The 128,963-nt window shown below is 39.5% G+C and overlaps 8 protein-coding genes across 11 annotated transcripts; 6 read left to right on the forward strand and 2 right to left on the reverse strand.

The window, feature by feature from the left end:
* The first annotated feature begins 22,138 nt into the window (after positions 1-22,138).
* LOC121987156 (F-box/kelch-repeat protein At1g80440-like) lies at positions 22,139-22,828 on the forward strand. The gene has a single exon (XM_042541049.1). The coding sequence runs from the start codon at positions 22,139-22,141 to the stop codon at positions 22,826-22,828; it is 690 nt and encodes a 229-aa protein (XP_042396983.1).
* A 6,770-nt stretch (positions 22,829-29,598) lies between these two features.
* LOC121987157 (HVA22-like protein i) lies at positions 29,599-31,644 on the reverse strand. The gene is made up of 6 exons (XM_042541051.1): positions 31,567-31,644; positions 31,385-31,483; positions 31,259-31,315; positions 31,119-31,182; positions 30,662-30,874; positions 29,599-29,988 (listed from the first exon to the last, which is right to left on the reverse strand). Exons 1-6 carry the CDS (start codon positions 31,596-31,598, stop codon positions 29,599-29,601), a joined length of 855 nt encoding a protein of 284 aa, XP_042396985.1. The 5' UTR covers positions 31,599-31,644.
* Positions 31,645-41,097: 9,453 nt separating this feature from the next.
* Positions 41,098-41,895, forward strand: LOC121987158 (F-box/kelch-repeat protein At1g15670-like). The gene has a single exon (XM_042541052.1). It carries the CDS (start codon positions 41,098-41,100, stop codon positions 41,893-41,895), a length of 798 nt encoding a protein of 265 aa, XP_042396986.1.
* Positions 41,896-59,094: 17,199 nt separating this feature from the next.
* LOC121987159 (F-box/kelch-repeat protein At2g44130-like) lies at positions 59,095-59,901 on the forward strand. The gene has a single exon (XM_042541053.1). The coding sequence runs from the start codon at positions 59,095-59,097 to the stop codon at positions 59,899-59,901; it is 807 nt and encodes a 268-aa protein (XP_042396987.1).
* A 5,738-nt stretch (positions 59,902-65,639) lies between these two features.
* On the forward strand, positions 65,640-66,437 carry LOC121987160 (F-box/kelch-repeat protein At1g80440-like). Its single transcript, XM_042541054.1, has one exon. The coding sequence runs from the start codon at positions 65,640-65,642 to the stop codon at positions 66,435-66,437; it is 798 nt and encodes a 265-aa protein (XP_042396988.1).
* Positions 66,438-69,269: 2,832 nt separating this feature from the next.
* Positions 69,270-72,034, reverse strand: LOC121986376 (HVA22-like protein i). 2 transcript variants are annotated; one of them, XM_042540285.1, is made up of 7 exons: positions 71,795-72,010; positions 71,523-71,572; positions 71,344-71,442; positions 71,218-71,274; positions 71,078-71,141; positions 70,621-70,833; positions 69,273-69,961 (listed from the first exon to the last, which is right to left on the reverse strand). In XM_042540285.1, the coding sequence occupies exons 2-7, from the start codon at positions 71,552-71,554 to the stop codon at positions 69,554-69,556; spliced, it is 873 nt and encodes a 290-aa protein (XP_042396219.1). In that variant the 5' UTR covers positions 71,555-71,572; positions 71,795-72,010; the 3' UTR covers positions 69,273-69,553. The 2 variants fall into 2 exon arrangements, with proteins under 2 accessions (XP_042396218.1, XP_042396219.1); XM_042540284.1 differs by lacking the exon at positions 71,523-71,572 and having other exon boundaries at positions 69,270-69,961; positions 71,795-72,034.
* Positions 72,035-73,835: 1,801 nt separating this feature from the next.
* LOC121986377 lies at positions 73,836-78,005 on the forward strand. The gene is made up of 4 exons (XM_042540286.1): positions 73,836-73,960; positions 75,198-76,047; positions 76,768-76,987; positions 77,707-78,005. Exons 2-3 carry the CDS (start codon positions 75,203-75,205, stop codon positions 76,940-76,942), a joined length of 1,020 nt encoding a protein of 339 aa, XP_042396220.1. The 5' UTR covers positions 73,836-73,960; positions 75,198-75,202; the 3' UTR covers positions 76,943-76,987; positions 77,707-78,005.
* A 31,807-nt stretch (positions 78,006-109,812) lies between these two features.
* On the forward strand, positions 109,813-111,039 carry LOC121987938 (protein STAY-GREEN, chloroplastic-like). 3 transcript variants are annotated; one of them, XM_042541641.1, is made up of 3 exons: positions 109,813-110,104; positions 110,209-110,389; positions 110,463-111,039. In XM_042541641.1, the coding sequence occupies exons 1-3, from the start codon at positions 109,832-109,834 to the stop codon at positions 110,879-110,881; spliced, it is 873 nt and encodes a 290-aa protein (XP_042397575.1). In that variant the 5' UTR covers positions 109,813-109,831; the 3' UTR covers positions 110,882-111,039. The 3 variants fall into 3 exon arrangements, with proteins under 3 accessions (XP_042397575.1, XP_042397578.1, XP_042397577.1); XM_042541644.1 differs by having other exon boundaries at positions 109,814-110,104; positions 110,209-110,385; positions 110,469-111,039; XM_042541643.1 differs by having other exon boundaries at positions 109,815-110,104; positions 110,209-110,385.
* The last annotated feature ends 17,924 nt before the right edge of the window (positions 111,040-128,963 follow it).

The raw sequence follows: 128,963 nt of genomic DNA on the forward strand, positions 1-128,963 counted from the left end.
GACTTCCCGGGTGGTGATCATGATGATGCATCGAAAGATGATTATATTAAACCCCTAGGGGGTGTTAAAGCCATTCAAAGGCTGGAACTTCTTATTCAAATCAGAGATCATCAAATGCTTCATCGTGAATCGACGCAAAAGGTTCAAGAAGAAAGCAAGGGAGAGGGAAAAAAATGTAACATAGAGATGACCTCATCCTTCTTCCATGGGCAAGCAAAGCAGATCACATACCTTTACGTTGGAGATCAAAGGAAGGGTGAGGCGTCTGAAAGAGGAATAAAAAAAATATAAATCCGTTATATTAACGGTTCTTTAATGCCGATCCCATAAATATGGAAGAAGATACATATAAGTACATGATCCTTTTGCTACCGATCACATGATAAAATATAAACTTCAAAAAAGAGAGAGAGATAGAATGAAGGAGGCTTACTACTTACTTTCTCCTTCGCTCGACTAGAGAGAGGTTTTATTTATCTCCTTCCGTATCTGGACTGACTCGGGTTACTGATGTCGTTCCGTATTTTTTTTAAAAGCTTTCCAAATTATTTGATTTTTTTTGCAAACTGGTAAAATGAAAGGGGCTAAGTGAAAAATATTCTCAAAGGCAGTCAAAGCTTCGTTAGTGAATGCCCTGAATCTGCCACCCAAGGAATATTGTTTTGTTGTTTCTGCAGCGAGGAATAATGGCTGCTTCTATAATATTTTATGGATAATAAATAAATAAATATATATATATATATATATATATATATATAGGCCAAAAAAATTCCCATAATTATTAAAATCATCAGAAAAAAATCTACTATGTTTAAAAAATAAAATAACATCCTAATGTATTTCTTATCCTAAAATATTGTATCAATTATATCATATTAAAATAAGTTAGTTAAACTTAATTAAAAATATTATATATACAATGCTTTTATAGCAAAAAAAAATCATCAATTAAAATTATCTAAATTTAATTAAATTATATCTAATGACTACTATTATAGAGCACAGATCTCCTGGACTATTTTTTGTGGTCCAGAGGATGCGCCACTTATATTTATGGTCGGATCATGGTCGCGATTTGACCGTAAATTATTACGATCTCTTTTTGGATTCACCGTCCTCACAAGGTTATAGTTTTTGGTTGGAGCGGGCGGGAGGCCGGAGGCCGCCCGGAGGCTTCCGGTGGTGGATAAGTGGCCAGGTTACTGGGCGTCGAGTGAGGGTGTCCTCCGGGCGGCCTTTGGCCGCCCGTTCCGAACAAAAATTATAAACTGGTGTGGACGGTGAGCCCAGGAAGGGATTGCAACCATTTACAACCGGATCGTAACCATGATCCGATCGCAAATACGAATGGCACATCCCCTGGACCATAAAAAGGGGTCCAGGAGATCCTGTCTCACTATTACAAGTGTGTTTGGTTCAAATTAGATAATACAAATTTAAAAAAAAATAACTCGGTGCACAAAGCTAGCTCCCATCTTGCGGGGTCATGGAAAATATTCATTATACGCAGTCTTACTCTGTTTTTTGTAAGAGGATATTTGGTTCAATTTAGGTAATATAATAAAATATGTTTGTTTGAAGGTTTTAGTACATAACCTAGTATGATATTTTATCGTATTATTCTTAGTTTAATAATGATAATATTATTACTAATAGTTGATGCTGTGATGATGAGGGGCCCACCCTGCTGCCACTGTGGAGGTCAATGGAGGTCAAAGTCAAACGGTCAACGGATATACGGTCTTAGTCGGTCGGATGGACGATCTTGGCAGGTCGGGCAAGGAATATTCCAACCGTGGGTTAAGCACCGACCCACTGTCTCCGACACGGAGTAATCAAACTAACGCTCAAGGGACGCGCAGAAGCCAAGCCAAGTGGCTCCTCCGCTCGGCCTAGCAACAGACTCGACATCAGCCGAGTACGCGAACAGTGTAGTGAACTGCCCGCCGAGCGGCTATCCCGCTCGGCCAAGCAATAGAGCATGTGGACAGTGCCACAGTGGGCTTCCGGCCAAGCGACCATCTCGCTCGGCCTAGCAATGGACGACACTTGGATAGAGGACTGTCAGTCGAGCGGCTATCCCGTTCGGTGTGGCAACGGACACAAGGATATCAGAATCCTGACCGTGCGGTCATTCCGCTCGGCAGAGCAACAGACACAGCGGGATATCCTTCGACATCCTTTTGGGAGCTAGTGTCACTGACAGGCGGCATGGTCAGGCAGAGGATCGTACAACGGAATCTTTTACTATCACTTCAGAGATATGCTCGTTCCGTTAAGGTCCTGTGTCAGGGACACTTTACTGACATGTCTCTTCAGGGAAAGCTTAGGATAGCGTGCCGCTTTAAGAAGCGTGCACACACGCTACATGACCCCTATATAAAGGGGAGGTCCAGACATTGACGGAGGTATGTTTTTTTTTCGTGATTTCTACTGTTGCGCTACAGTTCTCTTTGCTCCTTCTTGCTTTGCTGGAGACTAACTTGAGCGTCGTAGGGCCATCGCCGGGGACCCCTTCCCTGGCTCGGCACTGACGTTGCTTCTTATTTTGTTATTTCTATCTTATTTTCTCGTTAATCCCTCTAAAATCTCATGCCCAGAATAATCTATAATCTGCTCGGTATCAAGGTTTTAGATTTTACTTGAAATGCAAGGTAGCTTCTTTGAACTAGTGTTGTTGATAAGATTGAGTAGTGCTTTGAGGTGATTAATAAGGTAATTGATAACATTCATACCCATCTTTTAATTGTTTATGTAGTACTATTTACTTATATTTGTTATATTTTAGTTTACAAATGTTACAAAATTATTTCTTAGTAGTGTTTAGAGTTCATATGATATTGTGTTTATGGATATTAAATCTTAGAGAACTAAACCTTGTTTAGAGTTCATATGGTAATTTATCCTAAATCTTAGGGAGCTAATGTTGGGATTTTTAATTCAATTCCCTTTAGTCCCACATTGCTAAGCTAAAGAAGCTTAGAAGCCTTTATATATGGAAGGCTTCCATGCTAGCTTAGTCAAGTTAAAGAGGACCTACACGCATGCGCGGGCTAAGCCCAAATCAGGTGGTTTCAGGGGGTTCGAACCGGAAATCCATAAACCGGGCGCGACGCACGCGATCATCGCGCGCAGGGGGGGTGCAAATCCCCAGCTCGTGGGCCTCGCACTTACGGGCGGCCCGGTTCTTTTTTGCCAGTCCGATTTGGTTCACATCTGGTTTGGTCCGCGTGAGGAAGCGAAGCAGCGCTTCGGTTCTGTCTGCGTCGCGTGAGGATGCGAAGCAACGCATCCGCGCGTGAGAAGAGGAAGCATAAGCAAAGTGTGCGTCTCTTCCTCTGCACTGCTTCAAGTGTATAAATACACTTCCTCACTTCCTTCTCAACTCACTCCAGAAAGCAAAGCATTCCTTCTTCCTTCCTTGCTTTCTACTTCTTCTTCCTTCTTTCCGAGTTGTTCTGAGACTTGGTTCGCGATCTGAGGTTGAGTCCGAGTGCGATGCTCGTTTTGGAGTGCACCTACGAGCGACGCGAGTGGTTGTCGGATCTTGGGAGGATTTTGCCGGAGAGCCTCTGCACCGTGGGCGGTAAAAAATTCTCTAAAGACAGTCGACACGTCCGATGCTTCGACCGGATATACACAATTTCTTAACCCTTACTGTTATTAACGTTTATTGCATGCTCGTCATTTATTGGTGCAATTATAGATTACTGTATTAGAGTAATTAGTTCTATTACAATTTTAGAGAATTTATTTTAGCATCAATAAACATGATGAACGATAGGGTAACGGGGTCTGATGAGGCTAGCGCCCGACCCGAAAGATTTTTCGGGCAAAACTTCAGACGTTGGCAACAACGAATGAAATTTTGGCTTACTACGCTAGGGTTATTCTCCGTTATAGAAACATACCCTCCTTCACCCAATGAAGAGGAACCTGCCCGTAGTGCTGCCTTAGAGAGGTTTAAGCAAAGGAATTATCTCTGCCATGGGAGAATCCTATCTGCCATCTCAGACGCACTATTTGATGTGTACTGTTCAACCGCTTCAGCTAAAGAGCTGTGGAAATCTTTGGATAAAAAATACAACTCTGAAGATTCTGGTTTAGAAAAGTACATTGTGACAAAATTCCTAAACTTCAAAATGGTTGAAGGCAAATCTGTGATAGAGCAGACACATGAATTCCAAGTCCAAATTCATGGTCTTGCTGAAGGAGATATGCCATTACCTGAAAAATTTCAGGTCTTGTCAATCATCGAAAAATTGCCTCCGAGTTGGGAAGATTTTGGCATGACTCTTAAACATCGGAGAGGTAAAATCTCTCTCGAAGATTTGATGATTGCCTTAAATATCGAAGAAGAACATCGGAAGCAACATAAAAATGATGATACAAGAGTGCCTATGGATTTTATTCCAAAGGCGAATGTAGTAGTCTCATCTGACAAGAAGAAATTCAAAAAACAGAAAATGAAAAACAAGATGAAACCCAACCCAAAGGTTCAAAAGAAAACTGGAACCAAACCTAAGCCTTACTGGGCATGTGGACAGGTTGGACATTATGCCAAATTCTGCCCTAAGCGAAAGGACAAGGAGAAAAACCAAAGCAATACGTCCAACACCAAGGCACAAGTAAATGTCGTGATTGCTAGTGACGACACCAGCGATAGGTTTGTTACCTTCAAACCCGAACTAAACTTGATCTATCAACCCAATGAATGATTAGTTGATACAGGTGCTAATGTACACTGTTGTGCTGATCACTCTTCCTTCCTTACTTATCAGGTAATTGAAGGCACTTCCGTGACTATGGGGAACCATTCTGCAGCCAGGGTGTTTGGGATAGGACAAGTTGACCTGAGGTTCACCTCTAGAAAAGTCTTGTCACTGCATGAGGTGCATCATGTTCCAGCGGTCCGTCGGAATTTGATTAGCGTATCAAAGTTAGTCCGTGCTGGTTATGAGTTGAACTTCAAATGTAATAAAGTTGTAATATTACATTTAGGAACCTTTATTGGAAAAGGTTACCTTAATGAAGGTTTATTTAAACTCAATGTAGAAAATGCTACTTTAAATAAAACTTCTGATATTGGTTGTTCATATAACATTGAGTCTTATGATCTGTGGCATGACAGATTAGGACATGTCAATTTTAATGCCGTAAAAAGGGTGATGAATCTTGACATGATCCCTAAGCATGCTATAAATGATAAGAAAAAATGTGAAATTTGTGTGCAATATAAACAACCCCGTAAACCCTTCAAATCAGTTGATAGAAATTCTGATATTTTAGAATTGATTTATACTGACTGTTGTGAGTTTAACGGTGTAATAACGAGAGACCATAAAAGGTATTTCATTACCTTCATTAATGATCACTCTTGTTATTGTTATGTTTATTTGCTAAAAACCAAGGATGAAGCTTTAGATAAATTTATGATTTTTAAATCTGAAGCTGAGAATCAAACCGATAAAACTATTAAGAGGTTAAGGTCTGATAGGGGTGGAGAATTTACCTCGAACCTGTTTCAAAAATTTTGTCAAGATACAGGTATAATCCATGAGGTAACTGCTCCATATAGTCCTCAATCCAACGGTATAGTAGAATGAAAAAATTGAACCCTTGAAGATATGATTAATTCCATGTTAGGCAGTTCTGGGTTACCCAACTTTATGTGGGGGGAGGCTCTATACACTGCATGTCATGTGCTAAATAGAGTCCCAATGAAGTCAAGGGATAAAACCTCATATGAGCTTTGGAAAGGCCGAAGGACAAGTTTGAAATACCTTAAAGTGTGGGGGTGCCTGACAAAGGTACTAGTACCTGAACACAGAAGGAAAAAACATGGTCCAAAGACCGTAGATGGTATCTTCTTGGGTTATGCTCAAAATAGTATTGCATATAGGTTCCTGATTATTAAATCAGAAATTCCTGGAATAGATGCAAATACTATTGTATAACTTCGCGATGCTACATTTTTTGAGGATATATTTCCTATGAAGACGAGAACACCTCAATCTAGTATTCCTACTAGAAATGAGCCTTCTTCTGTAGAGGTCCCATTATCCGTAGTGGGTACACCTTCCTCAAGTCACTCTAGACTAGATGAATCTAGTGAGTATACAGAACCGAGAAGGAGCAAGAGGCAACGTGTGTCTACGGATTTAGGCCAGGACTTTATCACCTATAATATAGAAGGTGACCCTGTGACATATAGAGATGCTACGGCTTCTCCTGAAGCTAAGCACTGGAAAGAGACCATTAAAAGTGAAATGGACTCTATTATCTCTAATGCCACTTGGGAGTTGGTAGATTTACCTCCTGAGTGTAACACTATAGGATGTAAATGGGTGTTTAAAAGAAAACTAAAACCTGTTGGGCCAGTAGATAAATTCAAAGCCCGCCTAGTTGCTAAGGGATTCAAACAGAAAGAAGAGATTGACTATTTTGACACTTATTCTCTTGTTACAAGAATTACTATAATCCGAGTGTTAATAGCATTGGCGTCCATATATCATCTTGAGATCCATCAAATGGATGTCAAAACGACATTCCTTAATGGAGATCTTGAAGAAGAGATATATATGGATCAACCTGAGGGATATGTAGTTTCTGGAAATGAGAACAAAGTTTGTAGGTTAGTCAAATCTCTTTATAGTTTGAAGCAAGCCCCAAAGCAGTGGCACGAAAAATTTGATAGAGCTATGCTATCATTTGGCTTTGAAGTGAATGACTCTGATAAATGTGTATATGCTAAAATGAAAGGTGATAATTGTATTATCCTATGCTTATATGTAGATGATATTCTACTGTTTGGAACTAACCTTTCTATTATAAAAGAGACTAAGGCCCTCTTAAGTGGTAAGTTTGATATGAAGGATATGGGTTGTGCTGATATGATTTTAGGGCTGAAGTTGACTCGATCAACTGATGGAATAACAATTTCTCGGTCACTCTATGCTGAGAAAGTATTAGAGAAATATGGCTATAGCCAAGTTAAATCTGTTGTCACACCATATGACCCTTCAAAAACTCTCCACAAGAATAATAGTGGTGTGACAGTGTCTCAATTAAGATACTCACAAATAATAAGTAGTCTAATGTATTTAGCTAATTGTTCTAGACCTGATATTTCTTTTGCTATAACGAAATTGAGCAGGTTTACCAGCTGTCCGGACAGAACGCATTGGGATGCATTAGACAGAGTACTCAAATATCTGAAAGGCACTATATCCTTGGGCTTGTGGTATGGGAGATTCCCTGCAGTCCTGGAGGGATATAGTGATGCTAGTTGGATAGCTGACACTGCTGAGTATAAAGGCGTTACTGGTTATGTCTTTACACTTGGAGGCGGTGCAGTTGCTTGGAGGTCTGTTAAACAGACAATTATAACCCGGTCTACATCTGAGGTAGAATTGTGTGCTTTGGATACCACAGTAACTGAAGCTGATTGACTTAAGTATCTTCTTTCTGAAATTCCCTTGATGATGAAGCCAATACCTTCTATTTCAGTGCACTGTGATAATCAAACAACAATAGCTCAGATTAGAAGCTCCAAGTATAACCAGAAATAGAAGAGATATGTACGAATAAGATTGAAGTCTATTCGTGAGCTAGTGTCTCTTGGAGTGGTGTCATTGGACTTTGTAAGTTCAAAAGACAATATTGTTGATCCACTCACTAAAGGACTTGATTCTGAGAAAATCAAGAGATCCAGTAAGGGAATGGGACTGAGGCCTGTCCTGGTTTCATCTATAGCGGCAACCCAACCTATCTGATTGAAGATCCCAAAAAATAGGTTCAATGTGGTACAAACAAGCTATAAGGGTGAAACGTAAGCATCAAATCTCATAGTCTCTTCCCTGGATAGATGCTTGACTGCTAGTAAGGATGAGCTTAGGAGCTCTTAATGAGTTCAAGATCTTAATGACTGAATGCTTGCAGTACATCCTTGGAGAACTCACCTATGTAAGTGTAATTGTGAGGCCGCAGTGTGGGGGGTCTAGGCAACTCTCCTTAGCACTTATGAAACAAGATTCGGTGGCATGGCCGTAATGCACCAACCCAGAAGGATTCAACCGTCGCCAGTGATGAGTTGTTACCAATTGATCTTCACATATAAAAGGTTTAAGATCAAGACTCTGTTCTCTTCAAACCTATGTGAATAAGATTGGTGTACTTAGGTGAAAATTCAAACCGGAAGGTATTTTCACTGAAAGCTCATTGCAACCAAACCTCAGAACATATCTTTGTTTTTTACTAAAATAATTTAAATTAGTGGGGGGTTGTTGGGATTTTTAATTCAATTCCCTTTAGTCCCACATTGCTAAGCTAAAGAAGCTTAGAAGCCTTTATATATGGAAGGCTTCCATGCTAGCTTAGTCAAGTTAAGGAGGACCTACACGCATGCGTGGGCTAAGCCCAAATCAGGTGGTTTCAGGGGGTTCGAACCGGAAATCCATAAACCGGGCGCGACGCACGCGATCATCGCGCGCAGGGGGGGGTGCAAATCCCCAGCTCGTGGGCCTCGCGCTTACGGGCGGTCCGGTTTGGTTCACCCGGTTCGTTTTTGTTAGCCGGTTTGGTTCACACCTGGTTTGGTCCGCGTGAGGAAGAGAAGCAGCGCTTCGGTTCTATCCGCGTCGCGTGAGGATGCGAAGCAACGCATCCAGCGCATCCGCGCGTGAGAAGGGGAAGCATAAGCAAAGTGTGCGTCTCTTCCTCTGCACTGCTTCAAGTGTATAAATACACTTCCTCACTTCCTTCTCAACTCACTCCAGAAAGCAAAGCATTCCTTCTTCCTTGCTTTCTACTTCTTCTTCCTTCTTTCCGACTTGTTCTGAGGCTTGGTTCGCGATCTGAGGTTGAGTCCGAGTGTGGTGCTCGTTTTGGAGTGCACCTACGAGCGACGCGAGTGGTTGTCGAATCTTGGGAGGATTTTGCCGGAGAGCCTCTGCACCGTGGGCGGCGATAAATTCTCTAAAGACAGTCGGCACGTCCGACGCTTCAATCGGAGATACACAATTTCTTAACCCTTAGGCTACGTTTGGTTGGGTGTAATGTAATCTAGCTTGTAATGTAATCAAATTTGTAATGTAATGTAATCTTGATTACATTACTACGTTTGGTAATGTAATGTATGTAATCTTTGATTACAAAGGTGATTACATTCTTTTGTTTGATATCCATTATTTTTTATAAGAAATGTAATTCATATTATTATAAAATGACAAAAATATCCTGTGACCTCTATCGACGGTCGCCACACCTCTGTCGGAGTTTGCGGCAGCCATCGGCAACCAGCTACCGCCGCCACCGTCGGTCGCCGCAGCAGGCCACCGTCGGTCGCCGCAGCAGGCCACCGTCTTCGCCAATCGGCGGTGATGGGTGACGGCAGGCGGGCGACGGCGGGCGACGACCAGCGGGCAACGGTGGCGGACGGCGATCGGCGGCCGACGATTGGCAGCGACAGTGGTGGCCGATTACTGGCGGCCGGCGGCCGGCGACCGGCGACGGCCGGCGACCGGCGACGGCCGGCGACCGGCGACGGCGCCGCATCGGCCAGATGAAGGGCGACGAGGCCGCCCTCCGCCAGACCATCGGCGACCTGATGGTGGCGACCGGCACGGCCGAGCGGGCCATCGCGGGCCTGCGGGCGGCGATCGACGAGGGCGATCGACAACAGTCTAGGGGTATATTCAGCATTTAAACTTTGGTGAAACAATGACCTCGTAATGTAATCGGATTACATAGCTTTTGCTTTGTAATCCAGATTACAAATCTTCACTACCTTTTGTAATCCAGATTACATTACATTACAAGTTTTAAATCAAACCAAACAAAATAATCGACTTTGTAATGTAATCTGGATTACATTACAAGGTAGATTACAGGCTACCAAACGTAGCCTTACTGTTATTAACGTTTATTGCATGCTCGTCATTTATTGGTGCAATTATAGATTACTGTATTAGCGTAATTAGTTCTATTACAACTAAGTCTTGTTAGTTAATTTATTCTAAATCTTACGGAACCAAGTCTAGTTGATTAATTTTTTGTTTAGATTTTTTTGAATGCTTTGAGAGCTATATAAATCTATACTTAGATGATGTTTAGGACACGTTTTTTGGATATTGAATTGATTTGCTTTACTTAAGGCACGTTACTGCTACATCTCGTTTATTTTTCTATTTCTGCTCTTGTTTTCTTGAGAAGGTTTTTAAACCTAGCTTAGGCTTTTTCTTATTTTGTTATTTCTATCTTATTTTCTCGTTAATCCATCTGAAACTTCACGTCAAGAATAATCTATATTATGCTCGGCGTCAGCTTTTTAGGTTTTACTCGAAATGCAAAGTAGCTTATTTGAACTAGTGTTGTTGATAAGATTAAGTAGTGCTTTGAGGTGATTAATAAGGTAATTGATAAGATTCAGACCCATCTTTTAATTGTTTATGTAGTACTATTTGCTATATTTGTTATATTTTAGTTTACAAATGTTACAAAATTACTTTTTAGTAGTGTTTAGAATTCATGCGGTATTGTGCTTTGGAAATTAACCTTTTTTAGTTTGTATTTTAAATTAATCACTATGCAATAAAAAAACCAGCAAGCCTCTTGTATTGTTTTGTATTTCATTTTGTTAACTATATTTAGAGATTTTTGAATTTAGATTCAAAGAAAATCCTACCAAAATATTTATTCACACTAACTTAATGTTCATGGTTTTGTGATGTCTATTGTTTTAGAGCCAATTCAACATAGTCTTCATGAATAAATTTGTTGATTCTTTAATATTGACACCAAACTATGAACTAATTAGCAGATGAACAATGATGTTGATTATGATTTTTGTACAATCTCAATTTATTTGTATTAAAAATTTGAGATTATAAACTTGGTTGGTTTGTTAATATGTACAAAAGAAACAATTCATCTCACGGAGTCAAGACATGCATGCTACTAACAAAAGGATGAAGAAAGAAATTATTAAATGTAAAAAAATTATCATATAAAGTAGGAGAGGGAAGAAAAACTTATTGAAGAAGGTAGACAATGAGAAGAAAATATTAATAAGATAGTTCTTAAAATAAATCAAAAAGGTGGAATATACAAATAAATTTTATCTAGAGGATTATTTGGTCCCTAAAAATGTGATATAGAATGTAAAACTTAAATTACTTATGGAAAAATCTATACTGTTACTTATAGTTTGAGTATTAATTAAATTTACTTGATTGATGTAAATTTTTATTTATCTCAATGTCAAGTGGATGATGTTTTTGGATTTAGAAATTAGTGTTTTAATATTTTAAATTAATTTTAAATGTGTACCGAATATATAAAAAATATAATATAATTAAAACTAGAAATAAATTTAAAAATAAAATTAGATATGGATTTATAAATTAAATTATAAATAGATTTATAAATCGATCAAAATTATATCTGATATGTTATTTGAGACATATTAATAACGAATTTAAAAAAAAAATTAAAAATAAAATTTATATTTAAAATTATTTTTATTTCATCAATTTAAAATATATTTATAAACGACTTTCTAATCTCTTTCCAATCCGTTAGCATGAGCATGGTTATCCAATACACAAGTTAAAATTAGGAGAAAAATTAAGGTTGAGTCCTTTCCTGATTCGTTGAGTCAGCTTAGACAAGGCCGAGTACTCCTCATATCCTTCATGATCGAGTCAAATCATCTCGTAGGAGGCATGGGCGGAATACTTATCCACGTAGAATCTTTATTTACCAATATATCATCCGCGGTTAGATTAAATAGCGCGTGTAATTATGAACAAACTATTACCATTTATATTGAGAATTTAAAATTTGATTATTATTTTTTTCGGTTAATATATATTCAGGATTAATTATTTATGGCATGGAATTTCTCTATATTAATAATTAATTGGTTAAACGAATTATTTTTTCCACAAATAATTTATAGAAATATTTGCCCAAAATATTTCTTTCTTAAAACGAGCTCGATTATAACTATATTAACCAGCAAACTCCGATTATCATCTGCGACAATGGAGACCGAGCTAATTCCAGGACTGCTGGACGATGTCGCTCTGCAGTGCTTCCTCCGCCTCCCATTCTACTCCATCTCCGTTGCTCGAGGAGTCTGTAGGCGGTGGAGGCGCGAACTCTCAGCGACGTCATCCTTCTATAACCTCCGCAAGGCTGCCGGTCTCGCTCGCCCCGTCTTCATTATGCTCTCTTATGATATTCCCTCGTTCCCCCTTTACAGGTGGCGTCTAGCCTTTTACGAGCCAGCCACGGGCGCCTGAGGGATCCGGCCGTTGACAGACGACGGCCTCCGCGACAAGCAGCACTGCTGGCATGTTGTGGTCGTCGGGCGAGAGCTGGTGCTGGTCGGCGGGTGGGATGAGTCAAACTGGAAGGATACCGCGGAAGTCAATATCTACGATCTAGTCACCGACGACTGGCGTCCCGGGGCTCCGATTCCGCGCCCCATGCAGTATGGCTGCGACTTTGCTGTCGGGCCACGGAACGTGTTCGTATCTGGCTGGAAGGACGATCTATCGTCGACGTTAGTTTATGACACGACAATCGATGCGTGGATGGAGTGCCACGTGGCGACCCAGGGGCCGAGCTGGTGCCCGTGGTTGGAATTCATGTCGGCCGCCGACCTCGCCGCCCATGAGGAGGAAATGATGTACGAATGCCGAGAGAAAGATGAGGACGAGAAATTGGAGGTGGTCACATGGTGCGACGACGACAAAGTGAACTTGTGGCGGAGCTTGGGATTATCGTCGGACAACTTATTTAATTACCGCCGACAATTCTTTGTCTTCCAATTCTAAGAGGATTAGTACTGAGTTATAATATTAAGTACGAATAAAATTTACACTCACGAGGTGTAAGATATAAAAGATACGAAGTATGAAAACTTTTATATATAAATATTTTTAATGCTCTTGACCGTACTTTCATACTTCCGACCATACCTGTTATGATATTTTATCTTTATAGAATTTAAGGTTGATTTTTTTTTTTTTTTCAGATGTACATATAATCAATCTCATGAATAAGAATTAAAAACTGACTGTTCCCGGTAACGAATCCTACATGTCAAAACTAACCGTTTCTATAAAAATATTAAAAATATGGGGAAAAAATAAAGGAGCATTTTTTTTTTAATTTTGCAATGGAATCAAAAGGCATCCATCCCACCAACCCCTTTAAATGATTTGTATAAATTTATAGTTATTACAATATAAATTTATCTTATTCAATAATATACATAATAAAGTAGTTATTATTAGTTGCTATTATAACTACCATATAGTGGTTATGAAATAATGACTACTACTTATCTTATTTGTATAATTGATTGATGTGATTAGATGGTAGAAGATAATATTATGAAAATAACGTAATGAGACGGATGAAAGACTGATAGGGCGGTGTACCTTTTTAACTTTTACCTAAAAATTTATAATAATTAGGAAACTCCTACCACAGAGGTCTAGCTAATTCTGAACCTACCAGACCTCATCGCCCTACTAGTACCTCCTTCTCCTTCCTGCTTTGCGACGATGGCAGAATTGATGTAGCAGTGCTTCCCTAGCATGGAAGAAGGCTAAAGGTGTTAGGGTTAGTTGGCTTCTTTGGAGGATGTCTAGATTGGTGTCACAGGATCAACTATTAAAAGTAGTTGCACTATTGAAGCTCTATTTGAACTATAGGAGTACACTTGAGTTCTTCTAACCTCTACCATTGGACGACGTTGGAAAAGAAATGGGAAAATTAAACGAGTACAATTTCACAGTCCCAATGCTAATTAAGTTTGGGTTGGGATTTTGGGAGTCTAATAGAACACCTGAAACTGGTAATAGAACACCTAAAATACGTATCCTGTTGGCTGAAAATTAAACCTATGTTTAAATTAGATTAGATTGCGAGGAAAAGAAACATTTAAACTTGTAAAAACTTGAATTTTGAGATAATTTTATTGATTTTATGTTGTTAACAAAAGGGAACTATTTTGGATAAAACAATATTGTTTTGGAATGATTTTAGATTTGCAGTTTTAATGATTTATATTAATTTATTATCTTGTGTTTTATTTATCTTTTGGACTAAACTTTAGACTTGAATTTATTTTTATGTTGTGTTTTTATGATAAATATTTAGTTGTTTAAAAGTTTAAAATTATGAGTAGTTTATTATTATATGAATTAAAATGTTCTATATGTAGATTTATGTTATAATTTTGATTAAAATGTTTAATGATCAATTACAAAGAATATATCAAATTTATTTTAAAATTGAATTAAAGTATGATGTAAAATCTTATGATTTTATAATTCGATTTTACGATCTAATTTTCTAATTGCTCTAACGATTTTACCTAAACTCTCGATTTTACTTAAAAGGGGTTTTATTTATCTCCATCCATATATGGACTGACTCGGTTACTGATGTCGTTCTGTTTTTTTTAAAAGTTTTCCAAATTATTTGATTTTTTTCACAAACTGGTAAAATGCAAGGGGCTAAGTGAAAAATATTCTCAAAGCTTCGTTGATGAAGTGCCCTTAATCTGCCACCCAAGGAATATTGTTTTCTTGTTTCTGCAGCGAGAAATACTGGCTGCATCTAATTATTAAAATCATAAAAAAAACACCTCCTATATTTAAAAAATAAAATAACATCCCAATGTATTTCTTATCCTAAAATTTTGTATCAATTATATCATATTAAATAAGTTAGTTCAACTTAATTAAAAATATTATATATACAATGCTTTTATAGCAAAAAAAAAAATCATCAATTAAAATTATCTAAGTTTAATTAAATTATATATAATGACTACTATTATAAGTGTGTTTGGTTCAAACTAGATAATACAAATTTTAAAAAAAAAATAGCTTGGTGTAAGAAGCTCTCATCATGCGGGGTCATGGGAAAATATTCATTGTACATAGTTTTACCCTGTTTTTTGCAAGAGGATATTTGATTTAATTTAAGTAATATAATAAAATATGTTTGTTTGAAGGTTTTAGTGCATAACCTAGTGTGATATTTTATCGTATTATCCTTAGTTTTATAATGATAATATTATTATTGATAGTTGACGCGGTGATGATGAGGGGCGCCACCCTGCTACCACGGTGGAGGTCAATGGAGGTCAAAGTCAAGACGGTCAACGGATGGATGGTCTTAGCTGGTTGGAAGGACGGTCTTGGCCGGTCGGGCGAGGCATATTCCGACCGTGGGTTAAGCACCGACTCACCATCTCCGACACGGAGTAATCAAACCGATGCTCAAGGGATGCGCAGAAGCCGAGCAGAGCGGCTCCTCCGCTCGGCCTAGCAGCAGACTCGACATCAGCCGAGCACGCGGACAGTGAACTGCCCGCCAAGTAACTATCCCGCTCGGCCAAGCAATAGAGCATGTGGACAGTGGTCTTCCGACCAAGTGGTCATCCTGCTCGGCCCAGCAATGGACGACACTTGGACAGAGGACTTTCTGTTGGTGCAGCGGAGGCCAACAAGAGGGGAGTGAATTGCCTGCACAAAATAAAACTACCCTCCTCAGATCTTTCAACTCGAAAGTGCAATAGCAATAACAATAAAAAATAACTAAAACAATAAAGCTAAACCGAAGGACAGAGAAGATCGGGAGTTAACCTGGTTACAATCAAGAAGGTTGTTAATCCAGGGCGATGAAAAGCGCACACTAGAAAAATCTCCTTCTCTGAAGGCGGAGAAGCCTTTTACACTCTTACAGCTCAGAACTATTGCTAGGAATTGATTACAGAGTTGATGGAACAGATGATCTCTAATTCCTAGTTCCAGAGGCCTTTATATAGCCTCTGGAAATCCTATCTCGGATGTCCGAGGCGCCTCTAATAGGGGTCCAAGGCGCCTCCATCGAGAGAGTGGATAAACTTTATCTAAAAGCACAACGTTCACTTCTGCCAGGTCCGAGGCGCCTCCAACAAGCATTGAAGGCGCCTTCAAGATGGAGGTGCCTCCAAGCCTGATGGACGCGCCTCCAAGCCTGATGGAGGGGCCTCCAAGCTGGCTGACAGCTTTTTCCAGCTTGATTGCTTCTTTGCTTCGTCTTCCGAAGCTCCGTTCTTTTGGGTGATTCCGGCCAACCGAAATAGGGCTCACCCAAAACCAATTCCTGGCCTTCTCCTCGAGTAGTCTTCCTCCCGGCTTAACGTCCCTCGAATGTCGCGCACGTTCTTCTCGCCCACCGGTGTACTCTATCGCAGCTCTCTCGTCCTTCGGACGAATCGAGCCCGTCGGCTTCCATCCTGTGCTGTCTTTCTTGCTAGCTGCGTCTTCCGCTCGACTTCCTGCGCTCCTGAGCTCCTGCACACTCAGACACAGGGGTTAAACACAAAGCATGACCTAACCAACTTGGTTGATCACATCAAAACACCCGCGGGGTCCAACAATCTCCCCCTTTTTGATGTGCATCAACCTAAGTTCAAGTTAGGGTAAAAAAATAGACAAATAGTAATTTTAAAGAGAATTACTAAACTAACATTTTAAGCATAAATTTGTAATAAGTAAAATTGCAACTAAATAAAAGTTTAAAAAAATTTGAAAAAATTATCTCCCCCTAGACTTGTACTAATCTCTCCCCCTTTGATCACAGCAAAACGGGTAAGAGTATGATATTTAAAAATATTTAGCAGATTTTCAAGTTAGAAGAGTTTTGAGTAAGATGAATTTTCCAAAATTTTCTAAACAGAATGGAATTTTTCAAAATAATTTCTAAGTCAAAATTAATTCTTAAAATTTTTTTAAAAGAAATTAAATAAACTGAACTTTTAGAGTTTTTCAAAAATGTTAAAAACTTTCAAAGCATTATTTAATTCTAGTTTAATGTTTTTTCATAAAGTTAATTAAACATTTTATTTCAATATTTCAGCTTTTAGATCATGGTGAGGCACTAGGCCTTCTTGGTTATTGGAGCAACAACCACTTCCTTAGACAAATCTTCATAAAGAAATTTTTTGTTTAATTTTCTCTCTTGAAAGCCTTAATTGAACAAATTAATTTAGCACAGATTTCGGAACCCAATAGAGGTTCTTTCCTACAGAATTATTCAAAAATTTAGGAGGTACATATTTCTTGGGCACTCTTCTAAGTTGACCCTGATGGTTTCTAATGTACCAATTCAATTTTCCATAAATTCTAATTTTTGATTTTAGAAATTTATTTAAACATGCATTATCATTATTTTTTAATTTTTCAACTTCAATTTTTAATTTTTCATTTTCTGATTTTGGATTGTCGTACATCTCAAGTGGACATGCTTTTGCAAATTTTATTTTCAATTCAGTATTTTCTTTTTCTAATTTAAACAAATCTTTAGAAAGAGATTTGATAAATTGAAACGGCTGAGTAGGGGTTAGGGCGCATACATTACTTACCTGACTTGGTGATGCTCCCCCTTCACTGCAGCTTTCCTCTTCTGATGTTCCTCCCCCTTCATCTATGCTCATTTCTGAGGTTGACTCTTCTTCCAGCTGATGGCTTGCCATTAGTGCTACCCCCGGGAATTCTTCGAGGTTTGATTCGGAGGACGACGAGTCTGACCAAGTGGCCTTCAGGTTCTTGAGCTTGGAGGATTCTGGTTTCTTGTACTTTACCTTTTCCTTCTCTTTCTGTTTGCTCTTCAATTTCGGGCAGTTATCCTTGATGTGCCATTTTTCGTTGCAATTGTAGCAACGTACTGTCCTTGTCTTTTGATGACGTTTACTCGACTGCGATCTAAATTTGTTAGATTTTAAAAACGTATTAAAACGTCTTACCATTAACACAGCTTCGTTTTCGTCAATCGATGCGTCAGAGTCAGAAGCGTTTGTTTTTGCCTTTAAGGCAACGTTCTGACTTGTCTTCTCTACTCCATTGGGCTCTGCAACTCGAGATTCGTGAAGTTCAAAAGTAGAAAACAAATTTTCTAAAGTACTTACTTCGAAGTCCTTAGAGATGTAGTACGCATCTACTAAGGAGGCCCACTCTGGAGTTCTGAGGAAGGCGTTGAGCGCATACCGGATTGATTTCCGGTTCGTTACTTCTTCTCCAAGGTTGGTAAGTTGAGTTATTAACTCCTTGATCCTTGCTTGGAGTTGCGCTACCTTCTCGTCGTTGTTCATCCGAAGGTTCGTTAACTGGGTCCGGAGGATGTCGCACCTCGCTAGCTTAACTTCCGAGGTACCTTCGTGAAGCTCCAGGAATTTTTCCCAGAGGTCTTTCGCGGAGTCGTAGCTTCCGATTCGACTTACCTCTTGTGGTGGCAGAACGCTAAGCTGGTGGAATTTTGCCTTTCCGTTGGCGACAAAATCGGCTTGCTCCTTCTTGCTCCATGTGTTTACTTCTTTATCTTTTGGAACTGCATAGCCATATTTCATAATTAAGCAAATGTCAAATTCTGTCTTGAAAAATACCTCCATCCGGCGTTTCCACGTCGCGAAGTCTCCGTCGAACTTCGGGGGATGAATATTCGCTCCGACCATCGTCTTGATCGTTGTGCTTCAGTCGGCGGTTAGTCCTTCTGAGGCGGTCTGGCTCTGATACCACTTATTGGCGCAGCGGAGGACAGCAAGGGGGGGGGGGGGTGAATTTCTTGCATAAATTAAAACTACCCTCCTCGGATCTTTCAACTCGAAAGTGCAATAGCAATAACAATAAAAAATAACTAAAACAATAAAGCTAAACCGAAGGACAGAGAAGACCGGGAGTTAACCTGCTTACAACCAAGAAGGTTGTTAATCCAGGGCGATGAAAAGCGCACACTAGAAAAATCTCCTTCTCTGAAGGCGGAGAAGCCTTTTACACTCTTACAGCTCAGAACTATTGCTAGGAATTGATTACAGATTTGATGGAACAGATGATCTCTAATTCCTAGTTCCAGAGGCCTTTATATAGCCTCTGGAAATCCTATCTCGAATGTCCGAGACGCCTCCAATAGGGGTCCAAGGCGCCTCCATCGAGATAGTGGATAAAACTTTATCCAAAAGCCCAACGTTCACTTCTGCCAGGTTCGAGGCGCCTCCAACAGGCATTGAAGGCGCCTTCAAGTTGGAGGCGCCTCCAAGCTGGCTGGCAGCTTTTTCTAGCTTGCTTGCTTCTTTGTTTCGTCTTCCGAAGTTCCGTTCTTTTGGGTGATTCCGGCCAACCGAAATAGGGTTCACCCGAACCCAATTTCTAGCCTTCTCCTAGAGCAGTCTTTCTCCCGGCTTAACGTCCCTCGAACGCCGCACACGTTCTTCTCGCCCACCGATGTATTCTTCCGCAGCTCTCTCGTCCTTCGGACCACCGAGCCCATCGGCACCCATCCCGTGTCGTCCTTCTCGCTAGTTGCGTCTTCCGCTCGACTTCCTACGCTCCTAAGCTCTTGCACACTCAGACACAGGGGTCAAACACAAAGCAGGACCTAACCAACTTGGTTGATCACATCAAAACACCCGCGGGGTCCAACACTTTCAGCCGAGCGGCTATCCCGTTCAGTGTGGCAGAAGACCCAAGAATATCATAATCCTGGTCGAGCAGCTATTTCGCTCGGCCGAGCAACATACACAGTGAGATATCCTTCGACATCCTTTGGGAGCTAGTGTCGCTGCCAGACGGCATGGTCAAATAGAGGATCGTACGACGGAAGCTTCCACTGTCACTTGAAAGATATGCTCGGCCCATTAAGGTACTGTGTCAGAGACACTTTACTGACATGTCTCTTCAGAGGAAGCTTGGGATAGCGTGCCCGCTTTAAAAAGCGTGCACACACGCTACAGGAGCCCTATATAAAGGGGGTCCAGGCATTGACGGAGGAATTTTTTTTTCGTGATTTCTACTGTTGCGCTACAGTTCTCTTTGCTCCTTCTTGCTTCGCCGGAGACTGACTTGAGTGTTGGAGTGCCATCGTCGGGGACCCCTTCCCTGGCTCGGCACTGACGTTGCTTCTTATTTTATTATTTCTATCTTATTTTCTCGTTAATCCCTCTGAAACTTCACGCCCAGAATAATCTATATTCTACTCGGTGTCATGTTTTTAGGTTTTACTTGAAATACAAGGTAGCTTCTTTGAACTGGTGTTGTTGATAAGATTGAGTAGTGCTTTGAGGTGATTAATAAGGTAATTGATAACATTCATACCCATCTTTTAATTGTTTATGTAGTACTATTTGCTTATATTTGTTATATTTTAGTTTACAAATGTTACAAAATTATTACTTAGTAGTGTTTAGAGTTCATATGATATTGTGTTTGTGGATATTAAATCTTAGAGAACTAAATCTTGTTTAGTGTTCATATGGTAATTTATCCTAAATCTTAGGGAACTAAGTCTTGTTAGTTAATTTATTCTAAATCTTAGGGAACTAAGTCTTGTTGATTAATGTTTCGTTTAGATTTTTTTGAAGACTTTGAGAGCTATATAAATCTATGCTTAGATGATGTTAAGGACAAGTTTTTTGGATATTGAATCAATTTGCTTTGCTTAAGCCACGTTACTGCTATATCTCTTTTATTCTTTTATTTCTGTTCTTATTTTCTTGAGAATGTTTTTAAACCTAGCTTAGACTACTTATTTTGTTATTTCTATCTTATTTTCTCGTTATTCCCTTTGAAACTTCACGCCCAGAATAATGTATATTATGCTCGGCGTCAGGTTTTTAGGTTTTACTTGAAATACAACATAGATTCTTTGAACTGGTGTTGTTGATAAGATTGAGTAGTGTTTTGAGGTAATTAATAAGGTAATTGATAATATCCAGACTCATCTTTTAATTGTTTATGTAGTACTATTTGCTTATATTTGTTATGTTTTAGTTTACAAATGTTACAAAATTATTTCTTAGTAGTGTTTAGAGTTCATATGGTATTATGTTTGTGGATATTAAGCTTTTTTAGTTTGCATTTTAAATTAATCAATGTGCAATAAGAAGACTAGCAAGCCTCTTATATTATCTTGTATTCCATTTTGTTATCTATACTTAGAGATTTTTGAATTCAGATTCAAAGAAAATACTATCTAAATATTTATTCACACTAACTTATTGTTCATGATTTTGTGATGTCTATTGTTTTAGAGTTAAAATAGTTTTCATGAATAAATTTGTTGATTCTTTAATATTGATACCTAACTATGAACTAATTAACAGTTGAACAATGGTGTTGATTATGACTTTTGTACAATCTCAATTTATTTGTATTAAAATTTGAGATTATAAATTTGGTTGGTTTGTTAATATGTACAAGAGAAACAATTAAATTCTCGGAGTTCGAAGACATGCATGCTATTAGTAAAAGGATGAAGGATGAAATTATTAATATTGAGGAAGGTAGATTAAGAGAAGAAAACCTCATTAAGATGGTTCGTAAAATGAATCAAAAGGTGGAATATGCAAATCAATTTTATCTAGGAGTATTTGGTCCATGAAAATCGTGATAGACAATGTAAAACTTAAATTACTTACGATAAGAATTAAAAATCTATACCGTTATTTATATAGTTTGAGTATTAATTAAATTTACTTGATTAATGTAAATTTTTATTTATCTCAATGTTAAGTGCATGATGCTTTTGGATTTAGAAATTGTTTTTTTTTTAAATATTTTTAATTAATTTTAAATGTGTAATTATTTAATGTAAAATAATATCTACATGAGAAATACCGAATATATAAAAATATAAGATAATTAAAATTAGAAATAAATTTAAAAATAAAATTATATATGGAAATATAAATTAAATTATAAATAAATTTATAAACTGATTAAAATTATTTATTTGACTCGCTGCGTCAGCTTAGGAGGCATGGGTGGAATACTTATCCACGTCGAATCCTTATTTACCAATAAATCATTCCCGGTTAGATTAGATAAGTCCATGAGAAATTGTTACTATTTAGATTGAGAATTTAAATTTTTAAGATTTGATTATTTTTTTTCGGCTAATATATATTCGGGATTAATTATTTATGGCACAGAATTTGTCTATATTAATAATTAATTGGTCAAACGAATTATTTTTTCCATAAATAATTTATAGAAATATTTGCCCAAAATATTTCTTTCTTAAAACGAACTCGAATATAACTATATTAATCAGCAAACTCCGATTATCATCGGCAACCATGGAGACTGAGCTAATTCCAGGACTACCGGACGATGTCGCTCTGCAGTGCCTCCTCCGTCTCCCCTTCTACTCCATCTCCGTTGCTCGAGGCGTCTGCAGGCGGTGGAGGCGCGAACTCTCAGCGTCGTCGTCCTTCTATCGCCTCCGCAAGGCTGCCGGCCTCGCTCACACCGTCTTCATTATGCTCTTTTATGATATCCCCTCGTTCCACCTTTACAGGTGGCGTCTAGCCTTTTACGAGCCAGCCACGGGCGCCTGGGGGGTCCGGCCGTTGACAGACGACAGCCTCCGCGGCAAGCAGCATTGCTGGCATGTTGTGGTCGTCGGGCGAGAGCTGGTGTTGGTTGGCGGGTGGGATGAGTCAAACTGGAAGGACACCGCGGAAGTCAACATCTACGATCTAGTCACCGGCGACTGGCGTCCCGGGGCCCCTATTCCGCGCCCCATGCAGGATGGCTGCAACTTTGCCGTCGGCCCACGGAACGTGTTCGTATCTGGTTGGAAGGACAATCTATCTTCGATGTTAGTTTATGACACGGCAACCGACGCGTGGATGGACTACCACGTGGCGACCCAGGAGCCGAGCTGGTGTCCGTGGTCGGGGTTCATGTCGGCCGCCGACCTCGCCGCCCACGAAGAGGAAATGATGTACGAATGCCGGGAGAGAGAGGAGGACAAGAAATTATAGGTGGTCACATGGTGCGACGGCGACAAAGCGAACTTGTGGCGGAGCTTGGGATTGTCGCCGGACAACTTATTTAATTACCGCCGACTATTCTTTGTCTTCCAATTCTAAGAGGACTAGTACTGAATTATAATATTAAGTACGAATAAAATTTACACTCACGAGGTGTAAGACATAAAAGATATGAAGTATCAAAACTTTTATATATAAATATTTTTAATGCTCTTGACCGTACTTTCAGACTTCCGACCATACCTGTATGATATTTTATCTTTGTAGAATTTAAGGTTGATTTTTTTTTCAGATGTACATGAATAAGAATAAGAATTAAAAACTAACTGTCCCCGGCAACGAATCCTACTTGTCAAAACTAACTGTTTCTATAAAAATATTAAAAAAAATGGAGGAAAAAACAAAGGAGTATTTTTCTTTTTCCAATGGAATCAAAAGGCGTCCATTCCATCAACGTCTTTAAATGATTTAGTTGTTTTTGATGTTATTATTTTCTTGTCGCATACATTGTATATTATATACAATGTTAGAGATGACCTCGTCCTTCTTCCATGGACAAGCAAATCAGATCGCATACCTTTATGCTGGAGGTCGAAAGAAGGGTGAGGCGTCTGAAAGCAGAATAAAAAATATAGATTCGTTATATTAACGGTTCTTTAGTGTCGGTCCCATAGATATGAAAGAAATTATATATAAGTACATAGACGTCAAGCACATAATAAAATATAAACTCCAAAAGAGAGAGAGAGATAAAACGAAGGAGGCATACTACTTACTTTCTCCTTCGCTCGACTGGAGAGAGGTTTTATTTATCTACTTCCGTATCTGGACTGACTCGGGTTGCTCGTGTCGTTCCGTATTTTTTTTAAAAGCTTTCCAAATTATTTGATTTTTTTACAAACTGGTAAAATGAAAGGGGCTAAGTGAAAAATATTCTCAAATCTTCGTTAATGAATGCTCATAATCTGCCTCCCAAGAAATATTGTTTTATTGTTTCTGCAGCGATGAATAATGGCTGCTTTTATAATATTTTATGGATAATAAATTCATATATATATATATATATATATATATATATATATATATATATAATAGGTAAAAAAACTCCCATAATTATTAAAATCATAAACAAAAAATCTACTATGTTTAAAAAATAAAATAACATGCTAATGTATTTCTTATCCTAAAATATTGTATCAATTATATCATATTAAAATAAGTTAGTTCAACTTAATTAAAAATATTATATATACAATGCTTTTATAGCAAAAAAAAAAACATCAATTAAAAATGTTTGATTTAATTTAGGTAATATAATAAAATAGGTTTATTTGAAAGTTTTAGTCATAATTTTCAGAATCATGATCCTATGCAAAATCGATTTAGGGTTAGGATCGGATCGTAGAATCATATGATCCTACAAAAAACTCTTAAAATCTTATCATACATAATTAATAATTAGAAAAAGTACCCTTAAAATCTTATCATACATGATTTATGATGTCTATTGTTTTAGAACCAAAATAATCTTCATGAATAGATTTGTTGATTCTTTAATATTAACACCTAACTATGAACTAATCGGTAGATGAACAATGATGTTGATTATGACTTTTGTACAATCTTAATTTATTTGTATTGAAAATTTGAGATTATAAGACTCACTCGTTTTATTTTTTGATTTGCTAGATTGTCTCAACAAACTTAGTTAGTTTGTTAATATGTATAAGAGAAACAATTCATCTCACGGAGTTCGAAGACATGTATGCTACTAGCAAAAGAATGAAGGAAGAAATTATTAAATGTAAAAAAAATTTATCACATAAAGTAGGAGATCGAGGAAAGAAAAGTTAATTGAGAAAGGTAGACAAAGAGAAGAAAATCTCAATAAGATGATTCGTAAACTGAATCAAAAGATGGAATATACAAATAAATTTTATCTAGGAGGATTTGGTCCCTGAAAATTGTGATATACAATGTAAAACTTAAATTACTTACAGTGAGAATTAACAATCTATACCGTTACTTATAGTTTGAGTATTAATTAAATTTACTTGATTGATCTCAATGTCAAGTGAATGATGTTTTTAGATTTAGAAATTAGTTTTTTAAATATTTTTAATTAATTTTAAATGTGTACCGAATATATAAAAAATATAATATAATTAAAATTAGAAAATAAAATTATATATGGATTGATAAATTAAATTATAAATAGATTTATAAATCCATCAAAATTATATTTGATATGTTATTTGAACACACTAATAACAAATTTATATTTATCGGATTACTCATGTTAAAATTTGGAGAAAAATCAAGGTTGAGTTCTTTCCTGATTCGACACCAAATCCTTTCCCATGACTCGCCGCGTCAGCTTAGACAAGGCATACGTGGAATACTTATCCACGTCGAATCCTTATTTACCAATATATGATATATCATCGGCGGTTAGATTAAATAGCGCGTGTAATTATGAACAAACTATTACCATTTATATTGAGAATTTAAATTTTTAAGATTTGATTATTATTTTTTCGGCTAATATATATTCAGGATTAATTATTTATGACACGGAATTTCTCTATATTAATAATTAATTGGTTAAACGAATTATTTTTTTCCATAAATAATTTATAGAAATATTTGTCCAAAATATTTCTTTCTTAAAATGAAGTCGACCGTAACTATATTAATCAGCAAACTTTGGAGGAAGGTTGATCATTGGCGACCATGGAGACCGAGCTAATTCCAGGGCTGTCGGACGATGTCGCTCTGCAGTGCCTCCTCCGCCTCCCTTCTACTCCATCTCCGTTGCTCGGGGCGTTTGCAGACGGTGGAGGCGCGAACTCTCAGCGTCATCGTCCTTCTATCGCCTCCGCAAAGCTGCCGGCCTCGCTCACCCCGTCTTCATTATGCTCTTTTATGATATTCCCTCGTTCCCCCTTTACAGGTGGCGTCTAGCCTTTTACGAGCCAGCCACGGGCGCCTGGGGGGTTCGGCCGTTGACAGACGACAGCCTCCGCGGCAAGCAACACTGCTGGCATGTTGTGGTCGTCGGGCGAGAGCTGGTGCTGGTCGGCGGATGGGATGAGTCAAACTGGAAGGACACCGCAGAAGTCAACATTTACGATCTAGTCACCGGCGACTGGCGTCCCGGGGCTCCGATTCCGCGCCCCATGCAGGATGGCTGCGACTTTGCCGTTGGGCCACGGAACGCGTTCGTATCCGGCTGGAAGGACGATCTATCGTCGATGCTAATTTACGACATGACAACCGACGCGTGGATGGAGTGCCATGTGGCGACCCAGGGGCCGAGCTGGTGCCCGTGGTTGGGATTCTTGTCGGCTGCCGACCTTGCCGCCCACGAGGAGGAAATGATGTACGAATGCCGGGAGAAAGATGAGGACGAGAAATTGGAGGTGGTCACATGGTGCGACGGCGACAAAGCGAACTTGTGGCGGAGCTTGAGATTGTCGTCGGACAACTTATTTAATTACCGCCGACAATTCTTTGTCTTCCAATTCTAAGAGGATTAGTACTGAGTTATAATATTAAGTACGAATAAAACTTACACTCACGAGGTGTAAGATATAAAAGATACGAAGTATGAAAACTTTTATATATAAATATTTTTAATGCTCTTGACCGTACTTTCAGACTTCGGACCATACTTGTTATGATATTTTATCTTTATAGAATTTAAGGTTGATTTTTTTTTTCAGATGTACATGATATGCGTGATATAAAATTTTTGGCATATCATAATAATCCTAGGTATAATTTTAAAAAATAGCAGTTATGATTCATAAATACTATACCGGGTAACAATTTTAATTTTATAGTTATTACAATATAAATTTATCTTATTCAATAATATTCACAATATAGTAATTATTATTTGTAACTGTTATAACTATCATAGTGGTTATGAAATTATGACTACTACTTATCTTATTTGTATAATTGATTGATGTGATTAGATGGTAGAAGATAATATTATGAAAATAGCGTAATGAGACGGATGAATGATTGATAGGGTGATGTACCTTTAATATTTTATGGATAATAAATTCAGATATATATATATATATAAATAGGCAAAAAAATCCCTTAATTATTAAAATTATCAAAAAAAAAAACACCTCCTATGTTTAAAAAATAAAATAACATCCTATTATATTTCTTATCCTAAAATATTGTATCAATTATATCAAATTACAATAAATTAGTTCAACTTAATTAAAAATATTATATACAATACTTTTATCGTAAAAAAAATCATCAATTAAAATTATCTAAATTTAATTAAATTATATATAATGACTACTATTGCAAGTGTGTTCGGTTCAAATTAGGTAATCAAGATTAGAAAAAATAAAACATAATCAAAAAGATGTTTAATTTAATTTAGGTAATATAATAAAATCATATTTATTTAAAGGTTTTAGTATATAATTTAGTGTGATATTTTATCATATTATTCTTGGTTTAATAATCATAATAATATTATTATTATTAGTGATATATAAATAAATAAATAAAATTAGATATTTTTTTATTATTTTAGAATATTTTAGATGATTCTATTAGGTTTTAGAATATGTTTATTTAATTTATTCCAACTATAACTAGAACTAGGAGTGATTGATTTAATTAACTAAAATTTTAATCAAATACCTAAGTTAAAAAAAAATACCATCTTCAACTTCCTTTATTGCCACCCACTTGTCGCCTGTTGCCCACCACTGTCCACTACTGCCACCTCTGACCGTTGAACTATCGCTACTACCGTTGTTGTCCGTCGCTCCCACCACCCACCCTCTACTCACCACTGCTGCTGCTGCCACCTTCGGTCGCCACATGAAGCTTCGTGGCAATTTGCACACAAGAAGGAATGTTGTGCTGCTGCCACCTCCACCCATCTCGTTGTTTTTCCAACATTGCCTGATGGCCACTACTGCCACCTCCGCCCACCTCCTCTAGGCGCTACATGAAATTTCACGGCGATATGCTTGCTACCACCTCCACACCGTCCTGTTGTTGATCGGACACCACCAAACTCATTTGACGATTCTGATCCTTACAAGGGTACGTAATTTCGAAAAAAAATTGCTCAATCTTTGGAATCGAGAAAAACCTTGGATGGTCGATGATTTTCTGATTCCAAGTTTGATGCCAAAATTGACAACATTGGCTGACGTTTCAGAATCAAGAAAAAATTTGGAATCTAAAAAAATCTCGAACCAAACACAATTATCATATATGGATAACTTTGGTGGTAATCTGTCATATCTATGAACTAAACATACCCTAATAATTTTAAGTTGATTTGAATATTTTTAAAATATTATTGATCAAATTTAAACAACGTTGATCAAATTAATAACTAATATATATATATATATATATATATATATATATATATATATATATTATTTAGTTAAATTATTATCGTGAAACTATTCTTCTACCTTCAATTTATTATATTATTAATTTCATTTAACTCTCTTAATTATTTAGAAATCTTATTTTATCTTTTCATTTATTTATTCATCACTGAGTTTATAAAAATTATTTAACTTGTATAATATATCCAATAATAAATTTACGTATAGATATAATTTATGTGATATAAAAATAATATTAAAAAAAAAATAAAATTATCAGGATTTAATAAAAATTTATTTACAACACTCTTGTGGCAAAAAATGCCCCGGTCAATCAATCCCTAAATTAACACGAAGAATTTTACCTGTCGAGATTGTTTCAGATATGGTGGAGCCCACTAATAATACAATGAGGATAAATTCTTGAGCAAACGATGGGAGGGATCATCCGATCAGATTCGAAGTTAAATTTTGTGTCGAATACTATTTTTTTAAATGATTTAATTATTTTTAAATCATGCAAATTTATACTTCAGAGACAATTTTGAAAACAAGCCAAAGTTGAATTATTTCGTGTGTTAAATACTATTTTTTTAAAAAAAATGATTTAATTATTTTTTTCTTGGCTTGAGCCACATCATTAATAGCTTTATTGCAATTACGTGGATCGGCGAGGGCAAAACTGTCAAAGTAACCACGAAAGGTCGGATAAGATATTGTGCTTCACCGAGCACGAAAATGGCAGCAAAAGCAGTGAAGCGAACCAGTAGCCATGGATTCCAGGTTGATGCGTCAACAAGATCGCCTACGCCTTAATCTACGTCATCGCCAGCGGGTGGATCCTCTTCCGGTTCGTCGGCGCTGCGCTCGGCCTCTACCAGCTCGACTCCGCCCCTCTGTCCCCTTCCGCCATGTTCAAAGGTTCGTCCTAAACCAAGTTAGGGTTTTTCTTGAACTTCCCTTTTGAACAAGATATTCTGTAATCCTCTCAATTCTCAGTTCAAAAATGCCACCTTTTTCTCAAATTTGCCATAACAAATCGGCTCTAGCTCTACTGATGAAACCTAGAACCCAAACAAATCTTCCAAGATTCAAAGTGAAGAATTATGATCGATAATGATGCAATATGCATTGTATTGTTAGGAAAAAGAACAAAGAAAAGTGAAACAATGACCTCCAACCCAGCACCAAAACCTTTAGATGGATAACAAAAACAAACCACTTCAGGAACTATTAAGCAGGGTGAGCAGTTGCACACAATGATCTCAATTATATACCTCTCACAAATCCATAATTTGGCATGGTATTATTTGAACTGGTATGTGTTGTTGAGTAAAACAATCTTGGATCCTTCTACCAAGGAAGACACGGCTATGTAGGGCTGGTTGCAGCAGTGGCAACTCGCTTTCTCAAACTGTTGCTTGCTACATGTATTGCTGCCTGGACCGGTGTCTCCTCACCTAGCTGATCTGAGTCTTCAACCGGTTCAGAACCGGATTCCTCATCCCCAATTGGTTCCTCGGCTGGAGTGGGTATGCGAGCAGTTTCTGAACTGTCTATTTCAGGAGCTGTCTCTTGGGACTGGGCTGAAGAAGGCAGGAGAGACATGGTTTCCTTTGTTGGCTGTTCTCGTGCCTGCCTTTTGGTAGCATTGGGCTCAAACCTTGCTTCCTTTCGAGGTTGCTGAGATGGTGCCAATTGACGAACAGACACAGACGGCATTGCAGAACTTAACCAAGGAGCTTGCTGCTGCTCCTGTGGCTGCAGGAGTGCAATGTAAGAAGATATTCATCAGTTATTACAATATCAATCTTTGGTCTTCAGGTTCATTGTTTATTTTCTTTATAAGAACAATACTATGAAACATCTGGTTCGTTATAATCTAAATGGTAGTTTCATAAGACCTGCATATTTCACTTGGAAAACAGATTTTACAGGAAGCTAAGTGAAATAGGTTTTGCAGTCTGTTGCTTCAACACAACAGTATCAACCAGATCATAGATCAAGCATAAGTGGAGTACAACAAAAGCATTTAAGTGGTACTTAGAGCATGAACATTTACATAATAGGTTCACAATCAAATGGAAATGAAGAAGGTGATGAATGCACCACTAGCACCACTAGCAAGAGGTTCTTCTTTTGAAATACAATTTGGTTTTAGACAATTATGTAGGTGTTGAATATCATAGAAGTTAAAAGAATGAGAAAAGTAAAGTCATGATTCTAAAGGTAAATACATCACTAGTATAAGATGCTCTTGTTATCTGATTGATACAAACATGAATGCATAACAATAGCATTTAGGTAATAGCAACATCAAGAAGTCATCTTTCTCCCTGCTTATTTGGGATCGACTACAAGGATAACTAAAAACAGAGTGCTAATATGATTAAAGACAGTAAAAAAAACTCTTTTTCTTTGCTATCAACCATACCTCTATAGAATTCATCTTTTTTGCTGGCATCAATGAAATAGCATATTTCATTATCTCAGAAACCCTTGTCTGCAAGTAGCTAGCAGCCATCTGCCAAGCTATCAATCCCCTGTCTGCGGCTCTTGCTCTAAATTCGACCAATGACCTATCAATCTCAGACTCATGCTCCGCGATAAAAGACCCTAGGTATGTTTCATAGACAAATGTTGCTCCCTGAAATGATTTAGATTTGTAATACTAGTTAGACCAAGCTGTATGGTAGACATGAAGAAAAAGCATAGTCTAGATAGGAAAATATAAACACACTTTACACAACTTCAATCATTATTCATTCTTAAGCTAGTTAAATGAATTGTTTAAAAAAAGAAATTTCACAAAATGAACCGCAAAAATCTTAGAAACTAGGAAAGCATTGAGTAGCTTAGAATTAGTTAAGTTGCAGAAAGGAGTATCATACTTTTGTCCTGGGATGCCACAAATACAGGAAGGCTCCAAGCTTTGCTCCGTAATAGAATGGCAACCTACATGAGGAAAAGGCAAATAATAAGAAGTGTAGATATTGCAACTATCATAAAAAGAGCAAAATTCCTTGCTCACCATGAGAAGAATATATCAGCAAATACTCCCAATGCTGTCAACAATGCAACTAGAATCCTGAAAAGGGAACAAATAATACATCATGTTTGTTTATGAACACATTTAGATGATTTTTGCTTGACTAACCAATATTGGCACCAGAAACGCAACTGCCCAATCTCTTGCTTATTCAATTCTATGGTCTTGTAACACTTGTAAGCTGGATAAGCATAGCCAAAAACCAGTCTGCAAAGTATAATCAACACACCAGTTTCTCAATATTGTAAACATCGCCCAGTCCAAAGCAACAAGGTTTTTTGGTGTCTTACATCAAAACCCTAAAAATGAACGAAGTTACCATGATCACTCCACCGAGAACCTATTAACAAGATAAACACAAGTTAATCCAGAAGGCTGCAGTCTAGTAGCCCGAGAGAGAGAGAGAGAGAGAGAGAGAGAGAGAGAGAGAGAGAGAGAGAGAGAGAGGACGAAGCATTTTTATCCACCAAGAATGAGGAGACCGCCACAGGTATCAGCGTTGAATCTAGAGATGACCTCATCTACCTTCGAATTCGCCCCCTCCTTCAAGAGATCGATCCCTTTCTCGCTGTAGTCTTTGCTCCGGTCAAGGTCTCCGTGATTTTTTTTTTGTTTTTAAATTGTTTATCTTAACGATCCTTTGTGTCATAGGGTGGTAAATATACGTACACAAATAATGTACAGTAGGATAAACCTCATGACATTTCAATTCTTTTCCAAGAGTGAGTGGAGTTAGGGATGTCCATCGATAGAATTTGAGTAAGATTTTATATTTTTCATACTCATCTTTATTTATTATATCTATATTCATACTTAATTTTATACTCAACGATATTTAACTTTCATACTTATGTTCATATTTACATCCTACCCATCATACTATTACTCTATACCATCTTCATTTTAAAAAATATCTCAATGTACTTGTCATATTTTTCTCTTCTCGTGCTCATTCAATCGGGATTCGGGTGAACATTTCCCTTGGAAAAGAAATGAGATACGTGTTGATGACCAAATAAAGAGACAAACTAATTTTTTTTCTGAGATAAAAAACGGGCTAAAGTTTTTTCTTTCACAATAAAAAATGAGACTTATATATTCGGTATTGGGTAGGTTATGGGTAGGATTTTATCACATCCACCTCCATACCCATATCCGAAATACTCATACCCGAATACTCATTTATTGTAATCGGGTATAAAAATTCTCTGTATATCCTCCTCCATTCGGATCGGATATCGGATTACCCATTGAATTCGAATGAAATTGTCAAGCATAGATCCTCTGGACCGCAATTTACAGTACAGAGGATGGACCACACAAGTTGATTGATTGATTGATGAAGATGAATCTCGCCTATTAAATAAGTGAGATCTAGCCCCATCAACTATTAGCCCCATCAACCAATAGTTATAGAGGTCCATCTGACTAGAAATTATCATCCCTAGGTGGAGTGTGGTGGTGGCTTCAACCTTTTTTGCAACAATAAGTATATTTTTAAAGCCGAATTCAATTTTATCCAACTCTTATAATTTATAGTTTTTCCAGACTATCTAAGCTTTTATAAAGTGGAAAAATAATATTGTTTTCAGGGAACATTTTAGAAAATATTGTAGAAATCATTTGATATAGTAGATTGAGATTTTCTCATGGTGGTCCTCGTTAGTTTTGTCTTTCCCCAACGATATTGTGAATGGATTAGGAAGTGTGTAACTATGGCCTCCTATTCTATTTCTCTAAATGGAGGCATCTATGGATTCTTTAGTGGGCGTCGCAGTCTAAGGCAATATGATCCCCTATCTCCCTTACTTTTTGGCCTATGCATTGAAGTATTATTACGCAGGTTGCAGGTTGCCTCCTTGTCACCCTCTGTTCACTTTCATCCTATGTGCAAAGAGGTCGGCATCATACATCTTGCATATGCCGATGATTTGATGTTGTTTGCACGGGCAGATGAGTCCTCAATAAAAGTATTGGCGGAATGTTTGGAGGTTTTTGGCAATGAAGCGGGGCTTCAAGCTAATTCTTTGAAATCTCATATGTATATGACGGGGATTGATGATAGCATGAAGGACCGATTATGCCAACTTATTGGGTTTCAAGAAGGAACATTTTCATTCCGATACTTGGGGATTCCACTTGCCGCGGAGAAGTTAAGAATTGCAAACTATGGGCCCTTACTTGATACTATTACAAGGAAGATTAATTCTTGGCCAAAACATAGTTTATCTTATGCGGGGCGCTTGGAGTTAGTGAAGACGGTGCTTCAAGGCATGGAGTATTATTGGCTTTCTATGCTCTCTATTCCTGGCGGTGTCATTGAAAAAATCCAAACAATATGTCGTACGTTTGTGTGGCCCTCGAAGCATTCTCCTATTTCTTGGGTCACTTTGTGTCTTTCTCGACAATATGGTGGTTATGGACTTCGTGATCTTCATACATGGAATGAAGCTCTTCTTAGCAAGACACTATGGGAGATCTAAACTAATGCGGATTCGCTATGGGTAAGATGGGTGCTGTTGGTTGCTACTCGGAAAACCTAACGGTTCCACTGTACAAAAATTTTGTACAAAGGTCTGAACCTTTTCCTAGCTACCATGTGTTCTTTTAAATTAAACTTGGATTGCCTGCGGAACTTAACACGTTTGATTCTAAGTTTAATTTATTTGTTCTTTTAGGTTTAGACTTGGATCTCCTGCGGAACTTAACATGTTCGATCCAAATCACCTAGGTCACGAAGACAATTAAATATCTATTTCCAAAATCGGCTTCCAGTACTGCATGGCGAGGCACTTGGCCTTCTTGGATATGAGAGCAACCACCACCGACTAGACAAAGCCTTTTAACGAAATTAAATATTTAACCTTCCCATAGTAACCCTATGTTAACCCCTAAGAACAATCAAATCACAAGGAAAAGAAAAAACAAAAGAACACAACTTCGAAAACTAATTCGAAAAACTAGAATCGCATGCCTCTTATATTTGGTATTTTTACAAAGAAACAAAACTAACATAATGCGGAAAACAATTATTAGTTATACCTTTCTTTGTGAATAATGACCTCTTGATCTTCTACCGTATTCCTCTTCTAATCTCGGACGTTGTGTGGGCAACGATCTTCCGAAACGAGAACCACCTAGCACCTTCTTCTCCTTCCTTCAAGTTTCGGCCAAGCACAAAACTTCCAAATGATGAAGAACCTTTTCCACCAACCAAGCACGAAGGGATGCTAGCTTTCTCTCCTTCTTCTCCAAGCTAAGATCCGGCCACCACTTGATCTCCAAGAAAGATGAGAGGTTCGGCCACACCAAGGACAGGAGAGAATTTGAAGAAGCCGGCCACACCAAGGAAGAAAAGAGGGAGAAAATAGAATAGAGGTTGTATCCATGAAGGCACCCAAACCCCCTCTTTTATAATCCTTAGCTTTGGAAAATAAGGAAAATTTAATAAAACCTTAATTCTTTTGCCATTGAAAAGGAAAATTTTAATTAATTAAAATTAAAATCCTTTTCTTAATGGATATGGCCGGCTACATCAAAATAAACAAACAAGGAAATTTTTCGCTAGAAAAATTAAAGCTTCCTAATTTGCTTCCAGAAAAATTTTAAAATAAAATTTCTTTTTAATAATCCCTTCATGGTTATTCTATAAAAGGAAATTTCTATAATTTTTAAATTTATCTTTTCAACATGTGAATGATTTATAAGGAAAGTTTTTACCAAAATTAAAGTCAACCTTTTAATCTACAAATAAGGAAAGAGATTTAACTCTTCTCTTAATCTTTTGTAGAATCTTATAAAAGGAAATAATTTAATTTTTAAACTCTCTTTTAAATCATGTATTCCACATAAGAAAAAATTTAAAATTAAAATTCCTTTTCTATTTTTAATGGCCGGCCACGCATAGGTTGAACCCATGCTTGGGCCGGCCACAATCAATCCTATCTAAACATGGTTTGGCCGACCCCTTGCTTGGGCTCCAAGCAAGGCTTGGCCGGGCCCCTTTAGATGGGTGTGAAGGTGGGTATAGGTGGGTATAGTACTCTATAATTAAGAGGCTACGATAGGGACCGAGAGGAGGAATTGGTTTTGGTCTCCCGATAAAATTAAGCATCCCATGTTCGCCCCGAACACACAACTTAATTTTATCAATAATAATTCATTCCACTAGAGAACTATTATTGAACTACCGCACCAATCCCAAATTACATTTTTGGGCTCCTTATTATGAGTGTGTTAGTCTCCCTGTGTTTAAGATAATGAATGCCCACTAATTAAATGAATTACTGACAACTCACTTAATTAATATCTTAGTCTAAGAGTAGTACCACTCAACCTTATTATCATGTCGGACTAAGTCCACCTGCAGGGTTTAACATGACAATCCTTATGAGCTCCTCTTAGGGGCATTCTCAATCTAGATTTCTAGGACCCAGTTTCCTTTTATAATCAACAACACACACTATAAGTGATATCATTTCTCAACTTATCGGGCTTATTGATTTATCAAACTAAATCTCACCCATTGATAAATTAAAGAAATAAATATCAAATATATGTGCTTGTTATTATATTAGGATTAAGAGCACACACTTACATAATAACTGAGGTCTTTGTTCCTTTATAAAGTCAGTATAAAAGAAACGATCTCTAATGGTCCTACTCAATACACTCTAGGTGTACTAGTGTAATTATATAGTTAAGATAAACTAATACCTAATTATACTACGACCTTCCAATGGTTTGTTCCTTTCCATCTTGGTCGTGAGCTACTGTTTATAATTTATAAGGTACTGATAACATTATCTTCTGTATGTGACACCACATACTATGTTATCTACAATATAAATTAATTGAACAACTACAAATAAATGTAGATAATTTGACCAAATGTGATTCTTTATTCAAAATAAATATCTACAAAAGCTTAGGCTTTCAGTATACACTCTAACAATACCATCATTATCTCAAGGGGACTAATTTTTGGCATTGGGAGGTCAAAGCCTCATATTATCCTTTTATCAAACGGCTTGTGGATATTCGAAACAAAATTTGAGGGGCTACAAATGAAAGTAGGGAGGCGAACTTGTTGATGAGTGACTGGTTTATGGGGGGGGGGGGAGTTGGGCAGCAAATGCATATGATTTCTTCATTCCGAGAGGTCCTGAGGTGACGTGGGCATCATTGGTTTGCAGGCCAGAAATTATGCCGAAGCATTAGTTTATTCTGTGGTTACTTGCTTATAGGAAACTACAAACAACGGATAGAATGTCGTATGTAGCGAACAAGATTTGTATGCTTTGCAAGGTCACGATGAGTTGAATGGTCACTTGTTCTTTGAGTGCCCTATCATATGTACTCTTTGGGACAAGGTGCGGAGATGGTTAGAGATAAATCATGAAGTTATCTCAATAGAAGAATTATTTCACATTCTTGGCTAATACTACAAAGGTACGAGCCGGAGAATGAAGGCGAGGTATCTTGGAGTTTCTAGTATGATATATGTTCTGTGGGAAGCTCGCAACAGGTGCCGCTATGAGGGGATGGTTCCTGATGTTGACAGAATGTTGTGCAAGGTCCAAATTCATGTTTATCATTTTGTGGACTTATGTAGAAATTGAAGTGATTCACCTCTCAAGAGCATGGACGGAATAATTTATAAGAATGGTGCATCTAGTGTTGATGTTGATTTCATCGGCGATGAAGAAGGTTGTGCAATTTAATGTTTGATTTCATTGGTGAATGAATTTCAACGGCGTATAGAGCAAAAAAATTAAATTGGTGGCACAAAGGAGGCTTGAGCAGATTTTCAACGTTAGGGGCACATGCATGCTTGGACAATTTTCAACGATGGTGGCAAATGATGATTAGTTTGATAGATTTTTGTTGTATGTCTTTGTATTTATCTTTTGATTTTGTATGTGAGGCATGAGAGAGGATAGTGGTGAATAGATACATCATAATTGATCTATCTAGTCTACAGTAAACGGCTCGTGGTAAAACAATGCTAAATCTGTTGATCGCTGGGGCTTTGCCAAAAAGCCAAAGAGGGTGAATAGATCCACCATAATGATTTATCTAGTCCGCAGCAAATGGCTCGCGGTAAGGGCAGCACCAATCCCTTGATGGCTGAGGTTTTGCCAAAAAAACCCAAGAGGGTTCATAGATCTACCATAAGGATCTATCTAGTCCGCAGCAAACGGCTCGCGGTAAAAACATGACAAATCCGTTGATAGCTGACCACTTGCTAAAAGTGGGGCGACGATCTATGGTAGGATGCTTTGAAGTGGCATTTTATGCTGTTGGTCGTGGGGTGTTTGCTGTTCGTGGTTTTGATACTCCACCTGTCGTCCGTGATTTTGTTGCTCCATTTGCTACCCGTGGTTTTCATGACTTGCTCTCCGTGTTTGATTGCCACACTTGCTATTCATCACTTGTAATGCATGTAATGGAGTTTGTGTGCTGTTGTGTGTGTGTGATTGGTTAGTGGTTTGACTTTGGCTTTGATTGTAATATGATACATCAGTGCCACGTGATGTATCATGGTGAGATGGAAGTTGAGTGCATAATGATGTAAGTGAATTGAGTGATGATATAAGAGTTGACCTCAGTTATTGAGGATAAACTCCTAGCTATCATGTATGATTTGACATTCGGTTTGAGAGTCTTTATCTCTCAAATCAATTTTATACAAATGTACCTATTTCCGTACGTGAGGGTCGGATCCTTGGATTAGTCACCTCTTCTTAAGGTAGACACTAAGTAAATCCTTAACGTTAGCATTGGGAGCTTGCTTCAAGCCTATTCTGTTGCAAATCATCATCATCGAAGTGCGACAAGCTATTCCCCCCTCGCCTGAAGTGTCCTAACAATTTTTGCTTTAATAGCAAGTGTTTATTAGCTAAAGTCAAAAGCTTTGTGAATGGTACGTTTGAAATTTCAGGCAATTCACCCCTTCTTGCCGACCGCATGAGACCAACAATTTCCCTGTTGGTGAATACAACAAACTTAAAGATTAGAAAATTGAACCTTGCAAGGTACTAAAAAAGATTAACGACAATGCCTACAGGTTGCACCTTTCTAGTCGTTTAAAAACTTCTGATGTTTTTAATGTGAAACATCTAAGTCATTGTGCTGTGAATCCAGATACACTCATCCTAAACTCAAGGACGAGTTCTCTTCAACTCCGGACAACTGATGTAGGAGGGGATTCAAAGTATTCAGATTTGCTTCTTTTTTTTAATTAGTTATCCATTTATTAAGTTTAGTCTGTATTTTCTTTAATTATATTTAATATTGTCCTAAATCTTAGGGAACTAAGTTTTGTTAGTTAATTTATTCTAAATCTTAGGGAACTAAATCTTGTTAGTTAATTTATTTGAAATCTTAGGGAACCAAGTCTGGTTGATTAATTTTTTGTTTAGATTTTTTTGAAGGTTTTGATAGCTATATAAGTCTATGCTTAGATGATGTTTAGGATAAGTTTTTTGGATATTGAATCAATTTGCTTTGCTTAAGTCATGTTACTGCTACATCTCTTTTATTCTTCTATTTCTACTCTTGTTTTCCTGAGAAGGTTTTTAAACCTAGCTTAGGCTACTTCTTATTTTGTTATTTCTATCTTATTTTCTCGTTAATCCCTCTGAAACTTCACGCCCAGAATAATCTATATTCTGCTCGGCGTCAGGTTTTTTGGTTTTACTTGAAATGCAAGGTAGCTTCTTTGAACTGGTATTGTTGGTAAGATTGAGTAGTGCTTTGAGGTTATTAATAAGGTAATTGATAACATTAAAACCCATCTTTTAATTGTTTACGTAGTACTATTTGCTTATATTTGTTATATTTTAGTTTACAAATGTTACAAAATTATTTCTTAGTAGTGTTTAGAATTCATGCGGTATTGTGTTTTGGATATTAACCTTTTTTAGTTTGTATTTTAAATTAATCAATATGTAGTAAGAAGACTAGCAAGCCTCTTGTATTATCTTGTATTCCATTTTGTTATCTATACTTAGAGATTTTTAAATTCAGATTAAAAAACAACTCGTACCTGAATATTTATTCACACCAACTTAATATTCATAGTTTCTATAAAAATATATAAAAAAAAAGGGGAAAAGACCAAGGAGCAAATTTTTTTTTTTTTAACGGAGGTTGTGTTTATTTTTAAGTTTTTAATAAAAAGACATTCATCCCACCAACCCCTTTAACATGATTCGGTTGTTTTTGATATTATTATTTTCTTATCACTTACATTATATATTATATACAATGTTAGACTATAATACAAATTTATCTGGTTCGATAATAATTAAAATGGTAACAACTTTACTTTTATAGTTATTACAATATAAATTTATCTTATTCAATAATATTCATAATAGAGTAGTTATTATTTGTAGCTATTCTTGTCTCATTGATATTAAGAGTTTTTAGTTTGCACTTTAAATTAATCAATATGTAATAAAAAAAACCAATAAGCCTCTTGTATTATCTTGTATTCTATTTTGTTATCTATATTTAGAGATTTTTGAATTCAGATTTAAAGGAAATTCTACCTAGAGATTTATTCACACTAACTTAATATTCTTATTTTTGTGATGTCTATTGTTTTAGAGCCAAAATCATCTTCATAAATAGATTTGTTGATTCTTTAATATTGACACCTAACTATGAACTAATCAGCAGATGAATAATGATGTTGATTATGACTTTTATACAATCTCAATTTATTTGTATTAAAAAATTGAGATTATAAACTTAGTTGGTTTGTTAATATGTACAAGAGATACGATTTATCTCACGGAGTTTGAAGACATGCATGCTACTAATAAAAGGATGAAGGAAGAAATTATTAAAAGTAAAAAAAAAATTATCACAAAAAATAGGAGGGGGAAGAAAAGCTTATTGAGGAAGGTAGACGAAGAGAAGAAAATCTCAATAAGATGATTCGTAAAATGAATCAAAAGGTGATGTATACAAATCAATTTTATCTAGGAGAATTTGATCCATACAAATTGTAATAGACAATGTAAAACTTAAATTACTTACCGTGAGAATTAAAAATCTATACCATTACGTATAATTTGAGTATTAATTAAATTTAGTTGATTGATGTAATTTTTTGTATTTAGAAATTAGTTTTTATAATATTTTTAATTAATTTTAAATGTGTAATTATTTATTATAAAATAATATCTAGATGAGAAATAAATTATAAAATAAAATTATAAATGAATTTATAAATCAATTAAAATTATATTTGATATATTATTTAAGACGTATTAATGATGTATTTAAAATAAAATTTAGAAATAAAAATTATATTTAAAATTATTTTTATTTCATCAATTTAAAATATATTTATAAATGACTTCTAATCTCTTTCTAATCCGTCAGCGTGAGCATGGTTATCCAATACTTAAGTTAAAATTAGGAGAAAAATCAAGGTTGAGTTCTTTCCTGATTCAGTATCGAGTTCTTTCCCTAGGCATCCGTGGAATATTTATCCACATCGAATCCTTATTTACCAATATATGATATATCATCCGCGGTTAGATTAAATAGCGCGTGTAATTATGAACAAACTATTACCATTTAGATTGAGAATATAAATTTTGATTATTATTTTTTTCGGCTAATATATATTCATGATTAATTATTTATGGCATGAAATTTCTCAATATTAATAATTAATTGGTTAAACGAATTATTTTTTTCCATAAATAATTTATAGAAATATTTGCCCAAAATATTTCTTTCTTAAAACGAACTCGATTATAACTATATTAATCAACAAACTCCGATTATCATCGGCGACCATGGAGACCGAGCTAATTCCAGGACTGCCGGACGATGTCGCTCTGCAGTGCCTCCTCCGCCTCCCCTTCTACTCCATCTCCGTTGCTCGAGGCGTCTGCAAGCGGTGGAGGCGCGAACTCTCAGCGTCGTCGTCCTTCTATCGCCTCCGCAAGGCTGCTGGCCTCGCTCGCCCCGTCTTCATTATGCTCTTTTATAATAGTCCCTCGTTCCCCCTTTACAGGTGGCGTCTAGCCTTTTACGAGCCAGCCACGGGCGCCTGGGGGATCCGACCGTTAACAGACGACAACCTCCGAGGCAAGCAGCAATGCTGGCGTGTTGTGGTCGTCGGGCGAGAGTTGGTGCTGGTCGGTGGGTGGGATGAGTCAAACTGGAAGGTCACCGCGGAAGTCAACATCTACGATCTAGTCACCGGCGACTGGCGTCCCGGGGCTCCGATTCCGCGCCCCATGCAGTATGGCTGCGACTTTGCCGTCGGGCCACGGAACGTGTTCGTATCTGGCTGGAAGGACGATCTATCGTCGACATTAGTTTATGACACGACAATCGACGCGTGGATGGACTGCCACGTGGCGACCCAGGGGCCGAGTTGGTGCCCGTGGTCGGGGTTCATGTCGGCCGCTGACCTTGCCGCCCACGAGGAGGAAATGATGTATGAATGCCGGGAGAGAGAGGAGGATGAGAAATTGGAGGTGCTCACATGGTGCGACGGCGACAAAGCAAACTTGTGGCGGAGCTTGGGATTGTCGCCGGACAACTTATTTAATTACCGCCGACAATTCTTTGTCTTCCAATTCTAAGAGGACTAGTACTGAATTATAATATTAAGTACGAATAAAATTTACACTCACGAGATGTAAGACATAAAAGATATAAGTATCAAAACTTTTATATATAAATATTTTTAATGCATTTGACCGTACTTTCAGACTTCCGACCATACCTTTCATGATATTTTATCTTTATAGAATTTAAGGTTGATTTTTTTTTTTCAGATGTACATTATATGCATGATATAAAATTTTTGGCATATCATAATCCTAGGTATAATCAATCTCATGAATAAGAATTAAAAACTGACTGTTCCCGGCAACGAATCCTACATGTCAAAACTAACCGTTTCAATAAAAATATTAAAAATATGGGGAAAAAATAAAGGAGCATTTTTTTTTTTTGCAATGGAATCAAAAGGCATCCATCCCACCAACCCCTTTAAATGATTTGGTTGTTTTTGATGTTATTATTTTCTTATCACATACCTTGTATATTATATACAATGTTAAAAAATAACAGTTATGGATTCTTAAATACTATACGGGGTAACAATTTTTGTTTTATAGTTATTACAATATAAATTTATCTTATTCAATAATATTCACAATATAGTAGTTATTATTTGTAGCTATTATAACTACCATAGTGGTTATGAAATAATGACTACTACTTATCTTATTTGTATAATTGTTTGATGTGATTAGATGGTGGAAGATAATATTACCAAAATAGCGTAATGAGACGGATGAAAGACTGATAGGGTGATGTACTTTTTTAACTTTTACCTAAAAATTTATAATAATCAGGAAACTACTGCCACAGAGGTCTAGCTAATTCTGAACCTAACGGACCTCATCGCTCTACTAGTACCTCCTCCTCCTTCCTGCTTTGCGACGACGGTTGAATTGATGTTGCAGCACTTCCCTAGCATGGAAGGAGGCCAAAGGTATTAGGGTTAGTTGGCTTCTTTGGAGGATGTCTAGATTGGTGTCATAGGATCAACGGTTAAAAGTAGCTGCACTATTGAAGCTCTATTTGAACTATACGAGTACACTTCTGTTCTTCTTGTTGGAACCTCAAGGTTGTTTTGGTGTGATCAATAAGTTAAGTTAGGTCATGTGTTGTTTTAACCTTGTGTCTAAGTGTGCAGGAGCTTAGGAGCACAGGTACTCGAGCGGAAGACGTAGCTAGCGAGAAGGACGGCACGCGGTGCGTCCGAGGGACAAGGTGCTGCGGAAGAGTACCCCGGTGGATGAGAAGGAAGCGTGCGGTGATTCCGAGGGACGAAAGCCGGAGCGGAAGATTGCTCGGGGAGCAAGAGACGCAGCTAGCGAGAAGGTCAGCACGGGGTGCGACCGACGGACGAAGACTGCGGATGAGTACGCTGGTGGACGAGAAGGAAACACGCGGCGATTCCGAGGGACGAGAAGCCGGAGCGGGAGGCTGCTCGAGAAGACCGAAAGTTGGGTTCGAGTGAGCCCTATTCCGAATGACAGAGATCACCCAAGCGAACGGATCCGGAGCAGAAGACCCGGACTGAGGCGGGATTGAACCAGAGAGGAGGTCCCGGACAAAAAGTCAACAACTGTTGACTTTTTGCTCCGGGGCGCTCGGACCAGTATTGTTGACCAGAACGCGTCCAATGCGTTCTGAACGTTGGGGGATAAAGTTTTATCCCCCCAGGGCGCCCGAAACCCTTCCAGGCGCCCCGACCAAGGCTATAAATATAGCCTTGGTCCAGAAGCTTTTCAACGAACTCTGAATTGTAATTCCAACGCTTGTAAGCTTTAGTCTAGAGTTGAGCTTCTGTTTTCTGCGCTTCAACATTGTACGAGGCTTCTCCGCCTGAAGGAGTTTTTAGTGAGATTAATCTTCCTTGGATTAACAACCACATCAGTTGTAACCAAGTAAATCCTTGTGCCTCACTTTTTTCTTTATGCTTTTAATTTATCGACTTACTTATATATGTTGGGTTCGTCGGGCCGCGAAAACTGCTTTTTCGCGTCGCGGAAACCCCGAGTCACCCAAAGCCATGGATCTCGTGCAAAGATTCGTAAACAAAAACTTTTCAAAAAACCTTTTTCTTGTACGAGTTTGTAAAAACTTTAGATCTACACTAAAGTTAAGATCATTACCCTTGTAGCGAAGCCCTTCGCATTCCCGCTCGTCCAAGAAGTTGCCGGATCTCTAGACCGTCAAGCGTCGGTCCTCTAGAAGTATCCACATGAACAATTCTTGATGGAGAAAACCTAAACAAAGGTGTGCTAGCACCTTGATAGGTCACGGCAAGGAAGAGGAGGGAGAGCAAGGAGAGAACACGAGGAAGAAGAAGGAGTTACACCACTTGAATGAAAAATGAATTTCCACACAAACACAAAGTGGCCGGCCACTCTCAAAAACCTCCCAAATTAATTGCATTAATTGCAATTAATATTAAGCCATTAAAGAGAATGGCTTTGTAACTTCCATGAGGTGGCACCCATGATGATGTGGAACATCATTATTGGTCCACCTAATGCCAACTCACCAATGAGGTGGCAAAAGGTCAAGTCAAAATTGACCTTTGGTCTTCCTTCTCAAGTCAAGTCAAACTTGACTCAATCTCTACCATGGTTGATCTAATCTAACCATTTGATTCGAGCGAACTTAATATAATGAATCTAATTCATTAAATTAAATTGATTCAATGAGTCAAAAACTAAATTAGACTCATTGAACACATGAATCAACTTGAGTCCAACTCAAGTTAGCCCAATTAGGATTACTCTTAATCCAATTTGATTCATCAAATGAATCTAATCCTCTTGGTTCATCATATGAACCTAATATCCATCTAATTGTCCTTAGTGTGTGACCCTATAGGTTCTTGTAACGCTGGCAATGCCCTAAACACATTTAGGAGCATAAGTAATGAGCGGTATCTAGCAACACATCATTACTACCCAAGTTACAAGAATGTCGAGATCCGACATCACCTTGTGACTACCAATTGTGACTCATCACAAAATAATGACAAGTGTCCTTCTATCCTAGACATCTAGATTGATCAATATGAGGCATAGACCGTGTCATCCTCTAATCAATCTAAATCTTGAACCCCAAGTAGACTCACTCAATCAAATGAGCTCAACATCTCATGTTGACTCATTTGGGCATGACCATGCACTTAGTGGTCTCACTCTATCAAGAATATTGATGTCGCTCCCGTCATATGGGAGAGATAGATCCCATCTACATCACTCACATCCCTCTGCATAATTTGTTACATACCCGGTAATCGCCTTTATAGTCCACCCAGTTACGGGTGACGTTTGACAAAACCAAAGTACATAACTCCTTATGTAGGGACCCATGGTGACTTCAGGTCTAAGGACTAATAGTCATACTAATAGTCACATGAGAAAGTATATGACACTCATATAACGATCCATGATACTTTCTCATAGCGGGTCATTCAGTATACATTCTCCAATGTATACCCATGTGTCAGCTTGATATCTCTATATCCATGACTTGTGAGATCAAGTCATCGAGCTGACCTACATGCTAGTCTTATTGCATTAACATTGTCCCTGAATGTTAATACTCGACTAGGAATGATTTAGAGTAGTGTTCCCTATATCATCCCATTATCGATTCAACTAATCGATTGATATAGGTATGAACCTTCTACTCAAGGACGCTATTATACTTAGTCTATTTGGCACTAATACAAACAAGTATAATAACCAAACAAATGCCTTTATTAAAATACAAGAATATGATACAATGAGTCCATACAATCATCAAATGATTGGCTCTAGGGCTCTAACTAACAATATATACAAGTGTTAACTTAAAGAGTTCGAGAAGAGTTGTTTTTTTACAGGACTATCCAACAACCCCTTCTAGCCTGCCGCAACGGTCCTACAAGTGGTATCAGAGCCGAGGCGCATCAGGAGGACTAATCGCCGATCGAAGCAACAATATGGCCGGAGCTAACATCTATCCACCAATATTCGAGGGGGAGTTCGCATTCTGGAAGCGACGAATAGAGGTTTACTTTAAAACTGATTTCAATATGTTATTAATAATGAAGTGTGGTTTTATAATGCCCAAAAGCGAAGAAGGAGAAGAACTTAAGGAGCATCAATGGACTGATGAGCAGCGCGACAAATTCATGGCAAACGGCAAGGCTGAATCCAGTTTTTTGAGCGTGTTACCTGCTAAGGATCTCGACAGAGTCGGAACATACAAAAGCGCAAAGGAACTTTGGGAAAAGTTCTTGAAGCTTTACGAAGAACCACCTGTAGTCGAATCTAACTCCTCAATAGACATCGAGTCACCGACAAAAGAGTCAGAGATCAAGGAAATTGCCGAAACATCTCTCACCACCGAGCATCTACCAGAAGACGAATAAGCTCTTCCTCAATAAACATTGAGAGCATCAATAAATGGGGAGTACCGTCGGAGGAAAACAACTCGACAAGGGGAGAACCAACGGCCGAAAAGGTAAGTCAGGTATGGACTTCAACTTCTGAACAATTAGTTAAATCAATCAAAATGACGCCGAAAGAATTTTGTGAATTAAAAATTGAATCGTTGAAAGAATTTTTCGAATTAGAAAATCTTCTGACGAATAAATTTTGCAAAATACGAAATATTTTTTCGAACGAATTTTGTAAATTAGAGATATTATCGAAAGAGTTTTTCAGATTATCAACAGATTTGTTCAAATTACAATTTATGTTGTCAAAATATTTTTGCAAATTACAAAATATTTTGTCGAACAAATTTTACAAATTGGATATGTTGTCGAAAAACTTTAACAAATTAGAATTTAGATTATCAAAATATTATTGTGAAATAGAGATTAACATGATACAAATCTTTGCATGTTTAATCATGGTTACTTTAAATATGAAAAAGTGTGATTTAAGAAGCTATAATAAGTTAAAATGAAAATTTAAAACCTTCTGATAAAAGCATAAAAAAAATGATGAAATAAAATTAAAAATAAATACATAGATTTTTTTTATTTTGTTCCAAATTTTTTTTTGCATAAAGTTTTTTACTGAGAAACTTCTTAATTTTCATGACGAAAACTTAGAAATTTTCCAAAAGTTATTTTTAACTTAGAATTTTCTCTGATATTTTGAGATTGCTTTTTTTTGAAAATTATTACAAAATTTTCAAAGTTCTCAAAATTTTCTAAAAGTTCTTAATGACTTAGAAATATTTTTAGAAATTCTCCTTGACTTAGAAATATTGTCCAGAAAATCAGTGAAATAGATCTTTATAAAGTTTCTAAGTGTCAACCCTTAGATTTTTCTTACAACCCCAATTTTTTTTTATGTGATCAAAGGGGAAGAAAAAAAAGTGTAAGTCTAGGGGAAGGTAGAAATTGAAAAATTATAATTGGAATTTAATTTTTTTTTCTATCTTGTTGCACGTGATTGCAGTATTAAAATGTTTAATTTTCATATCTATTTTGTCCCTAGCTTAACTTGAGTTGATCACATCAAAAAGGGGGAGATTGTTGGAACCCCAAGGTTGTTTTGGTGTGATCAACAAGTTAAGTTAGGTCCTATGTTGTTTTAACCTTGTGTCTAAGTGTGCAGGAGCTTAGAAGCACAGGTACTCTAGCGGAAGACGGAGCTAGCGAGAAGGACGGCACGCGGTGCGTCCGAGGGACGAGGTGCTGCGGAAGAGTACCCCGGTGGACGAGAAGGAAGCGTGCGGTGGTTCCGAGGGACGAAAGCCGGAGCGGAAGATTGCTCGGGGAGCAAGAGACGCAGCTAGCGAGAAGGTCGGCACGGGGTGCGACCGACGGACGAAGACTGCGGATGAGTACGCTGGTGGACGAGAAGGAAACACGCGGCGATTCCGAGGGACGAGAAGCCGGAGCGGAAGGCTGCTCGAGAAGACCGAAAGTTGGGTTCGGGTGAACCCTATTCCGGATGACAGAGATCACCCAAGCGAGTGGATCCGGAGCAGAAGACCCGGACCGAGGCGGGACGGAACCAGAGAAGAGGTCCCGGACAAAAAGTCAACAACTGTTGACTTTTTCTCCGGGGCGCCCGGACTAATATTATTGACCAGAACGCGTCCAATGCGTTCTGAACGTTGGGGGATAAAGTTGTATCCCCCAGGGCGCCCGGAACCCTTCCAGGCACCCCGACCAAGGCTATAAATATAGCCTTGGTCCAGAAGCTTTTCAACGAACTCTGAATTGTAATTCCAACGCTTGTAAGCTTTAGTCTAGAGTTGAGCTTCTGTTTTCTGCGCTTCAACGCTGTACGAGGCTTCTCTGCCTGAAGGAGTTTTTAGTGAGCTTAATCTTCCTTGGATTAACAACCACATCGGTTGTAACCAAGTAAATCCTTGTGTCTCGCTTTTTCTTTATGCTTTTAATTTATCGGCTTACTTTATATATACAAGTGTTAGCTTAAAGAGTTCGAGAAGGGTTGTTTTGCTTTTAATTTTACAGGACTATCCAACAACCCCCTTCTAGCCGGCCGCAACGGTCCTACACTTCTAACCTCTACCAATGGGCGATGTTGGAAAAGAAATGAGAAAATTAAGCGAGTACAATTTCACGGTCTGAATGCTAATTAAGTTTGGGTTGGGATTTTGGGAGTCTAATAGAACACCTGAAACTGGTGACGTGCCCTGTTGGCTGAAAATTAAACCTACGTTTAAATTAGATTAGATTTTGAGGGAAATAAACATTAAAACTTGTAAAAACATGATTTTTGAGATAATTTTATCGATTTTATGTCGTTAACAAAAGGGAATCATTTTGGATAAAACGATATTGTTTTGGAATGATTTTAGATTTGCATTTATCTATGAATGATTTATATTAATTTGTTATCTCGTGTTTTATTTATATTTGACTTAAATTTAGACTTGAATTTATGTTTATGTTGTGTTTTTATGATAAATATTTAGTTGTTTAAAAGTTTAAAATTATGAATAGTTTATTTTTATATGAATTAAAATGTTCTATATGTAGATTTATGTTATAATTTTGATTAAAATATTTAATGATCAATTACAAAGAATATATCAAATTTATTTTAAAATTGATTTAAAGTATGATGTAAAATCTTACGATTTTATGATTCGATTTTACGATCTAATTTTCTAATTGCTCTAATGATTTAACCTAAACTCTCGATTTTGCTCGAAAGGGGTTTTATTTATCTCCATCCATATATGGACTGACTCGATTACTGATGTCGTTCCTTTTTTTTAAAAAGCTTTCCAAATTATTTGATTTTTTTCACAAACTGGTAAAATGCAAGGGGCTAAGTGAAAAATATTCTCAAAGCTTCGTTAATGAAGTGCCTTTAATATGCCACCCAAGGAATATTGTTTTCTTGTTTCTGCAGCGAGGAATAATGGCTGCTTCTATAATATTTTATGGATAATAAATTCAAATATATATATATTTGATTCCGTCTGGAAGCTGAGTCAGACGGACCGTCGGGTGAGGTGGTGAGAATGTTGACCGAATCGCGATGTCCCGGAGGGGGGTGCTGAGATGGCTTCTGTGTTGACAAAGTCATCAAAAGTCTTCTAGTCAACGCTACCTGCAGCCAGTGACCGGGTTCCCCCCGGTCTCTGGTACCCCAAGGCTCGAGGCAGATCCAACGAATATATGAGTAATAGGCTAACAATATAATAATGAAATAAATGAGGGGCGAGTACGAAAAACGTACCCTGGCTCAGGGGGCGCCCTCGGATAGGACGCTGCTCGAGTTGTCTCGACCTGGAAGAGCAGGTGACTTGGAGCCGGATATGGAGCTGGGTCTGGCGACACGTAGCCGAATGCGGCCTGGATCCGGAAGACGATGACACGAGATCGACACACAGGTCAGGACACGAGATCGGCACACAGGCCGGGACACGAGATCGGCACGCAGGTCGGTACACGAGATCGACACGTAGGTCGGGACACAAGATCGTCACGCAGGCCGGGACACGAGATCAGCACGCAGGCCGAGATGAAACATTGACACATAGATCGAGAAAACAACAAGAGCGGAATACGGCAAAATCAGTGACGCTGAACAATGACTAAGACACGAAGGCCGAAGCACCACAGCATCGAAGCTGGAACGAGATAATGACACGAAGGCCGGCACACAACGGGACCGGAAGACACTCAAATCAGTGACAACAATAATAGTGGCCAGCCCAGTGCTAGGGGAAGAGAAGTAGAGGAGCGGCGCTGCGAGGAGGAAAAAGGAGAGGAGTGGCGGTGAATCTGTCCGATGGCAGTGTCCTGAGGAGGACGAAGAGGAGATTGCTCGGGATGTCGTCGGTGTGGAGAGGAGAAGGAGGAAGAGGGGCGGTCGTCGCCGGCGTGGATAGGAGAAGGAGGAAGAGGGGTGGTCGTCGCCGCCGTGGATAGGGAAACGACTGCGGTCATGGCGTCGAGAGGAAGGCGAGGGAAAGGAATAGTGGTCGTCGCCGGTGTCACGAAGAGGAGAGGGAGAGGAGCAGTGGTGGAGGCCGGCGGTCGGCATCGGCGCCGGCGAGGAGAACGAAAGCCCTCTCTTCTGTTCCTGTTTTCGGCGGCAGCTGAAAAACTAACCTCCCTTTGCATACTACAGTACCTCCCCTTTTCTCCTCAAGCCCTAACCAACCAAAAGACTCAAATGCCCTCCTTCCTCCCCCCAATTTCCTGTTTGCCCCTCACCTATATCCACATCACAAGTCTCCCCTTTAAGTCTAGTCGAAGGAGGTGCAAGTCCGACTAACTAGACCAAGCCCAAAACAGAATCACTACCGAACGCGGTATCAGATCGTTAGGCTCGTCTTATCACGTCGAACGAGTAGCTGCCAACGACGAGCGCCCAACAGAGCGACGAAAAGAAGTGTCGACCAAGCCGTAAAAGCAATACCGAGCGAGTGTCAAAAGAGCGATCTAGCAGATGTCGAACGATATCGAGTAGATGGTCGAGAGATGCTGAGTAAAATGATCGATCGACAATCAATATCAGGCGGTCGAAAAGTGTCGTCCGAGTGATCGAGAATGTCGAGCGAGTGGTGTCGAGCGTGCGATCGAGCAACAATAAATCACGACCAATCAATAGAGAGAATGACGGGCGAGCAGAGCCGTGAGCGCGATCGAGAAAAGTACTGACCGAGCGTCAATAGATCGCGACCAGGTAATTGAGAGAATAATGGGCGAGCAGAGTCGTGAGCGCGACCGAGAAAAGTACTGACCGAGCGTCAATAGATTGCGACCAAGGAATAGAGAGAATGATGAGCGAGCAGAGCCGTGAGTGCAACCGAGAAAAGTACTGACCGAGCGTCAATAGATCACGACTGGATAATAGAGAGAATGATGAGCGAGCAGAGCCATGAGCACAACCGAGAAAAGTACTGACCGAGCGTCAATAGATCGCGACCGAGTAATAGAGAGAATGATGAGTGAGCAGAGCCGTGAGCGCAACCGAGAAAAGTACTGACCGAGCGTCAATAGATCACGACCGGGCCATAGAGGAAATTATCGACGAGCAGAGCCGTGAGCGCGACCGAGACAATACCAACCCAGCGATAGTAAAATCGCGATCGGGTAATAGAGAGACGGATCAACGAGTAAAGCCATGAGCACGACCAAGAAAGTGCCGACCAAGCTATAGTAAATCGCGACCGGGCAATCAAAAAATAGGCGATCGAGATAATGCCAAACGAGTAGACGGACGGATAAGTGGAACCGAATAATCTTGAGAAAGTACCGACCGAGCGACAGTAAATCGCGACCTGGGAATAAAGAGCGTGACCGCGCAAGTGCCGATCGAGCGACAGTAAATCACAACCTGTTAACAAAGAGAATGATGGACGAGCAAAGATCGTGATCGAACGAGGGCCGACCGAACCACAGTAAATCGCGACCTTACTATAAAGAGAATGATGAACGAGCAAAGCCATGATCGTGATCGAGCGAGGGCCGACCGAGCGATAGTAAATCACGACCTGGCAATAAAGAGCGTGATCGAGCGAGTGCCGGCCGAGCGACAGTGATGAGCGAAACGCGAATGACGAGTGCCGAGCAAAGTGGTAAGTGAAGCGATGAATACCGACCGAGCAACAGCGATGAGCGACACGTGCATGATGAGTGTCGGGCAGTACGATGAGTAGAACGAGTATGATGAGTGTTGAGCAGAGCGACAAGTGAGCGGTGAGTTCCGACTGAGCAACAGCGGTGAGCGAAAACACGAACTGAGAGTGCCGGTCAGGCCGACAAGTGAACAATAAGTGCCGACCGAGCAACAGTGGTGAGCAAAAACATGAACTGAGAATGCCGAGCCGAGCGGCAAGTGGATCAAGTGTGATGAGTGTCAGGCAGAGCTGTAAGTGAGTCAGTGCCGACCGAGAGGTCGTTGGGCGTGAGAGCATGCTCACTTATAACTCGCACTGGGGCGAGAGTCTGGGACCCGACCTGCTGGTCGTTGGGCGTGAGAGCATGCTCACTTATAACTCGCGCTGGGGTGAGATTCTGGGACCTGACCTGCCGATCGTTGGACGTGAGAGCATGCTCACTTATAACTCGCACTGAGGCGAGAGTCTGGAAGCGTGAGAGCATACTCACTTATAACTCGCACTGAGGTGAGAATCTGAAGGCATGAGAGCGTGCTCACTTATAACTCGCACTGGGGCGAGAGTCTGGGACCCGACCTGCTAGTCGTTGGGCGTGGGAGCATGCTCACTTATAACTCGCATTGGAGCGAGAGTCTAGAAGTGTTAGAGCATGCTCACTTATAACTCGCACTGAAGCGAGAGTCTGGAGGCGTGAGAGCATGCTCACTTATAACTCGCACTGGGGCGAGAGTCTGGGACTCGACCTGCCGGTCGTTGGGCGTGAGAGCATGCTCACTTATAACTCGCACTGGGGCGAGAGTCTTGAATCCCGACCAGGAGGTGTTCTGGAGGCCTGCCCAAGAAATGCTCTGGAGGCCTGACCAGGAAATGTTCTGGAGGCCTGACCAGGAAATGCTCTGGAGGTCTGACCAGGAAATGTTCTGGAGATCTGACCAGGAGTTGATCTGGAGGTCTGACCAAGAAGAAATCTGGAGGCCTGACCAGGAAACAATCTAGAGGCCTGACCAGGAAACAATCTGAAGGTCGGACCAAGAATTGATCTAGAGACTTGACCAGGAATTAGTCTGGAAGCTCGACCGAGAGATCTTTAGCGATACTCCGATCCGAGATCGGTGGTGATACTCTAGTCCGAGACAAGTGGCGATAACTCGACCCCGACCAGGGGAGGATAAGCTTTGAAGTCCATAAAAGCGAAGCCCGTAGAAATATGAGGGAATAAACCTTTATCATACTTGATCGTGAAGTGGTGTCAACCGATTGAGGATCTGTCTCGTTCCTTCAACTCCCAAATACCCGTGGAGCGAGGGGAGAAGATAAAGGGCATGAAGCCGATATAAGGGAGTAGAGCCCATAGCCATAGAAGGAAGCAGAGCACCGTGGGTGAATGGAGCAACACCTGTAGATGTAAGAGGCTACACAACAAGTGAAGGATGCAAAGCATATAATAATAATAGAGTGAAGCACCTATAGCAGTAAGAGAATGCTGAGCCCCATGGTGAAGGGTACAGAGCCGGTAGTGCAGAGTCTGTAGTAGTAAGAAGATGTAGAGCCTCATGGCGAAGGTTACAGAGCCTATAATACAGCTGATCGGGGAGCTGGGCCCCTAATCCCTGATTAGTGAGTAAGGCCCCTAGCTTGTAATCAAAGAGCGAGGCTCTTAGATCCTGATCGAGAAGTCGTACTGCGAGTCAATGATCGGGGAGCTGTGTCCCTAGTGCATGAGCGGGGAGTTGTGTCCCAAGTGTATGAATGGGGAGCTGGGCCCCTAGTGTTCGATCAAAAATCGAAGGCCCTAGTCTTTGATCAAGTACTAGGATCTTACTCTCTTATCAGGGAGCTATAGCAGCTCCTATAACCGTAAAACCTATAACCGTAAAAAGGGAGCAGAGCTGGTAACGTACTTGATCGGGGAGTCGTGCCAACCGGCTAAGGGTTTGTCTCGGTCCCTTGACTCCCGAATACTCGTGGAGTCAGGGAAAAAATGTAATGGAAAAACTAACCTATCGGCCAGATGATGCTCTAACTCAATTCCTCGACTCCCGAATACCCGTGGAGTGAGTGTAGAAGATAATACGTTCGTCAAGATCCTCCGAGACTTTGATAATGGCAGAGAACCTCCCAACGTCGTCCATCTTCACGTTCTAGAACAGGTGAAGAAGATTCCCACAGACGGCGCCAAATTTGATCTCGTTCGGAAGCTGAGTCAGACGGACCGTTGAGTGAGGTGGTGAGAATGTTAACCGAGTCGCGATGTCCCGGAGGGGGGTGTTGAGATGGCTTCTGTGTTGACCAAGTCTTCAGAAGTCCTCTGGTCAACTCTACCTGCAGCCAACGACCGGGTCCCCCCTGCTCCCTGGTACCTCGAGTCTCGAGAAAGATCCAACGAACATATGAGTAATAGGCTAACAATATAATAATGAAATAAATGAGGGGCGAGTGCAAAAAACGTACCCTGGCCCAGGGGGCGCCCTCGGATGGGACGCTTCTCGAGTTGTCGCGACCTGGAAGAGCAGGTGACTCGGAGCCAGATGCGGAGTTGGGTCCGGCGGCACGGAACCGAATGCGGCCTGGATCCGGAAGACGATGACACGAGATCGACACGTAGGTCAGGACACGAGATCGGCACGCAGGCCGGGACACGAGATCGGCACGCAGGTCGGGACACGAGATCATCACGTAGGTCGGGACACGAGATCAGCACGCAGGTCGGGACACAAGATCGTCACGTAGGCCGGGACACGAGATCGGCACGCAGGCCGGGACACGAGATCGGCACGCAGGCTGGGACATGACTTCGACACGCAGGCCGAGATGAAACACCGACACGCAGATCAGGAAAACAACAAGAGCGGAATACGGCAAAATTAGTGACGCCGAACAATGACCAAGGCATGAAGGCCGAAGCACCACAACATACGAAGCTGGAACGAGATAACGGCACGAAGGCCGGCACACAACGGGACCGGAAGACGCACAAATCAGTGACAACAATAATAGTGGCCAGCCCGGTGCTAGGGGAGGAGAAGTAGAGGAGCGGCGCTGCGAGGAGGAAAAAGGAGAGGAGTGGCGGTGAATCTGTCCAATGGCGGCGTCCTGAGGAGGACGAAGAGGAGACTGCTTGGGATGTCTTTGGCGTGGAGAGGAGGAGGAAGAGGGGCAGTCGTCGTCGGCGTGGATAGGAGGAGGAAGAGGGGCGGTCGTCACCGGCCTGGATAGGGAAACGACTACGGCCATGGCGTCGAGAGGAAGGTGAGGGAAAGGAGTAGTGGTCGTCGTCGGTGTCACAAAGAGGAGAGGGAGAGGAGCAGTGGTGGAGGCCGGCGGTCGGCATCGGCGCCGGCGAGGAGAACGAAAACCCTCTCTTCTGTTCCTGTTTTTGGCGGCAGCAGAAAAACCAGCCTCCCTTTGCATGCTACAGTACCTCCCCTTTTCTCCTCAAGCCGTAACGGCCTAACCAACCAAAAGACTAAAATGCCGTCCTTCCTCCCCCCATAATAGGCAAAAACAACTCCCATAATTATTAAAATCATCAAAAAAAAAAAAAAAAAAACACCTCCTATGTTTAAAAAATAAAATAACATCTTAATGTATTTCTAATCCTAAAATATTGGATCAATTATATCATATTAAATAAGTTAGTTCAACTTAATTAAAAATATTATATATACAATGCTTTTATAGAAAAAAAAATCATCAATTAAAATTATCTAAATTTAATTAAATTATATATAATGACTACTATTACAAGTGTGTTTGGTTCAAATTAGATAATATAAATTTAAAAAAAATAGTTCTGTGCACGAAACTCTCATCATGCGGGGTCATGGGAAAATATTCATTATACACAGTTTTATCCTACTTTTTGCAAGGGGATATTTGATTTAATTTAGGTAATATAATAAAATATGCTTGTTTGAAGATTTTAGTACATAACCTAGTGTGATATTTTTATCGTATTATCCTTAGTTTAATAATGATAATATTATAATTAATAGTTGACGCGGTGATGATGAGGGGCCCCACCCTGCTATCATGGTGGAGGTCAATGGAGGTCAAAGTCAAGACGGTCAACGGATGGACGATCTTAGCTGGTTGGATGGACGGTCTTGGCCAGTTGGGCGAGACATATTCCGACCATGGGTTAAGCACCGATTCACCATCTCTAACACGGAGTAATCAAACCGACGCTCAAGGGACGCGCAGAAGCCGAGCCGAGCGGCTCCTCTGCTCGACCTAGCAGCAGACTCGACATCAGCCGAGCACGCGGACAGTGAACTGCCCGCCGAGCGACTATCCCGCTCGGCCAAGCAATAGAGCATGTGGACAGTGGGCTTCCGACCAAGCGGTCATCCCGCTCGGCCCAGCAATGGACGACACTTAGACAGAGGACATTCAGCCGAGCGGCTATCCCGTTCGGTGTGGCAGCGCACCCAAGGATATCAGAATCCTGGTCGAGCGGCTATTTCGCTCGGCCGAGCAACAGACACAGCGAGATATCCTTCGACATCCTTTTGGGAGCTAGTGCCGCTGACAGGCGGCATGGTCAGATAGAGGATCGTACGACGGAAGCTTCCACCGTCACTTCAGAGATATGTTCGGCCCGTTAAGTTACTGTGTCAGAGACACTTTACTGACATGTCTCTTTAGGGAAAGCTTAGGATAGCGTGCCCACTTAAAGAAGCGTGCACACATGCTATGGGAGCCCTATATAAAGGGGGTCCAGGCATTGACGGAGGTATGCTTTTTTCATGATTTCTACTGTTGCGCTACAGTTCTCTTTGCTCATTCTTGCTTCGCCGGAGACTGACTTGAGTGTTGGAGGATCATCGCCGGGGACCCCTTCCCTGGCTCTTCTTATTTTGTTATTTCTATCTTATTTTCTCGTTAATCCCTCTGAAACTTCACGCCCAGAATAATCTATATTCTGCTCGGTGTCAGGTTTTTAGGTTTTACTTGAAATGCAAGGTAGCTTCTTTGAACTAGTGTTGTTGATAAGATTGAGTAGTGCTTTGAGGTGATTTAATAAGGTAATTGATAACATTCAGTCCCATCTTTTAATTGTTTATGTAGTACTATTTGCTTATATTTGTTATATTTTAGTTTACAAATGTTACAAAATTATTTCTTAGTAGTGTTTAGAGTTCATATGATATTGTGTTTGTGGATATTAAATCTTAGAGAACTAAATCTTGTTTAGAGTTCATATGGTAATTTATCCTAAATCTTAGATAACTAAGTCTTGTTAGTTAATTTATTCTAAATATAAGGGAACTAAGTCTTGTTGATTAATGTTTCGTTTAGATTTTTTTTGAAAACTTTGAGAGTTATATAAATCTATGCTTAGATGGTGTTTAGGACATGTTTTTTGGATATTGAATCAATTTGCTTTGCTTAAGTCACGTTACTATTATATCTCTTTTATTCTTCTATTTCTGCTCTTATTTTCTTGAGAATGTTTTTAAACCTAGCTTAGACTACTTATTTTGTTATTTCTATCTTATTTTCTCGTTAATCCCTTTGAAACTTCACGCCCAGAATAATGTATATTATGCTCGACGTCAGGTTTTTAGGTTTTACTTGAAATGCAAGATAACTTCTTTGAACTGGTATTGTTGATAAAATTGAGTAGTGCTTTGAGGTAATTAATAAGGTAATTGATAATATTCAGACCCATCTTTTAATTGTTTATGTAGTACTATTTGTTATATTTTAGTTTACAAATGTTACAAAATTATTTCTTAGTAGTGTTTAGAGTTCATATGGTATTATGTTTGTGGATATTAAGCTTTTTTAGTTTGCATTTTAAATTAATCAATGTGCAATAAGAAGACTAGCAAGCCTCTTATATTATCTTGTATTCCATTTTGTTATCTATACTTAGAGATTTTTGAATTCAGATTCAAAGAAAATACTATCTAAATATTTATTCACACTAACTTATTGTTCATGATTTTGTGATGTCTATTGTTTTAGAGCTAAAATAGTCTTCATGAATAAATTTGTTGATTCTTTAATTTTGACATCTAACTATGAACTAATCAACAATTGAATAATGATGTTGATTATGACTTTTGTACAATCTCAATTTATTTGTATTAAAATTTGAGATTATAAACTTCGTCGGTTTGTTAATATGTACGAGAGAAACAATTCATTTTACGGAATTCGAAGACATGCATGCTATTAGCAAAAGGATATGAATATGCATGCAATTCATATTCATTTCACGGAATATGAAGGATGAAGTTATTAAATGTTAAAAAAGTTATCACATAAAATAGGAGAGGGTAGAAAAACTTATTGAGGAAGGTAGATAAAGAGAAGAAAACCTCAATAAGATGGTTCGTAAAATGAATCAAAAGGTGGAATATATAAATTAATTTTATCTAGGAGGATTTGGTCCATGAAAATCATGATAGACAATGTAAAACTTAAATTACTTACGGTGAGAATTAAAAATCTATACCGTTATTTATATAGTTTGAGTATTAATTAAATTTACTTGATTGATGTAAATTTTTATTTATCTCAATGTTAAGTGCATGATGCTTTTGGATTTAGAATTTTTTTAATATTTTTAATTAATTTTAAATGTGTAATTATTTAATGTAAAATAATATCTACATGAGAAATACCGAATATATAAAAATATAAGATAATTAAAATTAGAAATAAATTTTAAAATAAAATTATATATGGAAATATAAATTAAATTATAAATAAATTTATAAACCGATTAAAATTATTTATTTGAGGTATATTAATAACGAATTTAAAATAATTTTATTTGATAATTTAAAATATATTTACAGATAACTTTCTAATAAATATAATCCAATACTCAAGTTAAAATTAGGAGAAAAATAGTCCTTTCCTGATTCGGCGCCAAGTCGTTTTCTTGACTTGCTGCGTCAGCTTAGGAGGCATGGGTGGAATTCTTATCCACGTAGAATCCTTATTTACCAATATATCATTCCCGGTTAATTATTAATATATCTATATTAATAATTAATTGGTCAAACGAATTATTCTTTCCATAAATAATTTATAGAAATATTTGCCCAAAATATCTCTTTCTTAAAACGAACTTGAATATAACTATATTAATCAGCAAACTCCGATTATCAATGGCAATCATGGAGACCGAGCTAATTCCAGGATTGTCGGACGATGTCGCTCTGCAGTGCCTCCTCCGCCTCCCCTTCTACTCCATCTCTGTTGCTCGAGGCGTCTGCAGGCGGTGGAGGCGCGAACTCTCAGCGTCTTCGTCCTTCTATCGCCTCCGCAAGGCTGCCGGCCTCGCTCGCCCCGTCTTCATTATGCTCTTTTATGATATACCCTCGTTCTCCCTTTACAGGTGGCGTCTAGCCTTTTACGAGCCAGCCACGGCCGCCTGGGGGGTCCGGCTATTAACAGACGACAGCCTCCGCGGTAAGCAGCATTGCTGGCATGTTGTGGTCGTCGAGCGAGAGCTGGTGTTGGTTGGCGGGTGGGATGAGTCAAACTGGAAGGACACCGCGGAAGTCAACATCTACGATCTAGTCACCGGCGACTGGCGTCCCGGGGCTCCTATTCCGCGCCCCATGCAGGATGGCTGCGACTTTGCCGTCGGGCCACGGAACGTGTTCGTATCTGGCTGGAAGGACGATCTATCGTCGATGTTAGTTTATTACACGGCAACCGACGCGTGGATGGACTACCACGTGGCGACCCAGGAGCCGAGCTGGTGCCCGTGGTCCGGGTTCATGTCGGCCGCCAACCTCGCCGCCCACGAGGAGGAAAAGATGTACGAATGCCGGGAGAGAGAGGAGGACGAGAAATTGGAGGTGGTCACATGGTGCGACGGCGACAAAGCGAACTTGTGGCGGAGCTTGGGATTGTCGCCGGACAACTTATTTTATTACCGCCAACACTTCTTTGTCTTCCAATTCTAAGAGTACTGGTACTAAGTTATAATATTAAATACGAATAAAATTTACACTCACGAGGTGTAAGACATAAAAGATATATATGAAGTATCAAAACTTTTATATATAAATATTTGTATGCTCTTGATCCTACATTCAGACTTCCGACCATACTTGTTATGTTATTTAATATGTACATGACATGTACGATATAAAATTTTGACATATCACAATCCTACATATAAGCAATCTCATGAATAAGAATTAAAAACTAACTGTCCCCGGCAACGAATCCAACTTGTCAAAACTAACTGTTTCTATAAAAATATTAAAAAAAATGGAGGAAAAAACAAAGGAGTATTTTTCTTTTTCCAATGGAATCAAAAGGCATCCATCCCATCAACGCCTTTAAATGATTTAGTTGTTTTTGATGTTATTATTTTCTTGTCACATAAATTGTATATTATATACAATGTTAAAAAGATAGTCATAAATACTATAATATAAATTTATCTTGTTTAATAATAATTTAGGTGGTAACAACTTTGATTTTATAATTATTACAATATAAATTTATTTTATTTAATAATATGTAGTTATTATTTGTAGTTGTTATAACTATCATAGCGGTTATGAAATAATGACTATTATAATGTGTACTTATCTTATTTGTATAATTGATTGATGTGATTAGATGGTAGAAGATAATATTATGAAAATAACGTAATGAGACGGATGAGAGACAAATATGGTGGTATACCTTTTTAATTTTTATCCAAAATTTTATAATAATCAGGAAACTGATCTTGCCATAGAGGTCTAGCTAATTCTGATTCTACCGGACCTCATCGCTCTACTAATACCTCCTCCTCCTTCTTGCTTTGCGACGATGGTTGAATTGGTGTTGCAGCGCTTCCCTAGCACGGAAGGAGGCCAGAGATGTTAGAGTTAGTTGGCTTCTTTGCGACAATGCGGCTAGATTCGTGTCTCGGCGTTTTCGGACAAGATCAACTGTTAAAAGTAACTCCACTATTGAAACTCTGTTTGAACTATAGGAGTACACTCGAGTTCTTCTAACCTCTACCAATGGACGACGTTGGAATAGAAATGAGAAAATTAAACGAGTACAATTTTACAGTCCCAATGCTAATTAAGTTTAGGCTGGGATTTTGGGAGTCTAATAGAACACCTGAAATTGGTGGCGTACCCTGTTGGCTGAAAATTAAACTTACATTTAGATTAGATTAGATTAGATTGCGAGGAAAATAAACTGGCCTTGGCATTGTTACTGCTTCCCTTGTTCTCTGACAACCGTACCATGTGAATCATCAGGAAGAAAGCAGGAATTAAGCCGTGTTTGGATCGATCAGCAGCTGAATTTGCTGTATTATATTACTCTTTGATGGTTGAATGCTATTTATTGGGAGCATGTTCGTTGGCACTCGACTTCCCGGGTGGTGATCATGATGATGCACCGAAAGATGATTATATTAAACCCCTAGGGGGTGTTAAAGCCATTCAAAGGCTGGAACTTCTTATTCAGTCAGAGATCTTCAAATGCTTCATCGTGAATCGACGCAAAAGGTTCTAGAAGAAAGCAAGGGAGAGGGAAAAAATGTAACATAGAGATGACCTCGTCCTTCTTCCATGGACAAGCAAAGCAGATCGCATACCTTTATGGTGGAGATCGAATGAAGGGTGAGGCGTCTGAAAGCAGAATAAACAAATATAGATCCGTTATATTAACGGTTCTTTAGTGTCGGTCCCATGGATATAGAAAAAGGTATATATAAGTACATAGACGCCAAACACATGATAAAATATAAACTACTCCAAAAGAGAGAGAGAGATAGAACGAAGGAGGCTTACTACTTACTTTCTCCTTCGCTCGACTGGAGAGAGGTTTTATTTATCTCCTTCTGTATCTGGACTGACTCGGGTTACTGATGTCGTTCCGTATTTTTTTTAAAAGCTTTCCAAATTATTTGATTTTTTTTACAAACTGGTAAAATGAAAGGGGCTAAGTGAAAAATATTCTCAAATCTTCGTTAATGAATGCCCTTAATCTGCCTCCCAAGAAATATTGTTTTATTGTTTCTGCAGCGATGAATAATGGTTGCTTCTATATATATATATATATATATATAGAGGTAAAAAAGCTCCCATAATTATTAAAATCATAAAAAAAAAATCTACTATTTTAAAAAATAAAATAACATCCTAATGTATTTCTTATCCTAAAATATTGTATCAATTATATCATATTAAAATAAGTTAGTTCAACTTAATTAAAAATATTATACATACAATGCTTTTATAGCAAAAAAAAAAAAACATCAATTAAAAATGTTTGATTTAATTTAGGTAATATAATAAAATATGTTTATTTGAAAGTTTTAGTCATATTTTTCAGAATCACGATCCTATGCAGAATCGATTTACGGTTAATTAGGATCGGATCGTAGAATCATATGATCCTACCAAAAACCCTTAAAATCTTATCATACATAATTAATAATTAGAAAAAGTACCCTTAAAATCTTATCATACGTGATTTGTGATGTCTATTATTTTAGAGCAGCTAAAATAATCTTCATGAATAGATTTGTTGATTCTTTAATATTAACACTTAACTATGAACTAATCAGTAGATGAACAATGATGTTGATTATGACTTTTGTACAATCTTAATTTATTTGTATTGAAAATTTGAGATTATAAGACTCACTCGTTTTATATTTTGATTTGCTAGATTGTCTCAACAAACTTAGTTAGTTTGTTAATATGTATAAGAGAAACAATTCATTTCACGGAGTTCGAAGACATGTATGCTACTAGCAAAAGAATGAAGGAAGAAATTATTAAATGTAAAAAAAAATTATCACATAAAGTAGGACAGGAAAGAAAAGTTTATTGAGAAAGGTAGACAAAGAGAAGAAAATCTAAGATGATTCATAAACTGAATCAAAAGATGGAATATACAAATAAATTTTATCTAGGAGGATTTGGTACCTGAAAATTTTGATATACAATGTAAAACTTAAATTACTTACCGTGAGAATTAACAATCTATACCGTTACTTATAGTTTGAGTATTAATTAAATTTACTTGATTGATGTAAATTTTTATTTATCTCAATGTCAAGTGAATGATGCTTTTAGATTTAGAAATTAGTTTTTAAATATTTTTAATTAATTTTAAATGTGTACCGAATATATAAAAAAATATAATATAATTAAAATTAGAAATAAAATTATATATGGATTTATAAATTAAATTATAAATAGATTTATAAATCGTTCAAAATTATATTTGATATGTTATTTGAGAGATACTAATAACGAATTTAAAATAAAATTTAAAGATAAAATTTATATTTAGCGGATTAGCATGAACATGATTATCCAATACTCAAGTTATAATTAGCAAAAAAAAATTAAGGTTGAGTCCTTTCTTGATTCGGCGCCAAGTCCTTTCCCTGACTCGCTGAGTCAACTTATCCACCTCGAATCCTTATTTACCAATAAATCATCCACCTCGAATCCTTATTTACCAATAAATCATCCGCGGTTAGATTAGATAGCGCGTGTAATTATGAACAAACTATTACCATTTATATTGAGAATTTAAAATTTTAAAATTTGATTATTTTTTTTTCGGCTAATATATATTCAGGATTAATTATTTATGGCATGGAATTTCTCTATATTAATAATTAATTGGTTAAGCGAATTATTTTTTCCATAAATAATTTATAGAAATATTTGCCCGAAATATTTCTTCCTTCGCTCGACTGGAGAGAGGTTTTATTTATCTACTTCCGTATCTGGACCGACTCGGGTTGCTCGTGTCGTTCCGTATTTTTTTTAAAAGCTTTCCAAATTATTTGATTTTTTTACAAACTGGTAAAATGAAAGGGGCTAAGTGAAAAATATTCTCAAATCTTCGTTAATGAATGCTCATAATCTGCCTCCCAAGAAATATTGTTTTATTGTTTCTGCAGCGATGAATAATGGCTGCTTCTATAATATTTTATGGATAATAAATTCATATATATATATATATATATATATATATATATATATATATATATATATATATATATATATATATATATAATAGGTAAAAAAACTCCCATAATTATTAAAATCATAAAAAAAAATCTACTATTTTAAAAAATAAAATAACATCCTAATGTATTTCTTATCCTAAAATATTGTATCAATTATATCATATTAAAATAAGTTAGTTCAACTTAATTAAAAATATTATACATACAATGCTTTTATAGCAAAAAAAAAACATCAATTAAAAATGTTTGATTTAATTTAGGTAATATAATAAAATATGTTTATTTGAAAGTTTTAGTCATAGTTTTCAGAATCACGATCCTATACAGAATCGATTTAGGGTTAATTAGGATCGGATCGTAGAATCATATGATCCTACCAAAAACCCTTAAAATCTTATCATACATAATTAATAATTAAAAAAAGTACCCTTAAAATCTTATCATACATGATTTGTGATGTCTATTATTTTAGAGCAGCCAAAATAATCTTCATGAATAGATTTGTTGATTCTTTAATATTAACACCTAACTATGAACTAACCAGTAGATGAACAATGATGTTGATTATGACTTTTGTACAATCTTAATTTATTTGTATTGAAAATTTGAGACTATAAGACTCACTCGTTTTATATTTTGATTTGCTAGATTGTCTCAACAAACTTAGTTAGTTTGTTAATATGTATAAGAGAAACAATTCATCTCACGGAGTTCGAAGACATGTATGCTACTAGCAAAAGAATGAAGGAAGAAATTATTAAATGTAAAAAAAATTTATCACATAAAGTAGGATATCGAGGAAAGAAAAGTTAATTGAGAAAGATAGACAAAGAGAAGAAAATCTCAATAAGATGATTCGTAAACTGAATCAAAAGATGGAATATACAAATAAATTTTATCTAGGAGGATTTGGTCCCTGAAAATTGTGATATACAATGTAAAACTTAAATTACTTACAGTGAGAATTAACAATCTATACCGTTACTTATAGTTTGAGTATTAATTAAATTTACTTGATTGATCTCAATGTCAAGTGAATGATGTTTTTAGATTTAGAAATTAGTTTTTTAAATATTTTTAATTAATTTTAAATGTGTACCGAATATATAAAAAATATAATATAATTAAAATTAGAAAATAAAATTATATATGGATTGATAAATTAAATTATAAATAGATTTATAAATCCATCAAAATTATATTTGATATGTTATTTGAACACACTAATAACAAATTTATATTTATCGGATTACTCATGTTAAAATTAGGAGAAAAATCAAGGTTGAGTTCTTTCCTGATTCGACACCAAATCCTTTCCCATGACTCGCCGCGTCAGCTTAGACAAGGCATACGTGGAATACTTATCCACGTCGAATCCTTATTTACCAATATATGATATATCATCGGCGGTTAGATTAAATAGCGCGTGTAATTATGAACAAACTATTACCATTTATATTGAGAATTTAAATTTTTAAGATTTGATTATTATTTTTTCGGCTAATATATATTCAGGATTAATTATTTATGACACGGAATTTCTCTATATTAATAATTAATTGGTTAAACGAATTATTTTTTTCCATAAATAATTTATAGAAATATTTGTCCAAAATATTTCTTTTTTAAAATGAAGTCTACCGTAACTATATTAATCAGCAAACTTTGGAGGAAGGTTGATCATTGGTGACCATGGAGACCGAGCTAATTCCAGGGCTGTCGGACGATGTCGCTCTGCAGTGCCTCCTCCGCCTCCCCTTCTACTCCATCTCCGTTGCTCGGGGCGTTTGCAGGCGGTGGAGGCGCGAACTCTCAACGTCATCGTCCTTCTATCGCCTCCGCATAGCTGCCGGCCTCGCTCGCCCCGTCTTCATTATGCTCTTTTATGATATTCCCTCGTTCCCCCTTTACAGGTGGCGTCTAGCCTTTTACGAGCCAGCCACGGGCGCCTGGGGGGTCCGGCCGTTGACAGACGACAGCCTCCGCGGCAAGCAACACTGCTGGCATGTTGTGGTCGTCGGGCGAGAGCTGGTGCTGGTCGGCGGATGGGATGAGTCAAACTGGAAGGACACCGCGGAAGTCAACATCTACGATCTAGTCACCGGCGACTGGCGTCCCGGGGCTCCGATTCCGCGCCCCATGCAGGATGGCTGCGACTTTGCCGTTGGGCCACGGAACGCGTTCGTAACCGGCTGGAAGGATGATCTATCGTCGATGCTAGTTTACGACATGACAACCGACGCGTGGATGGAGTGCCATGTGGCGACCCAGGGGCCGAGCTGGTGCCCGTGGTTGGGATTCTTGTCGGCCGCCGACCTCGCCGCCCACGAGGAGGAAATGATGTACGAATGCCGGGAGGAAGATGAGGACGAGAAATTGGAGGTGGTCACATGGTACGACGACGACAAAGCGAACTTGTGGCAGAGCCTGGGATTGTCGTCGGACAACTTATTTAATTACCGCCGACAATTCTTTGTCTTCCAATTCTAAGAGGATTAGTACTGAGTTATAATATTAAGTACGAATAAAATTTACACTCACGAGGTGTAAGATATAAAAGATACGAAGTATGAAAACTTTTATATATAAATATTTTTAATGCTCTTGATCGTACTTTCAGACTTCCGACCATACTTGTTATGATATTTTATCTTTATAGAATTTAAGGTTGATTTTTTTTTTTTTTAGATGTACATGATATGCGTGATATAAAATTTTTGGCATATCATAATAATCCTAGGTATAATCAATCTACATGTCAAAACTAACCGTTTCTATAAAAATATTAAAAATATGAGGAAAAAATAAAGGAGCATTATTTTATTTTATTATTTTTTGCACTGGAATCAAAAGGCATCCATCCCACCAACCCCTTTAAATGATATGGTTGTTTTTGATGTTATTATTTTTTTATCACATATATATTATATACAATGTTAAAAAATAGCAGTTATGATTCATAAATACTATACCGGGTAACAATTTTAATTTTATAGTTATTACAATATAAATTTATCTTATTCAATAATATTCACAATATAGTAATTATTATTTGTAACTATTATAACTATCATAGTGGTTATGAAATAATGACTACTACTTATCTTATTTGTATAATTGATTGATGTGATTAGATGGTAGAAGATAATATTATGAAAATAGCGTAATGAGACGGATGAGTGACTGATAGGGTGATGTACCTTTAATATTTTATGGATAATAAATTCACATATATATATAAAAAAATAGGCAAAAAAATCCCTTAATTATTAAAATTATCAAAAAAAAAAAACACCTCCTATGTTTAAAAAATAAAATAACATCCTATTGTATTTCTTATCCTAAAATATTGTATCAATTATATCAAATTACAATAAATTAGTTCAACTTAATTAAAAATATTATATACAATACTTTTATCGTAAAAAAAATCATCAATTAAAATTATCTAAATTTAATTAAATTATATATAATGACTACTATTGCAAGTGTGTTCGGTTCAAATTAGGTAATCAAGATTAGAAAAAATAAAACATAATCAAAAGATGTTTAATTTAATTTAGGTAATATAATAAAATCATGTTTATTTAAAGGTTTTAGTATATAATTTAGTTTGATATTTTATCATATTATTCTTGGTTTAATAATCATAATAATATTATTATTATTAGTGATATATAAATAAATAAATAAAATTAGATATTTTTTTATTATTTTAGAATATTTTAGATGATTCTATTAGGTTTTAGAATATGTTTATTTAATTTATTCCAACTATAACTAGAACTAGGAGTGATTGATTTAATTAACTAAAATTTTAATCAAATACCTAAGTTAAAAAAAAATACCATCTTCAACTTCCTTTATCGCCACCCACTTGTCGCCTGTTGCCCACCACTGTCCACTACTGCCACCTCTGACCGTTGAACTATCGCTACTACCGTTGTTGTCCGTCGCTCCCACCACCCACCCTCTACTGACCACTGCTGCTGCTGCCACCTTCGGTCGCCACATGAAGCTTCGTGGCAATTTGCACACAAGAAGGAATGTTGTGCTGCTGCCACCTCCACCCATCTCGTTGTTTATCCAACATTGCCTGATGGCCACTACTGCCACCTCCGGCCACCTCCTCTAGGCGCTACATGAAATTTCACGGCGATATGCTTGCTACCACCTCCACACCGTCCTGTTGTTGATCGGACACCACCAAACTCATTTGACGGTTCTGATCCTTACAAGGGTAATTTCGGAAAAAAATTGCTCAATCTTTGGAATCGAGAAAAACCTTGGATGGTCGATGATTTTCTGATTCCAAGTTTGATGCCAAAATTGACAACATTGGCTGACGTTTCAGAATCAAGAAAAAATTTGGAATCTAAAAAAATCTATCATATCTCTGAACTAAACATACCCTAATAATTTTAAGTTGATTTGAATATTTTTAAAATATTATTGATCAAATTTAAACAACGTTGATCAAATTAATAACTAATATATATATATATATTATTTAGTTAAATTATTATCGTGAAACTATTCTTCTACCTTCAATTTATTATATTATTAATTTCATTTAACTCTCTTAATTATTTAGAAATCTTATTTTATCTTTTCATTTATTTATTCATCACTGAGTTTATAAAAATTATTTAACTTGTATAATATATCCAATAATAAATTTACGTATAGATATAATTTATGTGATATAAAAATAATATTAAAAAAAATAAAATTATCAGGATTTAATAAAAATTTATTTACAACACTCTTGTGGCAAAAAATGCCCCGGTCAATCAATCCCTAAATTAACACGGAGAATTTTACCCGTCGAGATTGTTTCAGATCTGGTGGAACCCACTAATAATACAATGAGGATAAATTCTTGAGCAAACGATGGGAGGGATCATCCGATCAGATTCGAAGTTAAATTTTGTGTCGAATACTATTTTTTTAAATGATTTAATTATTTTTAAATCATGTAAATTTATACTTCAGAGACAATTTTGAAAACAAGCCAAAGTTGAATTATTTCGTGTGTTAAATACTATTTTTTTAAAAAATGATTTAATTATTTTTTTTCTTCACTTGAGCCCCATCATTAATAGCTTTATTGCAATTACGTGGATCGGCGAGGGCAAAACTGTCAACGTAAGCACGAAAGGTCGGATAAGATATCGTGCTTCACCGAGCACGAAAATGGCAGCAAAAGCAGTGAAGCGAACCAGTAGCCATGGATTCCAGGTTGATGCGTCAACAAGATCGCCTACGCCTTAATCTTCATCGTCGCCTACGCCTTAACCTAGAACCCAAACAAATCTTCCAAGATTCAAAGTGAAGAATTATGATCGAGAATGATGCAATATGCATTGTATTGTAAGGGGAAAAAAAAAAGAAAAGTGGAACAATGACCTCCAACCCAGCACCAAAACCTTTAGATGGATAACAAAAACAAACCAGTTCAGGAACTATTAAGCAGAGTGAGCAGTTGCACACAATGATCTCAATTATATACCTCTCACAAATCCATAATTTGGCATGGTATTATTTGAACTGGTATGTGTTGTTGAGTAAAACAATCTTGGATCCTTCTACCAAGGAAGACACGGCTATGCAGGGCTGGTTGCAGCAATGGCAACTCGCTTTCTCAAACTGTTGCTTGCTACATGTATTGCTGCCTGGGCCGGTGTCTCCTCACCTAGCTGATCTGAGTCTTCAACTGGTTCAGAACCGGATTCCTCATCCCCAATTGGTTCCTCGGCTGGAGTGGGTATGCGAGCAGTTTCTGAACTGTCTATTTCAGGAGCTGTCTCTTGGGACTGGGCTGAAGAAGGCAGGAGAGACATGGATTCCTTTGTTGGCTGTTCTCGTGCCTGCGTTTTGGTAGGATTGGGCTCAAACCTTGCTTCCTTTCGAGGTTGCTGAGATGGTGCCGGTTGCTGAGATGGTGCCGGTTGACGAACAGACACAGATGGCATTGCAGAACCTAACCAAGGAGCTTGCTGCTGTTCCTGTGGCTGCAGGAGTGCAATGTAAGAAGATATCCATCAGTTATTACAATATCAATCTTTGGTCTTCAGGTTCATTGTTTATTTTCTTTATAAGAACAATACGATGAAACATCTGGTTCGTTATAATCTAAATGGTAGTTTCATAAGACCTGCATATTTCACTTGGAAAACAGATTTTACAGGAAGTGAAATAGGTTTTGCAGACTGTTGCTTCAACACAACAGTATCAACCAGATCATAGATCAAGCATAAGTGGAGTGCAACAAAAGCATTTAAGTGGTTAACTTAGAGCATGACATTTACATAATAGGTTCACAATCAAATGGAAATGAAGAAGGTGATGAATGCACCACTAGCAAGAGGTTCTTCTTTTGAAATACAATTTGGTTTTAGACAATTATATAGGCGTTGAATATCATAGAAGTTAAAAGAATGAGAAAGGTAAAGTCATGATTCTAAAGATAAATACATCACTAGTATAAGATCCTCTTGTTATCTGATTGATACAAACATGAATGCATAACAATAGCATTTAGGTAATAGCAACATCAAGAAGTCATCTTTCTCCTGGCTTATTTGGGATCGACTATAAGGATAACTAAAAACAGAGTGCTAATACGATTAAAGACAGTAAAAAAACTCTTTCTCTTTGCTATCAACCATACCTCTATAGAATTCATCTTTTTTGCTGGCGTCAATGAAATAGCATATTTCATTATCTCAGAAACCCTTGTCTGCAAGTAGCTAGCAGCCATCTGCCAAGCTATCAATCCCCTGTCTGCGGCTCTTGCTCTAAAGTCAGCCAACGACCTATCAATCTCAGACTCATGCTCCGCGATAAAAGGCCCTAGGTATGTTTCATAGACAAATGTTGCTCCCTAAAATGATTTAGATTTGTAATACTAGTTAGACCAAGTTGTATGGTAGACATGAAGAAAAAGCATAGTCTAGATAGGAAAATATAAACACACTTTACATAACTTCAATCATTATTTATTCTTAAGCTGGTTAAATGAATTGTTTAAAAAAAGAAATTTCACAAAATGAACCACAAAAATCTTAGAAACTAGGAAAGCATTGAGTAGCTTAGAATTAGTTAAGTTGCAGAAAGGAGTATCATACTTTTGTCCTGGGATGCCACAAATACAGGAAGGCTCCAAGCTTTGCTCCGTAATAGAATGGTAACCTACATGGAGAAAAGGCAAATGATAAGAAGTGTAGATATTGCAACTATCATAAAAAGAGCAAAATTCCTTGCTCACCATGAGAAGAATATATCAGCAAATACTCCCAATGCTGTCAACAATGCAACTAGAATCCTGAAAAGGGAACAAATAATTCATCATGTTTGTTTATGAACACATTTAGATGATTTTTGCTTGACTAACCAATATTGGCACCAGAAACGCAACTGCCCAATCTCTTGCTTATTCAATTCTATGGTCTTGTAACACTTGTAAGCTGGATAAGCATAGCCAAAAACCTGTCTGCAAAGTATAATCAACACACCAGTTTCTCAATACAGACATCGCCCAGTCCAAAGCAACAAGTTTTTTTGGTGTCTTACATCAAAACCCTAAAAATGAACGAAGTTACCATGATCACTCCACCGAGAACCTATTAACAAGATAAACACAAGTTAATCAAGAAGGCTGCAGTCTAGTAGCCCTAGAGAGAGAGAGAGAGAGAGGACGAAGCATTTCTATACCCAAATGTCGGATTCTCATAACTAAATCATTAGAGACAAAAAGGTTGCCCATTTACATACTGGAACTTCTCATTCAAAACAGAGATCCAAGGTTCAAGAAGAAAGCAAGGTAGAGGGGAAAAAAATGTAACCTTGGATCCGGCGACGAGGGAGGGAGATGCCGAGGGAAGACCGGGAAGTGGATTGAGGGCGAATGAGTTGACATTTATCCACCAAGAATGAGGAGACCGCCACAGGTATCAGCGTTGAATCTAGAGATGACCTCATCTACCTTCGAATTCGCCCCCCTCCTTCAAGAGACCGATCCCTTTCTCGCCGTCGTCTTCTCTCCAGTCAAGGTCTCTGTGATTTTTTTTTTTTAAATCGTTATCTTAACGATCCTTTGTTTTTAAAGCCAAATTCAATTTTATCCAACTCCTATAATTTATAGTTTTTCCAGACTATCTTCTAAGCTTTTATAAAGTGGAAAAATAATATTGTTTTCAGGGAACATTTTAGAAAATATTGTTGTCAGCTATCAGATGGAGTGGATAGTTCGCTTAAAGAATTAACATACATGTGAAGAATAATATTGCAAATTATGAAGGGGCAAAAGTCTTCCATCTTTTAAATATATTTATTTTTTTACTTCAGTTTTTTATATATAAATATAAAATATGGAACGAGATATAAATAGTTTATTAATAAATCGATAATTCACTCAACCGTGTGAATAAATTTTATTATTATTTAAGTTTCAAAATATTCATATCACATAGTGTATTTTTGAGTTTTTTTTCTCAGACTCTATCTGACAATTTTAGGAAAAAAATTAATGAATTTAGAAAATTCAAAATCACTATAAATCAAAAACAAATTACTTTTACAAGCCTTATTAATATATTTATATCGTCTTCACAGGATATTTAATTAGTTTGAAGATGATAGACCTACCCCATTCCAAAATCTTTCGAATTAAGAAAGTCCTAAAAAATCATTTAATTTAATTTTTACAATTTAAAAATTGATTGTTCTTCATTATGACATCGAATTTAAATATACGGGCATAATTATATTAAAAAGGTTTTGAGTATATTGATTTTGATTTTTGAAATTTTCTGTGTTTTATTTAAATACGTAAAAAAATATATTAAATAAATAATAAAATTTAGGGGACGTTTGGTTTAGGGAAATAGAAGTGAGGAATCTGAATGAAAGTCATCATTGTTAATAACTCATTCCCATATACCTCCCTTTCATGAGCCATAATCCTATTTTCATCAATCAAAATATTCTCTTATTCTAAAAAAACCCTTAACTTAAAACTAAAATTTTCTCCCTTAATATCAAATATCAAAATATATTTATTTATTTATTCTTTTCATATCACTTCTATCTTCTTGTTCTCTCTTATCGTATTTTCTCTTTCATCATTTTATCACACACTTTCTGTCTCTTTAATCTCTCCTATCACACTTTTTTTTTTCTCATCACACTTTTTCTCTCATCGTACTGTTTCTCTCCTCAATCTCTTCCATCGCATTCTTTTTCTTCTTTTTTTCTTATCATACTTTCTCTTTTCTCAATCTCTCCCATTACATTCTCTTTTTCTCATCACACTTTCGCTTTCATCAAACTTTTCTCTCTCCTCAATTTCTCTTGTCCTCTCCTCAATCTCTCTTGTCACACTCTTTTTTTTCCACAACACACTTTCTCTCTCCTTAATTTCTCCCATCACACTCACTGTTATCTTTTTTTTCATCACACTTTCTCTCTCATCATATTTTCTCTTTCACCATACTTTCTCTCTCATGACTCTCTCTCTCCTCGTTTTTTCTTATTATATTTTCTCTCTCTTCATGCTCTCCCTTCATACTTTCTCTCACATCATATTTTCTCTCTCATCTTCTCTTTCCTATCACACTCTTTTTTTTTCCATTTTCTCTCATAACACTCTCTCTTCATTCTTTCTTATCACACTTTCTCTCTTATCATTCTGTTTCATCATATTTTTCTCTCACATTCGTCTTTCTCTCACATCTAATTTTTTCTTTTATTTTTCTTTTAAAGATAAAAAAATAAATTTTAATATACAACTAACCAAACATTACTTTTAAAAGTGATATTCATACATACCCATTCACATTGGACAATATAATGATTCCTATTCTTAGTAAAGAATCAAACGACCCTTGGAAACGAGCGGCCCGGGTTGTCCCGCTGGGTGGGCGGGCGCGATTGCACGGGTAACAAAAGTGAGGAAATCGGAAGGGAAGAAAGAAAACCTGCACCGATCGTCTCCCCCTCACATCGCAAAGGTAGCGTTTTGATTGACAGTCTGTTATAGTCCTTGTGAAATCGATCCCTTTTCCAGTCATTGTTGTTGGCAAAATGGCATTTCGATAACTAGGGTTTGGATTCTTTGTAGAATTCTGCGATCGCAGCGATGGATTGGTTGTTTTGGGATTCATGGCAGTCGGGGCATATATGTGTAGTAATTGGGTGCTAGAAATTTCAAAAAACTTGAGCTTTGTGCCCGATTCTATCCTTATCTATCAGATTAGGCCCGGAGGTTTGACCAAGTAATCCTTTGATTGCGCGGAAGCGAAAAGAAAAGGGGTGTCGTTCTTGAACAAATGGAGACTCTAGAAACAGTTTATTTCTTAACTGTGATGAAAGTTTCAGAAACGATGTCAGAATTTGGCTTCGTTCGTTGTCTTACTAACATTGTGATTGATGCTTGGGAAGGATGAAATGCGGGCTTAATTCTGTTTTTCTTTTTTCCTTTCGTGATTCGGATTTTAGGTACTTGTATTTAGGCCTTGTGCTTGTCGCTCTCAAATTGATTGTGTGAAGCACTGATGACATGCATTTGCATGAGTACATTTTCATGTAAATAATCCTCAGGTTGGTCAATTTAGTTACATATTGTGAATTTTTTTTTATATTCCTTTTGATATACATTGTGAAATTCACTACATCTGATAACTTAATTCTCTTCCTGTTTGCAAACTTGACTGATGCTAGGGCTTCCTTAATTTTTGTTTGTGTGTGGAATGTCTTATGGAGGAAATGGAGATTATGAAGAAGAGTTTTTTGCAAGACCTTATTTGTTGGGCTCATACCATGATTCAATCATGCGGACTTATTTGATTCCTCCATAGAAGTTGATTCTATAGGAATAAGATTCAGAGTTGAAACTAATCCAGTAGCTTCGCCTTCAAGTATTATAACTTTCTTGGATCTGATTCTATTTCTCTCTCAAGAAATGTTCAATTTAGTGATTGCATCCATCCAAACTTTGGGTTACTAAGATTCACTAGGACATTAGTAGCACTTGTTTAGCAAGTATTGGAAAATTTCCAAGTTACAATTTTATGTGAAATCCAAGAACTTTTTGTGTTGACTTTCTGCAAAAAGCCTTCTAGTCATTGACTTCAGATCAGATTAATTCTTTTGGCTAGCTTAGTTAGTTAGTCGTATTAACGGACACGTTCATCATAATTATTTGCCCCTGTTCAGCTAAAGAATTTTTCCTTACATTCATAAATACAGAGATTATGGAGAATGGAAAGCAGCCAGATGATTTTTTGGTGCTAAGGTGTCAGGACGGTCATACTAGAACCATATGGAAGGACTCTGAGTTGAACCAATCTGAAGTTGACCAACTAAAAGAGGTGGCAGTTACAGAAAACTCTGCGGATAACTCCGAGGAATTAGAACTCCTTCTGCGCAGAGTTAAAACTACTGCAACTTTGTTTACCTACTTGAAATCTAAAGCTAGAATCATGACAATTCCTCAGTTAGCTCATACATCTTGTGGTATCAGACTTCAAGAGGGCATAGGTTTTGTTGACAAACATGGTGTGCCTTTATCCAATTGGTCTAAGGCTGTTGACGTGTGCTCTTATGAAGATATAGACGGAGAAGCACAGCTGACAAATTCTCCCAGATTTCCTGGATGTGCTGATGTCTCTGATCGAGCATACATTGATGAGATGCTGAGTTCAGTTGGTACTATAACTGATGTTATGGAATTTCTTGTTAAGAGATTAATTATGGCAGAAACTGATGCTGCTAATCAGAAAGAACTAATGAAGTTGGGATTAGAAGAAAATAGAAAGAAAACCCTTCAGATTGAGATTATGTCAGCTAGGGTTGAAGAGATGGAGAATTTTGCATACAGTGCAAATAGTATTCTAAGTGAAATGCAACAGAAGGTTGAGGATATGGTTGAAGAAACAGCAAGACAGAGACAACAAGCAGAAGAGAATAAGCAGGAGCTTCAGCAGGTGAAGCAGAATTTTGACAGATTGAGATCATTTGCCAGAAGTCTTATAAGTGTTAGAGTAGCTCTCCTTTCAACAGAGCAGCAATTTCACTCCGTCGAGGAACTTTTTGACAGGCACAGCATAATATTCACTTGAGCCTACTTTATTATTTAGTTTTTTCATTGTTGTGGTACTCATTCCTTCTACCTTTTCTCATCTTCTACTTTAGGCAGGGGGAAGCATATATTTAATCATCCGGATAAAAACAAAATTAGATGTGCTATTTCAATGGTTTCACTTAACAATTATGTCCCATTACTTACAGTTAAATAATAGTGTGTTAGGCTAATTTTTGATGCAAATGAGTGCTTAGAGTCTTTATGGCTTGCACCATGCTTATGACTCTGATGGCTAGCTACTCTTGTAGCATATGTGCTTAAGATTTGTATCTTATAAATTTAAGACAATTGATGGCAAGTAATTGCATGTTGATCATAATGGCTCACATTGTCAATCTATTTGATGTCTGTACCCATGAATGTGTTCCAAACTTCTTTGTTTTTCTTTTTCTTGCCAGCTATTATTTTCATGATAATTGCTGGATCATTGGATATTTTTGATCTTTAATGATTGTAATTACAAGAACTCATGCATTTTTATTATCAGACACATTTTCTGCCTTCATTTTGATGTGATTGATGTAAAAGGGGGGGGGGGGGGGGGGGGTTGGCTAGAGTGCTGTAACTATTCTTTGAATAGAATTAGATTAGAAGATCTATATGAATATTTCTTCTGTTTGTACATTCTGATTTTGGAATTTAAATCTAGTAACATTTCTTTTGTTTGGTATACAGGCTAAGTGCAGAAAATTGTCACTTGGAGAATGAGAAAGTCCAAAAGGAGGCTGAAGTGCAAAAGCTCATTGAAGAGAATGCAAGATTAATCACTCTCGTAGACAAGAAGGAGGCTCAATTGCTGGCCATGAACGAACAGTGCAAGTTCATGGCTCTGAGGAGTCCTCACACTTAGTTTATCGTATAGTCACAGCATGAAACCTAGGCCACCTTCACGGCAGTGAGTTTCTTCTCTTACGATTTCCCTTTTTAAAATTTTTTTTCTCTTGAAACCTTTACTTGACATTTTGTTCAAGGATTGTTAGATTTTTGTTGGAGTTTCCCTATTTAACAGACCTATTAAAGGGCTTGACTTTCACCAAAGAAAACTCATTATATCCAGATTTAGAGTTTTATCAAAGTCAAATGAATCAAATTCGTTTTTCTTTTTTATTTTTATAGGGGAAGTTGATTACATTGTGCTTCCTCTTTCACACACATTAATAAAGGAAGAGTGAGATCAAAGAAAACTTAATTAGCAATAATAAATAGGATAAATTTATTTAAATTAAGATGATGATATAATAGAGGATCAAGCCGGCATAAGAGAATTCATATGACCGATCCCACTTACTGGGACGAAGGTTTGATTGTTTTGTTCCTCTCACGGGTTACGGTTGAAGTTTGTTGCGACACTTTATTCCCTAAACACCCCTAATTGGCACGCCATACCTTGTCTAAGTATGTTGGTTATGTCTTTTGCTGATCAAGGTGAAAAACTGATGAGGTTGTTTGTGTTCTCATTTTTGATCTATTGAAAAATTATTAAACTAATTTTGTTGGAGTATACTGATTATGAATATGCATATCGTGTGTCTATAAATGCCTGCTGTTTTGCGCAAGTTTACTAAAAGAAAATACAACACCCATAATCATTCATGTGGTCGTTTGGTTTTGCAGATGGATCACTGAAAGAAGAGCTTTACAGGCATAATAAAAGATGAGGCATTCGATCCAAGCACAGCGCTCCATTCTTTTCTGTCGTCATTGTCAGCCCAAGTTTTTCGATCGATCCAAATGAAGAAGGATCACTTCCCGGAATTAGATGAATTGCTGAATGCATTAATCCTGTTACCACACTCCAAATTCAATCTCTTTCAAGTGTGGAAAATATGAATGCTCAATGATTCATTGCTTGTCACCTTTGAACTAGTAGCAATGTGCGTGTTGAAGCGATATCGCTATTCGCTTGATCTTTAGCTTCTCGATGCACACCGATGGTGTTCATATGCATCTCTCTTGGCGAATAATGTGTTCATTTTTTCACACTCGATGCACACCGATGGTGTTCATTTCTCTTGGCGAATATCACTCTTAAAAATAATATTTGGTTAGTTGAATATTTTCTATCGGAATAAATCAAAATTTCTTTTTTTACTCTTAAATGAAAATAAGAGAAAAAAATTAGATGTGAGAAAAATATGATGAGACAGAATGATTAGAGAAAAAGTATGATGATGAGATAGAAAGTGTGATGGGAAAGAATGAAGAGAGGAAAAATGTGATGACAGAAAATGAGGAAAAAGAGTAATGGGAGAGAACAAGATGAGAGAAGAGAGAGAAAATATAATGGGAGAGGATGAAGAGAGAGAAAGTATAATGAGAAAAAATGAGAGAGTGTGTGATGGGAAAGATTGATGAGAGAAAAAGTGTCTTAAGAAAAAAAAGAGAGTGTAATAGGAGAGAGAAAGTGTGATGAGAGAGAAAGTGCAATGAGAAAAAAAGAGAAAAGAAAGTGTGATGAGAGAGATTGAGGGGAGAGAAAGTATGATGAGAGAGAGTGCGATGAGAAAAAAAAGAGAAAAGAAAGTGTGATGAGAGAGATTGAGGGGAGAGAAAGTGTGTGATAAAATAAGGAGAGATAAAATATGATGAGAGAGAATAAGGAGAGAGAAAGTGATATGAAATAAAAATTAAATAAATATATTTTGATATTTGATATTAAGGGGAGAAATTTTAATTTTAGGTCAAGAGTATTTTTTGAATAAAGAATATTTTGATTATTGAAAATAGAGTAATGACTCATTGAAGGGGATATGGGAATGAGTCATTACTCAATTATAAGGATTCATTCTTTTATTTGTATTTTCATTCATGTAATTCAAATATTAACAATGACAATCAATAATTGCTATTCTCATTCCCTACTCTTATTCCTCTAAACCAAATGCCCCCTAAATTTCATTTTGACATCATTAAGATGTTCTTTAGAGTTTTCGATTAATTCTTCTAATGATCTTCCTAAGGAAGCAATCAGATTTGTTTTTGATGATTTTGGAGTGATAACAAAGTAAAATGGGCAAAATTCTAAAGAGCATCCCTTTTAATTGAAATTGTTTTTTTTTTACAGTTATTATCAAAACAATATCTCATCCCATATCAGTATGCGATGATAAAGAGGAGTTTACTAAATGTGGGTCAAAAGATGGAGATAATAGTCAACCTAAAGGTGAAAGTCAAGGAGATCAATGCCAAATGACCAACGGGCTCACCAAAAGGGGACCGTGCGGAGGTTTATGGCAGTGGCCGATCAGGCGTAAAACTTTCGACTGACAAACGGCTGGTCCAAATAGAACGCCCGTACATCCAAGATCATGAGGCGTTTGTCACGGAGTAGAAGATCGTTGGGACGATCAAAGTTAGTCTGATCAGGCGATAACAAGCTATTATACCAGTCACCACAAGGAAGAACAGCAGAGGTCGATCGATCAGAGGAGTCCCAACCGATCGATCACCCCGCTCGATCGAACAACGGGATCAGTGTCGTATATCTCAATATTCTTTTGGGAGATAGTGCCGCTGACATGTGACATGGTCAACAGGCGGATCGTATGACGAAAGCTTCTACTATATTGTCAGAGATATGTATGTCTTATTAAGGTATGGTGTTAGAGGCACTTTTCTGACAGGTCTTTTCATAGGACAAATTGGAGAACGTGCCCACAATCAATTGACGAACGTGCTTATGTCTCGAGAAACATGCACGTCGTCCACCAAGGCACTATATATAGGGGTTCTATATAACGGTGGAGGTACACATTATTCACTATTAATGCCTGTGTCTGCTGTTGCTCCATCTTTTGTCTCTTTTCGGTGGCTGACTTGAGCGTCGGAGGGCCAACGCCGGGAACTTCTTCCTGGGCTCGGCACTAATGTTTCTTGTATTGTAGAACGGAGCGGAGTCTACATCTAGTCAACGCAGTAACCACATCCCTAGCTTGCCATCTCCACGTTTTTTGGACGGGATTATATTGGCGTCTGTGGGAAAATAGCTTGCATCCGAAATACGAAGATGGAGGACGTTAGACGATTCACTACGGTGACTTTGACAAAGGATGAGTTGAATATGCTGATATAACCCCGAAAGGAAAAATGGTGGAGCAACAACAGTAACAGGCGCTAGTCGAGCGCCAGGTACAGGAGTTCGCAACCTCAACAGCGGGTCATCAGGCCAGATATGGAGACCGAGCAGAGCATGTACCTGTTCGGGGACAGAGTAAGAAGTCAATCGACACACACGGAGACGCGCCCAATGCATCGATCCTCTTCCATCGAGCACTGTTCCACACTCCATCAGAGGAGCTAGGATGTGTGGATAAGGAATGAGGATCCTCCTTGGACGATGCGTCCATTCGGGACGCGCATAAAGAGAAAACACCAAGGAATGATGATTCGTTTGAGCGAATCAATCAACAGTTCTCTCAGGGGATCTTGGACGACCCTCTACCAAAACACTACACCCTATTGACGATCGGGGAGTACAACATAACGATTGATTCGGATGACCACTTGGTCAACTTTAATAACGCGGTCATACTTCATCAATACACCGACGGGGTGAAGTGTTGGGTCTTCCTCACGACCGTCTCCGGATCGGTGCAACGCTGGTTCAGGAGATTGTCGAATTGATCAATCCATAACTTCAAAGATTTTTGAGCGACGTTCTTACATCACTTTGCCAGTAGCTGTTGTTACCAGAAGACGAACGTTAATCTGTTCGCTTTGAAGCAGGGGCCCAAGGAGGCATTGAGAGCCTACATCAAGCGTTTCAACTAATGGCTATGGATATTCCATCGGTGTCATCTGAAATATTGGTGAACGCATTCGTCCAAGGGCTCACCGAAGAAGAGTTATTCTGTTCGCTCATTCGGAAGCCACCGAAGGATTTCGACCACCTACTTAGGAGGGCCACGGAGTACATAAACGTGAAAGAGTCCCAAGCGGAGAGAAAAAAGGAGGCGCTTGCCGAGCTCGCAGCAGTGCTTGAGCGGTGACCACCGAGCAGCAATGAACCACCCAAGGGGCCCCGAGCGGGAGGAGCACAACAACACCAGGAGCCTAGAACGCATGTCGTGCAGTATGTGGTAGCCGGTCGCCCAAAAGCTAGACCCGACCCCGGGCCGGGTCTGGCCCAGACCCGGCCCGAGCTCGTAACCCGGTCAACGGGCCGGTTGCCCGTTGACCCAATTCGCCGGGTCAAACCGGAACCGGCCCGGCAAGTTGCCGGTTCCGGTTCATTGGCTGTAAAATCGGCGAACCGCCGGTTAACCGACGGGTTGAACCGGCGGTTCAGCCGCAAAATATATATATATATATTTTAAATGGCTTGAACCTCCTGTTAACCGGCGGTTCATAGCCGTTGGAACCGCCGTTTAACCGGCGATTTGTAGCCGTTGGGAGAATTTTTTGGGTATTTTTTCTCAACGGTTAAGATCATTTGATCGTTTTTTGATCAATGGCTATGATTTAGTGTCCGTTACTATCAAAACTCTATAAATAGAGATCTCATTTCATCATTTTTCACACACATCTTCTCTACTCTTAATCTCATTTTTGTATTCTTTAATCTCTACACGCTTTCGTTTCCAATTTTCAATTACAATGGAAGGAGGCCGTGGAGGTGCATCATCTCGAGCTCGGAAGGGAAAGCAAATAATGAATCCGCGGGAGGAGGATCCCAACATTCAATCCACCGATGATGAGATCGAGCATCTTCCGAATCTGACACTCGAAACACAAGGAAGTACCGATGCAATTACTTCTAAGGTTCGGGAACTTCCTCCTCTAAAATCTTCTATTTTCACTAAACATTTTGAGAAGGTCACTCTTCCGTCGGGAGAAATGCGTGCAAAATGTAAGCACTGCAATGCTTCCTACAAATTCCAAGCCAGCGGCGGCTATGGTCGTTGAAACGACATGTGGAAACGAAGCACCCGACGGAATATGGACTCGATCGTTCTCAAACACAATTATCAAGATTTTCTTCAATTAGCGGTAGTACCGATTCCGGTTTTTTTTATATTCGGATAATAAATTAAGAGAATCATTAGCTAAATTTGTTTCCATAGAACATCTTTCTTTTAGTTTTGGATCTAAATGCACATTTGAAGATTTTTGTAAAGAATCTCTTAATCCATGTGCTAAACGGGTTCCTAGGACTACACTTACTCGTACAATTAAAAAATTAGTAAAACAAGGAAAAAAGAATTTAATTGATGAATTTAGTAAATTAGATAATAAAGTTTCTTTATGTTCTGATATTTGGAGTGATCATTTGCAAACACATTCGTATATGAGTTTGACTTGTCATTGGATCGATAACTCTTGGAACCTCCAAAAAAGATTATTTGCTTATAGAGTTTTTGATGAATCACATAATGCTCATAATATCGCACAATTATTATGTTTAATTTTAGAAGAATATGGTTTAACTCATAAAATATTTTCAATATCATTAGATAATACTAGTTCCAATACCACTTGTATAGATGATCTAAATTTGTCTGTCAATTTATTATTGGAGGTTTATTTTTTCATATTCGTTGTGTATGCCATGTTTTAAATTTATGTGTTCAAGATGGTTTAAAAATTTTAGAAAGTTATATTAAATCAATTAGAATTGTAATTTCTTATTTATGGTCTCATCCATCTATAATGAAACAATGGGATAAGTTGTAAAATTAATGGAATGAGACCTAAAAAATTTTCACGTGATGTACCAACACGTTGGAATTCAACATACCAATTATTACAAGATTCATTTCAATATAAAGAATTATTATGTTCATTTTTTGCACAAAACACTAATATTAATATATATTTATTTTCACAACAATGGAATATTTGTAGTAGTATTTGTGAAATTTTAAAAGTATTTAATGATGCAACCGAACAACTTTTTTTATTATCCCACTGCTCAATTAGTTTTAGAAAATTTTTCTAATATAGTATTAGTTTTAAATGAACATATTAATAATGAATCTTTATCGCCTTGCATCGTAGATATGAAAACTAAATGAGAAAAATATTTTTATTTAATTCCTGAAATTTATTTAATTGCATTTGCTTTAGATCCTAGATTTAAATTAGAAGTTTTACAAGAAATGTTAACTTTATATTATGACGCTTTAATTCTAATTAAAGATTTTTCTTTTCCTGATCCAGTTAATATTATATATAATGTTAAAATTTATTTATATGATATTTATAATCAATATTATGTAAAATATGGAACACAAATTAATATTCTGAAATACAACAAACTACTAGTAATAATTTAAAACTTACAAAAGCACAACTCTTATTAAAAGAACGGACAAAACGCCCACGAGGATCCTCAAGTTCCACCAGGAACTTGAGAATTATTTTACGACTTCTTTTGATTTTAATGAAGCAGATAGCGAAAATTTCGATATCTTAAAGTGGTGGTCACAGAAGACTCAAAATTTTCTCATTCTCTCCGTGATCGCAAAAGAAATTTTAGCTTGTCCAGTGTCAACTGCTGTTGTAGAGCAGACGTTCAGTGCTGGCGACAACAAATTAGATGAACGAGGATCAACTTTGTCTCCCGACTCATTGGAAGCCCAAGCATTACTGGACGATTGGACCAGAGCGGAGAAAAGAATCGAAGGAATGCAACTTTCAGATGACAAAGTTGAAAATTTTGATACTGAAGGAACAAATACGACAGAAACAGGAAATGAAAGTGAATGAAAATGTAAAAAGATAAAAATATAAAAGAACTACGTGGGCTTTGATTCCCTAAAGGGATACGTAGACAACTTGAATAAGTGCAAGCTCTTTTTTCAATAAATTTTAATTTTTAATTTTTAATGTTTAATGTTTAATTTTTAATTTTATATTTTTAACATATTAATCTTGAACCGTGGCGAACCGTGACAAACCGTGAACCGAACCGTGAACCGGCGATTTTGAACCGTGAACCGTAACCGTCTTGGAAGGTCAAGGTTAAAGGTCGATCTGCCTGGAACCATCGAACCGACGGTTCTGAACCGTGGTCAGGTCTACCAAAAGCTACAAAAGGCAAGTCATGAATGTTATTGTTCTGCTCCTTCCACCAGTCAACGACACACAACACGCACGATTGCTACGACTTGACACCAATTGCGAGCAGACCGGCTCCACGGAGATATCGTCGTTGATCACCATCTCCTGATCGACGCCATAGGCGTCGATCAACCGGGCGAAGGGATGAAGAAAGAATGACAACCGAACCACGCTATCATTAGCCTCAGCGGAGGAACAACACTAGTCCGGTTCGAGCTTTCGCTGAACGGAACAAACCTTCGGCTTGAGAGGAAGAAAACAAGAGTAACGCCACTCGGAAAGAGATTGGAATGATCGTCGGTGGGCCGACCGATGGTGATTAAAAAACGAGCAAGGAAGTCACACACTCGGTGTCTAGAAATACATGTTGTTGGATGCAGCAAGGAGAAGGCTAAGGGGCTTGAGATCAATTTCCCAGAGACCTGGAGGGAGTGGAGATCCTTCACAACGACGCCTTGATAATCCGAGCGGTAATAGCTAATTATACCATTCACCGAACTTTTGTTGATACAGCAAGTTCGATGCATATTATATTCAAGAGGGCGTTCAACTAGCTACAAATTGATTGAAGCGAATTGCAGTCAATGATGACCGCACTTTATGGGTTCACAGGCAATGAAGTATTGTCGATTGGCCATGCTCGGCTGGCCATATCGCTCGGAGAGGAGCTGTTCAAGAGGACAAAGACCGCAAACTTCATTATGGTGGACGTGTCGTCCGTCTACAATGTTATATTGGGCCGACCGACCCTTAACGAGTTTCGAGTAGTGGTGTCCACTTTTTGTCCAAAGATCAAGTTTTCGATGGACAACGAGGTGCGCGAAGTTAAAGGTGATCAGCTGGTCGTTCGGCGATGGTACGTTAGATAGTCAAGTTCGAAGCAAGAGCCGTGAGGAATATCCCTTGCATGGAAGTAAACGCCATCACGGAAGAGCCTCCTGCACTGGTCTATGAGGAAAAGGAGGAAATCCAGATCCATCCTAGCCGGTCGGATGCCATCACTTTCATCGCCGCCGACCTGACAGAGGAGAAGAAGACAGAGCTGGTCACCTGCCTCAGACGAAATCATGATGTGTTCGCCTGGTCGACTCACGAACTCCTGGATATCTCACCAAGTGTAGCTCAGTACGAGCTTCACGTCCGACTGGACGCTCGGCCGGTAAAGCAGCGGAAGAGGGACTTCAGTGCGGAGCAGAACCAGATTATCCAGACAGAGATAGAAAAACTGCTGGAAGCCGAGCACATCTGCGACGTTAAGTTTCCGAGTTGGCTCGCCAATATTGTGCTGGTCTCCAAGCCGAGAAACAAATGACGAGTCTGTATCGACTTTTGCGATCTGAACAAGGCTTGCCCGAAGGACTTCTATCCCCAGCCCAGGATAGACTAGATAGTGGACTCCACGGCGAATTGCGATTTGATCTACATGTTCGACGCATACCAAGGTTACCATCAAGTGCCGCTCGCTCGAGAGGATCAAGAGAAGGTGAGCTTCATCACGACCAACGAGAAGTACTATTATAACGTCATACCTTTCGGATTGAAAAATGTCGACGCCATCTACCAGAGACTGATAAACAAGGTATTCCGAAACCAAATCGGCCGCAACATGGAGGTATATGTTGATGATATATTAATAAAATTTCTCTGAGCTGCTGACCTTTATGCAAACATCGAAGAAATTTGTCGAACTTTGAGGGCATATGGAATAAAGCTGAATCCAAACAAGTACATGTTCGTAGCAAAGAGCGATCGCTTCCTCGGATACATCGTCACTGAACGGGGAATCGAGGTGAATCCAAGCAAGGTGAAGGTACTACAAGACATGCCCCCGCCCCGCAACTTGAAGGAGGCCCAACGGTTGACTGAACAAATTACTGTACTATCAAGATTCATCTTCAAATCGTCTGACCGGAGTCATACGTTCTTCAAGATATTACGCCGAGCGACTAAGTTCCAGTGTGATGCGGAATGTGACAAGGCGCTGGAAGAACTCAAGAAGTATCTTACCTCCTTGCCTGTGTTGTCCATCGCTGGCGAGCTGCTATGAATTTACTTGTCATCCACTGAGTATATGATTGGCTCGGCGTTAGTGCGCCAGAACGGCTCTGAGCAACAACTTGTATATTTTCTAAGTCATATATTAAAATATACAGAGTCTCGCTACATCAATCTTGAAAAATTGGCTTACGCGCTAGTACTCGTCGCTCGGAGACTCTGTCCGTACTTTCTATCACATCCGATCATCGTGATGACCAACAACGCCTTGGGTAGAGTCCTCCTTAACCCAGAGGCATCCGGACGGTTGATCAAATGAACAACCAAGCTAAGCGAGTTTGACTTACAATATCAGCCCCGGATGGCGATCAAGGCCCAGGCCTTAGTTGATTTTGTCATTGAGGTTCAGAACGTCGAGCCGAACGCGACTTGGAAAACATACGTAGACGGATTGTCCACTCGGCAAGGTAGCGAGATCGGTATTCTCTTGATTTCGCCATGGGAGGACAGGATGTAATCGTCCGTGCAGCTAGATTATTGAGCTACAAATAATGAAACCAAGTACGAGGCCTTGATAACCAGCTTGCAGGCGGGTCGACATATCATAGATGTAAAGGTTCTCATCCACTCGGATTCTCAGCTGACCGCGCAATAACTATTGGGCACCTTTGAAATAAGCAACGCAAGGCTCAGGCTGAATGCCGAAGCTTTCGAGAAGTTGAAAGTCAGTTTTCAAGAAGTGGTTATCTTATTTCCCCGATAGACAACCAGATCGCAAATGAGTTGGCTAAGTTAGCCAGTTAATTGTTGCCGATCGTGATAGAACAACATGTCTTGAAGTGCTACTCTTGTGGAAAAATGAAATATGCCAACACTTGAGGAATATGCTTAATTTCAATTGGCATAAATTAATCAAGAAAATTAGAAATGTCAATTTAGGTTTTGGCACTTTCTTGAAGCACTTTGGGCAATCTAGGGTTTAAGTTTTAGGATTAGCCAGGATTAAGGATACTTAGATAATCTAGGTATATTTTATTTATGCTAAACCTTGCCATGATTGTTTGCCCATTATATGCCATGACATCATGTTTTATTTTTGCATTCATGCCTTATTATGAAAATACAAAAATATCATGTCATGCCATACATACATCATGTAGTTATAGGAAATTTTTTTTGAAAATTATTTCGTTTTGATGTATGCCATAACATTATCATGCATTATGTTTATTTCCTTAAAATTAAGGACAAATGACATTTATCAACAAGTACCAACAAGTGGTACCAACAAGTGGTAACAAGTGGTACAAGTGTATCAATAAGTGACATCCTAGGTGGATGTCCAATATCTATAAAATGTCTAGATAAATATGCATGATCCCTAGATTAGGGAAAAACCAAACTTTACATCTCACAAAGACCTATAAGATGACTTGTATGTGTTTTGTGCACTTTAGATACAAGTGAGATGTTAAGATGATGAACAAAACTCAAGATGTTGATTTAGTGCATTCTTTTGAGTTTTGAGTTCATCAAAACACATAGTTATGTGTTTTCCCATCACTGGGAAAGCTAATGTACAAGTCATGTGCATTAAGCCCAAGGAACATGGTGGGATATTGGTTTTGAAAATGTTTTTAAAATGATTTTGGAAAACCTTGGTGAAGGCTATCTTTTGATAGTAATCACCATTGAATAGTTAGACACAAACTTGAAGAAAACACTAAAGTTTTTGCAAGTTTTCAAGTTTGTGTCAATCTTTGAAAATATGATGTATTTTCATAAAAAACTATTTTTCCATGATAAAGTATACCCTAAATAATGTGTACACAAATTTTTACGATTTTTGAAATTTTGTAGAATTTTTTAGGGGTTTCTGAAGTTGACTGAAATGGAATTTCAACAACTATCAGAACTTCAATCGATCACCCGATCGACTGGAATGCCTCAATCGATCGGTCGATCGATTGGGAAGGCATATCTTGCGAGCAGAAGCTCACTGGATCGATCCAAACTAACTGAATCGATCAGTGGATCGATTCAGCATGGTCCGATTGATTGGGACCCAACTCCAATCGATCGAAGTTGCTGATTTTAGCTGGTAAAGCATGATTTCAGCATTTTTGAACCATGGTTAGTCGTGGTAACCATCCTAACCCCTCAAAATACATGTGTATACATAAAAAGGGTGTTTTCATGTTGAAAACAAGGATGGATGAGTTAAGGAAGACTAAATTGAAGTTTAGGTTGAGGTTTGTTTCAATATTGAATTTTTGAACCTCAAAACTTCTAAATTTAGGTTTCCTAAAGGTTTAGGGATTCCAAGTCATTGTTGGTGCAATGACAGAAGTTACTGATAGGATCGAGTAGCGCGATAGAGGGGGGGTGAATATCGCGTTCTTTTAAAGCTAATAGTTTCTTGGAATTCAAAGTCGTGCACAGTGGAAAGTAAATAGAGACAGTTTGTTTACTTCGTTCGGAGCCTGGCTCGACTCATACTCGAAGGCCCGCGGTCCTTGACCGCACCGATGGGCAAAACACTAAAACTCTTCTCTCCGAAGTCCTCGGAGAGAAGCAGATCGTACAGATACAATAGGATAAGATAGTAACAAGTCTACTATCTTATTTGCAATTAAGTGAAAACAGAATATATATATATACCGACAAATGAATCGAAGACTTAGCGTAGGTCGGTGCTTTCGAATGACGCAGCTTGTTGTATTGATGAAGATGAGTCGCTTGCAGAGCAATAACTTGTAATCAGAAAAGTTGTACTTGGCCTCTGACCTCGAGCCTCAATTTATAGGTGCACTGAGGTTCGGTCGACCGATCCCTCTGTTCGGTCGACCGAACCAGCTCCGATCACCCACAGCTGGAGTCTGACGCTGGCTCGTAAATTCTACATTAACTGGCCTTCAATGGTTCGGTCGACCGAACCCTTTTATCGGTCGACCGAACAAACTTTTACCTTGTTCGTCGAAGTCTGCCAGAATCTTGAATTAATGCGCGTTTAATGTTGATTGGATCGGTCGACCGATCCTCTTGTTCGGTCGACCAATCAGCCCTTCTTTCCTTTGCTTGCTGATCGTGTCTGATGTACTGGCTGTGCTGAGTCACCAAGGTTTGGTCGACCGATCTTATTGTTCGGTCGACCGATCAAACTTTGATCGCCCTCAATCTGTTTTGGTCTGATCTGAAACACTGCTTTGATAACTTCTGTTTTGGTCGACTGTTCCTCTGGTTCGGTCGACCAATCAAGCCTGACCTGCAAAATAGTATTAGAACAAAAACATCCTGCAACATAAAGGTTAGCACAATAATATTATAATGCATGAGTAATATAAAAGACAGTAGAACTGTCTTGATCTTAACTTTGAAACCTTCCCGGTTTCTTCAGTTGGATCAGCGACCTAAGGTTGTTCCCTCTGGGATCCCGACCTCACTGTCGCTCCTCCAGTTTGCTTACCTCAACCTACCTGCCAAACTTTGATCCTCCAGATCCAGTTTGGACTTTTCACTCAGCCTTGATCGGCTCCCCAGGACTTTTCTTTTGATCTTCAGTCCTCCAGACTTCTCGATCACACCGCCAAGCATTGGGTCCCCTTGACCTGCTTGGACTTGCACCTGGGTTCCACGATCTGCTAAGACTTTTCTGCCTAGCTTCCAGCTAGGACTTTTCCAGTTGAGTAGACATCCTGCACACTCAATCAACTTGTTAGATCACAACAAGACTTAACTTGGAACCTTTGACAACATCATAACTCAAGTTTGATTCTGGTGCAACTTGCACCAACAATCTCCCCCTTTTTGATATTTGACAACCAAGGTTCAAAGTTAAGTTAAACATATGCAACTAGTAAATAAACAAGCAATTCAATTCTTATTTCTCCCCCTGAAATAATCATCTCCCCCTGAATTTACTTCTCTCCCCCTTTGACACACATCAAAATTAGGGGAAGTCAAAAAACTAAACATAGAACATAAGAAAGTCTAACATTTTGAAAATGAGGAAAGATTAAACAAGTAAAGAGAAGTAATACTTTTAGTAAAGGAAAGCTAACTATTCAAAAATATACTAAGTTTTGAAATGATATCAAATTTGTCTAAGTTTCAAAACCATAATTTTATTAAGTGATCAAAAGAGTTTAAAGATATAAAAAGATTTATAATTTGAAAAGAATTTAAGAAAACACTAAAAAATCAATCTTGAAATTAATGTTATTTTTTTTAATTTTGAAACAGATGTTAGAGAAAACAATTTTGAAAATAAATAGACTAAGTGAAAAATTTTGAAAACGTGTTTGAAACAATAAAAAAGTTTATAAAACTATTTTGAAGATAACTCCCCTTAAAATTGATATTTATCCTAAAAATCCAAGCATGGTTTGTTAAACTAAGGAAGAAGATCCTTATGATGAAATGTCCAACCTTTGTCCAATACTAGCTATCACAAGATAGTAGCAAGTTGACTTAGGTTGGTCAATTTGAGCTTTGTATAACTAGCAAGGTTTTACTTACTAGTCAACTCAAATTGATCAATGTTTTTATTTAAAGCCCAGATTTGTAGCGATGCACTGACATAAGCATCTGAAATCTAGGGCTAGGACCTAAGCATCTCACCCATTCTAAGTTATCAAACAAGGGATCCTACTGTGCTTGTGAGATGCTGGCTCCTAAAACTAGAGGATCATGCAATTCTAGGGTAAGACCTAGGCTATTCCATAAAATGAAAAATAGTTTCAAAGTATTTTTGAAATAAAAATTTGAAATGAGAATTTTTACAAAAATAATTTTGAAAAATAAACTGCGTAGTAATTTTCAAAAACAGAGAACTTATTCTACAAAACATAATCCTAATTGTCTTCTTAGATTACTAAATTCCGCTTCAGGTAAGGGTTTAGTAAAAATGTCTGCTAAGTTAGATTTGGATTCAATATAATTAAGTTCAATATTCCCTTTAGGCACATGATCTCTTAATGAAGTGATGCTTAACCTCTATATGTTTAGTTCTAGAGTGATGTACTGGATTTTTAGTAAGATTTATAGGACTAATATTATCAATGTAGGTTTTGACATTTTTATATTCTAGATTAAAATCTTTTAATGTATGAGACATCCACAACAATTGAGCTACACATTCACCCATTGCTATGTATTCGGCCTTAGTGGTAGATAAGGCAACACATTGTTGCTTACGGCTAAACCAACTAACTAAAGATGATCCTAACAACTGACAACCTCCACTTGTACTCTTTCTATCTAACTTACACCCAGCATAATCCGAATCCGAGTATCTGACTAAGTCAAAATGTGAGGTTCTTGGGTACCAAATTCCCACATTTACAGTGCCTTTTAAATATTTGATAATTCTTTTAACTAATGAAAGATGGGTTTCTTTTGCATAAGTTTAATATCGGGCACACATACTAACTACAAATAAAATGTCAGGTCGGCTTGCAGTTAGATAAAGTAAACTCCTTATCATACTTCTGTAATATTTTAAGTCAACGGTATACCATTTTCATCATTATCAAGAGTTAGATTACTTGCCATTGGTGTTTTAATCCCTTTACAGTTTTCCATACCAAATTTTTTAAGAAGTTCTTTTGTATATTTAATTTGATGTACATAATTACCATCTTTAGTTTGTTTAATTTGGAGACCTAAAAAATAATTTAATTCACCAACTAAACTCATTTCAAATACATTTTCCATTAAGGTTACAAATTCTTTTAAAAATTTTGAATTAGTTGAACCAAATACAATATCGTCTACATAAACCTGGGCTATAAAAATATCTGAGTTAAATGTTTTAATAAAAAGTGTAGGATCAATTTGACCTTCTTTAAAACCCTTGGATTTTAGAAAACTAGATAAACGTTCATACCAAGCCCTAGGTAGTTGTTTTAATCCATATAAAGTTTTTTTAAGTTTAAAGACATAGGCTGGATTTTCTAGATTTTCAAAACCGGGTGGTTGACTAACGTAGACTTCCTCCTTAATAACGCCATTTAGAAAAGCGAATTTAACATCCATTTGGTACAACTTGAACCCCCTAAATGCAGCATAGGCTAACAACATTCTAATTGATTCAAGTCTAGCTACCGGGGCATAAGTCTCGTCGTAATCTAGTCCTTCGACTTGACTAAACCCTTTCGCTACTAAACGAGCTTTATTTCTTAAAATATTACCTTGATCATCTAATTTGTTTCTAAACATCCATTTAGTATCAATAACCGTTTTATTTATTGGTGGAGGTACTAAGTTCCAAATCTGATTTCATTCAAATTGGTGTAATTCTTCTTGCATTGCGATTACCTAGTCTGGTTTTATTAATGCATCATTTATATTTTTAGGTTCGATTTTAGATATCAATGCTATTTGACTTAGATTTCTAAAAGCAGATCTTGTTTGAACTCTCAATTCAGGATCTCCTATGATTTGATTGACTTGATGGTGAGGGTTAGATTTTAATAATTTTGAATTTTCAGATTCTTTAAGGTTAGGTAATTCTTCATCATCTACTTGAGTACCATTTGAATGAGGTTGAGTTGTAGAATCAGTATCAATTTCATTAAATGTTACATTTGTTGTTTCCTCAATTTTCAAAGTAGATTTGTTATACACCCTATATGCCCTACTTGTAGATGAATTCCCTAGAAAAATTCCCAAGTTAGTTTTTGAAGTGAATTTGCCTAAGTGATCTTTAAGATTTAAAATATGAACATTACAACCAAAAACTTTAAAATATTTTATATTAGGAATTTTGTTGAAATAAATTTCATAGGATGTTTTATTCTTATCTTTATTAATTATGATCCGATTTTGAACATAACAAGCTGTGTTAACAGCTTCAGCCCAAAAGTATTTTGGTGTATTGTATTCATTTAACATGGTTCGGACAGCTTCTTGTAAGGTTCTATTCTTATGTTCTACTAAGCCATTTTGTTGTGGTGTTTTGGGGCATGAAAACTCATGGTGATAACCATTTTCTAAACAAAAATTATTAAAATTATGATTTCTGAATTCTCCTCCATTATCACTTCTTATCCTTTTTATTTTAATATTTCTATCATTTTCTACTTGTTTACAAAAATACTTGAATGTTTCAAAGGTTTCATTTTTGTTAGATAAAAATTTAACCCAAGTATATCTAGAGTAGTCATCAATGATTACTAAACAATATAGATTTCCATTAAAAGATTTTATTCCATGAGAATCAAATAAATCCAAATGTATTAGTTCAAATATTTTATTTGTTCTATTTTGATTTGTAAGTTTATGAGTTGATTTAATTTGTTTACCTTGTTGACAGGAATTACAAAATTTATTTAATGGATTTCCTAATTTTGGCAAACCTTTAACTAAACTATTTTTGCTTAATTTTAATAAATTTCTAAGGTTAGTATGAGCTAATCTCCTATGTCATAACCAAGTTTCATCATTATTTGCTAGAAGACATTTAGATATTGTTTTAGGTAGATGAATGGAGTATATATTTTTGTCTCTAAAACCTCTCAGTAAAACACTAGTTGAGTCATTGTAACTTATTAAGCATTTAGAAGACAAAAATTGAACCATAAAACCTGAATCACAAAGTTGACTTATACTAAGTAAATTATAATTAAAATGTTCAACAAGTAAAACCTTTTTAATCGAAATGTTTGACTGTAATTGAATTTCACCTGTACCGATTACCTTTAATTTGCCATTGTTTCCAAAGGCAACAGACCCTAAATTTTTGAATTCAATGTTGGTAAATTTGTGTTGATCCCCAGTCATGTGTCTGGAACATCCGCTATCCAAAATCCATTTATCCAGAGCTTTGGAATTCTACAAAACGTAGGATGAGACCAAAGTGTGGTTAAAGGATTAAATAAGTAGTTTTGAACTTTAATTGATTTACATGAATTTAGTATGTATTATTTATTGTTCGAATCAAGTAAAGTGAATAAGTTTTAAAATGAGTTTAAAACCATTTTTAATAAGTTTAAAATAATTTTTAATAAGTTTAAAATAATTTTTAATAAGTTTAAAATAATTTTAAGATTTTAAAATAATTTTATTTTTTGTTTTTAAATAAATAATAATTTTAAGTTATAAATTAAGTTTAAATTAATTTTTAATAAGTTTAAAATAATTTTTAAGATTTTAAAATAATTTTGTTTCTTTTAAATAAATAATAATTTTAAGTTATAAATTAAGTTTAAATTAATTTTTAATAAGTTTAAAATAATTTTTAAGATTTTAAAATAATTTTGTTTCTTTTAAATAAATAATAATTTTAAGTTATAAATTAAGTTTAAAATAATTTTGTTTGAATTAAAATTAAATTTTGTTTGAATTAAAATTAAATTTTATTAAATTAATTTAAAAGAGGTTATTGAACCCATGTTAGATTCAAACTTAGCTTTGGATAATCAAGAAGGCGTCCTAAGGATAAGTTTCAGTTCAGTGGCGAGGCATATGACCTACTTGAATATCATTAGACCACTTGTTGAAGACTTTCCAAACTGTTTCTGTCCAAAAAACTTAATATTAAATTTTGGTCTAACTATCCCATGTTTGACTGGGGTAGCTTCGGTCAGATCCACTAAGTCTAGTGCACCAGGTAGAATTCCATATTCAACCTAGACATGCCTTCGACAAAGTTTCCTTGACGTACTATCATCCCAATCCATTCCGGTGCTATGTTATAGGGTTTGGTAAACCTTTTTCATCTAACCGTTCTAATAATCCTAATCCTAAGTATTGAGTTTGTTTTTATTAAGTTGGTTGGATTGAATTTCTAATTGCTCCCCCTGAGTCATAGCTTAGATAAGGTCTATCTAAGTAATGGATTTGACTCTTAGGGACCAAGTAGTGGTTTGGTTTGATTGGTTTGGTTAAGTGTTTTGTTTGAACCCATGTTTGGGCTTGACTTCTAACATTTTGACTGATTAGAGATATGTACGATTTGTTTGTTTTGTTCGGTTTATAGCCAAGCCCCGATTTGTTGTACACGGCTCGTTGCGATCCAAGTACCATATTTAGACACTTGGATCCCATTTCGAACCTTTCAAAAGTTTTCTTGAGTCGCTCGACTTGTCCTTTCAAATCGGAATTTTCTTCCTCGAGTTTTTCAACTTGAGTCGAAGTTCCGACTTGAACTTGGTTAGTCGAGTCACTCAAGCTAACTTGTTGCTTAAGGTGGTTTATTTCCTTAAGTAATAAGTTATTTTATTTTTCCGATTTTGCTAATTTTTTAAACAAGCATTTAACTATTTTAAGTAAATTTAACTTTGAATAAATCGTTACCATATTCGGATCTTTCGATCCGGTGCTTCTCTCGGAATCGTACTCGTCCTCGGACTCGGAGTCGGAATCTTCATTTCTTGCCATAAATGCAAGATGACTTGAGTGCTTTGTTTGTTCCGTGTCGGATTCGTCGGAAGAGGTTTCGTCCCAAGTCGCTTGAAGTGCCTTCTTCCGTCTTGTCGATTTGGGTCGTTCTTCTTTCCGATTTGGGCATTCCTTTTTGAAATGTCCATTTTTGTTGCATCCATAACAAATCATTTCTGATTTGTTTTGGGTCTGGTTCGATGGAGTCTTTTTGGTATTTCTTCTGAACTTTTTCTTGGTCAATAATCTTCGGACCATGTTGACTAGTTCTTCTTCATTTGTTGAGTCTGGGTCTGACTCGCTTTCAGACTCGATCTTCATTTTTGATTTTGTCTCTTTGCTTGAACCTACATACAAAGCAACTCCTTTCTCGACATGGCTCATGTTAGATTGCTCGTGTAATTCTAGCTCGCAAAACAATTCATCTAATTTAAGAATTGAAAAATCTTTGGAAACTTTGTACGCATCTACAATTGATGCCCACAAAGGATTCCTCGGAAAAGCGTTTAGAGCGTACCTTATCTTATCGTGATTTTCGAGTTCGTGTCCAATCAGGTGAAGACCGTTGAGGATGTCCTTTAGTCGAGCGTGTAGTTGCGAGGTCGTCTCTCCAGGAAGCATTTTTATATTAAGTAAATTATTTAGAAGAAGATCCCGTTTGTTTACCTTCGAGTCGTTGGTTCCTTCGTGTAATTTGACTAGTGAGTCCCACAAGTCTTTGGTGTTGTCGTAGGGACCAACTCGGTTCAACTCCTCCATCGTAAGTCCGCACTAAATGGTGTTGATCGCCTTGTAGTTCAGTTGTGCCTTCTTGATCATTTGGGGAGTCCATTCTTCTGGTTCTATTGTTGTTCCTGTTGGTGCAGCGGAGACCAGCAAGAGGGGGGTGAATTGCTGAAAACAAAAAGTAACTATACCCTCCTCGTACTTTCAACTCAATTAGTGCAATAGTGATAAATTAATAAAGCAATAAAAACTAAATAAAGAAATACAGAGAAGATCAGGATTTTAACCTGGTTACAACCAAGGAGGTTGTTAATCCAGGGCAGTAGAAAAAGCGCAGTAGAAAAATTCTCCTTCTCTGAAGGCGGAGAAGCCTTTTACACTTTGGAAGCTCAGAACTATTGCTAGGAAATACTACACAGTTGATTGCTTGAGTTGTTCTTCAATTCCTAGCTCCAGGGGTCTTTATATAGGTCCTGGAAATCCTATCCCGAGGCTCCAAGGCGCCTCCAATGAGGGTCCAAGGCGCCTCCATGGGAGTTAGTGGATAAAACTTTATCCGCGCGCAGAACGGTCACTTTGACCTGTTGAAGGCGCCTTCATGATGGAGGCGCCTCCAAGCCTGCTGGAGGCGCCTCCAAGCTGGCAGCCTACTTTTCAGCCTGGTTTCTTCAGCTTCCGATGCTCCGTTTTTTTGGGTGATTGCGGCCAACCGGAATAGGGCTCACCCGAACCCAATTCCCGGCCTTCTCCTCGAGCAGCCTTCCGACCCGGCTTAACGTCTCTCGAACGCCGCGCACGCTCTTCACGCCCACCGGAGTACTCTTCCGCAACTCTCTCATCCTTCGGACGCACCGAGCCCGTCAGCTCCCTTCCCGTGCCGTCCTTCTCGCTAGCTGCGTCTTCCGCTCGACTTCCTGCGCTCCTAAGCTCCTGCGCACTTAGACACAGGGATCAAACACAGCAGGACCTAACCAACTTGGTTGATCACATCAAAACTACCACGGGGTCCAACAGTTCCATCCTTCATTGGGGGAGTATATCCTTTCAAAATTGTGAACCAGAGCTCGATGTCGGACTTCAAGTAACACTCCATTATATTCTTCCAGTAACTAAAATTCTCTCATTTTAATAGTGGAGGTCGAACCATGCTATAGCCTTCTTGATATGAGTTCGACATCCTTGCAAAGATCAAAAAGAAAAAGTATTTCCAAGACTTTTGTCTTGGGATTAGTAGTGCTTGAAAAATAAAAAATAATGAAAAGAAAAGATTATTAAAAGTTGCTTTGAAAATCGATTAAGAAATTTCAGAGCTAACTTGGCTCTGATACCAATTGATAGGATCGAGTAGCGCGATAGAGGGGGGGGTGAATATCGCATTCTTTTAAAGCTAATCGTTTCTTGGAATTCAAAGTCGTGCACAGTGGAAAGTAAATAGAGACAGTTTGTTTACTTCGTTCGGAGCCTGGCTCGACTCATACTCGAAGGCCCACGGTCCTTGACCGCACCGATGGGCAAAACACTAAAACTCTTCTCTCCGAAGTCCTCGGAGAGAAGCAGATCGTACAGATACAATAGGATAAGATAGTAACAAGTCTACTATCTTATTTGCAATTAAGTGAAAACAGAATATATATATATACCGACAAATGAATCGAAGATTTAGCGTAGGTCGGTGCTTTCGAATGACGCAGCTTGTTGTATTGATGAAGATGAGTCGCTTGCAGAGCAGTAACTTGTAATCAGAAAAGTTGTACTTGGCATCTGACCTCGAGCCTCAATTTATAGGTGCACTGAGGTTCGGTCGACCGATCCCTCTGTTCGGTTGACCGAACCAGCTCCGATCACCCACAGCTGGGGTCTGACGCTGGCTCGTAAATTCTGCATTAACTGGCCTTCAATGGTTCGGTCGACCGAACCCTTTTATCGGTCGACCGAACAATCTTTTACCTTGTTCGTCGAAGTCTGCCAGAATCTTGAATTAATGCGCGTTTAATGTTGATTGGATCGGTCGACCGATCCTCTTGTTCGGTCGACCAATCAGCCCTTCTTTCCTTTGCTTGCTGATCGTGTCTGATGTACTGGCTGTGCTGAGTCACCAAGGTTTGGTCGACCGATCTTATTGTTCAGTCGATCGATCAAACTTCGATCGCCCTCAATCTGTTTTGGTCTGATCTGAAACACTGCTTTGATAACTTCTGTTTTGGTCGACTGTTCCTCTGGTTCGGTCGACCAATCAAGCCTGACCTGCAAAATAGTATTAGAACAAAAACATCCTGCAACATAAAGGTTAGCACAATAATATTATAATGCATGAGTAATATAAAAGACAGTAGAACTGTCTTGATCTTAACTTTGAAACCTTCCCGGTTTCTTCAGTTGGATCAGCGACCTAAGGTTGTTCCCTCTGGGATCCCGACCTCACTATCGCTCCTCCAGTTTGCTTACCTCAACCTACCTGCCAAACTTTGATCCTCCAGATCCAGTTTGGACTTTTCACCCAGCCTTGATCGGCTCCCAGGACTTTTCTTTTGATCTTCAGTCCTCCAGACTTCTCGATCACACCGTCAAGCATTGGGTCCCCTTGACCTGCTTGGACTTGCACCTGGGTTCCACGATCTGCTAAGACTTTTCTGCCTAGCTTCCAGCTAGGACTTTTCCAATTAAGTAGACATCCTGTACACTCAATCAACTTGTTAGATCACAACAAGACTTAACTTGGAACCTTTGACAACATCAAAACTCAGGTTTGATTCTAGTGCAACTTGCACCAACAGTTACCACCATGCCTTTAAGGGGAGAGACTCTTTAAAGACATGAAAATTACTTTTTCATGAACCTTGGAAGGTGGTTAACCTTCTTTTCAGAACATGCTCAAGGTTGAGCGTTTAAACTTTAATGGGGAGTGGATATACTCATTGTTCAAGTAGTTTAGGTTAAAAAAGCTCACGGATGGGCATTTGATTACATTTATGGGAGAATGTAGGGTTAAAGATAATGAAGGGTATGAGACTTTCATTATCGTGTTGATCACAACAAGTGAAGTTGTGAACAACGATGAACAACTCTTCAGGGGGAGAGTCTTAAAGGGGAGAGTCTCAAAAGGGAGATTTTTCAACAAGTGAATTTGTTGATGTGTGCCCAAGGATGGAGCATGTTGTTGATGTGTGCCAATAGGGGAAGAATGAAGGGTTTAAGTTAGGATTTCATTACCTAGAGGGAGTTTGCCATCTAAGGAGGAGAATGAAGGGTTTAACTTATGCCTTCATTACCTAGTGGCATGAAGGAGGTTTAGGCTTTGGGATTATTCTAACTTACAAGTGGTATTGTCAAACATCAAAAAGGGGGAGATTGTTGGTGTAATATTCCCTAGGTCAAGGTTGACCTGTTTGACTGGGCTTGAAGTGAGTCAAGCTCGAGTCTTGATGATTTGGTTTCGATGTTTGATGCAATTGTTCATGTGGGGAGATTGTGAAGGAGAGTCAAGTAGGTCAAGGTTGATTGGATACTTGACTGAAAATCCTAGTGAGTGAAGCTAGGTGAAAGTCCTGGTGAGTGAAGCCAGGCAGATGAGAAGACCTAGTGAGTGAAGCTAGGCAGAAGGGAAATCCTGGTGAGTGAAGCTAGGTGAAAGTCCTAGTGAGTAAAGCTAGGCAGAAGGAAAATCCTGGTGAGTGAAGCCAGGTAAAAGTCCTGGTGAGTGAAGCTAGGAAGAAGGGAAGTCCTGGTGAGTGAAGCCAGGCACGGGGAAATCTAGATGGGTCAAGATTGACCAGACATCTGGTGAAAGTCTAAGTAGGTCAAAGAGATTGACCGGATACTTGGCAAGAGGAGAAAAGTCCAAGTGGGTCAAAGGGATTGACCAGACACTTGGTGAGAGAGTTCTAGCTGGTCAAGGGTGACCGGATGCTAGGTTTTATGTACCAACAAGTCATGGTTGACTGGATGTTAGTTTAGGGGGCTTTGGACTTGCTTTTGGGCAAAAACCAAGATCTGGATTGAACAGCCGATTGATCCAGCAGATCTGGATCGATCAGCCGATCGATTGGATCATGCCCAATCGATCAGCTGATCGATCGGGTGAGTCCCCACGAACATAACCCCTTTGGATCGATCCAGTGGTCCCAATCGATCAATGGATCTATTAGGAGCTGCTGTTTGTGCGCGATAAGCCCTGGATCGATCAGCCGATCGATCTAGGCTATTCCAGAGAGCACAGAGGCACTCTGGATCGATCGGTTGATCGATCCAAAGCATCCCCGATCGATTGGGAGCAATCCAATCGATCGGGATCCGACCATTGACGTCCTATTTAGCTGCAGGCGAGCGTTTCCTTCAGTAGTGCTTACACGATTCATCTCCGATCTTCACCAACGACTCCACAACTCTCTCTCAAGTTTAGATCGCCAGTTCTTGAAGACTTTTGGAGGTTCTTCCAAGTCAAGAGGCGGATCAAAAGCAAGAAGAGAAGTTAGGGTTAGGGTTTATTGTAAGTTTTTGCTTGTATTTCATATCCTTTCCTTTCTTCTTGTATTGAGAGTTTGTAAAGGCTTCTCCGCCTTCGGTAGTTACCGTAGAGGAGTGTGTTTCATAGTGGAGGGTGCGTGAGTGTGTGGATCCTTGGATTAGTCACCTCTTGTGAGGTGGATACCAAGTAAAATCCATTTGTTAGCGTTGTATTTTGTTTCTTGTACATTTCCGCTGCACATCTTTGAAGAAACAAGCAATGCCAACCACGAAGCACGCGACGAGCTATTCCCCCCCCCCCCCCCCTCCCCCTCTAGCTACGTTTCGGTCCCAACAAGTAGCCCAGACAACGAAGACGTCCGATCGGATGATATTGAAGTATGTGTTGTCGTAGCGGAGGCTGACAAGAGGGGAGTTAATTGCCTGTATAAGATGAAATAGAAAAACCCTCCTTGTTCTTTCAAAATAGATTAGCAGTACGATAGCACAATTATAATAACAATAAATGAACAACTAATAAAATAAAGAATGGGTAAAAGACCAGAGGTTTATTTGGTTACAACTTAAGTGGTTGCTAATCCAAGGCGTTGAAAGCACTAGCAGATCTCCTTCGTTGAAGGCGAAAAAATCTTTTACACACTTTGAACGCTCAAAAAGTTGTTAGGAAACGCATACAGAAGTTGTTGTCTATTTCTTAGTCTCAGGGTCTTTTTATAATCCTTAGAAAATCTTATCCGAAATTGGAAGGCGCCTCCAGTGAGGCAAGCGAAGATAATGTTTTGTATTCGCCAATGGTTGCTTTTGCTCAGTCTAAGACGTCTTCAAGTAGTTGAAGGCGCCTTCTATAAAGACTCGAAGGTGCCTTCAAGAGATTGAAGGCGCCTTCCACTAGAAAGGTGCGAGGGCGCCTCTAGCAGATTTGGACGAGTTATTGGAGGCGTCTTCAGTAGCTCTGTTTGTTCTTTCGCTGCTCCGATCGTCTAGGTGGTTTTGTTCATTCGGAATTGGTCTCACCCGGACTCATTTTCCAACATTCTCCTCGAGTAGACTTCCTTCTCGGCTTCTCGCCCCGTGAACGTCGCGCATGTTCTTCTCGTACACCGGTATACTCTTTCATAACATTTCGTCCCTCGGATGCACAGAGCCCGTCGGCTCTTTTCCTGTGTCACCCTTCTTGCTAGCTGTGTCTTCCGCTCGACTTCTTGTATTTCTAAGCTCCTACGCACTTAAACACAAGGATCAAATACAACATGACCTAACTGAACTTGGTTAACCACATCAAAATCACTCCGGAGTTTAACAATATTGAGCGTCGCGGCTCCTTGCTCGAGAAGAGCAAGCGTTGATGTCTCACCCCGCTCAGATGATGGGCGAGAATCGGTATGGGTTGGGGTTTGTAGGGCGGAAGTGGCGGAGCGGGAGGAAACTTCCCCGCGGTGCCTCTTGCGTCGTATTAGAGGCTCTCCGAAGGTAGCTGACTCTGAGGCCACCGCAATCGACAACATGGAAGGCTATTCGGGAGGTAGTTCAGCTGTAGCGGCCGCGGCTCCGCTAGCCGTTGTCTGACTCACTCTGCCTTTGCTGGCCGGCGCATGTGTCTCTCCCGCCTCACCGAGCGGATCGTCAAAGTGGGTGATCGGCTATAGGTCGCGACTCTCCAGCTCGGTCATGCCCACAACGTTGATTTCTGCATCCGCAAGCTTGGTCTTGCCGGCCAGACATGCCCTCGGCATGATTTGGTCTACAAAAAGGAAGAAAAAACAGTTAGATTCAAATATGAGAAGTAACATACCTAGGTTGGATGGCAGCTGCGTGCAGCTCGGGCTCAGTCCAAACACGTATAGGATGCTCTCCAGCAGCAACCGGTGGATGTGATATTTCTGACCGGTCAAACTGGAGGCTGCATGGAGATAATACGATCGACTTCGATATGTCCTGAGTGATGGTGGTTGCATCATTTCCATTTGCCAGTCGGTTAGGAAGTCTGGCCGAACAAGAAAGCGAATAAAGAAATAGTGTTTCCTCCCGTGTTTATTAGAGGTCGACATTTTGTCAAAGAAGACTGAGTCCACTCGGGCTTGGAATAAAAAGGTGTCAGGCTCGGATAATTTAGGATAATAAAAGTAATGGAAAACCCAAGACTTTAAAGTGATGTCGTGCAGGCAGAACAATACTATTACACTGCACAACAACCTAAAAGAGTTCGAAACCAGTTGGTGCAGGGATATAGGAAAATATTTACAGACGACAGAAAAGAAAGGATGAACGGGAAATTGGAGATTGATGCAAACCTGGTCCTTAAAGAAGGGCAGGAAGCTGGCTGGAGGCTCGAGGCTCATGGGGCTAGTCATATGCAGAGGGAATGACTATTTGATAATCGTCGGGGAAATGGTAGGTAGATTTCATCTGATCTATCTCGTCCCCATTAAATTTGGACGCGGTGGAAGTGTACCACAGCCCGGGGAAGAGCACAGGCGGTTACGGAGAACTAGCCATCGAAAACAAGGAAAGCGAGAAGAAGCAAAACATGAATCCAACGAAAGGAAGAGAGGACCTTACTGAGAAAAGTCGCCGGCGAAAATGAGGAGGAGAAGCGTCGCTGAGAGTGCTCGAAGATGAAAACGCAAGGCAATGATGACGGCGAGCAAATGAAGGTTTATAAACCTCACGGTCGATTGCCCAGAACCGTCCGATCAAGGGTTGTGCAAAATTAGGATGAAATCTGGCAGTGGAATTTGAAAAGACGCTTGTTACATTACTAGTGGATATTCACCTATCACGTCAAGCGTGCAACATCAGAAGGTAGGACACATGATAGTCGACCACAAGAGAGCATTAATGAGACTTAATTAAAAGGCATGACCGCGTGCTTGGCCATAATGATCGAAAGATTTGCACAGTTTTTCAGAAATTTAGATGACGTCAACCACTATGAACGAGCGCTCGTCCGAGAAAGCACAGAAAAATGGAAAATTTTGCTAAGTGCAGGCGTCAACACTCCTGATCAGCACAGATATCTTAATATGATACCGAGCGACCGATCCACCACCGGACTTATGAAAGCTCGGGACAGAGAGAGGAATGGTTGGTCGGTGATAGAATTTCGACGCTTAGTATATCCGAACCGCGCTTGGGCTCAAGTTAATAAACTAAAGTCGAACAACGATTAGAAGATATGAGCCGACCGACATCCAAAGCTCAGAGAGCATCCGATTTGAGGTCATCCGATGCAGTACTTGTTCAGTCAGTCTAACTTGCAGCCTTCTTCGACTAGACTTGAGGGGAAGGATTGTGATATGGTGATAAAGAGGGGCCCGCTAAGTGTGGGTCAAAGGATAGAGATAACAGCTGATGTGGATATCAAAGTCAAGGAGACCAACGCTAAAGGACCAACGAGCTCACCAAAAGTGGGTCGAGCGGAGATCTACGACAATGGTCGATCAGGCGTAAAGCTTCCGACCGACAAAGGGATGGTCCAAGCAGAACGCCCGTACATCCAAGATCATGAGGCGCTCGTCACCCAGCATAGAACCGTTGGGACGACTGGAACGTTAGTCCGGTCGAGCGATAACAAGCTACTATACTCAATCACCATAAGGAAGAACAGCAGAGACCGATCGATCGAAGGAGTCCCAGCTGATCAGTCATCCTGCTCAACCGAACAGTGGGATCATTGTCATATCTCTCAATATCTTTTTGGGAGATAGTGTCGTTGACACGCGGCATGGTCAACAGGTGGATCGTACGACGGAAGCTTCTACTGTCTTGTCAGGGATATGCATGTTCTATTAAGGTATGATGTCAGAGGTACTTTTTGACAGGTCCTTTTATAGGATAAATTGGAAAACGTGTCAACGACCAATTGGAGAACGTGCTAATGCCTCGAGAAGCATGCACGTCGCTTACCAGGACACTATATAAAGAAGATTCATACACCGATGAAGGTACGTGTTATTCACTATTTAAGCCTGTGTTTGTTGTTGTTCCGTCTTTTTCCTCTTTCCGGTGATTGACTTGAGCATCGGAGGGTCAACACCGGAGACTCCTTCCCTAGATGAGCACTGACATTTCTTGTGTTGTAAAACGGAGCAGAGTTTATATTCAATCAACGCAATAGCCATATCCTCAACTTACCATTTCTATGATTTTCTGACATTATCAAATATATTTTTATTTTTTAAACTATTATTTTTTATGTTATTATTGTAGCAGCTTAATCATAACTGCTATGTAATTATAGTAGTTATTTCTCGTAGTTGCTATATAATTATTGTAGTTAGGATTTTTTTAATTGGTACAACTATACCGTTTTAGTTGTTACGGCGACCGAAGTCATTATACCATAATGTTAACTTATGTTGATAAGAAGTCATTACACCGTAATGTTAACTTATGTTGATAAAAAATAAAATATCAGTTTTGATTTCTAGTTATTTTGATCCGTGTTGATCAATAAGAATATTAGAGATAAAGTGTTAGTATAGATAAGAGTTAAAGTGTTTCTATAATATTATATTGGCTAGAGATTAAGTGTTCCTATTATAATTGTTATGAACTATAGCGGTAGTATTATTAATGATGATCATAGTTGAAGTGTCTATTTTGAAGTAATTATAATTGTCATAATTATAGTTGAAGTGTCTATTTTAAAGTAATTATGAAATTATAATTATGTAATAACAACGCTAAAATAAGAGTAATTTTGAAAGAAAAAACATATATTTGACGTGGATGGGGCGCTGTAGAGGTGTCATCCGGACCATTTCTATCATCACTTCTAAAAATAGAAAAACAAATTCTTTGAATCGCATTAAAACCTTATTGTACACATCTAAATTTGGTTCTAGCCTTCTACTACTATAACCATAAATTATCAAAATATTTTAAATTTGCTTCGATTTCCATGATGATAAACTATAAAAAATTATGCATTTTAGCAATTTTTTTTTTCAATTTCTGGTGGAAGTCCACCAAAGCAAAGCCAAACTCAATAAAACTCGTCGCCGCTCCGACCATCTGCCCCTGGATCCTCCACGAATCCAGCAACCCAAAATCCACGCCGACGCATTGAACACGTGCGCGCAATAAACCCGTCCACGTAGCTGTTCCACCTGTTTCATTCCCGACCTCTCGTTAAACACGTGCCACAGTAGAACGCCAGCTAACGAAGCAAGTAGACGACACGATCTGAAACCATGATACTTGCAATTGGGCAAAAAAAATAAATAATAAGTCCCCACATTTAACATTATTGTAGAATGATTGTTTTTTTAATAAAAATTATCAAATGAATTTCTTATCATATATTTTATTTTTTATTTTTTTTATTTTCAAGGTTATTATATTATCTACTTCATAATTATTACGAATAAAATATGATATTTCAGATCAAAATTATTATACATATAATATTATTATATCTAAATATTTTTATAATTTACTTAAAATTATTTAAACTCTATCAAAATTCCTTTAAAATTCTATTAGCCACTGTACAGGTTACATAAACTACTTAGATAGTTGTTATAAATACTATAACAATATTATATTAGGTGTAATAGCTTTTACCGTTTGACGGGTGATATGAACATGATAAGTGTACTTTGTAACAATTATAAAATATTAGTTTATGTAACAACAATAAAATATTAGTTACTATAATATGGTAGTAATTATGATTTTATTATTATATGATAACTATAGTCGTTATAATTTCATAATTATTATAATATGAATATTGTTGTATAAGAGTAGTAATTATAAAATTATAATTGTTATAAGTTGTTGGGTTGTAAGATTATAAATATAGTCTCACATTGAAAATACATCGAAAAGATTATGGGTTTATAAGAGAAAAGATATCTCGATTGACATGAGGTCTTTTGGGGAGAGCTCAAGAGTAAAACCATGAGGGTTTAGGCCCAAAGTGGACAATATCATACTATTGTGGAGATATCTAAATTCTTTTTGATCCTACAATTAGTATCAGAGTCTGGACCGCCATAAGGTTTAATCATCGACTGTGCACAAGAGCTATGGTCTGATTGAGCCATGTTGGTACAATATTGACCTTGAACAAAGAAAGGGGGGTTTCTATCTTCAGATCAAGAGGACCAGACAGGAAGTCCTAGTTGCGGCTAGGCAAGGAAGTCCTAGTAGGTCGGGTGGACCGAGGGGCAGGAAGACCTGGTGGGTCGAGGATCGGACGTGGGAAGTCTGTGGTCCTTTGTTTGAGAGGAGGATTGTTGGGGTTACAAGGTTGTAAACATAGTCCCACATTAAAAACACATGGAAAAAATCATGGATTTATAAAAGAAAAGATATCTCCATTGGCATGAGGCCTTTTGGGGAGAGCCCAAGAGCAAAACCATGAGGGTTTAGGCTTAAAGTGGACAATATCATACTATTGTGGAGATATCTAAATTCTTTTCGATCCTACAATTGGTTTCAGAGATGATTGTTCAAGAAGCTGCTCGAGACCTGCTTTTATAGCATGCTGGAGGCGCCTCCAGTGCCATCCAAGGTGCCTCCAAAGAGCCGATTCAGCCGCGTAGATCAGTGCAGACTTCTTCTGCGCTTATCCTGCTCAAGGCGCCTTCATGACAGTCCAAGGCGCCTTCAATCCCAGCTCTGAGGCGCCTCCACACCCAACCAAGGTGCCTTCAGCTCCTCTTCGCGGATTCTATCTGGCTTGCACCCGAGGTGCCTCCAAGCTCCATGGAGGCGCATCTGACACTGTTCATCCGAGGCTAAGTGTGCTTCTTTGTTCCTGTAAACTGTGTTAGTCCCAAACACATACCCTGCAAAACAAAGTTAGCACAGAAACAATATGATAGATATAATTGATAGTCATCGGATTGTCCGGGTCTGACTTCGGATTTCCAACCGGAAACCCTAGGTCGGCCCGACGCCTACTATTCCCTCTACGGGGAACGCGTCCTTACCTACTCCACTCAGGAGATTTACCTGGTGCCAGTGCGATCCTCAAGATCGACTGGACTTTTGCTCAGCGTTCGAAACTTCCGGACTTTCTGTTGGACTTCCGCTTCCCGGCTAGTTCAGTCTTTCACCTGGTTCGCGACACCAGGACTTTCCACCTAGGGTTACCCCCCCTAGGATTTTTTCCTGAAGCTCTCGACCCGCCAAGACTTACCGCATAGGGTTACCACCCCCTATGACCTAGGGTTACTACCTCGTAGGATTTTCCATTTGCCTAACCGCAGCTAGGACTTTCTTGAAACTCTCAATTAAGTACGTTAGATCACAAAACAACTTAACTTTGAATTCCTTTGCCATTTCCGCACCAACAATCTCTCCCTTTTTGATTATGGCAACCAAATTCAAAGTTAAGTTGTTTTGTGATCTAACGTACTTAATTGAGGGTTTCAGGAAAGTCCTAGCTGCGGTTAGGCAAGTGGAAACCTCTAGGAGCTGGTAACCCTAGGTCATAGGGGGTGGTAACCCTATGCGGAAAGTCTTGGCGGGTCGAGAGCTTCAGGCAAAAGTCCTGGGGGGTTAACCCTAGGTGGAAAGTCCTGGTGTCGCGAACCAGGTAAAAGACTGGCTGGCAACAGGTAAATCTCCTGAGTGGAGTAGGTGAGGACGTATTCCCCGTAGAGGGAACAATAGGCGTCGGGTCGACCTAGGATTTCCGGTTGAAAATCCGAAGTCAGACCTGGACAGTCCGATGACTGTCAATTATATCTATCATATTATTTCTGTGCTAACTTTGTTTTGCAGGGTTTGTGTTTGGGACTAACACAGTTTGCAGGAACAAAGAAGCACACTTAGCCTCGGATGAACAGTGTCAGAGGTACCTCCATGGAGCTTGGAGGCGCCTCGGGTGCAAGCCAGATGGAGTCCGCGAAGAGGAGCTGAAGGTGCCTTGGTTGGATGTGGAGGCGTCTCAGAGCTGGGATTGAAGGTGCCTTGGATTGTCATGAAGGCGCCTTGAGCAGGATAAGCGCAGAAGAAGTCTGCGCTGATCTACGCGGCTGAATCGACTCTTTGGATGCGCATTGGATGGCACTGGAGGCGCCTCCAGCATGCTATAAAAGCAAGTCTCGAGCAGCTTCTTGAACAATCATCTCTGATACCAATTGTAGGATCGAAAAGAATTTAGATATCTCCACAATTGTATGATATTGTCCATTGCGAAATTGTAGCTTACACACATTAAATTCTAAATCGGCCAGTCAATTGTATAAACAAGATAAGTCTGTGTTGTAATTATTTGCATTGTAACTGCTACGAAATTGTAACTATTACAACGTGAATATTGTTGAATAAGATAAGTCTGTGTTGTAGCAATTATGAAATTATAGCTGTTATAACTACAGTAGCAACTATAAAATCATAGCTCATGTGCATTAAATTATAAATCAATAAGCTAATTTTATGAACATGATAAGTTTATATTGTAATAGCTACAAAACTGTAGTTACAATCGTAGTTATAACTATAATTTTATAGGTTGCTACAACATGAATATTATCAAACAAAATAAGTCCGTATTATAGTAGTTATGAAATCGTAACTGTTACAATATTATAATAGTTAGTTTGGTAGCTGTTACAGTAAAACTTGCCTTGTTTATATAATAAATCGATCGATTTAGTGTTCGATTAGGAATTAGTTGATAATAATATCGAATGTCATTTAGAGGAGCAAGGATTTTCTAATCCATTTTTTGTAAACCAGGAGATGACCCATAATGTAATTGTGATCAGATCACTATCGTGATTTGGTCGTAATTAGTTGCGATCCTTTTTCGGATTCACCTTTTCATCCAGATTATAATTTGGATCAGGATAGACGGTCGGATTGTCGTGCGACAAGCGAGGGGTGGCCACTGGGTAATCTTCGGTCGTCCATCTCGATCCAAATTATAATTTAGATGGAAAGATAAATCTACTAATGAATTACAATTAATTGTGATTAAATAGCAGCCTCATTCGACCGTAATTATATTATGAACTATCTTTTGGTAAAAATAAAAAAACAAAAACAAAAACAAAAACAGTGAACCGGATTACTCGATTTGTCTTTGAAGGGGATTCAGCGGTGAGCTGTAGTATTCATAAAAATTAAAATAAAGACGAGTGCCATCTTAATGATTACAAAAAGGGGGAGTTTTTTTTTCCCAAGAAGGAACGCCCATTCGTTCGACGATTTGTTAAATGCGAGGCACTTGCCCCTTGCGTTTGATTTGCCTCCACTTCCAACGATATCGGAGAATATTACTTCTCCTTCTTCCAGGATGGGATTCGCAGCCGCCATGTTTCTGCAACCTGTACAACTGAAGCAGCAGCAGCAGCAGCAGCAGCAGAAGAGCTCCTTGTTAGTCTTCAGTAGGCAGAGAAAAGGAAAGAGATCAATAGCTCCGGTAGGCCTTCTTTTCCTGCTTGCTCTGTTTTCAGCTGAAACTTTTGAAGTCCGCCGGCGATCGATGACCGGAAATAAATTAAACGAGGTGTACGTTTATTTCAGGTCGCGAGGCTGTTTGGGCGTTCGATCTTCGAGGCGTCGAAGCTGAAGGTGCTCTTCTTGGGGACGGAGGAGGAGGAGGAGCAGCCGGGGAAGCTCCCCAGGACCTACACGCTCACTCACAGCGACGTCACCTCCACGATCACCCTCGCCATCTCCGCCACCGTCAACAGCGCGCAGGCACGTACGATCTCGATCAATCGGTCAATCGATCGTATGGCTGTCGGTGAATGATGTGCGATCTGGTTTTGGTGCAGTTGCAGGGGTGGTACAACAGGTTGCAGAGGGACGAGGTGGTGGCGGAGTGGGAGGAGGTGCAGGGGAGGAGGTCGCTGCACGTGCACTGCCACGTCAGCGGCGGCCACGCCCTGCTGGCCCCGATCGCGGGGCTCCGCCGCAGCATCTTCCGCAGGGAGCTGCCGATGGTGCTGAAGGCGTTCGTCCACGGCGACGGCGCGCTGTTCGGCAGCCGCCCGGAGCTGGAGGAAGCCGCCGTGTGGGTCTACTTCCACTCCAACCTCCCCGAGTTCGACCGCGTCGAGTGCTGGGGGCCGCTCAGGGAAGCCGCGTCATCGGGGCCACCGTCGTCGACGCCGCCTCCGGCGTCGGAGTGACCGCCGGAGGAACGACTGCAGCGGTGGGGGCCGGAGTGCGAGTGCTGATTCCCTCCGTATAGCTTGATCACGTGGCAGTGTTAGAAATATTATGCGTCGTCGTCCCTTTAGATTTATTATGCGCCCGCGTATCTTTCTCTAATGATTTATCAATAATTGGGTAAAATATATTTATAATATGAAATGTAATCTATTATAAAAATAGAAAAATATTTTTTTATATTAAGGTCCGTCCATATCATATGAATTCATATCAAATGTTTTAAAAGTTTAATAACTTGGTAAATATTATTGATATGTGCGAAAGTACGAAGCTAGAAAATCGGGAAGATGATAATCTTGCTGATTCGATGAAGACCTTGTTCTCTACAAAATAAAATTAAAATCAAGGAAGAAGTCCTTAGCATGTTTTGACTTTGATCTACTCCTTGCCAATTAATTGACTCATGTTAGGTAGGCTCTTGACCTCTTCGATCGACCGATGATCCACTTTCCTCGTGTTGATCGCCTTGACTTTGACCTATTCCATAGCAATTGACTCATGCCAACTAGGTTCTTCCTTACCGCCTCATCAATTATTTTATTATTTTTAATAGATAATAAAATAGATAATCATAATAATGTATTATTTAGCTCCACTTTATTAATAAAAATTCAATATTAATGTCTTTCCAGTGTTTAACAACGTAGTTTATATCCTTCACATAAAATCATAGATGTTTTTTTTTCCTCAACTTATTTTATGTCATTCTGCTTTTGAATAAAAAGGTAAATGGCATTAGCAATTATTCTAATTCCATTGTCGATGTAAGAATATGTTCAATTTTAAAATTGTTGATTCTTGCTGGATAGAGTTAACCAAATTTTATTTGGGCAACATTTATAAGGGTATTTTTTTTTATTGGAATCGTTAAAGGACTATTTTTTTCCATGCATTTATTTTCAATTGATGTCTCAAACGCACGTTAATATATTTTTGGTATTGCTGTAGTAGTTACAGTTCATAGGTTTATATTTGCTGCAATATGAACACCTGCTCTTATTATTATTATTATTATTATTAAAATAATTTTTTATATATCTATAATAGTATAATATTATCCATTTTATAATTAAGATTTTATAAATTTATTTTTTTTTGTGCTACATAAAATGTTTCATACAAATTAAGATATCTTTGATATTTTAAATTATGATTATTTTAAATTATTTTCAACATGAGATTCTAATTGTATTCTCAATCATTCTTTTCTCAAATAAAAGATCATCATCTTTTAACCATCTAATCACTCTTGCCATGTTTCTATGGAGTTAGAAGGTTACAAACATAGTCTCATATTGAAAATACATATAAAATATTATGAGTTTATAAAAGAAAGATATCTCCATTGGTACGATGCTTTTTGGGTAGAGCCCACAAATAAAATCATGAGAATTATTCTCAAAGTAGATAATATCATACTATTATGGAGAGTTTCTCATCTTTGAATCAAGAGGACCAAATACTATGTAAGAATCCTAGGCAAGGAAGTCCTAATGCCAGTTGGATTGAAGGGGGGATTGTTGGTGATGTCATTCTTGACCATGGCTCTGACTCATGTTTTTTCCGACAATTAGTCCGATGAAGAACAATCTTGCTATAATACTACTTATTAGGACAAAAAAAAAATTATATATCTCTACAATGGTATGATACCTCACCTCCTTTGTTCAAGGTCACCCCATATGACATTCGGTCTCGATCATGGCTTTGATTCGTGCTTCTTTCGACTGTTAATCTGATGAAGAGTAGCCGTATTCTAATACCACTTGTTAGGATCAAAATAATTCACATATTTCTATAATAGTATAATATTGTCTACTTTAAGTGTGTAGATTTATTTTTGGGTTCTACTTAAAAGATCTCATATTAATAAAACTATCTTTAATCTTTTAATCCATTATCTTTTCTATGTATTTTTAATTTAAAACTCTAATTGTAATCTCAATACACTTCAACTCTGATCAACACATATAAACTATATCAATAGATATAATTCATAGTTATTTAACTTAAATACTTCAACTTTAATTAATACTAATAAATTATATTATAGTAACTATGAATTATTATTGTTACAATATGAACATTTCATTTCTTATCCATACTAATTAATATTATGTTATATCAACATTTTAACTCTGATCAATATTAATAACACTGTGTTATTGTAATTATAATTCATAATTCTTGTAATATAAATTCTTTATCTCTGGTCAATATCATATTATAGTAAATTATAAATCATAATTATTATAACATAGATAATTAATTTTAATCCATAGTAGTCAGTATTATATTGTTACAGCTACAAATTAATATGAACTATAATTGTGTAGTGGTAGCAGCGGCTATAATTACATGTAATAACATTAACCAAAAGGAGAATTTTAAAAAGTAAAATATACACGGAATGAGAAAAACAAACCTCCTTTTAACCGTTCCCGTTCCAATAAAAAACAACACTTTTTGACTTTTGCTTATTTTATTTTAAATTAGCAAAAATAAATTTTTATTTGTTCATGCTTGTTAAGTAAACCGAGCCAAACTTTGTATAAAGTTTATTTGATAACATATAATAGAACCAAGCTAATGTAGGTCTAATATTTAAAATGAATTAAGCCATTAAAAAGATTGATAAATTTAATTTATTTTTGTAATTTACATTTGAGTCATCTAGATATTATCAAACTCATTTAAAAAATAAACTGCAACTTAAACGAGTTAGGTGACTGGTCCTGTACTGCATGTCTAATCATGTCGAGCATATAAGATAGACGACACCATATCACTTGTTGTATATTATGGCATTGTTTGCACCATGTTATTTACACCAAACTTTTAATAATGCACTTGAAGTTAACCAGCTTATAAGTACTGGATAATGTGAATAGAGAAAAGTTGAAGAAAAAAAGAGATTGTTGTAACTAGGATTTTAAATTCATATTAGGAGTTTTAAGGTAAATTGATTAGTTTATATTGATTTACATATTTTGATGATGTGATTAAATACATGGAGAGAGACTCTCTCTCACATGGGTGTGCAGGGGGTGCAAATTCAAGGCCCATATTACACTGAATCATGTTGACTCTTGTGCGGGCACGACCTGTGCGCGTCGAATACCGGACCGATCGGGGTAAAAAATTGTCCAAGTGGAACAACCAACATTGCCACGTTCCATTTTGCTGCTTGTGTAACAGATGCATTAAAGTGAGATTAATGCAGGATCTAAACGGACGAGTGAAACGCTGGCGTTTCACGGCTCAGTAAGTAATGATCATTAATCGATCATTTACATTGTCATTTGATGCTGCCCCGAAGTTGAGGAGATGATAGTCGGGAAGTAACGCTGAGGTAGCTCTCCGTCGAACACTGATGATCCTTTTTCCTGCAACCACAAGACGTCAGTGCCAAGTCGGGAGGGGGTTCCCGGCGACGGCCCTCCGATGCCCAAGTCACACACCGGCAAATAAAGATAGGAGGAGATATGTGCCTACATCCTTGTGGGGGTTAGTGCCACCGATGGGCGGCGCAGAGGGACAGAAAATCGAACGGCAAAACAGAGAATCGTACGGGAGAAGTTTCAGTCGCCTCTGCAGAGATATGCCCGCCTCGTTATGGTAAGGTGACAGGGATACCTTCTCGATGCTAGCTTTTAGGGGAAAGCTTGGGAAAGCGTGTTCGCTCGGGAAGCGTGCAGTCTACCCAGCGAAACTCTATATAAGAAGGGAGATCGCCCTCCGCGGAGGTACGCAAGATACGTCTCTGGGAGACACTATTCCTCACTTTCTTTCTGATCCTATCTTTATTTGCCGGTGTGTGACTTGGGCATCGGAGGGTCGTCGCCAGGAACCCCCTCCCGGCTTGGTACTGACAACTTGTGGTTGCAGGAAAAAGGATCATCAGTTAAGACAGAGAGCTACGTCAGCTTTACTTCCCGACTACCATCTCCTCAATTTCGGGGCAGGATCAAATTGGCACCGTTTGTGAGAACTTCAACCTGAACCCGGGAGCAGAAGATGGAAGAAGCCAGACGACCTACGATCGTAACGCTGACGACAGAAGAATTGGAAAAGCTAATCCAGGCCGGAGTGGCGAGGGCGATGGAGCAGCAGCAGCGAGTTTTGGCTGAACGGCCGGCACAGGAGCCAGCCGTCTCAGGATCCGGCCAACCGGGAGAGCAGGGTCGCGAGACTGAACCGGGGGCCGACCAAGAAATCCGCAAAAAGTCAAACACGGTCGGACCAGCGCCCAATGCGCCGATCCCCTTTTATCGAGCGTTGTTCCGAATGCCCTCGGAGGAAGGAGGTCGAACCCGTCGAGGCTGGGGCTCCTCGTCAGATGAGGCGCCCGAAAGGGATGCTAGGAAGGGGAAAGCGCCACGAGGCAACAATTCGCCCGTGCGGGTTAACAGTCAATTCTCGCGAGGAATTATGAAGGATCCCTTACCTCGCCATTACACCCCATTGGCAATCGGGGAGTACAATGAGAGTGTTGATCCGGACGATCACTTGGCCAAGTTTGACAATGCGACCACACTTCACCAATACACCAATGGGGTGAAGTGCAGAGTCTTCCTGACAACCCTATTGGGGCCTGCTCAGCGATGGTTCACCAGGCTGCCGATCGGGTCCATCCATAGCTTCAAAGATTTCTGGGCTGCCTTCCTGCACCATTTTGCAAGCAGCCGTCGACATCAAAAAACGAGCGTCAACTTGTTTTCGCTAAAGCAAGGTCCCCGAGAAACGCTCAGGACCTATATCCAGCGCTTTAACCAGGTGATGATGGATATACCAGCAGTCTCCTCGGATGTACTAGTGAACGCTTTCACCCAGGGACTCGTAGAAGGTGAATTCTTTCGGTCGCTCATTCGTAGGCCACCACGAGATTTTGCCCATCTGCAGAAGAAGGTCACGGAATATATCAACATAGAAGAAGCACAGACGACCCGCAGAAAAGAAGCACCCGCCGAGCCCCACGCGCCATCCGAACAGAGGGTGCCCAGCAACCACCAACCCCCGCGCGGACCCCGGGCCGCAGGAGTACAACAGTATCCCGAGCCAAGGACACACGCGGTACATGTGGAGTCCAATCTGCAGAAGAAGAGCAAAAAATGAACTCCAATGTTCTGTAAATTCCACTAATCAGGAACGCACAACACCTGGGAGTGCCGTGGCGATCCTAATGCGCACCGACCAAAGCTGAGGGAATACCAACACCGGTCGCCCACCCCAGAGCAACGTCCCGAACATAGAACCTAGCAAAGGACCGATGGTCGAAAGGTGTGCGACCAACAAGGGCATCAACGGCGAGACCGAAGCCCTACCCGCGTTTCCGCCAATCGGAATAGGCACCCTACGCGAGAGGAAGAAAATAGGAGAAACGCCTCCCGCGGAGAAATCAGAATGATCTCAAGTGGCCCGACCGAAGGAGACTCCAACCGAGCTCGGAAGAGCCATGCTCGACAATTATCAATTTACGCTGTGGGTTGCAGCAAGGAGAAGGCGGAAGGGCCAGAAATCAATTTCGGCCCCAAGGACTTGGAGGGAGTAGAGGTCCCTCATGATGACGCGCTGATTATCAAGGCAGTAATCACCAACTACACCATTCGCCGGACTTTTGTCGACACGGGAAGTTCGGTAAATATTATTTTTAAGCAAGTATTTGATTTATTGCAAATTGATCGAGCCGAGCTCCCCATGGCAACTCCGCTATATGGTTTCACTGGCAACAAAGTCTTGCCGATCGGCCAAGCGAGGCTAGCCATCTCGCTCGTAGAAGAGCCACTGGTTAGGACGCGCACCACGAATTTCATTGTGGTGGATGCGCCCTCAGCATACAACGTGATATTAGGCCGACCGACGCTCAATGAGTTTCGGGCAGTAGTATCAACTTATTGCCAAAAAATCAAATTCCCTGTTGGGAAGTTGGTGGGCGAGGTCCGAGGGGACCAGGTGGCGGCCCGGCGTTGCTACGTTGAAATGGTGAAGGAAGAAGCTAAAGTCGCCAGGAAATGCCCACGGATGGAAGTGAACGTCATCAGGGAAAAGCATCCTACACTGGTGTACGACGATAAGGAGGAGATACAGGTACATCCGAGCCGATTAGAAGCTACTACTTTCATAGCCTCCGATCTGCCAGACCAGCAAAAGGAGGAGTTGATCGCCTGCCTACGAAGGAACCACGACGTATTCGCCTAGTCGACTCACGAGCTGCCTAGAGTCGACCCGAGCGTGGCTCTGCATGAACTGCACGTTCGGCCAGACGCTCGACCAGTCAAGCAAAGGAAGCGCGACTTCAGCGCTAAGCAGGATTTGATCATCTGAGCCGAGGTTAACAAGTTGCTAGAGGTCGGACACATCAGGGAAATTCAATTTCCGACCTGGCTCGCCAACGTAGTGTTGGTCTCCAAGCCAGGTAATAAATGGCGAGTGTGCATCGACTTCAGGGACTTAAACAAGGCATGTCCCAAGGATTCCTACCCCTTGCCTCGGATCGACCAGATGGTGGACTCGACGGCCGGATGCGAGTTGATCTGCATGCTTGATGCCTATCAAGGCTACCATCAGGTGCCACTCGCACGCGAAGATCAGGAGAAGGTCAGCTTCGTCGCTGCTGATGGGACGTTCTGTTATAAGGTCATGCCGTTCGGACTAAAGAATGCTGGCGCCACCTATCAGAGGATGATGAACAAAGTATTCCGAAAGCAGATCGGACGAAATTTGGAGGTATATGACATCCTAATTAAATCTCTCCTATCAGTCAACCTCTATGCAGATGTAGAAGAAACCTGCCAGACGCTGAGGACCTCCGGGATCAGGCTCAATTCGACCGAGTGTCTGTTCGGCGCTAGGACTGGGCGTTTTTTGGGCTACATCATCACCGAGCGAGGAATTGAGGCAAACCCCGACAAAGTAAAGGCGATTCAGGACATGCCACCGCCCCGCAATCTGAAAGAAGTACAGAGGCTGGCCGGAAGAATCACGTCCCTATCAAGGTTTATCTCCAGGTCATCCGATCGGAGTCTGTCGTTTTTCAAGATATTACGACGAGCGACCAAGTTCCAATGGGACGACGAGTGTGATCGGGCCTTCGAGGAGCTCAAACATTATCTCAGCTCCCTACCCATTCTGGCCAAACCAACTGTCGGGGAGCTACTTTGGATTTATTTATCATCCACTAAGTATGCGATCGGATCGGTGCTAGTCAAGCAAGAGGGGGGAGAACAACAACCGGTGTATTTTTGAGCCACACATTGAAAGATGCTGAGTCTCACTACACTGGTCTCAAAAAGCTCGCTTATGCGTTGATCCTCGCCGCTTGAAGGCTCCGACCTTATTTCCTGGCCCACACCATAATTGTGATGACCAACAGCGCCTTGGGGGCAGTTCTGATCAACCCCAAAACCTCCGGCCGGCTAATCAAATGGACCATTGAGCTCAGTGAATTTGACATTCAGTAGCAACCTCATTCTGCTATAAAAGCACAGGCCTTGGTGGACTTCGTCACGGAAGTACAAAATCCGGAACCTGAGTCCTCCTTGAAGGTGTACGTGGATGGTTCGTCCGCTTGCCAAGAAAGTGGGATCGATATCTTGCTCATCTCTCCTAGAGAGGACCGGGTACAATTATCCGTTCGGCTAGATCACCGGGCCACCAACAACGAAGTCGAGTACGAAGCACTCATAGCCGGTCTGCAAGCTGCTCGACATGTCGGAGCCACCAAAGTATTCATACATTCAGATTCGCAGTTGGCCGCGCAGCAGCTGAACGTAACGTTCGAGATCAATAGCGCTCGACTCAAGCTATATGTGGAGGCTTTCGAGAGGCTCAAGGCGGGTTTCCAGGAGGTCATCATACTCAAGATTCCTCGATCGGAGAACCAAATAGCAGATGAACTGACGAAATTGGCTAGTGCACTAACGTCGATCGTCATCAATTGTCCAATCGAGAAGGTCTCCCTAGTGGCACACGTGGACTGAGCGGGAGGAATACCATTTCCGGAGGATTGGAGGATGCCCATCGTGAAGTTCCTCCAATCAGGAGTTTTAACTGGAAGTCACGACGCCGATCGGAGTTTGAGGAGGCAAGCCGCCCGGTTCACAATGATAGGCGAGCAACTATACAAAAAGGCATTCTCCTGCCCACTGCTCAAATGTGTGGGCCCAGAGGACGCCGAATACATCCTCCAAGAGGTACATCAAGGCTCCTACGGGGGGCATCCAGGCGGGCGATCGTTGGCAAGGAAAGTCGTCCTGGCAAGATATTTCTAGCCCACGCTTCAGGAGGATGCAAGCTGAGCTGTGGTCACCTGCCTGTCTTGCTAAAAGTATCACAGTTTGACCCACCAGCCAACCATGGAGATGAAGGCATCCACTGTGGCCTGCCCGTTTCACCAATGGGGTATGGACATAGTCGGCCCTTTTCCTATGGCGACCGGTCAAAGAAAGTTCTTGCTTGTAGCTGTGGATTACTTCTCCAAATGGGTGGAATCCGAGCCGCTAGCAAGGATAACAGAAGTATGGTTAAGAAGTTCATATGGCAGAACATCGTATGCCGGTTCGACATTCCGCGTTGACTCATTTCGGACAATGGGAGACAGTTCAGCGGCCAAGAGCTAAAGGAGTGGTGCGAGGGCTATGGCATACAGCAAGCTTTCACCTCCGTGGCTTATCCCCAAAGCAATGGACAAGCGGAGGTCATCAACCGAGAGATTCTCAGAATACTGCGCGTCCGGCTCGATCACATGGGAGGTAATTGGGTGGATGAGCTGCCCAGTGTATTATGGGCGCTGCGTACTACACCCAAAGAGGGAACTGGTGTCACTCCGTTCCATCTAGTATACTGCGGGGAAGTGGTCGTCTCGGTAGAAATTGGAGTCGAGTCCGATCGGGTGCTGCAGTACGACGAAGGAAATGATGAGCGAAGGATGATGGAGCTTAACATGGTTGATAAGGTTCGCGACAAGACAACCGCCTGGTTGATAGCGTACAGACAGAGGATGCGGCAAAACTACAATCGGCGGGTAATCCCCAGATCCTTTCAGCCGGGCGATCTCGTATGGAAGAAGGTCAAACCGGTCGGCGATGTCAGGAAGTTGGAAGCTCTATGGGCAAGTCCATTCAAGGTGTTGGAAAAGCTACGCTCGGGCGCCTACTATTTGGAAGACGCGGAGGGAAGAAAGCTGGACTGACCATGGAGTGCGAACCACCTTCAGCCCTATAGAGCTATGTGAATAGGTGCACGGATGAATTCGTGTATTCTTTCGTTTGTATATCCTTGGTAAATGTAGGAAGAAAACAGCTCAAGAGTTTCCTTAAGTCCCCGTCTAACCAACGTGTCATCGACGGTCGAGCGGCGACCTTAAACCCTCGTGTCATCGACGGTCGAGCGGCGACCTTAAACCATCGCGTCATCAACGGTCGAGCGGCGACCTTAAACCCTCGCTTCATCGACGGTCTTGTGGCGACCTTAAACCCTCACGTCATCGACGGTCAAGCGGCGACTTTAAACCCTCGCTTCATCGGTGATCGAGCGGCGACCTTAAACCTAGCGTCATCGACGGTCGAGCGGCGACCTTAAACCCTCGCATCATCGGCGGTCGAGGGCGACCTTAAACCCTCGCGTCATCGGCGGTCGAGCGACAACCTTAATCCCTCGCGTTATAAAAATTGCACCCAGATCGTCGGTCGATAAGTAGGGGCAAGACGATTGCCTTGTCATATTTGAAAGCCACCAAAAAAAATAGAGAAAAGCGTCGAATATAAAGCAAGACTGAGTTATTCCTTAAAGTTTATGTCGGCCGGGTACTCACGGGGGCAGACAAAAATACAGTTCAAAAATTACTTAGCAAACTGAGTAAAACGAAAATGTTTTTAAGGTTTCACTCCAAGTAAGCCAGGGCATCGTCAGGGATAGAGTCGTTGAGCTGATCGCGGTCAATTGTAGTGCCGGGTAGATCGGCAGGCAGGTGCCCCTTGTTCTTGAGTTGATCAAATATGTTGTCCACGGCGCAGCCGAAGAGTCTAAGGACACGCGCAACGAACTTGTCAACGAAGGTGTCAGACCGGATATAGGCCACCTTCATTTCCTCGAAGCGGCTAGGCTCGCTTTCTTTATGCGCCTCCAAGGCCGATCTGGCACTCTCCAGGTCCGCCTTCACCACCGCAAGATCAGCATCCTTGTCGGACAGCTGGCTCCTTCAAGAGGCTTCTTCGGACTCGCGAGTTTGCCGTTCGGACGCCAGAAGGTCCTCTGCCTTCTTCATCTTGTCCTCTGTCTGTTTTAGCTTTTGCTCAAGAGCCCGGGCCTCCACATTCTTCTTTTCCAGATCATCAACGACCCTTTGCTTGCGGGTAGTGGCGAGTGTGATTTTGCTCTCGAAGGTAGTGATCTCCTTTTTGAGGCGATCAATGTACCCAGCCTGCTCAGTACTCTTACCCCGCTCGGCAGTTAGCAACTCTTCACTTTTGGCCAAGTCGACCTGCAGTTGGGCCACCTGAGTGTCGTTCAGATCGTGAGTGGTCCCCAACTGGCCGAGAGCTTCCTTCAGCCGTCTCAGCTCATCTTCCACAAAAGCGAGCCTCTGGCACATCGCCAGGTCGTCCACCCAAAACTGCATAAACAGAAACCCTGAGTAGATCAAAGAGGAGACCAGACAAGTTGTTGCAAGAGATGAAAGAAAAACTCACACCGGTAAGTTGCCTAGTGTGGCTATTCGCCAGCACACCCGGAGGCGCGGTCGCCGCTCGGGCACGTGCATCCTCCCACACCTCGGCCAGATGGCCCCGAATGATGATCCGGTGCTCTGTTTGATTGGCCAAACCCTCCAGGTCCGAAAGCTCTTCGGTAGGAAGATGGAGGGTGGAAGTAACGCGTCTCCGGCCGGTCGGGGCTGAGTGAGAGGAAGCCGACCAGCCCGGACAGGAAGAAGAGGGTGCGGGGCAAATGCTTGACCTTAAAATTAAAGACGGCCCTGACCCGACGGTGGCGACAAGCTGGTGAGCAGAGGATCGACAAGAGGGTCGAAGGGTGTTCACTCGGAGGAGATATTAGCGGCTTCCGGCACAGTCGGTCAGAAAACGCCAGTCCGCTCGGTGATCCTTACCGCTGAGGAAGCGGATCAGGCAACTTTCTCCGATCGGCGTCTCTTGCACGTGTTCTCGAGCGGCGTCTCCGATAGCGAGCCCTCTTCTGGAGTTGACTGAGTAGTCGGAAGTTCTACGATCGGCGCACCAATCACCGCCCCTTCGATCGGTACCTGACCCGACTCCCCACAACCTCTTGGATAAGCCCGCGCTCAGTAGGTGTCTGCTCTGGAAGATCTTCCAACTGAAATCCCCACTCAGCCAAAACTTCGACCACTACTTTGTCGACGTCGATGTTGGCAAGCTTCGATTGCCCGACCAATCGTGCCCTCATCATAATGTCGGCTGCAAAATAAGGAAAGAAATCAATTAGACAAAGAGAAAAGAAGCGAGTGAACAGTTTACCTAAGTTGATCGGCTCGGATGGGTTGATTGGGCTAAGGTCGAAGAGTGCCAGGACTCCTTCCTCCAGCAACTTGTGAATGTTGAACTTTTGACCAGCCAACATGGAGGCTGCATGTAAATAGGCCGGAGAGCTCTTATAGCGGGGCAGTGAAGGTTGGGGCCCCAACGAAAGTTGCCAAGTGGTTTGGAAGGGTGGCCGATCAGGAAAATGAACAAAAAAGAAATATTCTCTCCAATGCTTAATGGAGGAAGGTACCCTGTAAAAAAAGACCAGGCCAGGACGAGCCTGCAAGAGGAAGGTGCCTGGCTGATCGGAAAGCTTTGGGTAATAAAAGTAGTGGAAAATAGAAGGGGTCAGAGGTATGCGATGCAAGCGAAACAAGATAATTACCCCGCACAAAAGGCGAAAAGAATTTGGGACTAACTGGGAAAGGGATAAACCAAAGTATTTACAAACATCTAAGATAAAGGGATGAAGGGGAAGCCGCAGGCCGTCAACGAATTGGTCCCGGAAGAAGCAGACACAGCCATGCGGCGGAGCGGACGGTCGATCGGTGGCCAACGGAACGTGGATCTCGTAGCCGGGAGGAAGTTCAAAGGTATTTGCGAGAGTTCAAGTATCATCCTCGTCGAACCTGGACTCCATGATGTCGTACCAAGGACTCGAGACAGAGGACGAGGGCTGCGAGGTGCTGGCCATGATCGAAGAAACAACCAAGAAGAGTCGGGAGAATCGAAGGAAAAGGGGCAAAGGACAGGCAAAGAGGTTCGTCGGAGGGATGGCGGAATAAAAAAGGGTTGCAGAAGGAAGTAGCAAACTCACCGGGGGTGTGAACAGCAAAAAGCAGAAGGATTTGTCGAGGAACGCGGAGAAAGTTGCCGGAGACAAGAACGGTGTGTGAAAGTGGGAGGAAAGCGGCGGCCGCGAGCTTTTAAATATCAAGAGGCCAGATCAAGCCGTCCGATCGATAGCATGAATACCTAGAGGTGGATATGGCCGTTAGAATTCAAATCGCCTAGGGTCACGTCCCAGCCTGTCACCTCAAGCGTGCGTCGACAGGCGGTGGCGCATGGCGTGCACTGATAGGGTGGTTGTCAGAATAATTAAGGAGGCATGCTCCGCATTAACGCCTCGGATTGGTGCGGTTTCCAAGAAGTTTTGCTGACAGGAAGGGGGGAAGGGCCGAGGCAACGACTCTACGGGTCGACCGAATAAGAATAGCAGATTCCCTCATACTGACCGATCAGCCCGCCGAAAGCATCGCCTCTAGAAGAAAAAAGATGCCAATCGATAGAGCCCTAACTAAGAGGCACAACCGACCGAAACATTGAGCAGGGGATAGTATTTTCGCACCATTTTGTCCAGTCAGTCGGACTTGCAGTCTCCTTCGACTAGACTTAAAGGGGAGGCATGTGATCCGTGGATGACTCAGGGATGACTCGGAAGGGCCCACCTCCGAGGATCATGGTTTCGGTAGACATCAAGGTGAAGGGGGTCAACTAAGTGGTCAGCCGATCATACAGCTCTCCCTCCACTATCGGCCGGACCGATCGGAAAGCTCTCCATCCCCGGTCGGCTGGAGGAGCTCGGCAAGAGATGGTTGAGCTTGCTGGAGGTACACAAAGGTAAAGGATACCCTAGCCGGTCGGCCTCGGCACAAGGATGTAAGATTAAAGAAGCGCAGCCGACCGAACCAATCAAGGGGAGCCCAGTCAGGATAGTAGTCGACAAACAAGATAGGAGGAGATATGTGCCTACATCCTTGTGGGAGTTAGTGCCGCCGACGGGTGGCGCAAAGGGACAGAAAATCGGACGGCAAAACAGAGAATCGTACGGGAGAAGCTTCAGCCGCCTCTGCAGAGATATGCCCGCCTCGTTATGGTAAGGTGACAGGGACACCTTCTCGATGCTAGCTTTTAGGGGAAATCTTGGGAAAGTGTGTCCGCTCGGGAAGCGTGTAGTCTACCCAGCGAAGCTCTATATAAGAAGGGAGATCGCCCTCCGCAGAGGTACGCGAGATACGTCTCTGGGAGACATTATTCCTCACTTTCTTTCTGCTCCTATCTTTATTTGCTGGTGTGTGACTTGGGCGTCAGAGGGCCGTCGCCGGGAACCCCCTCCCGGCTTGGCACTGACGACTTGTGGTTGTAGGAAAAAGGATCATCAGTGAAGACGAAGAGCTACCTTAGCGTTACTTCCCGACTACCATCTCCTCAACTTCGGGGCAGGATCACCGTTGATCAGAACTCATATATAAGGAGGCTGTGATCGTAGGGAAAAAAGGTTACACACACAGAAAAGTAGCAAGAGCTCTCCACCTGCGTTCCGTCTTCCTTTGTCATGCAACTCCTGTTTGGGGAAGTGCTTGTGATAGTAATCAGGTACCACTCAGTTTGTCGTGACCACCAGTGCTTGGTGTGCGCCACGGTTAACTGTTGTATCATGGAAAACAGACAATTCGAGAAAGCCTCGAAGCACGGTTGGAGGTGGGGCGAATCTATTTCAAGGAAATTGCGTATTGCAAACCTCGGTTCACTCACCTAGTTGTAGTACCTGCTTGGCCTCATCACCCGTCCGGCCGTTTTGCTCGGCGAAATTCGCTCGGCAGGTAACTTGGTCGGCTGCACTCTCGCTCGACCTATCTGCTTTGCTCGACCGGCCATTCTCTCAACCGATCTGCTTCGTCCGACCGACCACTCGCTCAGCCGATCTGCTTCACCCGGTCGACTGCAAGCTCACTCGGTCTATCTGCCCAACCGACTACAAGCTCACTCGGTCTATTTGCTCGACCGACTTTCAACTCGATCGATCTCTCTATTCGCCCGACCGGCTGTAGCTCGCTCGGCCACTACGCTCGGACAGCCTCAAGCTCGCTCGGGAGCTAGCCCACTCGACAGTTGTGCAGCCTACGTTCGACCCTTGGCAGACACCAGCCCTTGCTGAAAGCCTGAGATTATCCGCTCAGATCATCGTAACAGATAGGTTGAATTTAATTTGTTATATTTAAATTCAGCTAAGTCCCTAAAAATCTCCAGCAATAAATTATTTTGTCTAACAACAACTGTTACAGGACCATAGAATTGTATGTTCAAGAGATTGGGCAGTTGCATTTCTGGTGCCAATATTGGCCAGTCAAGCAAAATTCATCGGTGTGTTCATGAACAGACATGATAGTTTATGTGTTCCCTTTTTATGATTCTAGTTGCATTGTTGACAGCATTGGGAGTATTTGCTGATATATTTTTCTCATGGTGGGCAAGGAATTTTGCTCTTTTTATGATAGTTGCAATATCTACATCTCTTATCATTTGTCTTTCTCCCTGTAGGTTACCATTCTATTATGGAGCAAAGCTTGGAGCCTTCCTGTATTTGTGGCATCCCAGGACAAAACTATGATGCTCCTTTCTGCAACTTAACTAATTATAAGTTACTCAAAGGTTTCCTAGTCTCTTCGCTTAATCTAAGAGCTTTTGTATTGTCAGAATTTGTTTGTGCTTCACTTTGTGAAATTTCTTTTATGTAAAGTGGGTATATCTCAGTTGCATATGTCCAGTGTAACTGAAAGCAATTAGTGTGTTTATATTTTCCTATCTAAACTTTTTCTTCATGTCTACCATCAATTTGGTCTAACTAGAATTACAAATCTAAATCATTTTAGGGAGCAACATTTGTCTATGAGACATACCTGGGGCCTTTTATCGCGGAGCATGAGTCTGAGATTGATAGGGAGTTTAGAGCAAGGGCTGCAGATAGGGGACTGATAGGTTGGCAAAATATACTATTTCATTGATGCCAGCAAAAAAGATGAGTTCTATAGAGGTATGGTTGATAGCAAAGAAAAAATGTTTTTTTTTTTACTTTCTTCAATCATATAATAGCACTCTGTTTTTAGTTTTCCTTCTAGGTGATCCCAAATAAGCAGGGAGAAAGATGACTTCTTAATGTTGCTATTACCTAAATGCTAATTGTTATGCTTTCATGTTTGGATCAATAAGATCTCAAGAGGATCTTATACTAGTGATGTATTTACCTTTAGAATCATGACTTTACTTTTCTCATTCTTCATTGACTAGTGTTATATTCGGTCGGCTTTGAACTTCTATGTTATTCAGCAACTACATAATTGTCTAAAACAAACTGCATGTAGGGGTGCACATCCATCACCTCCTTCATTTCCATTTGATTGTAACATGAATAGCAATATATTGAACCTATTATGTAAATGTCATGCTCTAAGTTAACCACTTAAATCCCTTTGTTGTATTCCATGTTACAAATTAAAGTGACGTGGTGATAAGATTTCTTTATTTCTTAAGATTAAGTTAGTAGTATGAGTCATCCCTATTTACATGGTTAGTGGTACGAGTCATTCCTATTTACATGGTTAGTGGTACGAGTCATTCCTACTTACATGGTTTAGTGGGATTAGTATAATGTTATCTTTATCTCTTGTAGTGTATTTAAAGGGTCGATGGTGTAAGTGTTTAGTGTGCAAGAGAAATAAAATAGTATTTTCAAGTCTCTCCCCTCTTCTAATATTCTTCTTCACGGTTCGATCATCGAGGTCTTCCTTCTGGGTGGCTTCATTTTTCGTTACATGGTATCAGAGCCAAGTTGCATTCGTGAAGAAGGTATCGTTTTTTTAATATGGAAGGTGGTGGTCGTATTGCGGGACTTGGTATGATGCTCTTGAATCAGTCCAACTATCGGATTTGGAAAACCTGTATGGAATCGTATCTTGTTGGTGAAGATCTATGGGATGTCGTCGTCATCAATGGTGTTGTTGCTCCGGAGGACGCCCCCGCTAATGCGGAAGCGCTCAAGAATTGGAAGCAACGTAATGCGAAGGCAGAGTTTGTTTTAAAGAGGTCTATTTCACATGAGATTTTCGAGCATATAATGGGATGTGCGTCGGCTCGAGAGATTTGGGATACGCTTGATCGTTTGTTCAACAAGAAGAATGAAGCTCGACTACAATTACTCGAGAATGAGTTGGCGGTTGCAAAGCAAGATGGAATGTCATGTTCAGAATTTTTTCTGAAAGTGAAGAACTTGTGTTCGGAAATCTCTCTTCTAAATCCCGAAGAAAAGATCTCGAATGCTCGGTTGAAGCGGTATATCATTCGTGGACTTCGGCCGGAGTACACTCCATTTGTCACCTCAATTCAAGGGTGGGCTCAACAACCGTCGCTTGAAGAGTTTGAGAATCTTCTCTCGTCGCAAGAGTTGTTGGCTAGACAAATGGCCGGAACGCGTATCAAGGAAGAATCAAGCAATGCCTTGTTCACAAAGAAAGGTGACTCGATGAAAGATGAAAGTAAACCGGAAAGAGAATCTTCGAAGTTACCGAAGAAAAGTTTCAAGTGTTATCGTTGCGGCAAACTCGGCCATATCAAGAGGAATTGTCGAGTTAAGTTGAAGTCAGGGAATTATGCAGATGTTGAGGAGAAACGAGAAGAACAAAAGGAAGAAAATTGGAGTCATTGTTTTCTCGCAGACTCAATCATCGAAGACTCACAGTGGGTGCCTTGCTTGATGACTGAAGGAAATTTAAACGAGAAAATTTCTACCAACAAAGAGTGGATCGTGGATTCTGGATGCGGTCACCACATTACCGGAGATGAGTCCATCCTCTCGCGTTCTTGGACACACGACGGTAGGAGTGGGATCTTGACCGCAGATAATACTGTTCATAAAATTCGAAAGGAAGGCACGGTTGTCGTCGATAATGACCATGGGGAATCAATCACTCTCAATAGTGTGTATCATGTACCAGGGATACAAAAGAACCTCTTCTCCGTCGCAAACGCGGTGGATGCTGGAAATTTCGTGCTCTTCGGGCCGCGAGATGTGAAGTTTCTTCGGAACGTCAAGGAAATCAAGGCCGATGTTGTTCATACAGGTACGAGGGTGAAAGATTTATTTGTCTTGTCGGCGTCAAATTCTTATATCGAGAAGATGAGGAGCAATGATACGTCTTCCTTATGGCATGCGAGACTTGGTCATATAAATATGACAAAAATGAGGGCCATTATCCAAAAGAAGTTGGTGGAAGGGTTGCCTGATTCCATGAAGATTGACAATGAAGGAGTTTGTGAAGGGTGTCAATTCGGAAAGTCACATCGACTTCCTTTTGAGAACTCAACCTCTCGATGCACGACTCCTTTAGAACGGATCCATAGTGACTTGATGGGTCCAACAAAAACTACATCCTACTCTGAAGGTAATTATATGTTGTTGTTCGTAGATGATTAATTATTCTCGGTTCACGTGGATTTATTTTGTGAAGCATAAGTCAGAGACATTCCCTATTTTTCTCGACTTCAAGAAAATCGTCGAAGGGGAATTAGGCAGAAAAATTAAGACGTTGCGGACAGACAATGGAGGCGAGTTTTGTTCAAATGAGTTTCTCTCCTTCTGCCGAGACAATGGTATTAAAAGGGAGTTGTCATGTCCGGATACACCACAGCAAAACGGAGTTGCGGAGAGAAAAATCAGACATCTTGTGGAGACTTGTAAGAGTTGGTTGCACGCGAAGAAATTGCCCAAGGAGCTGTGGGCGGAGGGAATGAATTGTGCAGCCCATGTGATCAATCGGACGCCCCTTAGTT

Source organism: Zingiber officinale, chromosome 5B (assembly GCF_018446385.1).
Source record: "Zingiber officinale cultivar Zhangliang chromosome 5B, Zo_v1.1, whole genome shotgun sequence".
NCBI classification, from domain to species: domain Eukaryota; kingdom Viridiplantae; phylum Streptophyta; class Magnoliopsida; order Zingiberales; family Zingiberaceae; genus Zingiber; species Zingiber officinale.

Excerpts from the sequence above, each read along its gene's own strand:
- LOC121987156 (XM_042541049.1), top strand. The coding sequence starts at position 22,139 with ATGGAGACTGAGCTAATTCCAGGACTACCGGACGATGTCGCTCTGCAG.
- LOC121987157 (XM_042541051.1), bottom strand. The coding sequence starts at position 31,598 with ATGGTAACTTCGTTCATTTTTAGGGTTTTGAT. Across the intron at positions 31,316-31,384 it reads CGTTTCTGGTGCCAATATTG|GATTCTAGTTGCATTGTTGA; the intron begins GTTAGTCAAGCA and ends TTCCCTTTTCAG. Across the intron at positions 31,183-31,258 it reads GCTGATATATTCTTCTCATG|GTTGCCATTCTATTACGGAG; the intron begins GTGAGCAAGGAA and ends TTCCTCATGTAG.
- LOC121987158 (XM_042541052.1), top strand. The coding sequence starts at position 41,098 with ATGGAGACCGAGCTAATTCCAGGACTGCCGGACGATGTCGCTCTGCAG.
- LOC121987159 (XM_042541053.1), top strand. The coding sequence starts at position 59,095 with ATGGCAATCATGGAGACCGAGCTAATTCCAGGATTGTCGGACGATGTC.
- LOC121987160 (XM_042541054.1), top strand. The coding sequence starts at position 65,640 with ATGGAGACCGAGCTAATTCCAGGGCTGTCGGACGATGTCGCTCTGCAG.
- LOC121986376 (XM_042540284.1), bottom strand. The coding sequence starts at position 71,868 with ATGTCAACTCATTCGCCCTCAATCCACTTCCCGGTCTTCCCTCGGCAT. Across the intron at positions 70,834-71,077 it reads TGTGGCATCCCAGGACAAAA|GGAGCAACATTTGTCTATGA; the intron begins GTATGATACTCC and ends AAATCATTTTAG. Across the intron at positions 69,962-70,620 it reads AAAAGATGAATTCTATAGAG|CCACAGGAACAGCAGCAAGC; the intron begins GTATGGTTGATA and ends GCACTCCTGCAG.
- LOC121986377 (XM_042540286.1), top strand. The coding sequence starts at position 75,203 with ATGGAGAATGGAAAGCAGCCAGATGATTTTTTGGTGCTAAGGTGTCAG. Across the intron at positions 76,048-76,767 it reads GTCGAGGAACTTTTTGACAG|GCTAAGTGCAGAAAATTGTC; the intron begins GCACAGCATAAT and ends TTTGGTATACAG.
- LOC121987938 (XM_042541641.1), top strand. The coding sequence starts at position 109,832 with ATGATTACAAAAAGGGGGAGTTTTTTTTTCCCAAGAAGGAACGCCCAT. Across the intron at positions 110,105-110,208 it reads GAAAGAGATCAATAGCTCCG|GTCGCGAGGCTGTTTGGGCG; the intron begins GTAGGCCTTCTT and ends CGTTTATTTCAG. Across the intron at positions 110,390-110,462 it reads CGTCAACAGCGCGCAGGCAC|TTGCAGGGGTGGTACAACAG; the intron begins GTACGATCTCGA and ends GTTTTGGTGCAG.